Source organism: Garra rufa, chromosome 18 (assembly GCF_049309525.1).
Source record: "Garra rufa chromosome 18, GarRuf1.0, whole genome shotgun sequence".
Taxonomy (NCBI): Eukaryota; Metazoa; Chordata; class Actinopteri; order Cypriniformes; family Cyprinidae; genus Garra; species Garra rufa.
The window spans coordinates 4,037,069-4,160,313 of NC_133378.1; the positions used below are offsets into that span (position 1 = coordinate 4,037,069).

A 123,245-nucleotide genomic window follows, 5' to 3' on the forward strand; every position below is an offset into this window, starting at 1 on the left:
TCACTAGAACATGTTAAGTTCCTCTGAAAGCCTCCACCTCCCCAGCTCCACCTGTATAGATCTGCTACAGGTTATTACTACTTGTGCAGCAGCAGTATGTCTTAAATACTCACAGCAGTGTATCGACGTATGTATTGGCAATAGTAAGTTCCTGTACTTGCTTTGCAGCAGCAATAACAAGAGATTGTCTTACTATAGGGAGATGAGAGGGTCTGTATTACTTACTATTGGAGAAAGTGTAACGGCTAACTTGGATCACATGTCCAATCACATTACAGCCTTGACATTGAGTTGTGCAACACTCAGTTGCCATTTACGGATACTGAGAATGAATGAGAAGTGCCGTAAGCTGAATCCCACCTGTCGCGTAAAGTCAGTGACTTTTTTCGTGGTAAACTCAAAAAAAAAAAGTTAAATTCAAAATTATTGTTTAATGTAAAACATGTTGAAGATTAGCAGATAGGCTGTCGATTCATAAAATGATAAGCCATTTCCTCTAAAAAGCAGTTTATTTAGCATAGTACAGCCTCTCTTCTATTGGCATCCATTACAAAAAAACAGCATCTGGTTTACTTTCCCACGTACTGACAGACCAGAAGCGTTTATCGCTTTTATAGCTAATGGTTGCAGGCTTGCCCTCTTGTGGCTTTGGCAATAATGTAAAAAATAGCAATAACCAGATCAAAGACCAAATACATTAACATTGTTATGTCCATTCCCATGCAAAAATCTTCAGAGAGTTGTCATGATAGAAATATATTTTTGGTTTGTTTTGTAACTGTGGTAGGACACATTAGACTATGGCACATGTTCTCCTACTTAAAGATGGGAGCATGTGTTAAATCTACCTGAACTATCTATGCTGTGTGAGAGAGAAAATTCCAGTGCTTTTTTTTTTTTACCAGGGGTATCAGGGGCAAGGATTTACAAGATAAGCAGTATCACTCTCTTCTTACTTGACCTACATAAGCTCCATTGGCCACCTCACCCATCTACTGATTTCCATCTAATCAGGATGAGCTTACAGGACATCTGACTCAGCATCAGAGCCAGGGAAGAGCTTGACTGTGCTATTGAAGAGTTTGTGCAGGAATTAGAATAATCTTGAATTTTATGCATCTTGTTGCATTCAAAATAGTGTAAGGTCAGGGTTTAAAATCAGAGCAAAATGTCAAGATATCATATTACTAGGGATGCACCGAATGTTCGGCAAACAAAATTATTTGGCCGAAAATAGGAAAAAAAGCTCTTTCGATGTTCCGCCGAATAACTGGAAAGGCAGAACAAATGATACCGAACAATAATGTGATGCAATCAAATAAAGGCGAGTACTAATGCAGCAAACATGTTGGCAGTGTGGAAGCATTTAAAACTGTCCGAGAAAGACAGAGAGACTGTTTAAAATCACATTGCATGCAGTGTTGTTTTCGTCAACGATGACGATGACGAAATCATTTCGTTGACGCCACTTTTTTTCATGACGATAACGAGACGATGACGAGATAAAAATGGCTCGTTGATGATTAAAACATGACGAGACGTGTGTGAGTTTTCGTTGACGAGACGAGAATAGACGAAAATGTTAGTGGGTGGTCCGTCCGACGTTTAAAATGCATGACATTTCCGCTTATTGTGCATGCCGATTAAAACTTAAAAAGTATCTGACGCTATGGCAAGCCGTTTTAGCATTAAATACTCTTTGCTATACTAGTATGGCAAGCCGTTTTAGCATTCCATCCTTGTTTGTCTTTTATGTTCTAAAACATTCCTTCATTATTGTAATTATTGGTGAAAATAGTCGATCCGGAAGCTCACATTGTGTTGAACTATAGATCTGCTATTTTCAGAACTTATAAGTGACACTACCCAACAGCAAAATACTTACTGACCTACATTAATTTGTTAAAAGACTACCTTTTTCCCTTTTTTTGACTAAAACTAGACTAAAACCTTTTTGACTTTTCGTCGACTAAAACTAGACTAAAACCTTTTTGACTTTTCGTCGACTAAAATTGGACTAAAACTATCACATATAGAAGTGACTAAAATTTGACTAAAACTAAGAAGCATTTTAGTCCAAAAGACTAAGACTAAGACTAAATCTAAGATGGTTGTCAAAAACAACACTGATTGCATGTATTCGATGACTACAGAACGTTATGTTGTCTAATACACGCACAAATTGTATTTATTCTGACAGTGCTGCACAAGTTTGTTAGCCAGGGTTCAAAGTCCAAAGCGCGAGGAAAGTCTGCGCTGAAACAGCGTGATGAGAATCATTCATAAATCTGCTGCTGTCAGCAAAAAGTAGTACTGAGGTCAATGTTAGTATTGTAATTTTACTGTTGTTCTGTAAAATAAAATAAAAAAGTAAGACAAAAATAATGAAACAATCATTACAACAGCTCCATTAATACATTTATTATAACATTCTCCTTTGCTCAGCAAGGCTGCATTTATTTGTACATTAACAACACATGCCTGACTCAACAAGTGGGTCTTAAAAATGCCCAAAGAATATTATTTTACTAACTTATTAATGTTAAGTTAAATTGTGCTTTGTTGGTAGGCTATAATGTCTACTAGAATGTAAAAAATGTTCAGTGTTGAGTAAATATTTTTAAATTGTTGTTTTGTAATTGACTTTTTTTTAAAGCAAGACAAAACTGTAAAAAGCACATTTAGGCTATTTAATTTATGCAATGGTGAAAAAAATTGGCAAAATACATGGAGGAAAAAACACAAAAAAATGTGTTCAGTAATTGGCCTTCGGCCCAGTTTTCAATTTTGTTCGGCTTTCGGCCAAGAATTTTCATTTTAGTGCATCCCTACATACTACACAACTACACATTATTCCCATAACAGAGTTGAACTATTGCACTTGGTAAGGTGAAAATAGCCCTTAAAATTGTCAGAAAGACCAAATTATTTTAATTATTTATTCATTATAAAGTAAAAAATAATTTAAATGCAAAATTACACTAACAGTCAAAAGTTTTTGAACAGTAAGATTTGTGTTTTTTGAAAGAAGTCTCTTCTGCTTACTAAGCCTGCATTTATTTGATCCAAGATACAGCAAAAACAGTAATATTGTGAAATATTTTTACTATTTAAAATAACTACTTTCTATTTGAATATATTTTAAAATGTAATTTATTCCTATGATCAAAGCTAAATTTTCAGCGTCATTACTCCAGACTTCAGTCTTCCATGATTTTTCAGAAATCATAATATGCTGATTTGCATATTATTATTATTATTATTATTATTATTATTATTATTATTATTATTATTATTATTATTATTATTATCATCAATAGTTAAAACAGTTGAGTACTTTTTTTTTCAAGATTCTTTGATGGATAAAAAAGATCAAAAAATTTATTTGAAATAAAAAGCTTTTGTAACATTATACACTATGATAGATAGAGTGATATAAATTAATACTTTTTTTTTTACCAAGCATGCTTTAAATTGATCATAAGTGATGATAAAGACATTTATAAAGTTACAAAAGATTTCTATTTCAGAAAAATGCTGTTCTTCTGAACTTTCTATTCATCAAAGAAACCTTAAAAAAAAATCCACTCAGCTGTTTTCAACATAATAAATCATGTGACTGGAGTAATGATGCTAAAAAATCAGCTGGAATAAATTACATTTTGAAATATATTCAAATAGAAAATAGTTTTTTAAATATTTCAAAATGTACTGTTTTGCTGTAAAACAAATAAATGCAGGCTTGGTGAGCAGAAGAGACTTCTTTAAAAAACCTTACCGTTCAAAAATGTACTTGTGGCAACAACGTAGCCCCCATTTAGATAATAATGGATGTGTAACAGTTGTTTTGTTTTTTTAATTACTTTTAAAGGAGCAAATGTCTTATAATGTCAGCATAACAAGGCAGATTAGACAATTTCTGCATTTTCTCGGAAAACGCATAAAACACTATGGAAAAAAAACTATGTGTGATATTTGAATTTCGATAAAATGAGAAATTAAACTATAAATCATTGGTTGAATTCTATAAAACCTATTAAGGTATTGGTGATGAATGGTATAAAAAATGGATGATATTTAATAAATAGCGATTGCATTTCAAAATAAAACCATACATTAATTTTAAAATGTAGAAATGAACACGACCACAATCACAGATTTCAACTTACTATATTTTTGTACTGATGTTCGTCCTGCCCATTTGTATGAGCAAGACAGTACTGGGGGTGTGTGTGTGTGTGTGTGTGTGTGTGTGTGTGTGTATGTTTATGCTCAGCGGACAATGAAATGAAATGTATTATTGCTGTGCATTACAGCTTGAAAGCAAAAACCCTCATATGACATTCAGAGCCACATCTTTTCCCTTACGGTTTCTTTTTCCCTTTTCTTCTCTGCCTCTCACGCTGAATCCCACTATGCATGTTAATGCTAGTGTCATCACATTGCGACAGGAAATCTCTCTCTTTTTTGAATGATGCAACTGTTTGGTCACATCCTCTATCTCTGTCTCTCTCTCCGCACTCAGATTCAAATGTAAACTAGTATATTTTCAAAAAAAGGGAAAAAAAAGAAAATCTTGGCGGGCATGGAAATGACCCTGAAGAAAATCACAGATGTTCTTCCCAAGTGAACCCAACACCACACACACATACAACGACACCCAAATGATCTGGAGTTTCCTTTCCCTGGTCCCTTAATCAGCTAGTGTGTGTGTGTGTGTGTGTGTGTGTGTGTGTGTGTGTGTGTGTGTGTGTGTGTGTGTGTGTGTGTGTGTGTGTGTGTGTGTGTGATGTAGGAAGACGGAATCCAGCTGGACTGAGACTCACAGTCCACAGCTGGACACGAACCATTATATCCTAGAGCTACATTTAACACAGCACCGCATCACTCTTTCTACCCGCTTCATTTTCTTTTCCACCATCTTTATTCCAACAGGGAATTACAAGATGAGTAATTTTCTCCACAACAGATGCATTTACTTAATGCATTTAAGCATAAATTAAAAGAACGTGCTGAGTATGCTTGACGAGTGCAGACTGAATATGTAAAAAAGTGAATCAAAAATGTATTCTTAAAGTAGATCAAGTGAATCATTTTAATGACAGCTGGTGCAGTTAAGTTGTTGTCGAAAACAAGTAATCAATGCTAATTACTTCTTCATAACATGAACCGTTATAGTATGCTGATTACTTATCAGCTAATGTTAATGTATAAATTGTGACAATTTTTAAATATTTTTGTAGCAGTAGTAGTAGTTATTAAACTATGGAGGCCCATTTCTGCCACTGAATAAAAAATAAAAAAAGAGGTTATTGTGACATTTAATCTCACAATTCTCTTTTTCTCAGAGTTGTGATATAAACTTATTATAAAGTCAGAATTGCAAGTTCTGAGAAATGAAGCCAGAATTGTGAGATATAAACTTTTTCTTATGTTTTTCTTTTCTTATGACTCTATGCAATTCTTATGTTTATTTTCACAATTGCAAGTTTAAATCTCGCAATTCTGATTTTTCTAGCAAATGCAAGTTTGTATCCTGCAATTACGACTTTTTTTCTAGCAAATGTAAGTTCTTGCAATTTTGACTTTCTTGGAAATGCAAGTTCTCATTTTTCTCAGAATTGTGATATAAACTTATTATAGAGTCAGAATTGCAAGTTCTGAGAAATGAAGCCAGAATTGCGAGATATAAACTCACAATTCTTGTTTCTTCTCGCAATTGCAAGTCTGTATCTCGCAATTCTGACCTTTTGTCTCTTAAAGGAACACTCCACTTTTTTTTTAAATAGGCTCATTCTCCAACTCCCCCCGAGTTAATAACCAACGAGTTTCCATATTTGTTGTATTTAAAACTTGACTCTTCTGTAGTTATATCGTGTACTAAGACCGGTGGAAATGCAAAGCTGCGAGTTTCTAGGCTGATAAGATTAGGAACTACACTCCCATTCCGGCGTAATAGTCAAGGAAGTTTGCTGCCGTAATATGGCTGAAGCAGGCGGAGTATTATCAGAAATGAGTTCCCAGCTACTTTAGCATTTGCACATGTGCTGCGTGGTATTACTGCTCCTGCTTCAGCCTTATTACGGCAGCAAACTTCCTTGACTATTACGCCGGAATGGGAGTGTAGTTCCTAATCTTATCAGCCTAGAAAATTAAAAGCTTTGCATTTCCACCGGTCTTAGTACACGATATAACTACAGAAGAGTCAAGTTTTAAATACAACAAATATGGAAACTCGTTGGTCATTTTTGAACGCGATGCTATTGGTCTAATAGGATTCAATGATTTATGCTAAGCTATGCTAAAAGTGATATCGCCAGAACAGGAGAACGGCTGAATGGATTTCAAAACGGTAAAAATCAACTTATTAACTCGGGGGAAGTTGGAGAATGAGCCTATTTCCAAAAAAAGTGGAGTGTTCCTTTAAGTGCAAGTCATCGCAATTCTGATGTTTTCTTGCAAATGCAAGTTTGTATCTCGCAATTACGACTTTTTTTCTCGCACATGCAAGTTCTTGGAATTTCTCTTTTTTCTTAGAGTTGTGATATAAACTTATTATAAAGTCAGAATTGCAAGTTCTGAGAAATGAAGCCAGTTTAAATTCCTCAATTCTTACTTTTTATTACACAAATTTAAGTTCTTGCAATTCAGACTTTTTTCTCGCGAATGCGAGTTTGTATCTTGCAATTGTGACTTTTTCTCACAAATGCGAGTTTATATCTTACAGTTTCGACGTTTTTCTTGCAAATGAGAGTTTAAATCTCGCATTTTTTTTTCTCGCAATTGCAAGTTTGTATCTCACAATTAGGACTTTTTTCTTGCAAATGCGAGTTTAAATGTCAAGTTCTCTTTTCTCTAAGAATTATGATATAAACTTATTATGAAGTCAGAATTGCAAGTTCTCGCAATTCAGACGTTTTCTTGCAAATGCAAGTTTAAATCTCACAATTCTGGAAAACTTGCAAATGCGAGTTTAAATGTAGCAATTCTTACTTTTTTCTCGCAAATGCAAGTTCTCACAATTCAGACTTTTTTTGTTCGAAATGCGAGTTTGTATCTTGCAATTCTGACATTTTTGCTTGCAATTGGGTGTTTATATCTCACAATTCTGACTTTTTTTTGGCAAATGCGAGTTTATATCTCGAAATTCTGACTTTTTCTTGCAAATGTGAGTTTATATCTCGCAATTCTGACATTTTGTTTCGCAAATGCAAGTTTGTATCTCACAATTCTAACTTTTTCTTGAATATGCGTTTATATCTTGTGATTCTGATGTTTTAAGCTCGCAATTCTTACCTTTTTCTTACAATTGCAAGTTTATATCTCACAATTCTGACTCTTCTTACAAATGCGAGTTGTTCTGACTTTCTGTTCTGACACGCAATTCTGACTTATTTTCTCACAGTTTACTTTTTTCATAACTGCATGATATAAACTCCCATTTGCGTGATAAAGTCAGAATTGCGAGTTCATTGCAATTCTGACTTTAATACTGCAATTGTGAGTTTATATCACTCAATTCTCAGAATCTCAGAATTGTAATTTTACATCTCGCAAATCTGATTAAGTCGCAATTACCTTTTAGTGTTTTTTATTCAGTGATGGAAATAGGCTACCATACAAAACAGATGTTAAAAAAAAGACAAAAGATCCAAATAAATTTTCAGCATTTTTATTTTTAAAATGTTTCTATTTACACAAAATCTTCTCATGTTTTTAATTCAGGTGAGGAAAGGTACAGAATTCAAGCTCAAGTTGGCAGAGACATTCAACATTTCCTACACGAGGATAGAAAGAGTACAAATTGTGTTTATTTACAGTATATTTGATTTCAAGTTAAAACATTTAGAAAGGTTTCTCAACGTCCATCTGTCATCATCTTTTTCATCCGAAAGAGATTTCAAATGGAGACAAAAAAGAAATATACACGCATTCTCTTTATAATAATTTAGCAAACGATATTGACAACAAAAAGCGACAAGGTGTTGTATATATTGCTAGGCATTAAAACAGGGTGTAGTGACGACACAAAAGTGATGGAGACCAATATCGTGAACGGGAAGGCCAATCAGAGAGCTGCTCCCATGAAAACAACATCTTTAAATCAAAAGCCACCAACCACATGACCTTTTAAACTTCTGTCACTGGTTTTAGAATTGCTATAAAACTGTGTAATTGCTATCATTTACAATCTTCTGGGGAAATTTCCATTTTAAGATCCAGCATCAGCATTTGATAAATCGACTGTGGGAGCGCTCAAACAAAAAGCTCCTGAACTAAGGTCATTCCCCCTGTTTGTTCAGAGATCATGTGACCAAAATCAAAAGCACAAATACCAAGACTAAACAGTTAAGGGGCACTTGAAGAGACGGTACACTGTTTGTCTGATATGTATAATAAGTGGGCAAAGCTACATTATCAGACTCAACTCAGAAAACATTCAAACAAGTTCAAAATGGCTTATAAAGAAAGGTTGGACTGATTACATTAGCAGATTTCACTCGTTAATGTCCTCAAAATGTATTTTGGCTTCTGTGATCAATTACAATATACACTATAGAATAGAATGAATTTGCACTTCATTTAACTTCATGAATACAGACGTTGTCTCATTTTTGTCTTTTTCAAAAAACAGAGGGGTTCAGTAGCTATCTGTGTCTTACTCCTACTCACCTACTCAAATCTTGTTGCTTTATTTTTATTTATTTTTAAAAAGGCACTCTAGTGACCTTCAAAATGAAACATGAATGGGTTTAACATAATGTAAGATACAGTTTTGAGTTAAGAGGTAGCTTTGGGACATATGGCAAGGCTGTGACAGATAAAGAGGAGACGTTGGGATATAACAGGCTGGGTTTATAATTTCTAACTCTTTTTTTGGGGGGCCAGACATGAACAATTGGACAATTTTACTAATGCCCGATTTATAAAAGAGCTGAATCGACAAATCCTTACATGGCTCGAGAAATGCATACAAAAATGTTTCCTCTAATGTACTGTCATCAAATCTAAGAAAAGCACCAGCAAACTTAAGTTACTGCAGCACCACTCCAACTGGAGATTGGAGAAAACACATTACAAACATACTTGCACTCACTCATATCACGGTAACTGCATAGCTACATGAACGGTCAGATTATGGATTATTTTTTGGGATAAAATCTCACTAATCCTAAAATCTCACTGTGGCCAATTAATTAGCATTCAGCATTTCAGTCTTAAACATATCTCTGTTTCTATATGTGGTATCTGCATAATTAGTATTTTGTGAGGCTTTCAAATGTGTTCTGGAAAATAGGATTATGGGGTTTAGTCAGGGTAGACGACATTCAATTTGGCATAAATGAGGCTGGGAGAGACAGTCTGGTGTACCATTTGCCATTTTAGGTTTCAAAAGGGTGATATACACCTTTTTATGTTCACTTTTGCAAACTCCGCAACTATTACCCAACAGTCTATGCAGCATAAATTGACCAATGTTTCTACAGTCACGTCTAATTTTCCCAACACAGAATGGTACAACCTATTAAATTGACTATATTTCTACCCCTTATGGTCTCATTTTCATTTCCATTGAATACAAAATTGGCGCCTACCCTGACTAAGGTCCATTATGGTTATTTCAGCATAACGATGGATGATGAAGAGGTAGACACAGTGAAAATAAAGAAAAAGAGGATTGCAGAAGATGCTCCCAGCAACATGTCTTCTGTAGAAATAGACTAAAAATAAAATTGACATTTACACTTTACACTTAAAATTCATGAGGACATCCTAGCCAGGGAATGGAGATTTACGTGTTAGTGCTCTAATCAAACACTTCAAACACCAAAGCAAACGAAACAACTGCTATCCTCCTAACTCTACAGCTACCAACGTGCTCTTCGTAGACATCTTCAGACAGCGTAATAAGAGTATTAAGTTTTAAAAAGGACAGATTGATAATGCAACATGGTATCATCTAGTCCTTTTTTAGGGAAATCCAAGGGTAGAGTTTTGTATTTTGGCTGATTTGGAAATGAAAGATGGTCCTAAGTAGTTGCAGAGTCTATACAGTGGTTAAAACAAGCTTGTTTGGTTGATGATTGTCTATAGAGAACATAATCCTAATTGATACCATGTTGGATTTTTCACATTTTTCTTAACCAATCAAGGCAAAGTGGTCCATTGTAGATTCAAGAAAAGGTGAACTCGTAGAATCCATCAAGGGCTGGTTATGGGACAATTTTACAGCTACTCCAAGCAATGCTGTTTGTGGTGAAATGCAAGAGGGCAGTTGTCAGAAGGCCATGTTGAGGTTCTTGGTTTGAGTAGTTGAGTTGCATGCTGTATGTTCCCTTTATATCTACATGACTTCATTAAGACCTGGTGTCAACTTGGTTTGGATTACTCAAATTCTTCCATTGGGATTTAAATGGCTGGCTAAGCTGTCCTGTTGACTGGATGAAGAACAGAGGAATGGCAGAGTTTAAGGAGAGGTCTGACTCGATGACTGTGGAATGGTAGAATGGTGGACTTCAAAGGCAGGTCTGGCTGGTTTACTCTGGAATGATGGACTTACAATGTGAAATCTGGCTGGTTGACAGTGGAATGGTGGACCTAAAGGGGAGGTCAACTCGTTCCCCTTCCTTGGCATTAAAGTGTGCTGGTTACACTGAGGTCTGGGTTTGGTAACTCTCCAGATGCAGGAATTCTTCAAGCTCCCGTTGTTGTAACCCTGAAGACTTTTAGTGAAGGTATGAAGTATGTGCGTGTTTGTTTAAAGGTGTGTCTGTGTGTATTGGCGTGTGTGGCAGTGGATTTGTGTGGCAGTGTGTGTGGGATAAGCGTTGAGTCTTTGTATACTTTTTGGGTGTCGGAAGAGGCCACCCTCATCCTCATTCATTACTGGTGTCGAATCGTTCTTCGGTTCCCATAGGAGACTCTTGAACTCGATGTTTGCACTGGCCTTGGGTATGTCGTGTGGTGGAGCGGGAGTGGCGGGCAAAACAGGTAGTGACAGTTTGTGAGCTGCAGTCACAAACTGAATCCTGCAAAGAAAGAAAGATTTTAAGACATTTGCTTGATTCAGGGTTTATTCTTTGGAGCAGGTGTCTCCAAACATTGTTAAGCTTTAACTTGCTTCAACACACCTGCCTAGAAGTTTCTAGCATGCCTAGTAAGACCTTAGAGGCTTTCACACCACATAGTTCTAGGAATTAGCCAGCATGGTGGTTCCTAGAGAACCAGTTCCCCCTATGGCCGTTTTCCTGGTTGCATTCGCACCGGCAGTAGGAATTCTGAAGCGGCCGGCAGTGATGTTGCAGCATTTACAACTGTGATCTGAGCTGTTTTTGTTGTGTGTTGTTGGTTTTGTGATAATGGAGATAGAATGTAATCGCACAATTTACACGATTGAAAGAGCATGAAAATCTGACTTATGTCGCTTTTCCACAGCATGGTACAGTACGGTTTAGTAATCTCACTTTTGGGGGGGTTTCCACTGTGTACAGTACCTGGTACTTTTTTTCAGTACCACCTCAGCTGAGGTTACCAAAATGTGACATGTAAACCGCCATAAATCTCCTGTGACAACTTCCGTTGTTAAGTATTATCCAGGCTGAGTAAAGAACACAACACTGCAAACGACAGGTAGCAAAATTTTGTTATCGCTGTTTTTCATGTTTGTGAAGTAAATATTTTTGAATAGCTTTTTAAAAATGCCGGGTAGTCGGTGTTTCGTATGTGTTTGGCCAGTCAGCGTACACTTACGGCATTGGTAGTTCCTATAGAAATGTTTGAGACACTACTCTAAAGTATAAGCTAATTTAATTCTTCCAAATTGAGTTCCTAGAACTAAAAAGATTCCTAGTTCCTGTGGTGGGAACACGCCAAGAAGCGGGAACTTCGGCCAATAGTTCTAAGAACTATAAAAGGTTCCTCTGGTGTAAAAGCCCCTTTTGATTAGCTGGTTCAGGTGTGTTTAATTAGGGTCAAAGCTAAACTCTGTAGGACACCGGACCTCTAGGACCAAGTTTGGAGGCGAGTTTGTATAACACAATCAGATGTTCATGATTAAATGCAATCAACTACATCAGGGATGGGCAATTTCAGTCCTGAAGGGCCACTGTCTTGCAGAGTTTAGCTCAAACACACCTGAACAAGCTAGTCAATGTCTTCAAGATCACTAGAAAGCTACAGGCAGGTATGTTTGATTAGGGTTGGAGCTAAACTCTGCAGGACAGTGGCCCTCCAGGACTGAAGTTGCCCAGATCAACAGTGGTGACACTAGAACTTGACTGTCTCACCTCCAGGGTACTAGCGCTTGAACTCGTTACATCCTTTCCGGTGGCTACAAACTCGTCTCTTTGGGTTTTCATAAACCGCTTATTGACAATCTTTGTGATGTTGTCTGTGCTGATCAAGGCTCCAGGTAGGCATTCAGGCTTTGGTTCGTCCATTGTGCCTGGTGGCACAGTCCTGCCGCAAACATTGCGGAGAAACTCCTGGACCATGCCGTACTTCTGAGCTCCCGCTTCTCCCAGACCGATACCAATGCTAGGACAGGAGGGTTTCCCAGCAGCTTGTCTTCCAGGGCATGGATCTGCTTTCCATAATGATTCAACACTTCCGGAGTGTTCGACCACACTAAAGAGACTGGTCAAGCCATCATTGAGGCCACTCAGCACTGGGCTGTCCCGGGTCGTGGTGGAACGTGCCCAGGCGGAACCGTTCTGACATCCACTACGGTTATTAAGATTCCATACACTGCGATCCCTTGAGGAGGTTGAGGAGGTCTCGAGTTTGGAGGAGGAGGTGGAGACCCTGCGAGTAAGCTTAGGTGAGCCATATTTGGGTGAGCAACATGGTCTATCTATGCGACTGTGAACCTTCTCTAAAGATGTAGAGATCTGTCGGGAGCGTACAGATGAAAGTGAGGTGGACGGACGAGGAGACCATGTTTTCCCCTGAAGGCCCCTAGTTGTTGAAATTGGGCCGTCGGTTTGTAAGCCAATGCTGACAAACTGTGCTGTTTGCGTTCCTGTACTTGAAACGCCAACTGTTTGGCTCCCAGTATCTTTGCTGCACTTCCTCTCAAGGGAACTGGAACGAATGGCCTGTCGCACACAGTTGGTCATTTCCTTCATGTCATCACTCAGGTTGCCTGAAATTTCCAGTCCGTGGAATGGTGCAGAACCTACGGTCCGTCCTTCAAGCAGATCTCTATGCTGCTGTGAAAGTGAATTTAACCACTGCTCATAAGTGGATGAGGAAGTGGTCAACAAAGGTGCAGATGCAGCAGTTATGGCTCCGTCTCTAGATGATGGTCCTTGATGAGGATCCTGCTGGGCCTTTTCTTTGACTTGCCTCCTCTCCATTCTCCTCACAGTTGGAGGACTGTAGTAGATGCGAATGCCTGTCTTATCTGGAGCGGTGTAACTTCTCTGGATGCACTCCTTGCTCAACTCCAGTCCGGGGAAGCTGCTATTAGAGTTGGTGCTTGGGCAGTCCCATGTCTTAAACTGGTCACCCTTCTCCAAGACTGCAGAATCATTGGTTAGGTACTTCCAATTCTTCTTATTGAGATCACTTAAGTCGGTGCGAGCCAGAATGGAAGCAGGAGCAGTAGTTTGATGCTGTGCAACATTGCATTCTGGAACTCCACTGACCTTGTGACCAGAAAGGAACAGGCTGGTGTCCAGCAGGTTCTTAAACTCAGTGAGGGCAGAAATTGATTTGGTCCTGTAACGAGAGAGTGGGGATTATCATAAAACAATCATGTCTGATAAACAAGGCACAAATTTAAGACCTTAAAAGATTAGTTAACTTCCAGAAAAAACATTTCCTGATAATTTACTTACCCGCATATCATCCAAGATGTCTTTCTTTCCTCAGTCACAAAAGAAATTTGGGTTTTTGAGGAAAACATTCCAGGATTTTTCTCCTTTTAATGGACTTCAATAGTGGCCAATGGGTTGAAGGTCTAAATTGCAGTTTAACACAATCCTAAGCAAAGAATAAGGATCTTATCTAGCAAAATGTAAAAATATTTAGACTTTTTAACCACAAATGCTTGTCTTGCACTAGCTCAACCTCATGGATTACGCAGTCACATTGGAAAGATGACGCATGACGATGGTGGAAATACCGATCCAGTGTTTACAAAGTGAATATGCAAAGAAATTCAAACACCCTTTACTAAAAAGGGTAAAATAACATTGTTCAATGATTTTGGAGTCAAAAATAAGATGTTTTTTTTTCACCCTACCCTACCGGTTTGAACCAAAGTACACAAACAAAGGACTAACCGTGTGTATAAATGTTTTTTTTTTTAGAAAATGACTGATCGTTTTGCTAGATAAGACTTTTAGTCCTTGGCTGGGATCATATAGAGCCCTTTGAAGCTTTACTGAAACTGCAATTTGGCCCTTCAACCCGTTGACCACCATTGAAGTCAACTATATAGAGAAAAATCCTGGAATGTTTTCTTCAAAAAATGGGAGTAAGTAAATTATCATGGAAGTGAACTAATCCTTTAATTTAAGTCAGTTTACCTTTGCAGTCCTGAACCACTGGTGGCAGCATCTGCTGAGATTTCTTTTTCAGATGTTTTGTCATGAAGAGACTGAAAAGGAAATGATCTATTTTAGTGAAGTTTTACAGAGCAGCATGCCTTGGTCTTCCCCCCACACAGTACTCCCATTCATTTATGTGGTATTACTGAGTCAGACGATATTCTCTTTAGGAAATGAGGTCATTCAAAACAGCTAGTTTCCTCTGCGGGGGTAATGATAGTGGTATGGTTCGCCACGTCTATATAAATGACCCAAATTTTCTCAATGAAGCATGGTATTAGACTTTTATCATTAAGGATGTCATATCAAACATAAAAATTAGAGCACTGTCGGTGCTGATAGCCTTGTGGGCAGTGCACTGACATGCAGCGCTTTTGCGCTCCGGGTGTCTCGTGTTCGAATCCCGGCTTGAGGACCTTTTCCAATCCCGTCCCCTATCTCTCTCCCACTTCGCTTCCTGTCAATACTGATCTGTCCTATCACAATAAAGGTAAAAATGCCAAAAATAAATTACAGCACTGAGCTGGATGGTCACAAAAAGAAACACAGAGAAAAACTATGTAGTCTCATCTTTTTTTCCAGCCTCATTACTTACAGTGTGGTTAGTTCAGACAAACTGACCACACTGTCTCAGGCTTCTTTCCATTTGGACTAAGCACACAGTGCACAGCCACATGGATATGCAAAACCAGCTGTTCCAGATAGGTGATGCAACATGCTGAGAGCCGGTCTGCAGGCGCTCTGCGGAAATGTTTAGAGATACTGTCATATCCGCCCATTATGTGAGGGGAGCCCAAAGTCAGCGAAGGAAGTGTGGGGATGAAGTATGCGCAAAATATGTCATGATGACATCCCCCACAGACCCAAATAAAACAACAGATTAAAAGGGCTCAGAAAAACATGAAAGGAAAACATGAAAGCAGGGAAAAACAAAGCTTCCCAGGCCTTTTAATGCACTTGACCATAAAAGTTACTGTTCACCCTTCACGCCTGTTCATGTTGTTCCAAACATGTTCCAAAACTCTTTTAAAAAATGTACAGTAGACTAAGTTTGTGAATATTCTGGACCACTTTTTGGTGTACTTGTGTCCTCTGAAACTTGAAAGCGACAAGCACAGTCTTTTGGAAGGACATGAAGGTAAATAAACTATTTTTGAGTAAACAAATCCTTTATCCATATGATATCTGACCTGTGTGCCTTTGTTCTGGGTTTCTCGCAAACGCTGTTCCCATTGACTTCTTTCCTGGTTGAAGTGCTCCAGAAGTTCTAGCCTCTCTCGGCTCCAGTTCTTCTCGCTGATCTGCAGTTGTTTGGTGAGGTCCATCACAGCAGCGTAAGAGTCGGCCAACAGGTGTTGATGCTCTGCTCGCTCCTTTTTTAGTGCCCCCTTGAGGTCTGGAGAATCCTTTTCACTCCCAGCAACAGATGCCTTCCCTATTTTCCCCTCCAGCTGATGATAAAAATAAAGTACAAAATGAGACGGCGAGATAAAAAGATGTTTTCAAAAGTGGAAGAGTAACCATAGAAACAGCCCCATAATACTCAGTAAGCATTTGCAGTCAGATGCAGACAGCCGCACCATCCAGACATGACATTTTATAGATATCTCTTTGCCATACGCCATTAAATACGCAGATAAAAGTGCAATTAAATAAGTAGCTCAAAATGCAAATTTACTCACCCTCAGGCCATCCAACATGTAGATGAGTGAAACAGATTCTAGCAAATTGTACCTTTCTAGCATTACACTTGTTAACCAATGGATCCTCTGTAGTGAATGGGTGCCGTCAGAATGAGAGTCCAAACAGCTCATAAAAACAACACAATAATCCACATGACTACAGTCCATCGCTTATTTTGTGAAGTGAAAAGCTGTGTTTCAATGAAACAAATCCATCATGAAGGCATTTTAACATTCACTCCTTCCATAATCCATACTAAATATCTAGATCTTGAACTATTTTTACTTCTAACCTGTTTTCACTGGAGAAAGCAATATTGTAAATGGATAGAGGTAACAAGGAGCAACAATGTAAAGTTAAAATATGCTTTCATCAGCTGTTTTAACTCTTATACCGATGGCACCCATTCACTGCAGTGGATCCACTGATGTTCTGATGAACAAACAAACTCTTCTACAACTCCTAATCACCTGAGGGATTTTTGATTGAACTATTTCTTAAAATATGCTTAAATGAATAAAAATATGAATAAAAAAATAGAAAATTATTCTGCCAAGTACTGCCTCTATACATGATATTGGCTGTTTTACAGATTTTTCAAACATGGCTCAGCCAGTTAGATTGTTGTGATATTTGGTTATATTTTGTATTATGTTCAAATCCAGCAATAGTATTTATGAAGCCAGTCTACTCCTTATCCCCATTCTCATTTAAATTCCTTCTGTTCTCTCGGCTGAAGCCGCAAATCTTGAGAACTCATAAATTTTGTGAGCGTATGCGAGTCGGGTTATTAAAACACACAGCCTGCTGGGAACTCATCAGACAATCAGTGACTAGCTTCTCACGGTGATAATGCCTAATGAGTTTTCCTTTGGATGGCAATAAGAGGTTAATGGGTTGATGTGGTTTATTAAAGAGGGTGAAAGATATTTGTTCCAGATACCTCCTCATAAACCGCAATGATTATAAGAAAGAAGAATGAGCAAGAAATGCTTTCATTTCTGTTAGACTGTTGACTGTTGATTGTGATTTATTTTAATCACTTTTGACTCATTAATAATAGGTGGCAATGTGCAGCATCAACAGAGGACTTTATAGCATTAACCTAACAACATTAGTGGTATCAATAACCTGTCTTGTTAATGCAGTGATAAATCATTTTCTCTGACAGGTTGTTATTAGTGCCACAGAGGTCACAGATAATACTAGAGCGTTAAATCCCACCTCTCCCGTGCCTTGGCTTATTCTCTCAAACACATTCTTAGAAAAACAAAGGAAGTGCAGATAAAAAGGAGGAATGGCAAGGAGGAACCTATCAGAGCAGCAATTGTGAAAGCAGTAGGTTCTCTGGAGAGCATAGGGCTATTGCTTTTGGTGCGATCTATGCTATGTGCGCATATTTTTTGTCCTGTAACCTTTTCAACAATAAAGGGTGAGTATTTTAGCTAATCTAAACACAACTGATTGCATGCCCTGGCTCTCTATGCACTGATTAAGGCATCTACAAAGTAAACACACTTGACTTTAAGCTGCAGTGCAGTTTCTGCTCCATTAGCAGCACCAAACAGATTAGCAACAATAATGACTATCCAAATAGCTTTCCTGAACACTCCTTATGTGTTCTGTTCCATTGTTTTCTATTTATAAGTAAATGTAGTCTACAGTCCAGACTACACTTGTCTAACATTGCCATATTTCCTGCTCTTTAGATATTTTCATTGCTATCAGCCATTGATAAGTTATATTGTTATCAGTGTACTTTTTTTCTTTGTACATGACACTAATATGTGTATTTTAAAGAAATAGTTCACCAGAAATGAAAATTCTGTCATGAATTACTCACCCTCCTGTCATTTCAAACATTTCAATACCTTCATTCATCTTTGGAGGACAAATTAAAATATTTTCATGAAATCCGAGAGCTTTTTGACCCTTCATAGATAGCAACGCAACTGACACGTTCAAGGCCCAGAAAGGTTGTAAAAACATTGTTAAAATAGTCCATGTGACAATAGTAGTTCAACCATAATTTCATGAGGCTACAATAATTATTTTTGCGCACAAAAAGGAAACAAAAATAATGACTTTATTCAACAATTTCTTCTCTTCCGACAAGCGTTCATGAAAGTATGTGACGCATGTGAGTGGTGCTGCTCGAGAAAATTGCAGACAAAAGGAGACAATTGCACATACAAAGTTTGGTGTCAATATGTCAAAGCTTTGTAGAGATACAGCCTCAGATGTAGTCTGGCATTATGCCTCAAATTTTTTGCGTCGCTATACAAAAATGGGGTTCTCTATCAATGCAAAATCCATAACATTTTGTCAGCACAGTCTGAAGATGATCTGACTCGATTTTGGAAAAAATCGGACCAACGGTCTAGGGCAAGTTCGAAAAAATAGGTTTTCAACATAAATCAAAACGGCGGACAGGAAGTTCGGCCAACTATGGCATAATTGGTATCTACATTGTCAGCATGACCCAATATTTTGAGACCACTTTCATTACAATAGGCTTATGTGGTCAACAGTTATTAGCATTTTTGAAATTTTCATAATTATTGGCTAATGAATGGTTTATTACTCTTGACCAATAGGTGTCGCTGTTACCAAATTGATGTGGTGTAATCAGTGTGAGGTGACAATGGCACATACAAAGTTTTGTACAAATATGTCAAAGCTTTGCAGAGATACAGCCTCAGATGCACTTTGGCATCTTTCTAGCTAATTCATTGATGCATTAAATGAAAACCATTTCGTATTTTGACACAAAAAAAAACTTTTTGTCAGCATGGTGGGAAGATGATCCGAGCCATTTTTCATATCTCCTGACCACTAGGTGGCGCTGTGCCAAAACACTGCAGGTAGCCTCATGTCATGCTTATTATAACACACACCAAGTTTAGTCTCAATATGCCAAACCGTTGTGGAGATATAGCCTTGCATCCATTTTTATGTGCTTTTCGTAGAATTCGTTCGCGCATTATTCGAGAATGGTTCAACTAATCAACTTGAATTCCATAACTTTTTGCCAGCATGGTCTGAAAATGATCTGAGCCAATTTTAGTGAAAAAAAAAAAAAAAACGGACTTGATGAATGGATTAAACCATATTGTTCTTTTGGTTTTAGTTCATTTGACAGATACTGTGTCAAAGCATAGTGGCCCAAAACACAGTTTTAAAGACCTTTTATGTTAGAATAAGAAGTTTAAATATATTTTAAAAATGATAATATCAGGACATCCCTATTTATTAATGTTTATTTTAGATGGTAGGAACACCACAAATAATGTTGAGTGAAGTTTTGTTCATGCATCAAATGAAAACATCAAAGAATAAAAAATCTTAATCCATCAAAATGAAGATCTAATAAAAATGTCAACCTAGCCCTAGCTTCCCCACAGCTGACAAGTTCTACCTGTTGTAGCTTATCCACATTGTGTGCATGAAATAGACAATGACAGTCAAAACACGCCATTTTCCATCATTGGCAAAATTCACTGCATCACTACTTGTTTCTCATCTGCAGCCTTCAGTGTTTATCAGATTGATCCACAAACTGTATCTAAGTCCTGTTTCTTTCTCAGCTCATTAATTAAGCTATTAAGAAGACTGCAGTCATGAATGCATCTCAGAGCAAAGATATTAAACTCATCCTTCACCATCATGCCAGAAACAAGCCTTTGAGCACACACACTCCCTCTCGCCCCCCAGTGAAATGCCACATTGCTGCTGACACACTGCAGATGGTTCACACAGCTCTCTTCCCTGAATACCGCTCCATGTCCTAACTAACACCAGATCAAATAACAAATTTACAGACCACATCCAACATCTTTTCAGCCTGCGTGACAGCAAACTGATCGCAATACATGTATCTGGCTTCAGTGTTCAAAAACTCTTCTGCCAGAGGTTTCCAGAATGAATCTCCCAAGAGGAATTACTGTAATCTGTGTATGTTAAATCAATGACTATGGCCCTGAGTGCAGGAGTTAAATTATCCACTGAGATCAATGCTAAAGTAATTACTTCACACCTACAGTGCAAAGTACCTATAAAATGATTCACCTCTATGGACTCTTTCAGATTTTATTGTGTTACAAAACACAATGTATTTAACAGAGAATTTTCACACTCGACAAAGTACTCCGTAATGTCTTTATGCAGTATTTCTTGAACATTTTATTAAATGATTTTTAAAAATTAAGCAACAGGAAATGACTGCATGCATAATTATGCTGTAATATGAGCATCTCTGAAAGACATTACAATTTACAGATATCTTTCTTACAGATTTCTCGTAGCTTCCTAAAATTAAGGTTGAACCACTAATGCCACTGATGTGACTATTTTATCGATGTTCTTACTACCTTTCCAGGCCTTGAATGTTTCAGTTGCACTGCTGTCTATCCAGGGTCAGAAAGCTCTCGGATTTCATCAGAAATATCTTAATTTGTGTTCTGAAGATGAATGAAGATCTTACGGTTCTGAACAACAGAAGGAATTATCATTTTTGGATTAACTATCCCTTTAAGGAATAATTCTGAGATACGTTTTCAAAACTTGTCCACAATCCTGCTGGCATAGATTGATTTATATAAGCCATTTACTGTTGGCTACAGGAATACATTGATTTAAAAGCCACTTTGTGCTTTTATTGCAAAGTTTCAAATTGAAATGCAGAGAACAAACTGTATTTTCAGGCATTTACTATGTAAAATGAAGATGTCAGGTTCTTTAGAAAGAAATCTTGGCACTTGAATAATGGAAATAAGAAGTTATAAATTCAGCCAGGCGAAGCTATGGTCCAACATTTACTTCCAGTCCTATTAGTTTAAGTTGTCTGATCCATCTGGATCGCCTGCGACTCACCTGAGTGATAATGCTCTTGAGTTCCATCCGTTCAACTTCCCATGATGCTTTAGCACGGGCAAACTGCTGCGTTAACTCCTGTGAGCTCTGACGCTCCTCACGCAGCTCAGCGCTCAGGTCTTGTAGGGCCACTTTCAAGTCCGAGAGAGTACTGCCGAATCCGCTAGGCTGCTGAGGGCAACAGGAGATGGAATTTAGTTACATTTACAGTTGCAATCGAAATTATTCAACCCCCATGACCTACATTTTGGCTGAAGAACAAAATTTTGTGACAACAATTCAACAAAGGCACCAGTACACTATTAGAGAAAGTTTATTCATACACATCTGAGTAATTTTAAAAACGTAAGTTTATGAATAATGAAAGACAATCTAATTGGCTCTAAACATTCATGATTCAAAATTATTTAACCCCCAAAAGTCAAATCTGGTGTAGAATCTTTTATTCTTAAAAACCACCAATAAACACTGTTTGGAATTACTTAGAAGCTTGTCAGCTCTCTACTGCAATCTTGGCCCATTCCTCGGCCGAAAACTCTTTCAGATCACTGATAATCTTTGGTTTTCACTTTGCCACTGCTTGCTTCAAATTTAACCAAATATTTCCACTGAGAATTAAATCTGGAGACTGAACAGGCCACTCAAGAACATTCTATGACTGATCCTTGAACCAAGCTTAAGTAGATTTGGATGAATACGTTGGGATGATTGTCCTGCAGGAAAGTCCACTGATCATCAGCTTCAGTCTTTGCACCAAAGGCATCACAATTCTTGCCAAAATGGCCTGATACTTTAAAGAATCCAGGATGTCCTTCATACAGTCATGTTTTCTACTTCCTGCTACAGTAAAACAACCCCATGACAGGACCAAAAAGTTCCAGTTTGGTCACATCACTCCTTAAAACATTCTTCCAGAACTCCACAGGTATATCCAGATGAATTTTAGCATGTTCAAGTTGGCCTTTTTTCTTCTTGGTCAGGAGTGGTATTCGGCAGGACTTGTCTAGTGTGCTTATAAACTGCATTGAAATATTTTTCCTCCTCTCGTCGGGTCATCTTGCTAAACTTTGGCTGTACATTGCAGGTTTTTCTCAGTTGCTCCCATCAAACATTTTTTGTTATTGTGCTTTTTTTGTTCACACTTTGAATTAAGGAATAATGCTGCCAGCGGTGTCTCTAGGAACTTTTAAATGTCTTGGAAATCTTCATACAGCCTTAGACTTTCTAATAAATTTCTAATAAAACAATTTCTTCTCTACAGCTTTTGTGAGAGCTCTGTTGACTTTGTCATTTAAGTGTAGCTACTTAAACGTTAGCACATGCATGGGCTAAATGTGTGTATCTGTAACAGCTCAAGCTAATTCAGTTTTTTTAATGGAGTTTCTAAAGGCTTAATTGTTTTTTAAGACAATTTTGTTCCCTACCATCAAAATAACTGACTAAAAAACAGCAATGTTGAACAGTGGTTGAATGATTATGACACAGTTGTGTTATTAAAAAATCCTTTAACTCGAAAACATTGACATTATCACTTTTAATATGCCAGTAATCTGTTATAGCTGCAATTTTTATAAAGTCGTGGATCTTTAGAAAAGCTTTTATTTGTAAAGTACTTCAGTCTCTGGGGGATTGAATAATTTCGATTGCAACTGTACATACTCGAGAAGACTTGACTATAATGAAATCCAAATGTAAAGCATGTTATTGTCCTGCAGAAGCGTTTTAACCCACCTGTGGGCAGCTTTTCTCTGCCAGGCTGTGCTCTTTGGGTGTAGGGTTGAGTGGCTGCTCCTCAGCAGCTGACATCTTGTTGTCTCCATAGTGGGAGGACAGACCATCTTCCTCAAGCAGGATATGGAGATCTTTGACACTGTTAACCTGGAAAATATGAAAATAATCGGACTTATATGATATTTACAAAGTACACTACGGTTTAAAACAATTTTGTTTGCTTAAAATACAGTTGTGTAATATTATTACAATTTAAAATTCCTGTGATGCAAAGCTGAATTTTCAGCATCATTACTCCAGTCTTTAGTGTCACATGATCCTTCAGAAATGATTCTAATATGCTGATTTGCTGCTCAAGAAACATTCCTTATTATCGATTCTGAAACAGTTGTAATATTCTGTATTTCTGTGGAAACTGATACATTTTTAATGATTCTTTAATAAAAAAGAGAATTTAGAAGAACTACATTTAACAAAGTTGAAATTCCTTGTAACATTATAAATGACTTCACTGATCAATTTTATTCAGTAACCACCCACAATCCAGTTTGTGAAAGAATTGTGCCTTGCTGATTGCGCTCAGACCTTGTGTGGATGTTTGCACTGTTTACCAATTTGCATAATACCTTCAATGAATCAGGTGATAAAACAATGCAAACAGAATGTTCAAATAAACCTGTGTTCAGCATGCACAATTCATTCCTAGTGAATTCGCCCTCAGCTGTTAAATAAAAAAGGCTCCACACCTCTAGGATATCCTTGCTCTCGGTGTCTAGTTTCTTGCCGAGTCTCCACTGTTTAAGGAGCCAGCGCAGCTTGAGGCTGATGAGGAGCAGGCTTTCTTTGAGCTGCTGAGACTCCTGCACCAGCAGGTTTCTCTCCTGACTCCACAGCTTCTGCTGCAGGCGCGTCTGAAGACTCAGACTCTGCAGCTGGAAGTCTCGGCGGAGGAGAGCCTTCTGATGCTCTTCCTGAAGCTATAGACAGAGAATGAAAGAGAGACATCAAAATAAAGAACCTGAGGTCTGCAACCAATCAGATTTTAGGGTTAGGGTTTTGCGTTATCAAGTGTTTGCACCTGAGAGAATTTATGTGTGTCGTTGTGGCGCGCCTGTCTCTCCTGTGACAGCGCTTCCTGCGCTCCCTGAGCCTTCTCTCTCGCCTCAGACAACAGAGCGTGCAGCTCGCCAACCTGCTCTGTCAGCTAGAGAACAACATGAAAACAGAGAGAAGGAGAAAGAGAATGCAAGTAATTGGTAAATGCTGTAGCTGCAGAGTATTTGTGATACAAATAAATTGCAAAAAACAAATGGCAAAACATGCTGCCATGTACAGCAAATGTCAAATGCTACAATGGCAAAATAATAACCACATCAAATTAGATCTGAATCTGTCTGATTATGATATCAAGTTTGCAGAAAATACAGTCTGTATTATTCTTCTTTCTGTAAAACAATAGTTTAGAACACAGCCTAGTCCTGGAATAGTCAATCGGTCCGTCAACCGGTCCGTCATTTTTTTTGATAAATAGTCGTGGTGTTTTAAATTGGATTTATTTGCTAAAAATGGCTGTTTTTAAAGCCCTTTGCGTCACAATCGTGTTAAGTTAATAATAGACTAACTTGTTTCTCAAGACTTACAGTGCCTTGCGAAAGTATTCATACCCCTTCTCTTTTTTTCATCTTTTCTTTCAACTCTTTTCCTCCACAACAATCTACAATCCACGCGCCATAATGACAAAGTGAAAACAGAATTGTCACAACCTCATATATTTATTTTTAAAAAAACTGAAATAAGTACATTGCATAAGTATTCATACCCTTATCTCAGTACTTAACTGAAGCTTTACAGCCTCAAGTCTTTTTTGGGTATGATGCAACAAGATTTCCACATCAACATTTAGCAATTATCTGCCATTCTTCAACCTCACCTCTTCACAACTCAAGCTCTGTCAGGTTGGATGGGGTCTGGCAGACATGTTCAGGTTTCTCCAGAAATGTTTGATTGAGTTCAAGCCCAGTCTCTGGCTGGTCCACTCAAGGACATTCACAGAGTTGTCTATAAGCCACTCTTGCTGTGTTCTTAGGTTTATTGTCCTGTTGGAAGTTGAACCTTCTGCCCAGTCTGAGGTTCTGATTGCTCTGGACTAGGTTTTCATTAAGGCTATCTCAATATTTTGGTGCAATGAGCTTTTCTTCTACTCTGATGAGTCCCTCAGTTCCTGCCACTAAAAAACAACCCCGCAGCATGAGGCTGCTACCACCACACTTTACTTTTAAGATGGTACTCTGCAGGTGATGAGCAGTGTCTGGTTTCCTTCAAACATGATGCTTGGAATTGAGGTTCATCAAACCAGAGAATCTTGTTTCTCACAATCTGAAGGTCCTTTAGGTGGTTTTTTGCAAATTCCATGTGTGTTTTCATGTGTCTTCACTGAGGAGAGGTTTGAGTCTTGCCAAACCACCATAAAGCCAAGATTGGTGGAGTGTTGTAGTGATGTTTGTCCTTCTGTAAGTTTCTCCCATCTTCATATATAATCATGGAGCTCAACTAGAGTGACCATCAGCTTCTTAGTCACCACTCTAGCCCAAGGCCCTTCTCCATCAATTGCTCAGTTTGTCCAGAAGGCCAGCTCTAGATAGAGTCCTAGTTATTTCGGACTTCTTCTATTAAGGGTAACAGAGACTACATGCTTCTGTGAACCTTCAGTGCAGCAGAATTGTTTTTGAAATCTTCCACAGATGTGTGGCTTGATGCAATTCTGTTTCTGAGCTCTACAGACAGTTTTTTTTTTATCTCAGAGCTTAATTTTTCTTCTGATATGCATTTTCAGCTGTTGGATCTTTTATAGACCTTATTAAGACGTGTGTATGCCTTTCCAAATCATACCTATTCAATTGAACTTGCCACAGGTTAACTCCATTCGAAGTGTAATAACATCTACAAGCAATATGAATGCTCCTGTGGTAAATTTCAACTGTCCCAGATAAGGGTGTGAATACTTATGCAACGGAATCACAGTTTTTAATTTTTAATACATTTGCAAAGTTGTTAAAAACCTGTTTTGTTTTCTTAAGGAGTTTAACATAAGGCAGCAACATAACAAAATTGTACAAATTAAGGGGTATGAATACTTTTGCTAGGCACTGTATATAGAGCCCTCTAAGAAGGTGAGGAAACCAGTCTGAACATACTTTTTTTTGTTTTGCATCCCTAGTCGTTTTACTCTAGCAACATCAGTCCAACATCGAATGAGCTCTCGCCAAATTTCATCACATGAGATCAGAGCTTGAGCACAAGATGGCAGTTTTCTCCTTTTCTTTGTGAAAATCACATTTGCTATTTTGTAGAAATGCTGGGTGATTAATTGTTTGGGTGGAAACTGTTGATGGCTGGAGGTTTCACTGGAATGCTGCAAGGGCGTTTGGCACAGCGAGTGGGACACCAAATTACATAATGCGTTCTTTCATGATTTAAAGCTCAGCATAATGGACTATTTTTAATCATAATGTCAAAACTTTAAACTGTCCTCAATTTAAATACTGCATATTTCTCAGGAGATATTTATGTAGTCTTTAACAAACTTAACAGATCCAAACTGCACCAAATCTACCAGAAAAAATAAAGAAGTAGGCCTCAGCCTCATAAGACATCCTGTACAAACACATCAGCTTCTGTACTGAGGTAAATATTGTGTAACGTAAGAGCGTAGTGGGATTAGAGCAAAACTAAACCGCGTTGGCAGCGAGAACTATACTTGCTCATATCTCTCCATGGGTGAACAGGTCTTGTTTTATTTATGAACACATGGGTATTTTTATATTGTAACCACATAAATATTCTTCAGAGTCTATGAATGTCCCATTTAATAGACTTTTGCAGCCATTACCTAGAATCTAATTTCCAAATTCCCTGTGAACCTCGGATTTGAGTGACCGTAAGTCCTCATTGTAGCTTCTGAGCTTTTGAAATGTACTAATTATCAACTGATAGAACCACTAATTCTGTGGATTAAATGCATTCTGGGATTGCCGTATGTATGAAGATTTTGTCCAAAACCGTCCAGGCGAGCAATGAGTTTTGGAACACAGCCAGTGTGTGTTCAATTGTAAGACACTAACAGAAGTGAAATGTTTTTGTGTGTGCATGTTTTAGTGCCTTACCAGATCAGAGTTTGTTTCCTTTAAGTCAGATTCCTCGTCCTTGTTGCTGTCTTTGTGGCTGTTGCTCTCCTCCTCTGCCTTGCACAGGTGAACTTTGACCTCACAGTCTGGCTGGTCTCTAGAGTCAGGCTGTTGCATGCATGCATGGGCAAGTTAATGAAGGAAAACAAAAAAACAACAATAAAAGACGAGCATGATAGAAGACAGACAAGATCAAGAGGAATATGATGAAGGAATGGAGTGATGTAAGGACAGAATAGACACATTTAAACAAAATGACAAATGAAACATGGGAAAAAGGCATAATGATACCCATCACCAGCAAATAAAAAATCACAAGACGATGAAAAGTATGTATAGGAAAAACAGTTTGGTCATTGTGATATCAGACAAAATGGCAAAAAGAAACAAAACAACAAGTAGGGAAAGCATCATCTTTGGTTTGAGGAGGAGGAGGAAACAGGAAATGGAGTAGAGGGAAACAAAGGAATCATAAAGAGAGGGAGAAGAAAAACAAAGGGAGAAATGTAGCAGCGACCACAGGTCATGGTGCCCATGCAGTGAGGAAAAAGAGGGAGAGAAGGAGGAAGGGAAAAGTCTGGATTGGATCTCAAGAGTTGGGCCTCTAATGGAGCCTAAATGAATGCCTGTTAGATTCATCCAAATGTGTCTAATACAAAAGTGCTGTACTGGACCCCACTGATTTTCTATGGATGAACAAATACAACTTCAAAATGTCTTCTTTTATGTTCCACAAACAAAAGAAACTCATACAGATTTTTTTATGACATGAGGATGAGAAAATGATGACCTGCTCCTTTAAAGGGAAGTTTACTTTCAGAATAAGAAATTCCTGGTAATTTACTCACCCCCATGTCATCCAAGATGTTCATGTCTTTTTGACTTCAGTCGCAAAGAAATTAAGGTTTTTGAGGAAAACCTTACAGGATTTTTCTCCATATACTCTAGTGGACTTCAATGGAGGCCAATGGATTAAAGGTCCAAATTGCAGTTTCAATGCAGCTTCAAATGGCTCTACACGATCCCAGCTGAGGAATAAGGGTCTTATTACATATTCAAGTAGGAAAGGTCATGCTCAGTTAGTTATTCGTCTATGTATTTCGGTTCAAAAAGGTAGGGTAGGGCGAAAACCTCCATCTCATTTTCTCCTCCAAATTCAAAATCGTCAGACATCGTTGTTTTACTTTTTTTTATTATTTTACTTTCTTTGCACGTTTGCTTCGTAAACACTGGGTTGGTACTTTCGTCCAAGTCATGCGTGACCTTTCCAACGTGATTACTTATTGAGTGAAGTCCAGCAAGTGCAAGACAAGCATTTGTGGTTAAATATACCAAAATGGTATGATACATAAATTTTTTTTTAGCAAATTATCGATCGTTTTACTAGATAACACCGTTATTCCTTGTCTGGGATTGTGTAGAGTCCTTTACAGCTGCATTGAAACTCTAGTTTGGACCTTTAACATGTTGGCGTCTATGGAGAAAAATCCTGGAAACGTTTCTTCAAAAACCTTACATTTTTTTTCAACTGAAGAAAGAAAGACATGAACATCTTGGATGACATGGGGGTGAGTAAATTATCAGGCATTTTTTATTTTGGAAGTGAACTTCTTCTTTAAGAGGCTACGCTACTATCATTCTTTAGAAATATCTATGAATATCAAATAATGATTTTACACTTATTTGCTAACATGCATGGATTAGCCAACTTATGATCGCTTGAATAGTCAGGTTAAAAATGCAAAATCTAAATTCTAAAATAAATAAATATACTTTACAAACAAACGTATACTATTTGGTCACATTTGAATGTAATGACATAAAAATACCTACTGTAATACCAAAACAGTGGATTCTCCAATCAAAATAAAAACTTTCATAACAGGTCAGTTCGTAACGGTGATCTACTCCATTAGAGGCCTAAATGCTATCCACTATGAGGCCTTATTATGCGCTACAAGCATGCATTGTTATAGTGGTCGGCAAACCTTTCTAAGGCAAACTCAATGATCTAATCAGGCAAAGCAACGAAAAGAAAAATTGCAGATAAAAACAGACAAAAATCCAAGCAAAAAGAAAAGAATAAAGATGCAACGGAATATCTGACCAAGAGATTGTGTTGCATACCTTCTGTTGGGTCGTGTACTGGTTGAACTGAGCATCTGCAGGGCATGAGCAGTTTGCTGCAGGGTCCTCAGCCTCCGACAACAGGGGCATCAAGGACATCCCTTCCACACGCTCCCTCTCTGGGGGTTGCCCCAGGGCATCCACCCTCTCACTGAGGGCCTGTAGCTGAGCCTGGAGGGACTGCAGTCTGCCATGCAAGGCCTCCACAAGGGGCAGCGTGGAGTTCTCAGCCTGGCTCTTCTCAAGCAGAACCGGTTCTGCAGACTCATTTGTCGTAATCTTACGATAGACACCGTCTGGTGAGATACAAGATGGGTCGGGTGACGTCAGAAGCTGAATGGCTGAGGTAACAAGTTGCGCCTGGTCGCGAATGGCAAGGAGGTCTTTTATGCTGAGGCACTGAGCTGTATGAGTGTGACTTGTTCCTGAAACTATCAGATTCTTCTCCTCTAGAATATCGTTCTGCTCATCGCCAACCGGGCCTTCGCGATGCGCCTGGCTGGGGAGGCACTCAGCCGAGTCCCCTGCTTCAGCATCGGTCTCCAGCGCTGGACGCGCGGAGCCTTGGTTGGAAGCCAAGTCGCATCGTTGAAGGTTAGAGAGAAGTACGCGGTTCTCATACTGAAGCTTTTTTACTTTGCCGTTCAGCTCTGAGATCTGAAGCCTGGCAGCATGTAATTCTTTATGGCTGGCTTCGTTTAGTTCAGATTCTCCATCTTCAGAATCACCAGGAAGGATTGTGGGTGAAGTGATGGTTGTGGATGACGACGGCTCTATCTCAGTGACAGGGGGAAGCTCAGACTTGTAATGGTTAATCTCGTTCATCAAGAGCTTGTTCTGCTCTTCCATTTCTATCAGAGAGCGCCGCAGCAGATCCGCCTCTTCTTCTACAAACTGTAAGTGCCGCTGTAGCTCCATCACATTCTCAGATGTTGAAAGCAGAAGCTGATTTCCGACTCCACCCGGGATGCCGACTCCACCTGGGGAATCTTGGATCTTCATGTCGTCCATTTCGGCACGAAGGCCGCGGTTCTCCACCTCCAACTCTACGATCCGTCGGCTTAGGAGGTTCGCCTCCTCTTCTACCAGTTTCAGGTGGACTTTGACCTCAGCCTCTCGGGTGTGAGGAGAATCAGCGACCTCTTCAACAGTTAGTGAGGCATCAACCTCTCCGTACACAGAGCGATACTTTGCCAGTTCTTCCCTCATGGCCTCATTGTCTTTGACCATCTTGGTGAGCTTCTTGCACATGAGAGCTGACTCCTCTTTGGCGAAGTGAAGCTGGCACTTTAGGTCTGAACTGTCCTCTGGAGGCTGGAGAGGAAGATTTGCAGAAACCAGACAATTACTAGCTGCTTCAATATTGAACAATATGCTATCCCTATACCCCTCTTCCACCACCACTTCAACTTGTTAAATCTTCTGATCTTGAACCAAAATCAAAAAGCCATTGGCTAAGGTGGGGTAATGTCCTTGCCGCATAACAGGGTTCCCGCTCTAAGCCAAATGTCAAAATTCCCTGACTTTCACGGACTAAAAGCTGAACTTCCATGACCTATAATGATAATAATTGCTCACATATCATCAACTTCATCATCATTAACTTTATTTATAAAGCACTTTAAAACAGCCACAGCTGACACAAAGTGCTGTACATTAAAAACTAAAACAATCAACATTCACAAAAAAAAAAAAATGAAACAAACAGATACATTTATAACTAATTAAGTTATTAAGAAACTAAGTCTCACTGAGGCCAAAAGCCAAAGAATAAAAATGGGTTTTAAGACGTGTTTTAAACATATATATTTTAGCACAAAACACACAATTTTTTTCTCACAATTTAGACTCTTTTATCTTGCAACTCTGACTTTTTTCTCAAAATTGCAAGTTTGTATCTTAAAATTCTGACTTAACTCGCAATTGCTAGTTTATATCACATAATTATGACTTCATTTCTCAGAATTGTGAGTTTATATCTCGTAATTCTAACTTTATAACTCACAACTGCAAGTTTATGTCATGCAATTCTGGCTTTATAACACACAACTGCAAGTATATATCACACAATTGCAAATTTATTTCTCAGAACTGTGAGTTTGTATCTCATAATTCTTACTTCATTTCTCAGAATTGTAGGTTATTTCTCATAATTCTGACCTTATAACTCGCAATTGCGACCTTATTTCTCAGAACTGTGAGTTTGTATCTTACAATTCTGACCTGTGTGTTTATATCTCGTAATTCTGACTTTATAACTCGCAATTGTGACTTTATTTCTAAGAATTGTGTTTATATCTCGCAATTCTGACTTTATAACTCACAATTGTGAGTTTATATCTCACAATTCTGAGAAAAAAAGTCAGAATTGTGAGATAAGTCGCAATAATCTTTTTTTATTATTATTTTTAAATATTTATATTTATTACTTTTATTTTTATAATTTTTTGTAGTCAGGTTATGCAAGAAGGTAACAAGAACAACTTTTTAGGATCTCTTTTGTGATAAATGCATTTGGTCTGTACAGTAATATCTGAACCAAGACCACTTTGTAGAAGCTGATCAAGAAAGTAGACCACAACCATAATGGCCTTAAAGGGATAGTTCACCCAAAAATGAAAATTCTGTCATTGATTACTCAACCTCATGTTGTTCCAAACCTCTAAGACCTTCATTCATCTTCAGAACAGACTGTATTTTATAAAGCTACGAGAAAAATTTTTGTGCGCGAAAAAATAAAAAATAACGATTTTATTTAACAATTTATTTTCTTTCGTGTCAGCCTTTGACGCCCATTCAGAAGAGTACCACAACGTAGGGCTGGACAATATGACCTAAATTCAAAATCTTGATTACTTAAATGCTAATTTTTTTGGAATGGCTTAAAAAAGCAGAGAATAGACTACTCCTCCATGTTGCCATCAAACCTGCTACTGTAAACAAAAGCTTGCAATGCTTCTGATTGGTCCACTTAAATGCGAAATAACCAACTTTTACGTCAGTTAGAGATCCTGAATTTCGGTTTTGCTTACTTTCCGATTAATCGATGCATGCATGTTGTGGTACTGTCGTAAATGTCCATCAAAGACCAATATGGCAGAAAGGAAATTGTTAAATAAAGTCATTATTTTTGCATTATTTCATAGCTTTATAAAATTTTAACCACTGATGTCAAATGGACTATTTTAACAATGTCTTTACTACCTTTCTGGGCCTTGAACGTGTCAGTTGCATTGCTGTCTATGCAGGGTCAGAAAGCTCTCGGATTTCATCAAAAATATCTTTATTCGTGTTTCGAAGATGAACGGTCTTACAGGTTTGGAACGACATGAGGGTGAGTAATTCATGACATAATTTTCATTTTTAGGTGAACTATCTCTTTAAGAAATAATAGAACAATGACAATAAACATTTTAAATTGATAACACCTGCTTCTATAAGTACAGTCTGATATCAATGTGTACTTTACCAGTCCTCTTTCAGATCGTAACAATATCACAATAGCAGCATAACAAGTCATCTAATGTATTGTAGTATTAGTATGTATTACCTGAGGCGATGGTTTTTTATCAGGTTTGTTGTTTGTTGGTCTGGCACCTCTCTTCTTCAAAGAGTTCTAGAGAGAAAAGATGATAAATTAATTTAAAATGTGTAAAAACATGAATGAGTAACTCTTGAGAATCCCCTCCCCAGCCACCGCTCCGCCACTCTGATAACACACCATCACTTCTATCTCTCTCTTTGTGATATTTTCACTCATAAATCATAATTTGGCAGGAAACCAGCACGGAATTAAACTGATACACATCAAAGAGTGAGGTTTTTCATTGTTTCAATGAAATTAAAAAAAACGTCACTGCAGAAAAGGAGATAGGAGAAGGAAAGACATTATAAAACAAATAAAAAAGAGTCTTGGATGCTGATTAGTTAGTACATATTCACAATATAGCACAGCCTTATTGCATAAAATAGCACAGGAGAATGGGTGCTGTTTGGGTGAATACAGACAGACTGCTGCGTGAAATTCAATTTTCACTTTCTGTGGTATATGGGCTGACAGAATGGCACAGGTTAATGGCAATGCAGCTTTTAATGGCACTAAACTTCATTAAAATCAATAGATTTGCGCTGAAAGAAAATGAAGGCACTGACTTAGCAGTGTATCGACCATTTTTGTGCCACTGTTTATTTTAATTTAATGTGTTTTGCTGAGTGTGTGGAAAAGAAGTCTGAACATAATGAGATTATAGCAACGTCATTTATCCCGCCGCTAACTCCCACAAGGCCTGAACATGTAACGGCTGTACAGTGTGTGTATACACATGCTGTGTAATGGGGTTTTCTTCTGTGTATGACTCCTCCAGCACGAGCACACTCACTCACAGTCACTATAGTGACTGAGTGCTTCCTGCTCTTGCACTCCACACAGTCATCATGATAAAATTCCATCCACTTGCCAGGCTGATGCAATTCTGCCTTTCTAATGCAATGGATGTGTTTCCCAAACAGAGTCTCTTTCTTGTGACACTCACTTTCACAATTTCATATTATACGGTTTTTTAATTGACGTTTGCAAGAATATTTGTATTTGCCAATAGATTGACCCTCACTGATTTGAGTAACATGAACAGTTTAAAGACAGTTCAAACTGTCTACTTAAGAAAACATCTTTCATGACTCATAGTGTGCAAAGCGTGTGCAAATAAGTTCTTTTTACCCCTTCCAGAAGTCATGTGGCAACATGAACATGGAATATTCCTCATATTAAGCAACCAACATGAAAATATGGGGAACGGAATTACAATATGAGCAGTTTTACTAAAGACAATGGCTCACCACTAAACAGCTATAGGAACCAAAATATATATTTTAAACAGTAGTATTGCAAAATAATGCAGTGTAAAACACAATTTCATGCCTTGTAACTCAGCGGCACTGGCAGGCGTGGCAAAGCGTTCATTTTGGAGAGTTTGTGAACTAAGTTCCAGATTTTTTTCACATGATGGGAATAACAATAAAACAATGACTTGTTCAAACACTGATCACTTCTGGTCTAAAAGCTGCAACTACAAGTCAAGATCAAAATGACGTAGCAAGAGATCTTTTTATTTGCTTTGTAACGTTACGTACATCTAAATTTAACAGATTACTGAAAAACTAGATGTATTTACAAGATACTAGACGTGATAGCAAGTTGCTAGCATTTTGTTAACATGTTTATAGCATGTTGCTAGCAGGTTTTTAACATTACCATGTTTCGTGCATCATATGCATGTTGCTACCATTTTGTTAACATGATTTTAACATGATTAGCATGTTTCTAGCATATTGCTAACACGTTTGTAACATGATTATCATACATGTTTTAGCACAATTAGCATGTTCCTAGCTTGTTTCTAGCATAATTAGCATGTTGATGGCATTTGTTGCTAACATGATTGTTAAAATGTTGCTATCATCTTAAAACATGATTTTCATGTTGCCAGCATGTTAATAACATGATTAGCATGTTAACATATTGTTAACATTATTTTAACATGATTAGAATGATGCCAAAATGTTTTGCCATGACTAGCATGTTCTTAGCATGTTGTTAACATGATTGTTACTAGCATGATTAACATGTTTTTAACATGATGAGCCTATTGTTACAACAATTAGCATGTTGGTAACATTGTTAACATGGTTTGAGCATGATTAGCATGTTGCTAGCACTTTGCAAAATGATTAGCATGGTCTCAGCTTGTTCCTAACATGATTAACATGTTGCTAGCATAATTAGCATGTTGTTGGTGTCGCTACCGTGTTTTTAACATGATTAGCATGTTGTCAACATGTTTTAGCATGACTAGTATGTTCTTAGCATGCTTAGCATGTTGCCAGCATGTTATTAGCACGGTAACATTTTTTAACATGATGAGCCTGTTGTTGGCGTGATTAGCATGTTTGCAATATATTGTTAAAATGGTTTAAACATGATTAGCATGTTGCTAGCGTGTTTCTAACATGTTACTAGCATGATTTAGCACAATTAGCATGTTCTTAGATTGTTTTTAACATAATTAATATGTTGTTGGCATAATTAGCATGTTGTTACCATGTTTTTAACATGTTATTAGCATGAATAGCATGTTGTTAGTATGCTTAGCATGTTGTTAGCATGTTACTAGCATAATTAACATGTTAACATGTTTTTAACATGATGAGCCTCTTGCTAACATGTTGGTAACATTGTTAACGTGGTTTAACATGATTAGCATTTTGTCAGCATGTTTAGCATGACTAACATGTCCTTAGCATGTTAACGTGATTAGCATGTTGCCAGCATGTTACTAGCATGATTAACACGTTAACATGTTTTTTTTTTTAACATGAGCCTGTTGTTAACGTGATTAGCATGCTGGTAACATATTGTTAACATGGCTTTAACATGATTAGCATGTTGCTAATGTGTTTCTAACATGTTGTTAGCATGTTGCTAGCCTGTTTCAAGCATAATTAACATGTTAACATGTTTTTTTAACATGAGTCTGTTGTTAGCATGATTAGCATGCTGGTAACATATTGTTAACATGGCTTTAACATGATTAACATGTTGCTAATGTGTTTCTAACATGTTGTTAGCATGTTGCTAGCCTGTTCCAAGCATAATTAAAATGTTAACATGTTTTTTAACATGAGCCTGTTGTTCGCGTGATTAGAATGCTGGTAACATATTGTTAACATGGCTTTAACATGATTAGCATGTTGCTAATGTGTTTCTAACATGTTGTTAGCATGTTGCTAGCCTGTTCCAAGCATAATTAAAATGTTAACATGTTTTTTTTAACATGAGCCTGCTGTTAGCATGATTAGCATGCTGGTAACATATTGTTAACATGCTTTAACATGATTAGCATGTTGCTAATGTGTTTCTAACATGTTGCTAGCCTGTTCCAAGCATAATTAAAATGTTAACATGTTTTTTTAAACATGAGCCTGTTGTTCGCGTGATTAGCATGCTGGTAACATATTGTTAACATGGCTTTAACATGATTAGCATGTTGCTACCATGTTTTTAGCATGACTAGCAGATTCATGGCATGCTACATTTTCAGTGGCATTGTGATGTTACATACATCTAAATTTAACAGATTGCTGAAAAACTAGATGTATTAGCAAGTTACTAGCATGTTTTAACATGTTGCTAACATGTTGTCAACATGATTAACAAGTTTTTAACATTACCATGTTGCTAGAATGTTTCTTGCATCATATGCATGTTACTACCATTTTATTAACATGCTTTTAACATGATTAGCATATTAGCGTGATTAGAATGCTGGTAACCTATTGTTAATATGGTTTTAACATGATTAGCATGTTGCTAATGTGTTTCAAACATGCTGTTAGCATGTTGCTAGCCTGTTCCAAGCATAATTAACATGTTAACATGTTTTTTTTTAACATGAGCCTGTTGTTAGCATGATTAGCATGCTGGTAACATTTTGTTAACATGGCTTTAACATGATTAGCATGTTGCTAATGTGTTTCTAACATGTTGTTAGCATGTCGCCAGCATGTTACTAGCATGATTAACACGTTAACATGTTTTTTTTAACATGAGCCTGTTGTTAGCATGATTAGCATGCTGGTAACATTTTGTTAACATGGCTTTAACATGATTAGCATGTTGCTAATGTGTTTCTAACATGTTGTTAGCATGTCGCTAGCCTGTTCCAAGCATAATTAAAATGTTAACATGTTTTTTTTACATGAGCCTGCTGTTAGCATAATTAGCATGCTGGTAACCTATTGTTAACATGGCTTTAACATGATTAGCATGTTGCTACCATGTTTTTAGCATGACTAGCAGATTCATGGCATGCTACATTTTCAGTGGCATTGTGATGTTACATACATCTAAATTTAACAGATAAACTAGATGTATTAGCAAGTTACTAGCATGTTTTAACATGTTGCTAACATGTTGTCAACATGATTAATACGTTTTTAACATTACCATGTTGCTAGAATGTTTCTTGCATCATATGCATGTTACTACCATTTTATTAACATGCTTTTAACATGATTAGCATGTTAGCGTGATTAGAATGCTGGTAACCTATTGTTAATATGGTTTTAACATGATTAGCATGTTGCTAATGTGTTTCAAACATGCTGTTAGCATGTTGCTAGCATGTTCCAAGCATAATTAACATGCTGTTGACATGTTGTTATATTTTATGTTTTTAACATGATTATCATGTTGCTAGCATCTTTTAACACGTTAACATGTTTTTAACATGTGTCTGTTGCTAGCCTAATTAGCATGTTGCTACCATGTTTTTAGCATGACTAGCAGATTCATGGCATGCTGTTAGCATTTGATTAACATCTTAACATGATGAGCCTGAAGTGCTAGCATGTTAATATCACATTAGGTGCGTTACGATTGTCAGGGTCCCTACGCAGTGTTCACTGCTCCCTACTCCCTTAGCACGGTACATCCGCTGAAGTGGACTTCGCTGACAATAATCGCTCATTCGGAATGCCCTGGAACGTCATCAAAGCAAATAAACGGCAGGGTCAGGCAGATTATGATTTAACATAAATAAATATTGTAATTTATTTTACTTTCAAATTTAAATACATATAAAAAACGTATGCATCTAAAAAATATAGTCCAAATGTATATGTTTAGACCGTTAACAGATTAACAGATTGTAGTGGTCTTATCTCACGCACTTTTTTCCCCACACACAGCCTATATTTAACTATCCTGTGATAACATTAAATAAAACAAGACAGAGCTTCACCTCGCCAGTTTTACTTTCATTCATAAAATACAATCTGCAAATGTAACATGACTCGCCATAACCATTCATAAACACTCTAATTTGTATAATAATAACAACATTTATTGCAACCGCTCCATTTCAGAGCCTTTGAAAAAAAACTTCAACGGCTCTGCTCCATCATTACTTCAAACTGGTGACGCGGTGCGCAATGACAGTTGGGTAGTTTTCCCCGTCCACTTCCTGTGAAGTGAAGTACCGATGTTCCCTTACTCCCTATGCCGTTCACAGTGCCCTTCGAACTGAACATGTTCGCTCCCTTCGGTTTGGAATCTCAATTAAGATGGCGGAATACCCTGTGAAGTTCACTTACGGTCGAATGGAACGTTCTTAATTTTTAGCAAGACTAACAAGACAAAAACCAGTTGATTTTTTGCCTCTTTAACTCTGGGGCACTGGCAGGCGTGGCAAAACATTTAATTCACTTCTGGTCTAAATGCTGCAACTACAAGTCAAGATGAAGAAATGAAGTAGCAAGAGATCTTTTCATTTGCATTTGCATTCAAAAGTGGAGGCAGATGAACGTGAGCTTGCAGGCGTGGCTTTAAGAGAATGAAATGTTTTGACTGGAAGGTCCAGCAATGACATTTTGATTATACATCACATTTGCTAACATTAAGATCTATAGCATGTTTTTAGAAAAGAGTGAATTGTCATTTCTTGCTGACTTCAATAAGAAACACAATGTTCATCATTGCATAATTCTGTACTGCTAGCACATGTTGAATCCAAGTAGTTTGTCACCTGAGCACTGAAAAGCTTATCAGCTACCTGAATTTCAACACCACGAAACCTAATGCAGGTACGGAAATCTGAGAAGCGCGCACACACACAGGTCTATTCAGCCGTGCCCTGATCTTGTGCCTGCTTGATTTATTCTTATGAAACACACTCATCCTCCAACACAGGATATAAGGAATAAGATGATGTCATGTTACAGTCAGTGATGAAGAAAGAGTGTCACTGTATTAAAAGAAAACCCCATCCATCCTGAAGGAACAACGGAGGACCCATTTATATCAGTCTCTCTAAATTCACCTGCTCATTTGACTGAATTATGATGACTTGAGTTAGTGGAGTGTGTGAAACTGAGAGGTTCTCCAAGTCACACACTTTTTCCTTCAAAATCGAATGAATGTCGCGTAAGAGAGCCTGTTGAGACACGAGTCTGGATAGAGAACTGAATGTTTCTAAGAGGATTCTATTTCTTTCCTGTGTTTAGACAAGAAAATCTACGTACAAAAGACAGTATAGGAAGCATGTGTGCACACTGGTTTGAGGAACTTGAGACGTTGTGTGGAGGGACATTTAAATAGGTCTTAAAAATAACTGTTGTGTGACAGAACAATCACAGCACTTTAACATGAACATGTCAAAAGGCATCACTGAATGGAAGTGTTAGTTATTTGTCTGCGCTCTCTGCCATCTCCAGAGGTTTGTGTACTCCTCTACATCCCAAATGACTCCAGAGAGAGAATCGCACTTCATTTCCTTTCATAAAAATAGAAGGTGACAAAGAGAGAAAGCTGGGAGGAGAGACACATTGGTAAAGATGTGGATGGATTATCTATTTTGAGAACTGAAAATAATGCCGTGAAAAAGAGAAAAACAGCTGATCAGGAGAGCATTGTGTTCACTGAACAAATCACAATATACTTTTCAAATCATTGATTTTCAGTAAAAGTTGCGATTATATATTTATATTAAATAAATAAATGTGCGACGCGTGTTTCTGAGTGAAATCAGTATTACCAAAATGAATTTGCAATACAGTGGTGGCACAGAAGAACACAAAAGTTTGCTTCAAAAGGCCATTATTGATCCCCCGGAGCCATGTGAGACACTTTTTATGATGAATGGATGCACTTTATTGGGCTTCAAAATCTTAACAGCCGTTCACTGCCTTTATAAAGCTTGGAATAGGTAGGACATTTTTAATAGAACTCCAACTATATTTGTCTGAAAGAAGAAAGTCATATACATCTAGGATGTCTTGAGGCTGAGTAATTCACGGGGTAATTTTTATTTTTTGGTGAACTATCCCTTTAATTTATTGGAGAGTCGAATCCAGACATTTTTCCACAAATCTGAATTAAAAACGCTAAATTATTTTAATTTTTAACTGAACGCCACAACTAACAAAACATTTTGTGACAACAATGGACTGCAGCATGCAAACTATTATACTACGCTTGTCATTGCGAATGCGTTCTGCTTCACATACTAATTAAAACAGTATTCTGGATGGAGTGCACACTGCACACCGCTCCATAAGCTGGACATAAGCAGAGAGAGAGGCCGTGGTAAATCCATTTTCGCATTGTATGTTTTTTCTCAATTCCCAGACTGCAGAGACACGAGTCCCCGACCGTTCCAGACTATAATGGGTTCCCATGACAACGGCTTTTGTAAGCAGTTCCCCTGTAGAGTTCAATGGAACAAATTGATGAATAAATGGGGGGAGGAAGTTGGAAGAGGGAAAACAGGAAATCACAACCTTTCAAATCCATTTGACATGAGGAGGCCCCTCTCCTGTGGCACAAACAGGCAAAACAACCGCAGAAGATGACCACGCTTTGCCAGCTTTCTCTCTTACTAACTGTACTGAAACACAAGGGTGCTAAAAGCCAGATCATTAGCATAGCATTTTTCATAAGCAACTGCGAGCCTGCAGGTGCTGCGTGTTTCCCACACACAGTACGTCCCTCCGTACATGATTGGGAAATGAGATATTCTGTCGCTTTGATCCATGGCAACTGAATGTGTATTAGTTCACAACAGCAGGATGGCAGTGATAAACAAATACAATACATTTCCATTCCAGTCTTAAAGGGACAGTTCACCCAAAAATGAAATTTCCCCCATGATTTACTCACCCTCAAGCCATCTTAGGTGTCTTTTTTCAGGCAAATACAATCAGAGTTATATTAATAAATGTCCTTGCTCTTCCAAGCTTTATAATGGCAGTGAATGGCTGTTGAGAAGTCCAATAAAGTGCATCCATCCATCATAAAAAAGTACTCCACACTGTTCCGGAGGGTTAATAAAGGCCTTCTGAAGCAGTGTTGTTTTCGTCAACGATGACGATGACGAAATCATTTCGTTGACGCCACTTTTTTTCATGACGATAACGAGACAATGACGAGATAAAAATGGCTCGTTGATGACTAAAACATGACGAGACGTGTGTGAGTTTTCGTTGACGAGACGAGAATAGACGAAAATGTTAGTGGGTGGTCCGTCAGACGTTTAAAATGCATGACATTTCCGCTTATTGTGCATGCCAATTAAAACTTAAAAAGTATCTGACACTATGGCAAGCCGTTTTAGCATTAAATACTCTTTGCTATACTATTATGGCAAGCCGTTTTAGCATTCCATCCTTGTTTGTCTTTTATGTTCTAAAACATTCCTTCATTATTGTAATTATTGGTGAATAATCCGGAAGCTCACATTGTGTTGAACTATAGATCTGCTATTTTCAGAACTTATAAGTGACACTACCCAACAGCAAAATACTTACTGACCTACATTAATTTGTTAAAAGACTACTTTTTTCCCTTTTTTTGACTAAAACTAGACTAAAACCTTTTTGACTTTTCGTCGACTAAAATTGGACTAAAACTATCACATATAGAAGTGACTAAAATTTGACTAAAACTAAGAAGCATTTTAGTCCAAAAGACTAAGACTAAGACTAAATCTAAGATGGTTGTCAAAAACAACACTGTTCTGAAGTAAATCAGTACATTCGTGTAAGAAAAATATCCATATTAAAAATTTTCTAAATCATAATCTCTAGCATGTGTTCACGAGAGAGTGACTTTTCAGCGGATGACATAGGATGTAGACAAAGCGTAAGCTCCGGTGAGAATATGCTAGTCTCTCAAGAACCAAGTTTTGTTAACAGCAAAGGAAGTCTCCTCTTGGTTTCTATTGAAATTCTCAGACATTTTTCTTTACAAATTCTGATTTTGTACTTGAAGTGTGCGCATCTGCTTTCGTCACCGTGTTGGCCACTCTCTCATGAGCGCGTGTACAACAGTTAACGGAAGCTAGAGATTGTCTATAAAGTTTTAAATATGTTTATTTTTCTTACACGAACGCATCAAATCAATTGAGGAGGCATTTATTAACCCCCCGGAGCCATGTGGAGTACTTTTTATGATGGATGGTTGCACTTTGTTGTTCTTCAAAAAATCAACAGCCATTCAATGCCAAAGCTTGGAAGAGCCAGTATATTATACATATTACCATATGTATGTATATTTTTATATACATACAAATGCATTTGTCTGAAAGAAGAAAGTCAGTGAGTAAATCATGGGATAATTTTCATTTTTTGGGTGAACTGTTCCTTTAACACGAGGCAACTGCAGACAAGAATCCACTTTAACCTACTTCTGTCAATCCTTATACCCACACGCTGCCATTTGAGATAGTGGAAAGTATGCTTTTCTAGCATTTTCACCTCGTTACATGTTAGCCAAGGTGTCTTGAAACAAAAATATGAGATTTCATCAGGATTTCATCAGGATTTACCTCTCTGTAATGCGTCAAAAACAGGCTGCTACTGTACCTTTAAGACCTTCACATATAATCGACTGACCTCTATTTAAATAGAGCACGAATAAACATATATTTCAAAAGAGTAAGGAAAATCTTAGTTTGCATGATACATCTCTTACATAATGGAATCCTAATGGAGCACATACACTTAAATCACTCATATACACACACACACACACACACACACACACACACACACACACACACACACACACACACACACACACAGGTGCATGCAGCTCCTCTGCGAGCCAGGTTTTTTACTGCTTGCATCTGTCAGCAAATCACTGTTGCTGTTTTACCAATGCGAACACATTGTGTCACATATTGGGCTCATCCTGTTCTTGGATTACTAATTCAGGATAAAGTTTTGGCATATAGCAGCATTTGCCTACAGCTTTCTCACACTCACGAAGAGTGACATATGCTTCTGTCCACCCGTGAGCGGGACGGTTCTTTTACATGCTTATCAGGCTGAGTGTTAATTAGAGCTGGGAAACACTTTTATAATTACACATAACGCCCTGAGGCCCATGAGAGAAACGCAGATATGAGTGTGTGGGGGATACAGAACGGAGAAGTGATGGATGGAAATAGAGTCACGTGATTCTTCAGAAGTCAGTCTGATATCCTGATTTGGTGCACAAGATACATGCTCTTTGATTAATAGAAAGTTCAATAAAACAGCATTTATTTAAAATACAAATCTCTAATATTATAGATGTAGTAAGGACATTGTTAAAATAGTCCATGTGACATCTGTGGTTCAACCGTCATGTTATGAAGCTACGAGAATACTTTTTGTGTGCAAAGAAAACAAAAATAATGTCTTGCTTCCCTTACTACATTTCTGGGCTTTGAACGTGGTAGTTGAATTGCTGTCTATGCAGGGTCAGAAAACTCCAAAGATGAACAAAGGTCTTACAGGTTTGAAACAACATGAGTAATTAATGACAGAATTTTCTGACATATTTTAAACTATGGTAAACTATGCCTTTAACTGCACCCAAAGTTGTCAATAGTGGAGCACAGGCATAAAGGACACATAAAGGTCACATGGATTGAGGAACACTGTGTCCTTCCACCTCATTCTGTTACACCTCTACATGAACACATTATTAATGGGGCTGTAGCATATGAAGAGGCCGTTCTGCCTCTTTCTTTCTTTTTGGCTTGTGAGAGTTTAATCTCTACGCTTCTGTTGTATGCACACTCTTCACACACACATACAAAAAATGGCACCACAACAGCATAGGACTCCTCCCTTTCATTCTATTATCCTTTCCTTGAGTGCACTCCACTGTTTCCATTTATCAACAATTTCTACATTCAACTGGAAAAACTGCATCATTAATTAAAACACTGCAGATCTGATCAACCATCTCATGAATATAACAGAATGTAGACCTGTGAATTTCTAGCTCAGGAGTTCTCAACTCTAGCCCTCGAGGTCCATTTTCCTGCAGAGTTTAGCTCCAACCCTAATCAAACACACCTGAACAAGCTAATCAAGCTCTTCATCATTACTAGAAAGTTACAGGCAGGTGAGTTTGATCAAGGTTGGAGGTAAACTCTGCAGGAAAGTGGACCTCAAGGGCCAGAGTTGAGAACCTCTGTTCTAGCTGATCACTTAAAAGGTTGCGTTTTGTGCCATTTGGTGAAGTTCAAAAGATTAATGACTGAGAAACAGACAAGGAAGAGGTGGTGAATCACACTTGTACTGAGCATGAAGTAATTGCTCCCAGGTGTGGGCCAATCAAATCTAACTACAGCAGCCTGTTTCTCATTAGCACCACTGACACAGCAATCAAAAGCAGTCACAGTTTGCCTTACATTGGGGAAATATCCCAAAACCACTGCCAGAAGATATCTTTATCTATAACCTGAGAGAAAATTGAAATGACAATAAAATTTCTTTCCCTGATTATGATAATCTTTACATTTTTTAACATTTACAGTTGAAGTCAAGAGTTTACATACACCTTGCAGAATCTCAGAATGTTATTTTACCAAAATAAGAAGGATCATACAAAATGCTTGTTATTTTTTTATTTAGTACTGACCTGAATAAGATATTACACATAAAATATAGTCCATATATAGAGAAAATAATAGTCGAATTTATAAAATGACCTGTGTTGTTACCTTAATGATCCACAGATGTTTTTTTTTGTTTGTCCCGAACAGGTATACTTCCCACTGTTCTTCAGAAAAATTATTTCAGGTCCCACAAATTCTTTGGTTTTTCAGCATTTTTGTGTATTTGAACTCTTTCCAACAATGACTGTATGATTTTGAGATCCATCTTTTCACACTGAGGACAACTGAGGGACTCATACAACTATTACAGAAGGTTCAAACACTCACTAGCTGCATTTCCATTACCCCCTAAATATGCATAATGGAAATGCGTCAATTGCGCAAAAACTCCCATATATCGCAAAAAAGTTTTTACACTCGCATGAAGTGGTTTTTCAGGCAATTCGAAAAAGGAATATTCTGCAAAACAGCAATGGAAATTTTTTTTTGCATTTACAGATCACATTCGATTAAATATAACCAAAATCCCCCAAAAATCAGTTGCCATGACTTATCGCGAAAGGAATTACGTTTTAGTCACATAACATCGGTTAATGGAAACGCCGTCATTTCGCAATACTTTTTAATCAACATTTATAAAATATCGCCAAAGTGCAATGGAATTTGCGCAAATCTGTAATGGAAACGCTCACTGATGCTTCAGAAGGTAACAAAATGCATTAAAAGCCAGGGGGTGAAAACTGTAGATGTGTACATTTTACTTATCTTGCATAAATATAATATTTGTTCATTTGGTGTTGCTACAGAAGATACTTGCATGTTTCCCAGAAGAAAAAAAAGTTAAATTTACCCAGATCTTCAAATTCAAAACGTTTTTACCTCTCAGCTCTTAATGCATCGTTTTTCCATCTGAAGCACTAGTGAGTATTCGAACCATCTGTAATAGTTGCATATGAGTCCCTCAGTTGTCCTCAGTGTGAAAAGATGGATCTTAAAATCATACAGTCATTGTTGGAAAGGGTTCAAATACACAAAAATGCTGAAAAGATTGGACAGTGGACAGTTTAGTTTCATTTTTATAAATTCAACTATTATTTTCTTTTGTGGATTATAGTAAACGTCTTTTACGTGAAGTACTACATAAAAATAGCATTTAGTATTTTGTATGATCCCTCTTATTTTGGTAAAATAATTAACATTTAGCAGATTCTGCAACTTTTGACTTTACTGTACATTAATGAGAAATGACTATAAACCCATTCAGAATCAGCTCTTCATCTACGACCTGTCCTAGACACCACCAAACCTTTGGATTGAGTATCTGTCCTCGTTTCCTGCGTGAAAGACAGTACAACGTCGTAATGGGAGCAAAACAACCAGCTCCCCACAGCCGCATAAACTGCTCTTTGTCTTTTTATCTCGCCCTCCCATTTCACAGGAATTCAATCAGGGAGCCCATGCGCTCGTTAGAGAGAATAGCAAGCACTTGACGCTCATTAGCGTGTCAGGTTGCGAACCGCATGCGCTCTTGGCGGATGAAAAACTCTCCAAACATTCCTCTCGTTGCTCACTTTGTTCTCCCATTTCTATTAAGAGTGACATTTGGCATTCAGAGAGGGAGGCTGAATTTGGAGGAGGTTTTTGGAAAAGACCAAAATAGGTCAGATTCCATAGTTTACAAGCATGAAAATAAATGGGTAAAATTTGTAGGTTTGTAGACATTTCAATGGTCTATTCTTCATTTTTGCATTTGCAGACAGTCTGTACTTGTCCTGAACTAAAGCACATTTCAGACTCAATTCAATTTTCTTTTCAATTTGTAGTAGAACCTCTCAAACCCCAAGAGGCTATATGTGAAATCTCAGAGAGCAAGCGAGTAAGAGAAAGAAAGTCTGAGCTGGAGAAAAAATGATGGACAAGTAACACACAAGACCACTATATTATAGGATATGGGAGGGAGGTCCTGGAGAAAGCCATCTATAAGCATTCCCATTCATCTCAATGGCAATTGTTTGCCTAGAGCAGGATCTCAATGGAAGTAGGCGAACTTGAAATCGCACTCAATTTTGCAACCAGTCTTTTTTAAGCCATAAATGCACTGTGACAGGGCTGATTGCACCACAAGAACACACCACAGTCCAAAACACAAGTGACAATCTTGAGCCGTGAAGTCAAAAGACAAAGATAGGGTTGTCAATAAAGAATGACGCTTTATGGAGTCACATGGTGTAGTTATGGCATACTAACAATGCTAACAAACCCCTTTAAGAGGCACCTTATATATTTCATTTTTTCTGATTCACTAAGTTATCTCAAGCACTGATACAAACAAGTCATGACTGTTAGATGCGCATTGAGACAGCTGCAGTGTTGATAGGGGGTGAAGAAGACATTCACATTGAGACATTCAATTGATTTGCTATTGACATTACAGTTCAGAAAGTGTTGCAGCACACTATTGAAAAGTCATTGTTAGATTATTGTAATAGTCAAGCATTTAGATGGTCAATTATAGAGCAACGGTCATTATTCTGTTTCAATAGACAAGACATATAAACCAGATTATTTATCCAAGAGCTGTATAATTAGATTGAGCATTTAATGACTTGTTAATCGATGGCCTTTCTCTATTAATGAAGATAATGGTCTATAGTACATAAAACAACAAACACATAGCACTTTAATCAGTACTTGAATAGATTTGTTGCCAAATACCACCGAACTGCGTTGGCTGAACAAACTGAAGTATGAATTTAGTATGATAGCATGATGAATTAGTGTGCATGCTGGTATAAAGAGTTTAGTTGTACTGTAAATCAAGGCATGCAGTAAATATACAAGCATATTGTGCACAAGCAGAAAAACTAGGGGTAATAGTGAATCCCACCACAAAACAATGTATTTGCAGCCACTAATATTGGCACCCTTGGTAAATATGAGCAAATGGCTGTGAAAATAATTCTGCATTGTTTATCCTTTTGATCTTTTATTAAAAAAAAAATTACAAAGTTCCAACCTTCCACTGAAGTAAAACAATGGACAATTGGGGGGGAAATCACATTATGAAATAAATGTTTTTCTCTAGTTAATGTTGACCATAATTATTGGCACCCAATTATTGCGACATCCTTTTCCCAAGATAACAGCTCTGCGTTTTCTCTTATAATACCTGATATGTTTGGAGAACACCTGACAAGAGATCAGAGAGCATTCCTTCAAACAGAATCACTCCAGATCCTTCAGATTTCCAGCTTCATGTTAGTGCTTCTTCTCTTCAGTTCACTCCACTCATTTTCTATAAGGTTCAGATCAGTGTTTTGTGATCAGTGACATATTTTTGTGTTTATTTTGATGTTCATTTTGGATCATTGTCCTAATCAAAGATGCAACCATGAAATTTCTAACATTTTTCTGTTGGTATTTGATAGAATCCATGATGCCATGTGTCTAAACAAGATGTCAAGGACCTCCGGCAGAAAAATGGGCCCACAACAAGCATGGGGTACTTTTTTTTATCGAAACCCAGTTGGCTTTTTTAGTTTCATCTGACCATAGAAGCCAGTCCCATTTGAAGTTCCAGTTGTGTCTGACAACTGAATATACTGGAGTTTATTTCTAGATGAGTGAGGAGGATTTTTCTTGGAACCCTCCCAAACAACATGTGTTTTAGGTTTCTGACATCAAGACTTAACTAATTTCTGTGATCCTTGGAGAGTCCTTGGCCACTCAAACACTCCACCCCACCATGTATTAGGACGATACAGACACATGTCCTCTTCCAGGCAGATTTGTAACATCTTTAGTTGATTGGAACTTCTTCATGATTGCCCTGATGGTAAAAATGAGGATTTTCAATGCTTTAGCTCTTTTCTTACAGCCACTTTCTATTTTGTGAAGCTCAACAAACTTGTTCTGCACACTATATTTTTTGGTTTTACTCCTTGTGATAGATGATTAAGGGAATTTGGCTTTTGTGTTCCTTGTATTTATAACCCTGTGGAACAGGAAGTCATGGCTGGACAATTTCATGCTCCTAGTCACACTGGTGTGCTAATCAAATGAAAATAAGAATGGAAGTATACTTCAGATATATTTTACTCATAAGAATTTCTAGGGGTGCCAATAATTATCAGTGTTTCCCCTAGGTTTCCAGCTTTACTTTTTTTCCCGAAACTTTAGCCTACTTTGGGTAAACAAAAACATTTATTTCAGTGAAAAAATAAGTCCAAAACTCTCTATTTTAACATTTTGAACAATAGGGCTCCACAATCTTTTGCTTTTTTTTTTTTTTGAAATTCTTATGTGTTTTAATTTTTCTGATAATCAAATGAAAGCATAAACATTTATTTATTTTTAATCAAATGAAAAAAAAACTTTTCATTTTTGGCAAACAAACAGAGGTTTCCTGTTAAAATCAATACATGGAAGAAAAATTATATTCAGTTTAAAACGTTTAAATAATAATTGTAGTATTTTTTCTACAATTAAGTGGTTAATCTTGTTGTAATATTTATTTTTTATCATATATATATTGTTTTATGTAAATTATTTAAATAGGAATATATAAACACCTACATTATACTGTACAAAAGTTATACAAGACTAATATTGTTCTGTTTGATGTTAAACCGTACTTTTATTTTGACAGGTTGCTGTGAAGTTTCTGTGTACAGTATGATATGTTGCTAGTTTTCTCAAATGAAACGGTAAAAGTGACACTCACAGCAGCTTTGGAGATTGGGTTTATCTGTTCATGTGAGATGCAAAGGGCAAAAATTACCGGGAGCGTCACGTGTGCTTCAGTATGCGTGTAGTAAAGAAAAAGAAAAAACGCGTCTCCACCATTCATACATACAGAGGCAAACGGAACATGCAGTATTCATATTAAAACGGTCTTTTTGCATTTCAGTTTTCACAGACACTAGTCCATATCGCGATTTGAATTAAGTGACAGACCAACTTTTGATTTATTAATCCAAAAATCAACAAATTCCGTGGCATTCCGCGCTATAGTAAATTCCATTTTTATGAATGGAGTCCTGCGTGTTTTCGCGGAAGAGACATTGTAAACGCGCCATCATGTAGAGACAGAAATGACATGCCTTCGTGTAAATAAGATAAATAACATAAGGCTATTTAGTTTGTTTAACAAAAGAACAATGTATAGACCTGCTCTATAGGAAAGACAACCTTAAATGACTTCTATTGTGATCTGGCGCTATATTGAAAATGAAATGAACCTGACGTTCAGATAATGGTAGGGGAAACACTGATTATGGCCAACATGCATTGGAGAAAAACATTTATTTCATAAGGTGAGTTGCCCTCCATTTTCAATTGTTTTGCTTCAATGAAAGGTTAGAATTTTCTACATTACTGAATGAAAAATCAAAATTAACCGATGCAGATATATTTTCACAGCCGCCTTTGCTCATATTTTCCAAGGGTGCCCATATTTGTGGAGGGCACTGTATGTATAATGGCATGTGTTAAAAAAAAGTCTTGCGTAGAAAATAGCTAATGAAATCTGGATTTATTACACCAAAATGTATTACCCAATATCAATTAACTTAATTTAAAGGTATGGATCAAATAGAAATGACTTTGTAAGGTAACTACTGCACAAATCCACCTTTTACATGTAAATGTATTAACATAAATTTTCAATATGCATAAATCTTACTGTTACATATGTGACCCTGGACCACAAAACCAGTCATAAGGTTAAATTTTACAAAACTGAGATGTATATATAATATGAAAGCTCAGTAAATAAGCTTTCTATTGATGTATGGTTTGTTAGGATAGGACAATATTTGGCTGAGATACAACTATTTGAAAATCTGGAATCTGAGGGTGCAAAAAAATCAAAATCCTGAGAAAATCACCTTTAAAGTTGTCCAAATTAGGTTCTTAACAATGCATATTACTAATCAAAAATTACATTTTGATACATTTACAGTAGGAACTTTACAAAAAATCTTCATGGAACATGATCTTTACTTAATTTCCTAATGATTTTTGGCATAAAAGAAAAATCAATAATTTTGACCCATGCAATGTATTTTTGGTTGTTGCTACAAACATACCCCAGCGACTTAAGACTGGTTTTGTGCTCCAGAGTCACATATACAATTAAATCAAGTTCAACCCATATTTTATGTGATTTATACACACCTAGACCCAGGTTAAATATTGACAAATTGGATGGTATAAAAATTATTCAAACAGATTTTGCTCCAACATTTTGAATTCCAATGTCACTTTCAGTTTTTATCCAGAATCTGGTATTTACTGTACAGTATACAGTAAGGACTACCGTAATACTCTGTTTAATAGAGCTGTAGTTTCTGCTGGCCATATCAGCTCAGGTTATTGGTCTAGACAGATTACATTGATAAGGTGAGCAGGTCACTGGCCAGCAGTAATAAAGCCATTTCACTGAAGAGAATCGCTGAAAGTGTAATTCTGACGTGATTAAGTCATCAATCTCACTCTCTGCTTACTTCTCAAGCCATTATATCTAAAACAGAAGATCCTAACTACAATCACACTTCACACGCACAGCGCTTCTCCAAAAGCAATTTAGGAGCTTTGTCTGTAATGAACCCATCACATTTTAAGATGACTCATAAATCTATATTTAAACCACAGGGTTGCCATTTTCGAACGTGCTAAAATAATACGAGTCTGCAGATTCCAACAAGCCATAATGAATAACTCTTTAACAGATCAGTGAGGTGTACAGACGCGGATGAATATTGATAGTTAGTCTTGTGCAAAAGCAATGAAGCGAAGACTGTTATCCATGCTCTATATAAATCAATGCCGCAAAGTGCATGTGCATGCTTTTCTATAGCACTCAGTGTGAAGATTGTTGGCTGACCAAGATGAGGTTCACGGGACGTGGAGTTCCCAAGAGCCTAAATGTGAAGAGACATGTCTTACATAAGATCTGTCTCATACTTAAAATCAAAGCAATGGCTTACTGATCTGATTAGGAAGAAAGCGGAAGATCTGAGATCTAACCATTTTAGCTTCACCTAAGAGACCTGTGAATTCGATGTAATGATGTAAAGGCCCGAACATGTGTGTATATCTGGTAACAGGAGTAGGGACTTGTTTTTTGTACAAACAAATGCTTCTTTTTTACTTTTTTAACATCTGACACATTATAAACAATATATAAAAGCATGAATGAATTATATTAAACTGACTTGGTTCAATAATATGGCTTTTTTTAGCATAATCAATAGCATTGCAAATGGAATTCATTTAACCTCAGTCTTGAGAAACACAAGTGGACAGGAGCTGCATGACACAATTGAAATAGCACTGGAGATCAATAAATCAATACAAGCTCTCTGTGAGAAAAAAAGCTTGTACAACTCTTACAGAAATATCTGTACCACAAACACACTTTCAACTGATTGTACAGTTGAAGTCAAAAGTTTACATACACCTTGCAGAATCTGCAAAATGTTAATTATTTTACCAAAATAAGAGGATCATATAAAATGCATGTTATTTTTTATTTAGTACTGACCTGGATACGATATTTTACATAAAAGATGTTTACATATAGATGTTTAATACTATGTTGTAACCAGAATTATCCATGTTTTTTTTGTTTTTTTGTTTTTTAATGATAGTTATTCATGAGTCCCTTGTTTTGTCCTGAACAGTTAAACTGTCTGATGTTCTTCAGAAAAAATCCTTTAGGTCCCACAAATTCTTTGGTTTTTCAGCATTTTTGTGTATTTGAACTCTTTCCGACAATGTCTGTATAATTTTGAGATCCATCTTTTCACACTGAAGACAACTGAGGGACTCATATGCAACTATTACAGAAGGTTCAAACACTCACTGATGCTTCAGAAGGAAAAAATATGCATTAAGTGCTGGGGGTGAAAACTTTTGAACAGAATGAAGATGTGTACATTTTTCTTATTTTGCCTAAATATCTTTTTTTTTTTTTTTTTTTTTCATTTAGTACTGCCCTTCAGAAGCTACAAAAGATACTTGGATCTTTCCCAGAAGATAAAATAGGTCAAATTTACCCTGACCTTCAAATTCAAAAATGAACAGCTTTTGTTTGTTTGAACCTTCTCTAATAGTTGCATATGAGTCCCTCAGTTGTCCTCAGTCTGAAAAGATCAATCTTACAATCATACTGTCATTGTTTGAAAGGATTCAAACACAAAAACACTGAAAACCAAAGAATTTGTGGGACCTGAATGTAAAATGTAATTTATTCCTGTGATTGAAAAGCTGAATTTTCAGCGTCATTACTCCAGTCTTCAGTGTCACAGAAATCATCAAAAATCAGAAATTATTTGTTGCTCAAAACATTTTCTATTATTATCAGTGTTGAAAACAGTTGTGCTGCATCATATTTGTGAAGAAACCATGAAACCATCAGGATTCTATAATAAATAGAAATATTAAAAAACAGCATTTATTTGAAATAGAAGTCTTTTGTAAAATTATATGTCTCTACTGTCACTTTTGATCAATTTAATGCATCCTTGCTGAAAAAAAAAAATCTTATTGATCCCACACTTTTCAAAAATATGCCACTAGTATCAAACAATAATAAAAAAGAAATAAACTATTCAAACAGCTTAGTTAGAATGTACTTGTCTGGATAACATTTTCCAGCCTCCAAAAAGATTGTCACAGCAGGGAACCTGACAGATCTAATCCTGTCCAACATGCTAAACTTCTTTCAAACAGCTGATCTCAGCCGGTTTCCACAGCCACCATCTTAATACATGACATGCTGCTCACCTAATGCAGTTTATGTGGACATGTATCCAGGAGACAACACAATTACACCAGCATTAAAAGCAAAAATAGACCAGCCAGTTGGTGTGTGCATGTGTGTTTTGTGTGTGCATGGGTTTTATAAATGACCTACAAGCACTGCAGCATTGTCACTATTAAATCTAATAACCTCTAGCTGGATGTGTGTATGTATCAGACGTAAGCGTCCAGACATCAGTCAAACACACATTTCCCTTTCTGCGCGTTCTTTGTCTGTCAGTTCTGCATAGTGCTGAGCTCCATAAAAAAGAGCCTGCCGCAAACCCGCTCCCTCCCAACATCCTCTTATTGTTTGTTTTGCCTGTGCCATTTGTTCAATCGTGTAATTCTCAAGTGGAAGCAGTTGGAGATTACAAGCTCTCTGTCTGATGTGTACAAACATACACACACATACAGAGCTATTAAGTGTTCGTATAACATCAGAGCCTTGGTTAAAGATGGATAAGGGCTTTCATTTAAATGTGCAGATCAAAATCCTACTACGGTGACTTTGATGTCAGAACACTGACATCCCAGATCCTTCTAAAAAGTGTACCTGACCAACATGTCCCGCTGTGTCTGGTGATCTGACATTCAAAAATAGCTCTTAGGCATTAAACGGATCAGAGGAAAAAGGAAGACATGATTGAATGACAAACAGCAACAGTCAGAGGACCAGTCAATCAGTCGAGTGCTGTATGTAAACATGAGATATTACACACAGACATCTGCTCTTGCCTTTAGTTTGCATAAAGACTGTATAAGTGTGTATGACAAGCCAGACAAAAAGTAAAGCTTGGTTTAGCTTATTTGTTTAGAAATTACAATACTGTTCAAAAGTTTGGGCTTGGTAAAATTTTGTAATGCTGTGAATCACCAGAATCACCAGATCCTCCTGTCCACCCTCTCAATGCTGGGTATTACAGGGACTTCACTTCGCTGGTTCAAATCCTACCTCTCTGGTAGGTCTTTCAGAGTGGCCTGGGGAGGCGAGGTATCCAAAACTCATCAACTGGTCACTGGGGTTCCTCAGGGATCAGTTCTTGGACCTCTCCTCTTCTCCATATACACTACATCTCTGGGCCCCATCATACAGGCACATGGCTTCTCCTACCATTGCTATGCTGATGACACACAGCTCTATCTTTCTTTCAAACCAGACGATCCATCGGTAGCTGCACGGATCTCAGGTTGCCTGGCGGATATCTCTGCATGGATGAAGGAACACCATCTACAGCTCAATCTAGCAAAGACGGAACTCCTTATCTTTCCTGCCACTCCATCTCTACAGCATGACTTCTCCATCCAGTTAGGTTCATCAACAATTACCCCATCGACTTCAGCCAGAAATCTGGGTGTTATCTTTGACAACCAACTGACTTTCAAAGATCACATTGCTAAGACCACTCGATCTTGCAGGTTTGCATTGTACAACATCAGAAAGATCAGGCCCTTCCTAACAGAGCATGCTACACAACTTCTCGTCCAGGCCCTGGTCATTTCCAGGCTGGACTACTGCAATGCTCTTTTAGCTGGTCTTCCAGCATGTACAATCAAGCCTCTACAAATGATTCAGAATGCAGCAGCACGACTCGTCTTCAATGAGCCCAAAAAGGCCCATGTCACACCTCTCCTCATATCCCTGCACTGGCTACCGGTTACGGCACGCATCAAATTCAAGACACTGATGCTGGCCTATAGGACAGCCACCGGATCATCACCTGCCTACCTCCATTCACTACTACACATCTACACTCCTTCCAGAAGACTGAGATCCTCTAGTGAAAGACGCCTCATTGTACCACCACAGAGAGGTATTAAATCACTGTCCAGAACATTCTCGTTCAATGTCCCTGCCTGGTGGAATGATCTTCCCACCCCTATCCGGAATGCAGACTCCTTAACAGCTTTCAAACGACTGCTGAAAACCCATCTTTTTCGACACTATCTGACTCAATAAAAAAAAAAAAAAAAAAAAAAAAAAATCCTCCCTTCTAGCCTGTTTTTCCTCTCTTTCTTGATCTTCTCCTTCTAGCCTGCACTCTTCTAACAACGCCTGATATATGGTATTTTTGAACACTTCCTATGTTGATCTGCCTCCTTAGGATGAATCACTTGTTGTATTCCCAATTGTAAGTCGCTTTGGATAAAAGCGTCGGCTAAATGAATAAATGTAAATGTAAATGTAAATGTAATGCATTTTTTTTTTACATACACCTTGCAGAATCTGCAAAATGTTAATTATTTTACCAAAATAAGAGGGATGATACAAAAATGCATGTTATTTTTTTTATTTAGTACTGATCTGAATAAGATATTTCACATAAAAAATGTGCATATTGGGCACAAGGAAATAATTAATGAATTTATAAAAATGACCCCGTTCAAAAGTTTACATACGCTTCATTATTAATACAGTGTTGTTATCTGATTGTTCCAAAGCATTGTTTTTTTTGTTTAGTGATAGTTGTTCATGAGTCCGTTAAACAGTTAAACGGCCTGCTGTTCTTCCGAAAAATCCTTTCTTAGTTTTTCAGCATTTTTGTGTTTTTGAACTCTTTCCAACAATGACTGTATTAATTTGACATCCATCTTTTCATACTAAGGGCCAACTGAGGGACTCATATGCAACTATTACAGAAGGTTCAAACACTCACTGATGCTCCAGAAGGAAAAAAAACGATGCATTAAGAGCTGGGGGTGAAAACTTTTGAACAGAATGAAGATTTTGCATAAATATCATATCATTTAATACTGCCCTTCAGAAGCTACAGAAGACACTTACATGTTTTTTCTTTTCCCAGAAGACAAAATATGTTACTCTGATCTTTAAAATGATCTTAATGTTTCCTTTTGGAGCATCAGTGAGCGTTTGAACCTTCTGTAATAGTTGCATACGAGTCCCTCAGTTGTCCTCAGTTTTAAAAGATGGATCTCAAAATCATCCAATACACAAAAATGCTGATTTGTGGGATCTAAAGAATTTTTCTAAAAACAGCAGGCAGTTTAACTGTTCAGGACAAACAAGGGACTTTATCACTAAACAAAAAAACAGCTGTGGATCATTCAGGTAACAAGACAGTATTAAGAATCAAGTGTATGCAAACTTTTGAACAGGGTCATTTTTATAAATTCAACTATTATTTTCTCTTGCCGACTATCTGTAAACATCTTTTATGTGAAATATCTCATTCAGGTCTGTACTAAGTAAAAAATCCCATGCATTTTGTATGATCCCTCTTATTTTGGAAAAACTATTTCTATTTTAAGGTGTGTGCAAATTTTTGACCCATATATTTGAATTTAATTTAAATATAAAGCTGAATTTTCAGCATCATTACTCCAGTCTTCAATGTCACACGATCCTTCAGAAATCATTCTAATATGCTGACCTCTCCTCATGAAACATTTCTTATTATTAACAATGTTAAAAACAGTGTATGTGTTTGTAGTCTATCCTATATAGTGCAGCCTAGGCCTAAATGTACACCATGAGTTCTGCATGATTCAGTCTTGCGTGTCTTGTGTAGTATGTTTAGTTTTTCATGCAGACCTTTACTAGAGCATGAAATCACTATCTATATGTGGATGTGTGTCATATTAAACCAAGGGGTTGGTTGCACTTCCTGTAATGCAGGAATAGTACAGGTCAAATATTAACATTGGTGTTTGCTAAGGCAATTCTCAAAATTACTATTGCTCATACAAATTCATTAAAGTTGAAACAGGACTCTAAAGTTTAACTAACTTAATTTAAAAGAATTATTAATTTTACAGCAATTAACATGCAGTTGTGTCCAAAACTTTACATTAAGTTTACACTTAAAGGGATAGTTCACCCAAAAATGAAAATTCTGTCATTAATTACTCACCTTCATGTCTTTCCAAACCTGTAATTTCTCTTCAGAACACAAATTAAGATATCTCTGGTGAAATCTGAGAGCTACCACAGTCAAGGCACAGAAACACAGTCAAGACACAAAAAGTATTCCCGCAGCTTCATAAAATTAAGGTTGAACCTTGTCACATGGACTATTTCAATGATGTCCTAACTACCTTTCTGGGCCTTGAACGTGGTAGTTGTGTTGCTGTCTATGCAGGGACAGATAGCTCTTGGATTTTATAAAACATATCTTAATTTGTGTTCCAAAGATGGACAAAGGTCTTATGGGTTTGGAACAACATGAGGGTGCGTAATTAATGACCTATTTTTAATTTTTTTGGTGAACAATGCCTTTAACCGCATCCAAACGTTTGAATATATATGTTCCTTATTTCATCTGTGTGAATGTATATGGGTGCGTTTCTTACTTGCTTTTATTCTCAATTTTTCCCATCATGTTTTAACCCAGTACAAAACTACAAATGCCATGTGCTTTGATCCCGCTATACAGGTCAGACCATACAATACAGAAAAGCACAACAAACACAGCTGCCAAACCTTCCCAGACTCAAGACCTCACAACCTGGCAGCTATTGTGCCTTCATTTAACTCGGTTCTTTGTGTTATTTAGAGCCATGTAAATATTGGATACAATGAAAACTGCACAGTGTAAATAATTTTTATCTTCACTGATGCCAAAAATATCTTGGAGTCTGAGAACACTTACTTTATTATGACTGTGTGCATTGTGCGTTCGTGACTCTAATTCACTGAATAGTACTATAACTGACAGAAAAGGGCAATTCGAAATGACCAAACAAGCATTACAAAGTATCATGGTACAGGACGTTCTACTAGGGTTACTGGACCATTAATGCACTATTAGTATCTTTAAGGTGTCATGTAAAGGCCATTGTAGATGAATATAGTGCTCATTCAATACCATCCATTCAGAGAGCATCACTGCACCATGGTACCGCCACTGTAAGGGAAAAGTAAATCAGTTTGTCTTTACATGACAAGGCTCATCTATCTGGAAACAATTTCTTATAAAAGCTCACAGCACTGTGCTTACTGACCTATGACTGTTCTTGTAATCATCAAATAGTTTGTGAGTCAGCATTTCATTACCCTAGTTCTGACCACCAGCTGAATCCCACATCATCCCTCGAACTTTCAGGGAATTTTCAGAAATCCCAGAATATTCCAAAACGACAAGGGAAAAGACAGGGGTTTTAAAGTTTAAATAGCCCTGACGCATGACTCCGTTGACTGTTTTCCTCATCTAGTGTTTGTTTCCATCAGAGCGGCTGATGCTGAGTTAATGAACCCTGCTTCAGTGACCCTGAACTTCCTTCCTTTCTCAGGGTTTCCCCCTCAGAATGAAGCAAAGATACTAGCTTCCTGAAAAATATAAATAAAGGTTCAGTCAGCCTCATAGGACTGTTTCCTCTAGCATAGTCTTGGACTCTGGATCAACAAACAAGCTGTAGTCATATGGATGATCCCATTAATTTGCTGTTCGTGAGACGCATTGGACTCTGAATGATAAATGAACACATGAGCTGTGAGTTCGAATGTGTATTTGGAGAAGGAAAAAGCAGTAATTAGGTTCCGCTGTTATCCTAACCTTTAACTGTACTGAAGACTATTAAATGCCTGTAAAACAGGCCCTATAAAACAGCCCCTCCACATAGCGACCACCATCAGAAAGCCATAAACACATACAAACACACACCGTCTCACACTCCCAGCAGCGGGAGACATGTGAACCTAATCACCTGTGAGACTTCACACCAGCTACAGAACCGATCAATACTGGCTGTGTGTTAAATGAAGTACTGAGAGAGAGTTTGAGAAAGAGCGATGGAGAGCATAGAAGGAAAACGAAAAACCTTTGTAGGATAGGGGAAAAAAGAGGATTTTTTGGGTGGGGTTTTATCTAGGTTAAAAAAAAACCTTTATCAGCAAGCTTTCATTTTGAGTGTTTATTTTTGTGTCAGGAAGGGAGGTCTTTGATGGTGATCTGATGACATCAGCATGGTCCTCATGCCGGCGCTATTCTGTGTCGCTGACCTACTAAAAGCCTGAGAGCCATAATAAGACTTATATGGCTTAATATACAACAAATGATTCTCTTAATGAAATACGTAGTAGAAAACCCATGAAAGATTTATGTTATTTAAATAATCCACATTGTTTTATACATATTTTGGACTATGGGGAGGCGCCATTATTTCGATGACGTCAAATGGTTCCACTCGGTGAGATACTGGCGCTGCCTGTTGCTATTTTTACCGCAACACAACTCGGAAAATAAAATATTGATACAGTGCCATATTTTGCGGCTTTTGGTTGTAATTTTCAGTCAAAGGGCAACAATAGAAGCAATGTAAGTCTTCGCTGCTTTCCTAACGATAAGAAGAGGAGAAAAGAATGGGAAGATGCCTGTGGACAAATAAAACTTCCTAAAGGCCCACGTCTTTGTTCTCTCCACTTTAGTCCTGATGTCTTTGAGGCTTTTAGTCGACCACAGCTACTGAAAGAGCTTACAAATGGCAGAGACAAGAAACGCTAGATGCCATCCTGGTGGGTTGAAAACATGTTGACGTTTGTCATGAAGCAGCAGACACTGAAGGAGTTTCTCAGCATAGATTTCGCTCAATATCTGGGAGCGTTTATACTCCTTGAAGGGAATGGTATGGAACGTAGTTTAAGCCTACGGATCCATCGCCACCTGTAAGCTCTTTAAATAGCTGTGGTCTTTGTATCAATATTTTATTTTTCAAGTTGTGTTGCGGTAAAACAGCAACAGATAGTGCCAGTAGCTCACCAAATGCAACTATTTCACATTACATCCAAATTATGTTTAAAAACGGTGTGAATTTTTTAAATAGCGTAAATCTTTCATGGGTTTTCTACTACATATTTTAGTAAGAGACAACATTTACGTTATATTAGGCAATTACATTAAGTTGTAATATCCACGGTTTCCTTTAATAATAAAGTGTTTAGTGAAAAATTCTTAGACACTTTCACAAGTTTCTTTTCTGTCTATTCTTCCTTGTGTTTTATAGTATTCACTATTGACATTTGTTTAGTTTAATAATTTAGCACATTTATCATCAGATGTAGCTTTACATAAAAAAAATTAGTGGTGGGCCGTTATCGGCGTTAACGTGAGACTCTTATCAGGCGATAAAAAAAATATCGCCGTTAATCTATTCTCAAAGTTGGGTAGGGAGCTGGGTCTATACTACGCAAGCTATGATGACTTTCACCTTGATAGTTTAGCGCGGATGTATACCTAGCCGAATTGCACTGTAGGGGGCGAGAACGAGTCTTCGAACATTTTTGTATTCCTACTGTGAAATCACCACATCAAACGAGACGTGCTAACATGGATGCAGCTATGAAGCCGGCGGGTTTTCTTCAGGGCAGGTGCGTTGCTAGACCCTTTTTACAGGGGCACGTGCCCCAGTGAAAATCTGCTGTGCCCCAGTAAAATCTCAAATTTGAGTTATAATTTACTTTGATAATCCCGAAATAAAGACATTAAACTATATGCAACAACTGAATTGACGCTTCTAAAAGCAACGCAGTTTATCCGAAGACTATACACGCAGATATCCATGCCAGTGCGCAAATGTGTATTTAACTGCAACGCGCACGTCGCGCAGCCTTTTACGCAGAAGTACATGCAGTGTAGGAATAGTTGGTTACACAAGTTTGTATAGTTAATTGTGTTGTAGATCCAATTGTCAAGCAGTTTGTGATGCATTTTGGAAACAGGAGACGAGCCCCTGGTCTAATGCGCCACCTGGCTTGAGAAACCCGTTCTCAAAGACTTACTTTTAGTCATCATTTGGGTAGCACACATATTCTGAATGCCTTCGGCAGAATTCAAATTAGCAATTTTAATCTAGATTAAAAGAACCGTATGTAAGAAATGTATTTCAGTTAATCATAAAATGGCCCTGACATGTCACTAGACATTAAGAAATCATGTTCATTTCAAATACTTATATCACTGACAACAGTGGTCCGGCCAGGATATTGTCATTTAAAAGTGACAGTTGCAGCCCACGACTGATGTTATTGTTGTCATGTTGTGTTTTGGTCTGAGGCTCCACCCTCCAGCTATCGACCAATCACGAAGTCAGTAGAGTTTCGTGATCCGGGTTGCCAGCTCTGCTCTAGTTACAGCTGCAGCTAAGAACGTGTCGGATAAAACAGGTATAACGTTACGAAACCTAAAAGACCTCGTTATGAATCCGAAATACGTCATGACAAAGTCCGAAATAAAACAAGGGTTTGTATAGGAGATGATTTAGCCTATTTCCAAAAAAAGTGGAGTGTTCCTTTAAAGGCTCTTTAAATTGACCCTGACTGGTTTTGTGGTCCAGGCTCATAAATATGTCTATATAAGGCAAAAATAATGTATAATCAATCCTTATCAGCAACTTGAAAAATAAGTTTCATTATTTTATACAGAAAAAGATGTATGAAATCAGTTTAGCCATCATTATATACAGGTATTTTACTGTAGAATGCCACGATTGACCCATCAGAATTGAGTCAGCATTGAGTTATACATCTTTTTCATCCTGTATTTTGTTAACTGAGTGTATGTATGTCCGACAAGATATTGTGTTCTGCCAGATCATCAGATCATCTTCTTTCACATGTAATGATCCATCGTTTCTTCCCATTCTTTGAGTCATCTGTTGTCTGAAAGGCTCTACTGGCTCTTTTCTGGAAGTTCAGTTGAGTATGAACTCTCGCTGTGTACCATGAGTGCTCACTATGCCAAGAATTCAGTCCTCAACAACAGAGAGTGGCACGCATCCTGCCCTGGGCTTTCAGCCAATAAGAACGCAGAACAAACCTGTGAGTCGACCAAAAGCAGAGCAGTCGAGCGAATCAGAGCACTGGCATTGACTATCACAGCAGTATACAACACCCCGTAAAATGATTCTCAAAGAAAAACTGAACTGACCAATAATGACCGTTGCTTCATACAATAATGCATTCATCACTTTCTATCACGCAGCAGACATAGCTAATAGAGCACAGACCGAACATTGAGCCAACACAGACCATCCTGCCAATGATCCATTACTCAGAACACAAAGAAACATTTATTGCCAAAAGAATGCAGGCCAAAATAGAGAATTAACCAAACACAAGGAGCATGCTTTATGTTCCTCCTCGTTAAACTGTCAGTAGAGAAAATCTAATGCTAAATTCATGTGCTCCCGTCCACCCTCAAACCCACCCACCCACCCGAGCTGACATTTACACAGAGAAAGTCAACAGATCGGTCCAAGCGGAGGGCTCTCAGCTCCTGTCCTAACACACATAGAGCTTTGACTACAGCGGAGCAATGTACCTCAAGTTAAACGAAAGTGTCAACATTAAGAGTTCTGCCCCAAGCCAAATCAACTACAATATAAACACTTTTCCTTTCAGAAACCTTCCCTGGGGCTCCTAATGAAGCCTTTTCAGCTAATCTGAAACTAATTAATGATCCCATTTTTTCCCAATTAGCAACTTCTTACTACACAACTTACACTAATTTCCATCACTGCAGTTAAAATGGCCAAAAATGGATATAAATAGCCAACATCTGTAGCCACATACATATGACTTGTGGTTAATATAGAATTTAAAGGCATAGTTCACCCATAAATGAAAAATCTGTCATTAATTACTCACCCTCATGTCCTTCCAAACCCGTAAGACCTTCACTCTTTGAAGAATTTATTGAATAAAGTTGTTAGTTTTGTTTTCTTTGTGCACAAAAAGTATTCTTGTAGCTTCATAAAATTATGGTTGAACCACTGATGCCACATGGACTATTTTAACAAAGTCCTTACTACCTTTCTGGGCCTTGAAAGTGTCAGTTGTGTTGCTGTCTTTGCAGGGTCAAAAAGTCCTTGAATTTCATCAAAAATATCTTAATTTGTGTTCTTACGATGCACAAAGTTCCTAAAGTTTTTTTTGTTTTTGTTTTTTGGATGAACTATCCCTTTAAATTCTATATTAACCGATAGAGATATTATTAGCGGTGAATTCTAAGACATGCTTCATATTTTTATGACAAATGATACCACAAATCATGCGATTTGTCTTCAAATGTACAGATTTTGCATGGTGGACTGTGACACAAGCTAGAAAATCAACCAAAATCCCATAGACCTACACTGAAGGAAGGACCTGAGTGATATCTAGGAACCACAATATCATAGAGATTTAGAGGTGGGATATTTTCACTTGGGTCAGTAAGTAACCACCTAGTGTTGTCCAATACCACATAGCTATGATTTACCAACCACACAGATGAGCTTTATCCACCTTAGCAGTATCTTTATTTCTGGTTCATAATGCATAACACTTCTTTCCTGTGGTAAAATTCACATCCGCTGATTACATTTTCCACAAATCTGAGATGTGTCATACTTGGAACATCTACAGCTCATTTTAAAACCCACTTGGTATCTACTCAACATCCTGAAAGTTTCTAGAATAATCAGTCGTCTCTTACCTCTCTGGCCTTCTCCATCTCTGCTTGCAGGACCTGCTTGGCCACCTCCAGATCCTGTAATTTCACCCTCAGCTCCTCGTTCTCCTGTTCCAGACGAGATCTCTTCTTCTCCACAGTGTCCAGCTCATTGTGCAGACGGATGGACACATCCTTCGCCACCTGAAACAATGACAACTGTTTTATGAGGTGAACATTTTAAATAATCTTTTTGGAAAAAAAGATGCACTGTGAGCTATAGAAGCCCATTTCCACCACTGAATAAAAGAAAAAAAAAGGTTATTGTGACTTTTTATCTGACAATTCAGACCTTTTTCCTAAAAATTATGAGACATAAACTTGCAATTGCGGATTATAAAGTCAGAATTGTGAGATATAAACACAATTCAGATTTTTTACTCAAGATTGCATGATATAAACGTACAAATTTGTGAAATAAAGTCAGAATTGTGAGATAAAAATTCGCAATTTTGACTTTTTTCTGGCAAATGCGAGTTTATATCTTGCAATTCTGACTTTCTTTCTTGCAATTCTGACTTTTTTCTGGCAAATGCGAGTTTATATCTTGCAATTCTGACTTTCTTTCTTGCAATTCTGATTTTTGTCAGGCAAATGCAAGTTTTATATCTTGCAATTCTGAAAAGATGCACTGTGAGCTATAGAAGCCCATTTCCACCACTGAATACATTTTTTTTTAAAAAGGTTATTGTGACTTTTTATCTGAAAATTCATCCGACTTTTTTCCTAAAAATTGTGAGATATAAACTTGCAATTGCGGATTATAAAGTCAGAATTGCGAGATATAAACACAATTCTGATTTTTTACTCAAGATTGCGTGATATAAACGTACAAATTTGTGAAATAAAGTCAGAATTGTGAGATAAAAATTCGCAATTCTGACTTTTTTCTGGCAAATGCAAGTTTATATCTTGCAATTCTGACTTTCTTTCTTGCAATTCTGACTTTCTTTCTTGCAATTCTGACTTTTTTCTGGCAAATGCGAGTTTATATCTTGCAATTCTGACTTTCTTTCTTGCAATTCTGATTTTTGTCAGGCAAATGCAAGTTTTATATCTTGCAATTCTGAAGAGATGCACTGTGAGCTATAGAAGCCCATTTCCACCACTGAATACATTTTTTTTTAAAAAGGTTATTGTGACTTTTTATCTGAAAATTCATCCGACTTTTTTCCTAAAAATTGTGAGATATAAACTTGCAATTGCGGATTATAAAGTCAGAATTGCGAGATATAAACACAATTCTGATTTTTTACTCAAGATTGCGTGATATAAACGTACAAATTTGTGAAATAAAGTCAGAATTGTGAGATAAAAACTTTTTTCTGGCAACTGCGAGTTTATATCTTGCAATTCTGACTTTCTTTCTTGCAATTCTGACCTTTGTTTTGCAATTCTGACTTTTTCTGGAAAATGCAAGTTAATATCTTGCAATTCTGACTTTCTTTCTTGCAATTCTGACATTTTTTTTGCAATTCTGACTTTTTCTGGAAAATGCAAGTTTATATCTTGCAATTCTGACTTCCTTGCAATTCTGATTTTTTTGTCAGGCAAATGCAAGTTTATATCTTGCAATTCTGACTTTTTTCTCACAAATTTTTTTTTTTTGGCAAATGCGAGTTTGTATCTCGCAATTCAGACTTTTTTTCTCGCAATTCTGACTTTCTTACAATTCTGACTTTTTCTGGCAAGTGCAAGTTTATATCACTCAATTCTGACTTTTTTCCACATAATTCTGAAATTTTTTCTGGCAAATGCGAGTTTATATCTCGCAATTCAGATGTTTTCTCTTGCAGCTCTTTGTTTCGCAATTCTGATTTTTTTTCTGACAAATGCGAGTTTGTATCTCACAATTCTGACTTAACTCGCAATTGTGTGTTATAAAGTCAGAATTGCAATTCTGAGAAAAAAATTATTTATATCTCGCAATTCTGACTTTACAACTCGCAGTTGTGAGTTTGTATCTTACCATTCTGAGAAAAAAGGTCAGAATTCCGAGAAACTTGCGATTGCAAGAAAGAAAGTCAGAATTTTTAGATAAAAAGTTGCAATTACCTTTTTTATTTATTTTTTTTAATTCAGTGGCGGAAATGGGCTTCCTAGTGAGCTGCCTTTGAAGACAAGCTTGGTGGAAAAATAACTCAAGATGGTGAATAAGGCAAGAAAAATATTTATATTTATTATATTTTAATATTACATAAATGATAAACATATAAATAAACATTTAATTCGGTGCTGAAAATTTGTTTAGTGTACTGCCAAATACTGATTCAAAATACTGCATGCTGTCATAATCATATTATAAAATCCCTCCTGTTTTCGCTTTTAGCTTTGCCAGTGAAAAGTAGTGAAGAAGGTTAGTTTATAAGTCTGTGATTCATCTCTCCCTAAAGGTAGAGGAAAGCTCATTAAAAGCGGTTGATCGTAAAGCTGCACTAACTTCGGTGTTAGGCAAAGAAAGAGAGAATCCACTGGTGTGGTACTGGTGTTTGGATCGTTTTAGCAACACAAGGCTATTTTTCATTACTGACAATGTTCGTATGTTTCTAAAGGGCACATGTAAAGAAAGGATGTAGGTTTGTGTGAGAGGAATGAGGAAAAGACAGGGCAGCAGTCACTGAAAGGAGTGAATGGGGATTGAGAAGGGGTAGGAGGAGAAACACAGTCCCTGTTTGTGAGGGAGGATTTTCTCCTCTCTGTGTGTCTGAACCACAGCCAAGGTGCAGCTGGGTACCCACAATGCTCCTCTGTACCAGCACCACACTCTAATTCATATCAGATCCCTCCATCTCTCATTCTTTCCTTTTCTTTATTTCACCAACAGTCTCTCTGTCTTTAATTTCTCTTTGTCAGGAGCTATAATCATCTTTGTTTATCTATCAATGTTGTGGAAGAAACAACAACTAAACTAAAACTAAAAACAGCAAAACCACTAACTTAACTATATTTTTAGTAGTGTTACAGTAGTTGTTTCAGTTCAGCTTTTCCAGCACCAGCTATTTTCCCCAAAGTGTTGTGCTGTGGTATGATAAAGTCGTGTTCACTGTTTTACTGGTGCTTTATATTGTTTCTGCCACTGAATAAAAAAATTAAAATAAGGTGACTTTTTTTTACAATTTGGACTTTTTTTCTCAGAATTGTGAGATATAAACTTGCATTTGTGTGAAAAAAGTCAGAATTGCAAGTTTATATCTTTATAACTTGCAATATAACTTTTTTGGTAACACTTTCTATGAAGCCTGTATTTATAATGCATTACAAGGACATTCTTAATGCATTATAATGCATGCATAATGCCTTATAAACAACATTATAATATGTTATATAATTTTATAAATAATCATAGCAACAGTTACGATGCACTATAATACTTACCTTTTGTGCTTATAACTTTGATGAGTACAATGCATTATAACACCAGATGAAGACTGCATTTACAATGCATTATAAGGGTGTTCTTATATGTATGTTCTTATTATGCATTATAATACATTAAGAATGCCCTTGTAATGCATTGTAAATGCAGGCTTCATCTGGTGTTATAATGGTAAGTATTATAATACATTGTTACTGTTTTTATAATTATTAATTAGATTATACAACAAATCATAATTGTGTTTATAAGGCATTACGCATGCACTATAATACATTAATAATACCCATATGAAGGATTATAAATGCAGACTTCATATGGTGTTATGATGCATTGTACTCATCAAATTTATAAGCACAAAAAGGTAAGTATTATAGTGCATTTTAACTGTTGTTATGATTATTTATAAAATTATATAACACATTATAATGTTGTTTATAAGGCATTATGCATGCATTATAATGCATTAAGAATGTTCTTATAATGCATTATAAATACAGGCTTCATAGAAAGTGTTACCACTTTTTTCTCACAAATGCGAGTTTATATCTCACAATTCAGATTTTTTGTGAGACATTAACTTGCAATTGCGAGTTATAAAGTCAGAATTGCACGATATAAACTCACAATTGCATGTTATAAAGTCAGAATTGCGAATTTTGAGTTTATATCTCGCAATTCTGACTTTTTTTCCACAATTCTGACTTTTTTCTCAAAATTGTGAGATATAAACTTTTATATTTCTCAGTCATTGCGACTTTTGTGATATAAACTTGCAACTGCAAATTATAGTCAGAATTACGAGATGTAAACTCAAAATTTAGAGAAAAAAGTTATAAGAGATATAAACACGCAATTCTGACATTATGTTTGAGTTTCTGTAATACTATAATTTCTATAATTTTGAGAAATAGTGAGAATTGCGAGTTTGTATCATGCAGTTCTGAGAGAATTCAGAATTACGAGATGTAAACTTGAAATTGTGAGAAACAATGTCCAACATTGTCCACATTATCCTACAGTATATGAAGAAAAACATTGAAATTATAATTAGAATATATAGGTTATGTACCAGTACTATGTACTATATATAATATTAAAACCTTTTAATGAATAGAAATATTGACTATGTATTGACAAACAATAAAATGGAATACCCATATCATTTATTTTCTTACAATTTTGTTATTAGTTATGCAATTTTGTATTTTAGTTTTAATATTGTATTATAAGTGTAATGTCAGTGATGTTTTTAATAAACTTTTAATGAAATCTTTTTTAATGAACTGTAAACATTTTTATATATCAATGCTATTTTTGATTATATATTCAACTTGAAGACATATACAGTTATTAACTGTAAATTGCACACCATTAACTTTAAAAACACCATCATCAAAACCTAAAGATCTTCGAATTCCAAAAGTTTTCACCCCCGGCTCTTAATGCGTCATGTTTCCTTCTAAAGCATCAGTGAGTGTTTGTATGAAAAGATGGATCTCAAACTCATACAGTCATTGTTGGAAAAGGGTTCAAATATACAAAAATGCTGAAAAACTAAATAATTTGTGGGACCTAAAGGATTTTTCTGAAGACAGTTTAACTGTTCAGGACAAACAAGGGACTGAAAAAAAACTATCACTAAACAAAAAAAAAGCCTGAAACATTTTTATTCACTCTATATTTTTTATTTAGTGCTGTCAAACGATTAATCGCATCCAAAATACGTTTTTGTTTACATAATATGTGTATACTGTGTATATTTATTATGTATATTTAGATACACACACATACAGTACATAGTTTGAAAATATTTACATGTATATATTTATATTCATATAATTTATATAAAATATAAATGTATTTTTTAATATATACATGTGCATACATGTGTAATATATGTGACCCTGGACCACAAAACCAGTCTTAAGTCGCTGGGGTATATTTGTAGCAATAGCCAAAAATACATTGCATGGGTCAAAATTATTGATTTTTCTTTTATGCCAAAAATCATTAGGAAATTAAGTAAAGATCATGTTCCATGATGATTCTTTGTAAAATTCCTACTGTAAATATATCAAAATGTAATTTTTGATTAGTAATATGCATTGTTAAGAACCTAATTTGGACAACTTTAAAGATGATTTTCTCAGTATTTTGATTTTTTTGCACCCTCAGATTCCAGATTTTCAAATAGATGTATCTCGGCCAAATATTGTCCTATCCTAACAAACCATACATCAATAGAAAGCTTATTTATTGAGCTTTCATATGATGTATACATCTCAGTTTTGTAAAATGTAACCTTAAGACTGGTTTTGTGGTCCAGGGTCACATATGTGTTTACGATTAATCGTTTGACAGCACTCGTTTTTTTACAATAAAGTTCCAGTAACTACATCTTTTAGCTTTTTAATATAACTATAACAAGACTTTTTATACAGTCTTTTTGTGGACAAACAGCCAAGCACGAAATAAATCAATATCGCCATTCACGCTATAGTATAAAATACATTTCTAAACCACAAGCCCAGGGTTTTGTAGTAATTGCATGTCTGCATGTCCTCTCACACAAAAGCTTTAATTATCAGAGCTCCATAAGTGTCTGTTGGTCCCAGATTATTTGCATTCACTCCTCCCTCTACACCTGCCTTTGTCTGACAATGTCACGGCCAGTTGTCGTTTTTACATGCAAAAGAAGACAGACACCTCTAGATCCACAGGGAAAGGGGTAGTGAAGCACTTCAATGCCGTGTGTGTGTGTGTGTGTGTGTGTGTGTGTGTGTGTGTGTGTGTGTGTGTGTGTGTGTGTGTGTGTTTAGGTGCTTTGTTGTCCGCCCCTCTCACCACAGCCTGATGTGGAACAAGCTGGCATATCTGACCAAACGCAGAAATCAAAGAAATTTAATGACCCATCAAAGACCAATAATGGCTCATTTACATGTGACCATGACTGTTTGTCAGCAGAACTTGGTCAAATATGTAAATGGCTCTGTGGAATTTGTTTGTCTTTGATTATGTGTGTGTGTCGCTCTTCTCTGATCCTGCTTTTCAGGATTGCTCCGCCTCTCCGCTGTGCAAACGGTCGTTTCAAATGACTTCCCTCCAGATCTGTATCTGCTAGCATCTGCGGGACAGCCGCACTATAAACTCACCCTTACCCTGCTTAAAAACAGCAAGTTGCCCGTTGGTTAACCTCTAAGCCCACATGCAGCTCAGATGAGCCATATGAAGACAGTCCAAGGGCACCAAATACAGTTGTGTTGAAAGAAACCCATTAACACAGTTTCACTAAACGGACTGACGCTTTAAATGCAGCTTCCAGCCATATGTCACTCTCGAGTTCATTTTACAAACCCTGCCTTTGTAACTCACACGCGAGTAATAGAGTCAACATGAAATGGCATTCGCAAGCCCTTTTACTTACATAACGCATTGCATTTCTGAGTGAAACAGGATATTTGGTTAGATCAAATGTAGGGCAGGTAAATGGAAACTTTAGTCACCTGCTTCTCAATTTTTTATTCTAGAAAAGAGACCCTAGTTATCTCAAATGTGCCTGCTCTAGAGTTTCATCTCAGCTTGGGTTCTGTTTTTCAAAGTAGGGCTTTGTCTAGCTCCATGGCTGTTTGACGTGTGAATGCGGCACATGGCTGATTATGCATGTGCACTCCTCATATAGATGATAATGAAGCGGTTCGACGGCGAGTGGACCAAGCCAGCTACACAATGAGGAGGTGTTCATTACTATGTGTGTCTTTCTCACTCCTCTTATCTCCAGGATGCTGCTGTTCAGCTGATATGTGAACAGGCGAAGGCCAAACTGACCAAACAGTATTTTCCTCGCTTATCAACATCTGTCACCCTCACTTCCTCTTTATTATTCTCCTTCTGCCTGGAGAATTTTTCTGCTCAGGGGTTTGCTTTTATAGCTTAGAAGATGCAATGCAGGTCTCATTAAGACTAAAAAATACTTACATTTTGTGCATATGCTAGGGTATACAGTTGAAGTCAAAAGTTTACATACACCTTACAGAATCTGCAAAATGTTAATTATTTTACCAAATTCATGTTATTTTTTATTTAGTATTGACCTGAATAAGATATTTCACATAAAAGGTGTTTACACATAGTCCACATGAGAAAATAATATTTGAGTTCAAAAGTTTACATACAGTACACTTGATTCTAAATACTGTGTTGTTACCTGAATGATCCACAGCTGTTTTTTTTTTTAGTTGTTCATGAGTCCCTTGTATGTCCTGAACAGTTAAACTGCTTCAGTAAAATCCTTCAGGTCCCACAAATTCTTTGGTTTTTCTGAATTTTTGTGTATTTGAACCTCTTCCAACAATGACTGTATGATTTTGAGATCCATCTTTTCACACTGAGGACAACTCAGAGACTCATATGCAACTATTACAGAAGGTTCAAACACTCACTGATGCTCCAGAAGGAAACACGATGCATTAAGAGCCAGGGTGTAAACTTTTGAACAAAATGAATATGTGTACACTTTTGTTATTTTGCCTAAATATTGTATTTTTTTCATTTAGTGCTGCCCTTTAGAAGCTACAGAAGATACTTATATGTTTTGCAGAAGACAAAATAAGGTTAACCTAATCTTCAAATTCCAAAAGTTTTCATCTACTAGCACTTAATGCATTGTATTTCCTTCTGGAGCATCAGTGATAGAACCTTCTGTAATAGTTGCATAGTCCCTCAGTTGTCCTCAGTGTGAAAAGATGGATCTCAAAATGATACAGTCATTAAAAAAAAGTTCAAATTAGGGATGCTCATATTGACCGTGTAACCGTTAACCGACAGTAAGAATTTTAACCGATTATTACTATCAGTTAAACGGTTTAAATTATTTATTTATTTTTTATTTTTTTATGTTTGCTGCATGGTGAAAGAAAAATAATGTTTACTCATGGGCGCGTGTGGACACGTGTAAGCACCTGCTTTACCTTCTCTTAGTTTGTGTAACTGATGTAGTAGCCTATATGCAACACGATGGCAATGGCGATATTGGGTTATCAGAGAGTGAATCCGTGAATAAATGTATTCAAATTCTGAATTAATTATAGTCTAAAAAGTGCGCGCTCCCCTTACAATCACTGGAAAGCTGTCACTCATACATTAGTAGTTCATTGCAATCTCACAAAGTTAACAAAGTAATAAAATAACCTTTACACTGTACAATTAATCTCTTATTTACATCATGTATACACTTCCTTTGTTTTAATGAGAGAGTTCGCGGAGATGTAGAAATCAGCAGAACTGAAACCGGCACTTTGAGTGGTGAGTGGATTGTAACATAGTTTACAATGGATCTCAAAATGATACAATCTGATTGGCCACTGCGATTATAAAATCAACAGATATGTCTGTGATTGGCTATTGAACGCTGTGAAAACACGTTTCTCCACATATGACCAGTGGATGAAAAGACCCGAACCGCAAATTGAAAGGATTTTTGTGATGTGTTTTTGTCGCGGATCTAACAGTTAACAGGCAGCGTTCCAGTCTATCCGTGCAGCATGTGGACGTGTTAAAAACTAGGTACACTGAGGTATAGGCTGGCCTGCTATATATTTTTATGTCCGACGAGAAGAATAAGACCGGTACCATCAACTATTATTTTCTCTTGTGGACTATATGTAAACATATTTTAAGTGAAATATCTTATTCAGGTCAGTACTAAATAAAAAAAAAAAAACATTAATTCTGTATGACCTTTCTGGGCCTTGAACGTGTCAGTTGCATTGGGTCAGAAAGCTTTTGGTTCAGTGTTGTTTTTGACAACCATCTTAGATTTAGTCTTAGTCTTAGTCTTTTGGACTAAAATGCTTCTTAGTTTTAGTCAAATTTTAGTCACTTCTATATGTGATAGTTTTAGTCCAATTTTAGTCGACGAAAAGTCAAAAAGGTTTTAGTCTAGTTTTAGTCGACTAAAAGTCAAAAAGGTTTTAGTCTAGTTTTAGTCAAAAAAAAGGGGAAAAAGTAGTCTTTTAACAAATTAATGTAGGTCATTAAGTATTTTGCTGTTGGGTAGTGTCACTTATAAGTTCTGAAAATAGCAGATCTATAGTTCAACACAATGTGAGCTTCCGGATCGACTATTTTCACCAATAATTACAATAATGAAGGAATGTTTTAGAACATAAAAGACAAACAAGGATGGAATGCTAAAACGGCTTGCCATACTAGTATAGCAAAGAGTATTTAATGCTAAAACGGCTTGCCATAGCGTCAGATACTTTTTAAGTTTTAATCGGCATGCACAATAAGCGGAAATGTCATGCATTTTAAACGTCTGACGGACCACCCACTAACATTTTCGTCTATTCTCGTCTCGTCAACGAAAACTCACACACGTCTCGTCATGTTTTAGTCATCAACGAGCCATTTTTATCTCGTCATCGTCTCGTTATCGTCATGAAAAAAAGTGGCGTCAACGAAATGATTTCGTCATCGTCATCGTTGACGAAAACAACACTGTTTTGGTTTTCATCAAAAACATCTTAATTTGTGTTCTGAAGATGAATGAAGGTCTTATGGGTTTGGAACAACACGAGGGTGAGTAATTAATGACAGATTTTTTTTATTTATTTTTTTGGGTGAACTATGTCTTTACACATCTGCATCCTCCATTAGGACTGGGTGTGGAACCACAGAAATGTTTTATGACATCTGATTTTAAACTCTCTGCCAATCAGCAGAAAACTACTAGATTATCAAAATTTCCTGATATTAATCTCATTTCTGATTTTTGCTTCCTACAGCTGTAAACATTCTCTGTTTCTCAGCTGTTGTTTTGTATAAGCACATGACTGGAGAAGCTCAGATGGATAACAGAGGGAGAAAGGAAGCTCCAGTGTTCCTCCAAACCCAATTTCACAAGCCCCAACAGCTGATGAGAAGGTGTAGAGCTGTTTTCCGTCCTTCCCCTGACAGATCTGGGAGATGTTGCTCTCATTGGATGAGAAATGAGGCCAGTGCTTTAGAGAGCAGGAAATGGTGCAGGGATCTTACAAACATTCAGATCCTCCATCAACCCTTTTCACCCCCACCCCCTCCTGACCATGACATCATCCCCTCCCCCTTCATCTCGAGAGACGGGATGGGAAGAAGTCGAACATGGGAAACTCGTCTATGACAGAGTAAGTCCAAGGGGGAAAAGATATTTGTCTTTCACAGCCTCTTGGTCAGAACATCACTGACCTCTGAATGGAGTTCATTCATACGGAAAGTACCGAACAATAACTGACACGCACGTGGGTTATGTGCTTTATCATCTGAGACCCAAAAAGTGTACAGAAATTCAAGGGTTTTACTTAACATATAAAACATGATGGCCAGACAAATGATTAGTCATCCTTAATTTGTATTATATTACATTACATGGCTTTCTTGAATACTTGATTGCAATTGGTGATTTGCATTATTCTGGGGCAATCATTTTCCTAAATATCTGTGCTCCCCAGATCATTCTTGTCACATAATATAATATTTTTAACTCATGTTAGCAATCCATATCCAATTATTTATAGTTTTGGTAAGTAAGCCAGATAATACGCAGAATAACAGTCAGCTGGTCTTTTTTTTTTTGTGCACAAAAAAGTATTGTCATATCTTTATAAAATTAAGGTTGAACCACTGATGTCACATGAGCTATGAAACTATGAAAGATGTTCTTACTACCTTTCTGGGCTTTGAACATGTCAGTTGTGACGCTGTCTATGCAAGGTTTAGAAAGCTCTTGGATTTCATCAAACATATCTTAATTTGTGTTCTTGTGTTACAGGTTTGGAACGAAATGAGAGTGAGTAATTAATGACAGAATTTTCATTTTTGAATGAACTATCCCTTTAAGCCCAGAGTATAATGCAGTTTTTTGTTGTTTTGTGTGAGCACATGACCGGAGAAGCTAAGATGAATAACAAAAGGAGAGAGGAAGTTAAAGTGTTTCTCCAAACCCAATTTTCATAAGCCACAGCAGCTGATGAAAAGGTTTAGAGCTGTTTCCAATCCTTTCCTTGACATACACTAGCATATTCGTACAGTAAAATGTGCAGCTTTTCAAAGTATACAAATGCAGGCGGTCGACACAGGCGCTCTAAAAAGCTTAATCTTAGTCCAATGTCTGCGCTGTTTTTCTCCAGAAGTTATGACCAATAAAAATGTCTTTGTACTCTTTTAAAATAAAGTTGTGGCTATCTCATAACCCTCTCACACAAATGCTTGTCATTGTGGGCGTCTGTTGTTGTCGCAGTCTCTGCTATTTTGTTGTTGTTCCATCTCTTTAGTTTTATTTTCTACTGTGAAACAGTGGCCCGGTCCAGTGTTGCCACCTTGTGGAACAATTGATTAGTGGGATGTATGTAAATGCAGTGACGAACGCAGAAGTGACAAAAGTGAAAGAAAAACAAAACAGCAGTCACGAATTTGAAGTACAAAACGAGGATTTGTAAAAAAAAAATGTTGGAGGATTTCGATAAAAGCCAAGAGAAGGCTGGTTTTCCTTTGCTGTAAACAAAACTTGGCAAATTCTCACCAGATCTTATGCTACGCCTATGTCCTATGTCGTTCACTGAAATGCCGTTGGCATGTAAACTCGTGTATGACAGTTAGTGGAAGCTATATAATGTTGATTAAATAATTGATTATTGACTAATTGTCAGTTTCAGATTTTGGCTGCATTAAAACGTTAATGAGGTTTTCTGTGTTTCATAGGATATAGGCGAACGTGATGATGAACGCAGAAGTGACGGACACGGAAACGCAGTGGAGAGAGCAAAACAAAACAGCAGTCACGAATTAGAAGTACAAAACGAGGACTTGTAAACAAAAATGTCAGAGGATTTCCATATAAGCCAAGAGCATATTGAGAAAATCACCCTTAAATTTGTCCAAATTAAGTTCTGATCTGAAGTTTTGATCTATTTACAGTTGGAATTGTACAAAATATCTTCATGGAGCACGATCTTTACTATGATAATTCAAGAAAATTGATCATTTTGACCCAATACAATAGCCGCGTTTCCACTGTCGGGCCAAAAGCGGGCGTGCTAGTGCGTGCCAGAGCCAGTTGCGTTTCCACTGTCACTTCCGGGGCCTGATCGTGCCTCGTCGGTGCTTCCTCAGGGCCAGTGGCCCGGGTTTTTCGGCCCGACGAAAACCTTGGGCCAAAGCGGGCCAGCCGGGGCTTGAGGCGTGGTCAAAGTGAAAGGCGGAGTGTGTCTGCGGTAAGATGCGCATTTCGCTGTATTACTAATACAGGGCTCTTCTATGTATTTGGACCGAGGACAATATACAACGCCAGTTTGACGGCGTCTGCAGAAACAAAGACGTGATAAAATACATCGTTGCTGGACTCACAAAGCTAAATATCCAGCGCACCACATTGCAAGTTCGAGACAAGTTGAAGAAATTGCGGGCGCAGTACAAAGCCATAAAAACATACAATGGACAAAGCGGTGCCCAGAGAAGGCAGATATTATATGGAAATGCAGTTTTGATGGGCACATTACTTAAATGGTTATCTGATGGGGCACCTTTTGTGTCCTGTGTAAATCAGGTCCTATTCAGTAATAGTTACACTATTAACTGTTGTTACAGACAACTATGTGATGAAAACATTTAAATGCATGTCTGATTAGTATCTACTCGTATTTAAATTTGGAAAAATTTTTTTTTTTTTTTTTACATCGTCCAAAAAACCCCCACAGAAACTCACCAACACACCTTGATAAATTGTTAACATACACTGTACCTGTATCTGTACCTAAATAAAAGCATAAAAAATTATACTAGAAGTACAACTGTGTAGTTATTTTTTGCAGTAGTGTGTAGATAATATGCAACATTTTGTTTAATGTAATGCCAAGTTAGACAAAAGATTTGTGTGTAGGTCATAAAAACAAAGCTTCTTTTCAAGTGATTTATTAATGTAATATATTACAAACAACTGTTGCAGAGCACTTCTTGCATCAGAACAGACATCACCAACATTACAAGACGTTTCTGCATTCGCTGTATCCGGCTTCCACGTCGCTTTATTGTTCTTTTTCGCTTTGCAGCTAATATAAGCTTTCGCCGTAAACGCTGCTGAGCCTCCGTCTTCGCATCTTGTTTTCGCTGCCTCATCTTCCACCAAGAAAATACCGAAAGGAGCAAACAGCCGCTTCGGCTCTCTTCCTTCAATAATCACACTACGGTGACTTACTTTCAATCTCCCCGCTGAAAGGGGAGGGGTTTCGTGACGTTTGATTCAAGGAGGTGTGTAAAGGGCAGGCTTTAGGTTTGCGCAGCGAGGCTACTGGCTCGATAGTGGAATATCCCAGCTTACTTTTGGTCCTGGTGCTTGCGACTCGAGGCCATTGGCCCCGCCCGGCACGCTCTTAGCACTGGCTCGCACTGGCCCGACAGTGGAAAAGCGGCTAATGTATTTTTGGCTATTACTACAAATATACCCATGCTACTTAAGACTGGTTCTGTGGTCCAAGGTCACAAATAAACCTAGGATGGCATGAGGCACAGAAAACGCAGTGGAGAGAGCAAAACAAAACAGCAGTCACAAATTAGAAGTACAAAACGAGGATTTGTAAACAGAAATATCAGAGGATTTCCATATAAGCCAAGAGGAGACTGGTTTTCCTTTGCTGTAAACAAAACTTGGTTCTTGAGTCTAGCATATGTGACCCTGGACAACAAAACCAGTCATAAGGGTTCATTTTGGCATCAACTCATGCATCACATTAGAGACCTGCGCGGGACGGATTTTCCAGTCCCGCTCCCGCAAGATTGTGTCCCGCGTCCTCCCACTCCCGCGGAAATAAATGTTATCTCGTCCCGCTCCCGCCCGCGACATTCATGTTTTGTCCCGCTCCCGCCCGCAAAAGCCCGCATAAAATTAACCTATAGAGATTTTTTCAGTACATCGGTTGAATTTACATGAAAAAGTTCTGTAACATCTCGTAAGTTCCACTAGACCCCAGCATAAATGCTCTGGATAAAATATTTGTTATTTAGGCTAAGCATCAACATTCACAAACCACTGTTATTCTTAACAAAAAAGCAAACATGAGCTACTGTGTGCATCCACGGCAGAATGCAAACAAACAAAGCTCCTTTAAAGTTGACATCTCAGTACGCAATCTCATAAAGCTCTTATAACACAATTGATATTATGCACAATTAGCCTTTCATAAATGTCTACACTTTGTGTGTTGTAATTCGTAAGCACGGAATATTCAGCACTGTGCAAAACCTTTGAGCAGTGAGTGGATTTTAACTTGAACACCACTGATTGGCGATGCGTTCCAGAAATCAGCAGATGGCTACATTCCTCACGCTGCAAACAAGCTTTAAATCGAAACTGCCTATTTTCACGCTTACTAATCATATTTATGTTGTTCTTGCAGCTTTTGTGCAATAGGTGAATAACAATTTTTTGTTTTTAGATATTTTATGTTTAGATATTTCTATTTTGCGGGAGTCCAGCGAATCATTTTATTTTCCAGCATCCCGCACACACACGAGTCTCTACCCGCCCGCACCCGCACCCGCACTTGCCCATCAAGTTTCGTCCTGCGCCGCACTCTGTTGCGTTGGGTCCCGCGGGATTGCAGGTTTCTACATCACATCACGCATACATCACACAATATATACTGAATAAATAGGTTTTCCATTGATGTATGGTTTGTTGGGATAGAACAAAATCTGGAATCTGAGGGTGCAAAATCACCTTTTTTGTCCAAATACAGTTCTTCGCAATGCATATTGACAATCAAAAATTAAGTTTTTATATATTTACATGGAAAATATCTTCATGGAACATTATCTTAATATCCCAATGATTTTTGGCACACAAGAAAAATTGACAATTTTGACTGATACAATGTATTTTTGGCAAATATACCCATGCTACTTAAGACGTTTTGTGGTCCATGGTCACATATTCTCATTGGAACTTATGTTACGCCTACGTCATCCACTAGAACGCTACTCTCTTGTGAACGTGTGTGTACGATAGTTAGTAAAAGTTCAATTAAGTTTACTAATTGATTATCAAATAATTGTGAGCAGCTACATTAAAATGTTTTCTGTGTTTCAGGAAATTCAATTCAGTGCATCACTTCAGAGTACTGATTGTTGCACTAGTTGTCTTCATAACCCTGTAAGGCTACAAGAAAATCTGACTTAGCACTTAGATCTGCAAAATGCTTTGTTGCTGTGCTAAGCTGAATATAAAGAAACAATGTCCTTCCTCCCTAAAGCCTCGCAGGCCTGTCACTGCGATAGCAATGGAGTATTTCAACCAGTTGAATGCACGAGCGCTGTGAAGATCAGTGTAATCTGACCTGGCTGTGCCGGTAGTGAGGAGAGACAATTGACCCTGTGTTAGGAGACTCTTGTCAGCAGTTAAAGAATTCAGCAGAGGCTGAGATGTTTTTTTTCTGCACACACCATCCCCCTTCTGTGTTTCACGCCACAAATCGATTGTGTGCTGCAGCCTCTGATTCTTACCAGCTGTGTCCTGAGTGGTAAAACTTAAGTATGTGACAGTGTTACTTGTTAAAGTGCAACACAGTCAGTCTCAGTAGCACAAAAGAGCCACAGCATTTGCTTGGCAGAGGAAATCACTCTCCCTCCTTTTCCTCCCTCTGTTACTGTATACAAATCAGCCATGTAAAAGAGGAATACAGACAGCGAGGCAGTGCTGATGGGAATGACATCATGCTTATTTGTCTTCTCACTGACAGACCACAGAAAGGAAGCATTGTGTCCTCAGCCATGTGAGACAGTTGCCTGTGTGGTGCATTACATGCTGCCTAAAGCACGATCTTATAGTCTACCGCAGACGTTTACATCATTGGATGTTTTCATCAGATTTCATGAGGCACAAGATTATTAAAACAATGATTTAAGATAGGGTAAAAATTAATTTAAGAAACGTGTCATGAACGTGTACTCTCCTTAAAGGGATAGTTCACCCAAAACGTTACCCCATGATTTAGTCACCCTCAAGCCATCCTATATAAATGTGACTTTCTTCTTTCAGCCGAATACAATCGTGTTATATTGGCAGTGAATAGCTGTTGAGATTTTAAAGTCCAATAAATTGCATCCATCCATCATAAAAAGTACTCCACATGGCTTCGGAGGGTTAATCAAAGCCTTCTGAAGCAAATAGATGCGTTTGTGTGAGAAAAATATCAATTGTTTAATCTTTTTAAACTATAATCTCTAGCTTCCGCCAACTGTTGTAAACGTAAAGAACGCGGAAGCACAAAAGAGAGATCTAAACGAAACACCAGTCACGGTGTTTCATTTACAAAACGAGTATTTGCAAAAGAAAAATGTTAAAGGGTTTCGATATAAACCAAGAGGAGGCTGGTTTTCCTTTGCTGTAAACAAAACTTGGTTTTCGTGAGACTAGCATGTTCTCATTGGACTTTACGCTACCCCTACGTCCTTCGTCATCCGCTGGAACGCCACTCTCTTGTGAAAGCGCATTCGACTGTTAGCGGAAGCTAGAATTTATGGTTTGAAGTTTTAAATATAGATATTTTTCTTACTCATATGCATTAAATCCCTTCAGTAGGCCTTTATCAAATCCCCAGACCAGTGTGGAGCACTTTTTATGATGGATGGATGCACTTTATTGGTCTTCAAAATCTCAACTGCCATTCACTGCCATTATAAAGCTTGTAAGAGCCAGGACATTTTTTATGTAACTCTGACTGTATTCATCATATGTGACTCTGGACCAGTCATAAGGGTCAATTTCGTGAAATTGAGATTTATGAGTTATCTGAAAGCTGAATAAACAGTGTACCATTTATGTATGGTTTGTTAGAATAGGACAATAATTGGCTGTGATACAACTATCTTCAAATCTGGAATCCTGAGGGTGCAAAACAATCTAAATATTGAGAAAATCACCCTTAAATTTGTCCAAATTAAGTTATTCTAATCAAAAATTAAGTTTTAATCTATTTACAGTTGGAATTGTACAATATATCTTCATGGAGCATGATCTTTACCATGATAATTTAAGAAAATAGATCATTTTGACCCAATACAATGTATTTTTGGCTATTGCTACAAATATACCCATCCTACTTAAGACTGGTTTTGTGGTCCAAGGTCACATATATACCTAGGATGGCTTGAGGCAAGTAAATCATAGTGTACTTTTCATTTTTGGGTGAACTGTCCCTTTAAATACACTTAAATTGTATTTTGTTAGAATTGTATTATATGCAAACACTGTGTCTTAAAAACATACTTTCAGGATTTAAAGTACACATGGCGTAGTTTGAGTCGAACTCAACTTACAAATTGCGAATCACAGTTAGCTAACACAATATGTTTGGTGGTTTTTATCTGTAATAATGACTTCACACCAACCAAATTAGTAAGTTGCTCTAACCTTGACGTCTTGCTCCAGTGTTCGGATAAGCTCCCCGTCCACTTGTCCGGTTTGAGCCACACGGATGCTGCGTCTCTCTGCCTTCTTGAGGCGGTACTGCAGGATGCGGCAGGTCTTGTTAGCCTGATCCAGCTGCTGTCTGAGCTCCTGGAGCTGATAGACATCCTCCTCCATGTACATGTCTCTCATCTCCAGCATCTCAGAGCGAAGCTCCTCCATCTCATCCTGATATACACACACAAACCATTTAATCATCATTTTAGAAATGACTATGCATTTTGCAAGCGTTTACAAAAACCCAGTGGTGTTAACCTCAAAGAATGCACATGATGCTTCTGACCCAGGATCAAGAGCAGCGTGAAAACCCATTCGAGATAGTACTTTGAGTAATATCTGGATCAAATGTATTACACAACATTACGATTTTCCTGGAGACTCTTTTACTACACAGTTTACATAATAGCTCCATGTTTAGAAAGCAGCTTTGCTCCAAACCCAAATAAACTATTTATACCCCAAACGGGTAAAAAGCGTCTAATAGATGCAGTGGGCCACCGCGTGCTGTCACACATTTCCAGTGAATATAGGTCAACTACTGCAGAGCAAGTCACGTGCTCAACGCGCGGATAAATAATGAAAAGTGGGCGCGGGCGCAGTGGACTGACTGCTGCAGCATCTGTACAAACAGCTGCATTATTCAAGCAAACACCCGCGCAAGAGACACTAGCCACTAGCCTTTTTAACGCTTTCATATTAGGCATGGCAAATGAAACAGATTTGGTTCTGTCATGGTCTTGTGATAGTTTATGAAAACCAAGATTACAAAAGAATCACTGTTTATTTCTTACATATGACTCATAGTAATGCTGGACGAATGACAAACCCATATGATAGTAAACAAGGATCTTAAATATATGCATGGCGAGAAGAATGAATACAGTGTTTACAGTTTCAGGGGGAAACACTGACTAAGGAATATAGACATTTGGATAATGATATATGGCAGAAATACAGTATTATACTGCTTACCCTGCAACAAATGTACCATTGTGACTAGTTTCCACCAGAATATTAGAGTTACTACAGTTATTTTGACTAATTACACTTAAAAGCATCTTGTTTCCATCTCACAGTCATTTCTGTCATTTCAATTTGGTTTTAAGAATTTCTTAACCTTATTTTCTCGATAATTCAGTTCTAAGTGGGCTAAAGTGTAATTAAATGTACCACTTTTATTTGATTTCTGCAAATTAATGGGTAACACTTTACATAAGGTTTCATTAGTTAATGTTAATGTATGAACAAACAATAAACAATACATTTATTACACTATTTATTCATCTTTATCAACGTTAGTTAATAAAAATACATCATTCATTCATTGTTAGTTCATGTTAGTTCACAGTCCATTAACTAATGTTAACAAACACAACTTGTGATTTTAATAATGCATTAGTAAATGTTGAAATTAACTAAGAATATCAATAAATGCTGTAGAGGTATCATTCATTCTTAGTGCATGTTAACTAATGAACCTTACTGTAAAAGTGTTAACAATTAATGCAATAATCTGGCATTTTCATTTTGAGTGGGTTTCATTTTTATAGTGTAATAAACAAAAATATTATGAAAGCCTCTTATTCTAATATTGCATTACTGTAACTCTAACTGTACAATTTGGGGGAGAAAACGTTATTTAAAGATTAAGCAAGGTGCATGAAGTACCATTTTGGTTCTGTTTAGTTCTTAAGACGGTTATTTTAGAGGTTTTGATGTTGCATTATGTTCTTGAGAACAGTGTTTTGGTTCTTGGGCGTTTAAAGCACCAACACATCGATGGTTTCGAAAGGACTAGACAATAACATCAAGTTGAACCTTAACCTGAATGAAGCAACTAAGATATTTTGGTGGAAACTGTGGTTGCCATGACTATAAGGCAAAGGCACTGCTTTGATTTTACAATAAAATAATAATAATAATATAATCATCGTGTTACCTTTAAATAATCATTCTCCGACCTGAGTTCCTCTATTTCCCTGACTAATTCCTCATGCATCCCGTCCATTAATTCCTCAGTCAGGTCTGAAAACGCCAAAGACGTGCTGGCAGGCATCCTGCTGTCGAACGAGGTGAGCGAGCGCTCGTCCCCGGGACTAACGCTCCCCTCTGCGGCGTCCATTCCCAGCGAGAGCCGGTCTTTCTCCAAGCTGGTCTTGGTTTGAACAATCTTGTCCAACAGTCCATGTTCCGCTGCCGCTTTTTCGCCATCAATCCCGCCGCGGCTGCTGGTCTCGGTGTCGCTGCTAAGAGCATCTGTGGAGACTTTATTCTCCTCCGAGGCGCAGTCGGAGAGCTCGGAACTGCTGTCGGTGGGTGAGAGTTTTCCCGGAGCGCAGCCGGAGTCCTTGCTTAAATCATCCGATCCGATGCTGGCATCCGAAACTTTTCTCCGTCCGCTTTTATTAGACTTAACGCTGCCCTTCTGAGCACCGGCCGCGGACAGCGCGGGTTTGCCGGTTGGTTTACTCTTCTCTGTTTTTGTCTCCTTCCCGGTAACCGGACTACGTCTGGACACGCGGCCGCCTAAATATATGGCCCCGGGTTTAACGCTCAGTGTCGGGGTGCCGATACCGCCGCGGATTTTAGTGAGGGACCACCCGGGCACATCTTTGGGTCTTGCAGGAGACGGTGCCCGGTGTATTTTCTTTTTCTCGGTAACTTGTAGCGGCTGTGCAGGCGGCTGCTGTTGCGACGGCTGCGGCTGCTCTTGTTCGCCGTTGCTGCTCTCCATTTTCTGCTTTTGCCTCTTTTCCTTCGACGAGACAAAATGCGTCGGGGAACCGGTGTCAACCTTTGTCTTGGTCATTCATTCCGTTTACGAGACCCGAATATAGCTGAAATGTACCTCCTCTCCCCTAATACAGAAGTTGAACTGGTAAACGCTTCACACCAGATCAGCCGACATTAAAACCACTGGAAATCCACAAGAAAATGCGATTGCTTGGTTTGAGATGCTTATATTTTTTATTTACCACGTCTGCAAGAAATTCCCCCGTGTGCTTCCTCAGTTTTGAAATGCGGCTGCTGCTCTGCTGAGTGTCGGCTGGAGTGTTAGTTGGGTTCCTTTCTCTCCGCCCAGATAGCGGCTCTGACCGTGACGAATGGATCTATGGAGAGCTTTGCGCGCAGAGCACTACTGCCACCAAGACACAGCACATGAACCCTTCATCCTGAAGTAGGGTTTGGAATCGACCACTAGTTCTTATTCAGAAGCCGTTCCATTCGGAAAATACCGAAATCGAATTATTTTCATTACGTTTCTGTTGAAGATTCCAACGTGTCTTTTCGATGCACCGAACTAAAATAGTCTGACAGTAGATATATAATAACAGTGTGAACAGTTCTTTTGCGCATTCAGATTATGCAGCGCAAAACGTGATACTCTGACCAGTGTATTACGATTCCTTAATGAATTACTCGACTCTCTTAAGTGGTTCATTAAGAGACAACTCGAACAGATGTTTTTGATTTCTTATGTTTTTGCGACTTTTTATCTCAGAATTGCGAGATAGTAATTCTTACTTTTTCTCAAATTGCGTGATATAAACTCACAATTGCGAGAAATAAAGTCAGAATTGCAAGATAAAAAATAGCAATTCTGAATTTTTTCTGCAAATGCGAGTTTGTATCTCGCAATTCTTACTTTTTTCTTAGAAACTTAGAATTCTGTGAAATGAAGTCGGAATTGCGAGATAAAACTCACAATGGGAGTTTGTATCTCGCAATTCTGACTTTTTTCTCGCAATTGACTTTTTTATTATATAGTCAGAATTGCTAGACATAAACTTAGAATTCTGAGAAATTAAGTCAGAATTGCAATTCAGAATGTTTTCTCACAAATGCAAGTTTGTATCTCGCAATTCTGACTTTTTTCTCAGAATTGCATGACATAAACTCAGAATTGCGAGGAATAAAATCAGAATTGCGAGTGATAAAGTCAGAATTGCGAGAGTGTCACAATTCTTAATTTTTTCTCAGAATTGTGTGAAATAAAGTCAGAATTGCGAGATAAAAACAAAAAAAAATCAGTGCCTTTGTTTTGTCTCAAGATGCACACCAGTAATGTTTTCTTCTAAGCATGTTTATAAAAATTACTTAAATATCCTAATTGAACTATGGCCTAATCCTGGCTTAGTCTAAGCCCTGTCACAATTCTTACTTTTTTTTTCTCAGAATTGCATGATATAAACTCACAATTGACTTTTTCTCGCAAATGTGTTTGTATCTCGCAATTCTGACTTTTTTCTCGCAATTGCAAGTTTATATTTCACAATTGACTTTCTAGAATTGCTAGATATAAACTTTCTCAGAAAAAAAATTCTCAGAATTGCATGACACACTCATAATTTGAGAGGAACGAAATAAGAATTGTGAGTGATAAAGTCAGAATTGTGAGATATAGTGTCACAATTCTTACTTTTTTCTCAGAGTTGCGAGTTATGAAGTCAGAATTGCAAGATATAAACTTAGAATTCTTAAGAAATTTTGAAAAAATTCTCAAAGTTGCACGAAATAAACTCAAAATTGCATTAAAATCAAGACAGAATTGCAAGATAATGGTGAGAAAAAAAAGTCACACTACCTTTTTTTACTCAGTGGCAGAACCGGGCTTCCATACCATTGACTTTTATAAGCTGGCTCTTTTTAATAAATCATACAATAAATTTTTATTTTGATTCATGAACAAATGACTTTTATGAGTCGGATCCTTTAAGTGAATGACATTAAACAAGGTGTGTTTCCCAAAAGCGTTATAAGCTATCTACGGTCATGAGTTCCATTAAACTCTATTGTTAACAACGGAAAACTCCGACCATAGTTAGTTTGGGAAAATGCACTCCAGGGTGGTAAACAGTGTAGTCCAATTCACAGAGGAATGATTTAAATGAGCCGGCTCTTTTTTAATGAATCACAAACATTCAGTGTTTCACGAACATTCATCAAGTGTAGACTGCTTCCCATACGAATTACTCTTCATAAACCTCCAGGACAAGCAGTGTAGTGCGATCTCCGAATGATGACTTTTATTATGAGTCGGCTTTTTTTGATCAGTCATGTACAGACCAACCAGTATAGTCAGATTCCCAAACAAATGACTCGTATAAGCCATCTCATTTTGATGAACCTATTTAATGACTTAATAAATCTTTTTAATGGATCTCGAAATAAAATGAACTAGTGTTCAGTTGAGTTTTATAAAACTTTAATAGTAATGATTTTTTTAATCTTTAATCGTCTCCATAACACAGTCTGTTTTGTCTTTTTAGCTTCAGTTATTTGTCTATATTGGCTGATCCATATTTGACATCAGTGAATATTTCTTGTATAGGTTCACTTTTAAGAAAATGAGCTATTGATAGATCATTACTGCCAAGCATTTGGGTCACACCATTTTTGTCTTAAAACTTTATAGTTACTTGATGATCAATACATTTTTCTGTGCTGATGACTGCCTCCCACAGTAGGTAAGGCAGGAATGTGAGCATAGGTCACATGTGCCATAATTAGTCTGTAATGATCTGCTTTATTCAGAGAATGTCTTCCTGGCCGAACAACAGAGCCTTATTAAGGGCTCCTTCTGGGATCCTGACAAAGGTGGTGCTCCCGAACTTCACATGAGCACATAGTTAATAGGTTCACCCATGAGAACACCCTGCTGGAAACAGAGCAGAGAAACTGGTTACTGACTGTACTAACTGAGCCGTTTTCAATGCCACATGAAAGAAGAGGATTTGTCCCAAACCTCCAGAGTCTCAGTTTGAGACTGAGGCAGATCAATGAAAGGCTTCACTTAATCTTTTATTGATTTATAAAGAGGAACAAGCCTTCGTCCACGGGTGATGCATTCCTGTGTATGCACCGACTGTACTTTTGTTCTTTATAAAGAGCAAAACTGCCACTGTATGTCAGAAATCAAAATAACACAGATGTGCTGATGGCATTATTTGCTACAAAACATATAAATAAGAGTTTTGGAATGGATAATGGAAACCTGAATGCATTTGTTTCCTGTAAGACAGCAATTATCTGTGCAGTGTTGAAGCGTTTAGGGATTTTGTTACTGCTATGACTGTAATGGCTGTCAGCAGCCTTGCCACACTTGACTGAGGAATGTAAACCCACAGGGAGACACAGAAAATATCCCCAGTGCTGCTGGATATTACATATTCTATTTCATGGTGGGCTTAATTAATGTAAAACAGTATTTTAGTCCCCTGTCCTGTATACTTGGCCTAAATAAATGTGATAATGATACTAGCAGGATTTCTGCTGTTGTTGCTCCGTCTCTGAAGACTTGGACCCCGCAGTCCTCTGGTCTCCATGTAATGGTTGTGGTGGCGACAATGACGAAAGTGGGCTCATAAATCCTTTTTGGTCTTGTCTGATGAGAAATACATCTTGTGGACTGATGCACATAGTTTGACTTAAAAGCACAAAATGAAGATTTTTTTTTATTAAAATAACTAAAAAACACTATGTATTTTATTGACTTGTGTACTTACATTATTTTAAATGTTTCCAAGAATGTTTAAAATCAGATAAATAATTAATTTTAACCCATAGTAGCCCATACCTTGTCATTGCATCGCCTGCCAACGACATCATACACCCACGATTTCCGTGGTATGTTAATCGTTTTATCTACAGTAATGTTAATAAATATTTAATACATGAGCTCATCCATGAACATGTTTTCTGCCCCAGTCCCGTCCGAGTTAATATGCGCCTTTATAGTGGCGAAAATCACTTGCATTTACGGATTACTTAGAAAATATTTTTTGTTTATTAGAAATTATTTTTTTTATCCTTTTTATAATTACTTAGAAAGAAAGAAAGAAAGAAAGAAAGAAAGAAAGAAAGAAAGAAAGAAAGAAAGAAAGAAAGAAAGAAAGAAAGAAAGAAAGAAAGAAAGAAAGAAAGAAAGAAAGAAATTATATATTTGGGTATCAGAAAACACTGGGTAACTGAAGAAAAAACAATGTCTCAAATTTTTCTCTATCCACTTACCACTAAAGAAAATGTCACCAATAGGCACTTTCTATGGATTACATGAAAAATACTAAAATAGAAAATTAAATAAGATTGTATTAAGTTGCATTGATTAATTGTATTAAATAAAGCAAGCTGTAAAACAAACAAAACCCTATGTATGTTGTGATAATTGTTATGTATGTTATGCAATTATCTAATTTAAATTAATTTTGCATAAATATCAATCAAATATATCAGTGATCAGACAAATATATATATAAGTATATGTATGTATAAAATGTTTTAAAGAAAGGTGGTTGCAACACCTATTTTCTATGTTAACAACTAACATAAATCTGGTTATTAAACTTTATTTATCTATGTGTGGAATATTTTGGTAATGAGTTTTCAGAAATTCAAACCTCACTTAAAATTAACAGATAGGACACTACCAGTCAAAAGGTTTTGAGCAGTAAGGTTTTTAATGTTTTTTATAGAAGTCTCTTCTGCTCACCAAGCCTGCATTTATTTGATCCAAAATACAGCAAAATCAGTAAAATTTTGAAATGTTTTTACTATTTAAATTAACTGTTTTTATTTGAATATATTTTAAAATGTAATTTATTCCTGTGATTTCAAAGTAGAATTTTTTTGCATCATAACTCCAGTCACATGATCTTTCAGAAATCATTCTAATATTCTGATTTGCTGCTCAAAAAACATTTATTATTATTATTATTATTATTATTATTATTATTATTATTATTATTATTATTATTATTATGTTAAAAACAGCTTGAGTAGACTTTTTTCAGTTTTCTTTGATGATTAGAAAGTTCAGAAGAACAGCATTTTTCTGAAATAGAAATCTCTTGTAACAATATTCATGTCTTTATCATCACTTTTGATTATTTTAAAGCATCCTTGATAAATGAAAGTATTAATTTCTATAATTTCTTCCCCCTTTCTGATAAATGCTGATCTTTGGATCTTACAAAGAATCCTGAAAGAAATGTACTAAACTGTTTTAAATAGTAATAATAATAATAACAAGAACAATAATAAGTGTTTCTTGAGCAGCAAATCAGCATATTAGAATGATTTCTGAAGGATCATGTAACACTGAAAACTGGAGTAATGATGCTGAAAATGTAGCTTTGATCACAGGAATAAATTACATTTTTCAAAATATTCAAATAGAAAACAGTTATTTTAAATAGTAAATATATTTTAAAATGTTACTGATTTGCTGTATATTGCATAAAATAAATGCAGGCTTGAGCAGAAGAGACTTCTTTAAAAAAAATATTAAAAATCTTACTGTTCAGAAACTTTTGACTGGTAGTGTATAACTTATAATTGTGCCTCTTGAGGTTATAATTAGTATTTTCAAAGTTAAGCATCTCATTTCTGTGAGGTTTTCATGACCATTTATTAAATAAAACATAAAAAAAAAAAATTATTGCAACTGTTGTAAAGAGTTCCAGGCCATATTAATAACTTTTTTTCTCCCAGAAGCTTTAAATTAGTATGATAGATGTGTAAGACCAGTTTCTGTTAAAATATATATTGGTTCTAATAAAAAAAAATCCTTATTTGTACAGAGTAGACATTATTGCTAATTCTAACAAAACTTTGGTGTGCTTATAACTATTGTATCTTGACAAAGGTGGATATTACAACATCTGTATCAGAGACATGAGCTCAAAGCATTAAAAATATGTTTTGTGTGTTAATTTAGCCACTAGTGCCACCTAATGGTCACATTAAGCAACCACAACAATGACTTCTAAAAAAAATTACCAAACCTTAACTGACCCCTGAAATGACTCCTGATACCATAAAATGTATTGTATATATTGTGCCAGTAATGTTTCATAATAACTTTTAGGTTTCAGGTTCCTCTTATCTGACCGTGATATAAAGATTCACTTTACACATACTCAGCCAAACTCATGCATCAATGATGAGAAGGCAGTTCTTTCTGTGCGAACAGAAACAAAGCCATGTTGTACAGGGTCAGTGGGTGTAATTGGCGTGTGTAATGCTGGATGAAAGAGTCCTTTTTACTGTAGTTGTGCTCAAGTCCCACTCTTTAGTCCTGCGAGGTCTGTTGGAGCAACAGCGCAGGAATAATTGTACCCTGGTTCATGGTTTTTGATGAAAAGTTTATAATTTGCCTCCACCACTGTGTTTTATTGCTGACAGCTGACTGGCTGCTCTGTTCTAGTTGGATGAAAATGTGGCTCTAGGCTCTAGACAGCACACATTTATCTCATAGTATATTTTAACCATCAAGGCCAGTATGTCAAAGTGACACCTGTTTTTAACCTTTCATGGCTCTTTGTCTTTGTCAGCCTCAGAGGTGGTTTCCAACACACACATTTCAATGAGTACAATTAAGCAGTGAGGTCAGTGCAGGTCAGCTGTGCTGTATTGAGCTGCTCTGGGAACAGTGAGGTATATCAGTGACGTCTGCCTTCATTATTAATGAGAGACATAAAACAAACAGAGCATATTTTTATTAATAATGCATACGCTTTTCATTACACTCAATCGTTTTGATGCCTTCATAGAGAATGCCGTATATTTGTGGCTCGTAGCACAGAAGCACGGCACTGTTAACCTGCTTCTCTGTACTATTTAACATTTTCATCAATGACCTCAAGTAATAACTGCTCAACTTGTATGAATTCAAGCATTTCTTGGAATGAACATTAGGCTGAATTGAAACTGGAGTAGCCTGAAAGGTGGTTCACAGAACAGACTGTACTATACGATAAGCAAGGTTGTGCTTTTCAGTTCAATAACTTGATGTCAAGATACTGTGTAATAAATGACTGGAATGAGAGGCAGTAATATGATCACTGGCAAAACTCAGTAAGTAAAACTGAAGGCCTAAAAATGCTGTCTAGTTAGGCAGCTCACCATGGTTTTAAGACACAGCCTTGATTTATGAGAGTGAGAGTGCTGAATATTTTAGTTTTGTTGTCATTTTTCCACGCAGCTATTCACGTTTGTTTTGTGTGTGTGTGTGTGTGTGTGTGTGTGTGTGTGTGTGTGTGTGTGTGTGTGTGTGTGTGTGTGTGTGTGTGTGTGTGTGTTTGTGTGTGTGTGTGTGTGTGTGTGTGTGTGTGTGTGTGTGTGTGTTTAAAATTTATATTAGATATTATGTATTAAAATATGACATTAAAGCACTATAAAAATGAAATATTAACATTTTATTATAATATATGCATACATGTGTGTGTATAAAATTTATTTTAGAAATTAATCATATTAAAGTATGAGATTAAAATGCTGTGTGTGTGTGTGTGTGTGTGTGTGTGTGTGTGTGTGTGTGTGTGTGTGTGTGTGTGTGTGTGTTTGTGTAAAATTGTTATTAGAAATTTATTTTATTAAAAATTATATTATATCAGAATTGTATATAATAATATAATATATACATACACGTATTGTTACAATAACAATATATATGTGAGCAAAAAATAAATATTAAAAAATCCATAACAAATATAGAAATATCATACTGTATATCATAAATAATAAAATACAGCAGTTACATTGCTTCTTTTGTCATTATAATAATAAATGAATGTGGGGTTTATTTAATAACATTTTTTTAAGCAACCCTTTAGATTCCTTCTGATATTTATCTGAATAATTTAATGCAATTTAATTTAATCACAGCAGCCAATAAATACCTATTTGAAGCTGTAACAGTAAATGTAACTATAAGAGTTTATTTTGTTAAAAAAAAAAAAACACGAAAACTATAGTGACTTTGAACCTTTTATGTTAATATTTTTTATTAATTAAAAATTAAATAAGTCGTGTATACGTTTTACGCTATTATAAACGAACCATACTGATTGTATCGCATATCAAGTCATTAAAAAAAGTAAATGTTGGGTTTAAGTGAGCAAACTCTGCATTATAAACACATTATTGTGCAACTACGATGCAAATAGCCTTGCTCTGACGTAGCCTGTCAGGCGACGAAATCCCCGCACTATAATTGGCCAAGAGGCACGTCAATCATATCACCCATATCGATGTCTTCCGGCTGTGTGTCAGCCCTTCAGCAGCAGCAGCAACAGCAACAGCAGTAGCCCAGCAGCATCATCCCTGCCCAAGAGAAGCGAAACCCAGCCATCATCACAGGTAACGATTTTCTTCTTTAAAAGTAGCTCTTTAGACTCATTCACACCAGTATCTAAAGTTTTAAAGCAACGCTTACCAGCGGGCGAAACGCTCTCGATTCGTTGCTAAGTAAGTTTGTCAGTTAACATTAGCTACTGGAGCTTTAGCCCGTTAGCATCTGTTTACAAGCTCCGGCTGTGCCTCTTAACCTAGAGAGCTACCTACATGCATAACACTGCTTAATAAACAGCGATCACTGGCAAAATAAACGAGGAAATCTTAATGTCAACAAAAACGCTGTCTAGTTAGGCAGCTCACCAGGTTTTGAAACACAGCCCTGATTTAGAGTGAGAGTGGAGTACTGAATCTTCTAGTTTTCTTGTCATTTTTTCACATAGCTATGCACATTTGACAACAAACAAACAAACAAACAAAAAATGTCCAGAAAAGCCTTGTCTATTGATCGACAGTATGAGTTTTCAGAGGTCGAAACCTGTCGTGTTGAATTTAAAGGCTGTTTACTTGTCATTTTCCCAGCTTATTTTGCTATTACAGCTAAACAGACGTTTTGTAAACGCTTTGCTTTTGACATATTTTGTACTGACATGAACAAGTTTGTGTTATTCCCTGAGGCTTTATACACCAGCATGTTACGAATTTGAAAAAAAAAAAAAACATGCTCAGTACATGACTGAGACAGAAGTTACTTGATCTCTATTTACTGTAAGATTTAAAAAAAAAAATATTTTCTGTAAGCCATTCCAAAAATCCTGTTTTAGCAAAACTGTCAGAATTACAGGTTTTGGCCAGATGATTTTTTTTTTCTCAAAGAGGTGTGTTTTAATGTTGACTTGTTTGCATTTTGTTATGTTGACTCATGCAAGTTCTGTGGTTTTTAATTATAGCATCTGATAAAAATGAATAGGTAGTCTATAAAAGTCCTGCCAGTTCATTACAGGTGTTCAAATGGGTAAAAGGGTACAGTATTGTAAGGTGGGTCTGCCATGTGGACCGCTGAACAGTTATTGCTTGATTTCCTTTCCTAAGGTGTTATGCTGTGTATTGCTTGGGGCAAGTCTGTAGACAGATATAGATGAGTATCAGGCCACATTCCAGAGAGTAAAGCAAGGTGTCACCGCTTTGTTTTATGTGCAAGCGCATGGAGATTCCCACACCGCCTTGACTTGCTAACTAGTGTGTGTCATTGTCAGGTATGTGCTTGCACCTCTCCCAAGCAGACTACATTCCAAAAGTCTCAATGAAACTGAGAGTAACGCAAAAGACTGATTCATTCCCCTACTGAAATCTCGTGGGTGTTTGTGTTTCCCTACAGTAACTTTATTAGGCAGTTATGCCCTTTCAGGGATTTCCTCTGCCTGGTACTGATGCGAAAAAAAAACTTTGTTTGCAATGCCGATCATTGTTAATAAACTCTAAATTCTCGTTATGGCCTAATGAACATTTGTAGAAAATGTAATCACTCTCAGGCCGTCCAGGATGGAGAAATGTATCATTACATCACTTGCTCACCAGAGGATCATCTGCAGTGAATGGGTGCCGTCAGAATAAGAGTCCAAACAGATTATCACAGTAATCCGCAAATAATCCACACACCTTCAGTACATCAGTTAACATCTTGTAAAGTGAAAGTTGCGTGTTTTTAAAGCACAAATGCATCATTGAGGTGTTTTTAACTGACACTTCTGGCCAAAATACCAGTTCAAAATAAATAATATTGCTTTCTCCAGTGAGAAAGTCCATCTCCTGTCAAAATCCACCAACATACACTCCCATTTAAAAGTTTTTTTTAATGTGTTTTAAAGAAGTCTCTTCTGCTCAACAAGCCTGCATTTATTTGATCTAAAATACAGTTAATATTTTTACTATTTAAAACAACTGTTTTCTATTTGAATATATTTTCAAATGTAATTTATTCCTGCGATTAAATCTAAATTTTCAGCATCATTACTCCAGTCTTCAGTGTCACATTCTAATATGCTGATTTGCTGTTTACCTAAAATAAAAAGCTTTTGTAACATTATACGCTAAATACCTTAAAGTTTAAAGTCTAAGTCCGAAGTATAATTTTTTTACATTTTTGGTTAACATAATGATAATAATGTTTTTTGAGCAGCAAATCAGAATATCAGAACAATTCTGAAGGATCATGTGTGTGGAGTAATGATGCTAAAATGCAGCTGTAAAATCACAGGAATAAATTACATTTTAAAACGTATTCAAATAGAAAAGTTATTTATTTTATTTTTATTTTTTTTGCTGTTTTTACTGTGCTTTACAAATTCAAATCTTACTGTTTGAAAACTTTTGACTGTAGAACTGTTTTAAACTGTTTAAGCTTGAAAATGGTACTTGAACTGTACATCTTTCTCTCCTGATTCAGACTTTTTTAAACTTACATTTTTATTACAAACACACAGCTTTTCACTTCAAGATGTTAATTAATAGACTGGAGTCATATGGGTTACTTGTGGATTATTGTGATGTTTTATCAGCAGTTTGGACTCTAATTCTGACGGCAACCACTGCAGAGGATGCACTGGTGATCAAGTGTAATGCTAAATTGATTCTTACAATCTAGTATCTAAATCTTGAGTGCCCTGAGGGTGAGTAATTCTGAGCAAAGTTGATATTTTTGGGTGAATTATTGATGATAGTGTGCTGGATCTCGTAAGACCCAGACTTCTCATTACCGCACCTGCACCTGAGTCTTTATTTTTCACGCAGAGATATTGTGCGTGATTATCGGTTGCCACGGCACCCGCTTTCAGTCGTCTCTGATTCTGTTCCTCTTGCTCCCGGGAACCCTGTTCCCAGATCTGAGATCATTACTCTAGCACAACACCGTGTCTCGGGGGACGACTGAGACGTCTGTGTTATTTTAACATTTCATCTGATTGCAGAACACTTGTTTTCCCATGTAGGTGAAAGTGCATCAGAGATAATGTATTAGATTCTGTTGAAACCTTGAGCAATACTGTCTCTCTCTCTTTGTCTGTCGTATTTGATTTCAGAGGATTGGTTGTGTCTCCTTTTGACCCTTTGCTTGTTTTGACATTGGCTCTAATGTGTATTTAAGGGGATAGTTCATCCAAAAATCTAATTTCTGTTATTATTTGCTCAGTCTTGTGTCATTTGAAATACAATCTTTCTTTAATGGAACACAAAAGGCTGATCTAATTTCTGTTCAACTTAAACTCACCATCTCAACTCTATAATCCGTTCACCATGGTTAACAGCCCTCTGGAGGGGATAATTATCGGTGAATAACCTTTTTGTTTTTTTCATCCTACAAAGCTACTATATGACATGTATAACACACAAATTGACCAATAAATTATTCAGAATTTCTATATATATATTTTTATATACATGTACTTATTTTATTCTTACCCAATTCAGTCAACCACTGTAAAAACTCTTATATACATGATATATAAGAGTACTGGGTTTAAAAAAATCTGTGATTGCATTTTGTCTCCGTGTTGAGTAACCGGCAAAATACTGGAAGTGGGACATTCCACGAACGAGAATCCCGACCGTTTTCCAAGGCTGCGTGCTATATTAAACCCATTCAAAAATCATAATGTGATTGAATTAAATAGTTATTTATATGAGTTTAGGTTACATATGTGTGTGCTCACAGTAAATGCTGCTCCACACAAACAGTCAAACTCCATCTCTGCATATTGCTATGAGTTTGAGTTTATTATAACATTCATCTGGGAATGCAATGTGTGCCATTTAATTAGATTTGTAAGCAAATCATTTATAAACCTGTGCAAACACAGGAGAATACATCAATATTTTTCTGAATATTTTAACCGTTCATCGCATTTTTTTTTTTTTTTTTTTTTTTAAATAAAAGCTCAAAACCTCGCTCTGAGTTTATACATTTTGATGTCCACATATTTAAGAAATTGCAGTGGTTGTAGCATTTCGGTTGTAAAGAAATGGCCAAATATTAAATAAGGATAAGGTCAATAATCCTCAATAAAGCCATATGAGTACTTGCTTACTTGCTACTATAGTTGAAGTAATTATTATTGCCTCATTGCTATTAATGCATTTAAGTCATTTTAAAGGCTGTTATTTGCTTAGGTCTATTTGTATAACTACAAAATAAACTATATTTTTCCAATTACTCGATTAATCGTCAGATTATTCAACCAATTACGCAATTACCAACATAATCATTAATGACAGCCCTAATTTATGTTCTTTAATTCAATTAATCTATGCTCTGTAATGCCTGCTACCAAATATGGAAGTAAATGGAAGTAAGAAAGTCTTGCATGATTGGAACAACATAAGGGTGCGTAAATGTCAATGATGGCAGAACTTTTTTTTTTTTTTAAAGTGAACTATCCCTTCACAATAACGTCCCACACCTTCACATCCCTTTTCTTCTTTGAAACCTGACTGTCTGCATTTTTTGAAAAACAATTAATGATTAAAGAGTTGATCTGACTGTAACAGAGACAGCTGAAAGTTGTCTTTCACACTGCTGTTAGACTCATTTCCTACTCTGATTCACTCACGAGTCATCCGTTTGGCCTGACCCTTGACATCTGCCCTTTATAAACTCATAAATAACCTTGACCCGCACTGAGGAAAGCAATTCCCAATTGAAAACAAGCATCACGTGGTTTGGGTCATCAGAAACCAATTAGACATTGCAAAGTGGTTGAGATGCTTTTGAATAGCTGTTTGTCCTGAACAGTTAAACTGCCTGCTGTTCTTCAGAAATGTCCTTCAGGTCCCACAGATTATTTGGTTTTGCAGCATTTTTGTGTACTTAAAGTCTTTTCAATAATGACAGTATGATTTTGAGATCCATCTTTTCACACTGAGGGACTTTTACAGAGGGGTGAAAACTTTTTGAATTTGACGATTAGGGTAAATATAACTTATTTTGACTTCTGGGGAACATGTAAGTATCTTTTGTAGCTTCTGAAGGGCAGTGCTAAATGGAAAAAAATATGATATTTAGGCAAAATAAGAAAAATGTCACATTCCGTTCAAAAGTTTTCACCCCGATGCATCGTTTTTCCTTCTGGAGCATTAGTGAGTGTTTGAACCTTCTGTAATAGTCCCTCAGTTGTCCTCAGTGTGAAAAGATGGGTCTCAAAATCATAGTCATTGTTGGAAAGGGTCCAAATACACAATAATGCTGAAAAACCAAATTGTGGGAAGGACTTTTCTGAAGAACAGCGGGCAGTTTAACAGTTCAGGACAAACCAGGGACTAATGAACAACTATCACTAAACAAAAAAACTGCAGTGGGTCATTCAGATAACAACACAGTTTTAAGAATCAAGTGTATGTGAACTTGAACAGGGTCATTTTTATAAATTCAACTATTATTTTCTTTGGGGACTATATGTAAACATCTTTGATGTGAAATATCATATCCAGGTCAGTATTAAATAAAAAACATGGAAAGATGCACAATTTGAGGTGTCATTCGTAAATAATACAAGGGTTGTAGACCCCTAAACCTATATGAGCAGTAGTAATAGTGACACTTTCCTTGGGAAACACTGTTATTGAATTTGTAAGGTAATTTGGTAACACTAAAACATGTCTGATAAGGTTTATCATTAAAAAACAATAAACATTACGAAACACACTTGTAGCTTTGCATATCTAACCTAATAATGGGTTGGTTCATTGACTTTAAGTTTTCTGTGGAAAAAACCTTTTCTCAAATGGCCAAAAAGTCATAATGGTTAAGGAAAGAAGTGTAGCAGTAAGGGAGTCTTCAATGCAGCTTGATTTGTCTTTGCTTTTCATGTTACTTAAGACTTCAGAGTTGTCCTGGGGCTGTAATAAAACTGCTAATTGCTCTCCAGTAATTTGTGCTCAGGGAATTCGTGGAGCACAAATGGCAGCCTCCTAGAACAGACCGGGAAAGATATTCAGCAAGCTTTCTTTAATTAACTCCAATAGCTACATAAAGTTTTGTCGCTGGCTAATAGACTTTAACCATGCTAGAAGCGTTCCCTCAGGTCTTGTCTAGACTGAGATAAGGCTGTCCCATGATATGAGTCAGGTCCGGTACAGGTCTGTCTGTCAGGTTACACTCTTTGGAAGTAGCCAGTCCAAAGTTCACTTCGAAAGGCGTTTCAGCATACAAGCCCATGGGCGGAGACTCACTAGCTCCACCTTTCATTTCAAGAGCGTCCAGCTAGATTCAGTCAAACATGACGGATGAATAGCTGAATGAATGTAGGCTCTAAGATTATTGGAGTAACAGATAGATGATTGTTTTTTTTTTGTCCATTTCAGTCCTTTTTTTTTTTTTATTTAAATGGACTGTATGGTCCACCATTGAGTTGTTTTCTTGTTTGTGAGTGTGGTTTTGACTCTTTTATTTTGGTATCTCCACAGGTGCCCCTGTTTTGGACTTGGCTGTGTTAACAAGTCTCCAGAGACAAGAAAAGAAAAGAGAGACCATGTTTTAGAGACCTCGTGTTGGCAGCCCAATTTCTACAATGAACAATGAAGACGAGTTCTATGATGCCGTCACAGGTAAGACATTTTATATCTTTCAATTTATAGTATGTTTAGTATTAAAGGGATAGTTCACTCAATTAACGTTCTGTCATTAATTACTCACCTTCATGTTGTTCCAAACCTGTAAGACCTTTGTTCATCTTTGGAACACAAATTAAGAAATTTGATGAAATCCGAGAGCTTTCTGACCCTTCATAGTCAGCAACGCAACTGACACGTTCAAGGCCTTAAAGGTAGTAAGGACATTGTTAAAATAGTCAATATGACTATTAGTGGTTCAACCGTTATTCTATGAAGCTACGAGACCGACAGGGGTCAGAAAGCTTTCAGATTTCATCAGAAATATTATAATTTACTTATTTTTGAGTGAACTATCCCTTTAATGAAGGTCTATTTACTTGTGTCCATTTGCACTCTAACCAATCATAGATAAAAAAAATAAAAAAAAGGAAGTTGATTCATGATCGGAAGTCGTTTATAGCGTCACCTCTGTGACACAAGCCCATCCAGGGCTGTCGCATGTCATGAAAACATTGTCATTCTCTCAGCGCTGCCTGAGTTCACACACAGCAGTATTAAACAGCTGTGTTTTCTGAGAACCATCTCATAGTACCCTATTGTGAGTGTTTTGGCCACTGTTGACTTTGGCCTGCAGTCTTGTGTGTTTGTTATGACAGAGTGGCCGCAACACTGTGCGCCGGTCTGGTGTCGGCTTACCGCGGCCTGTTCATGGCTTCAATTATGTAGCGCTGCGTTCAGATGGTCTGATGGCTTCTGTCATTGCTGAAATGAAATGAAAATAATGTTATGAATAAATAAACAAGGCGATACAGACTTTGGCAGGTCATTGTGCTGGACTCCTGAAGCCTGTTGTCAGCAGAGTTGCTCATATCAGATGGTACAAAATGTGAAAGAGACAGATTTTATACCAAGTTATTAAATGGTGACATGGTTAATAACTGCATGTTGATATGAGGTGTACAGAAGATATTGGGTGAGGTCTTCAGCATTTAATTTTCCCAAATTTTCAAGAGAGATTTCAATGACTGTATTGGTTGTTGGCTGTTCTCTTCAGAAAAATCCTTCAGGTCCCACAGATTCTTTGTTTTCAAACACTCACTAATGCTTCAGAAGGAAACGCAATGCATTAAGAGCCGGGGGTGAAAACTTTTGGACAGAATGAAGATGTGTAATTTTTAATATTTTGCTTAAATATCATATTTTCTTCATTTCAGAAGACAAAATAAGAAAAATCTCCATTCTGTTCAAAAGTTTTCACCCCATGGCTCTTAATGCTTTGTGTTTCCTTCTGGAGCATCAGTGAGTGTTTGAACCTTCTGTAATAGTTGCATATGAGTCCTTCAGTTGTCCTCAGTGTGAAAAGATGGATTTCAAAATTATACAGTCATTGTTGGAAAGGGTTCAAATGCACAAAAATGCTAAAAAAAAAAAAAAAATTTGTGGAACCTGAAGGATTTATCTGAAGAACAGCGGGTAGTTTAACTGTTCAGGACAAACAAGGGACTAATGAACAACTATCACTAAACCAAACAAAACAAAACAGGTGTATATAAACTTTTGAGCAGGGTCATTTTTATAAATTCAACTATTTTCTCTTGTGGACTATTTGTGAACGTCTTTTATGTGAAATATCTTATTCAGGTCGGTACTAAATAAAAAAATAACATTAAATTTTGCACAATCCCTCTTATTTTGGTAAAATAATTAACATTTTGCAGATTCTGCAAGGTGTATGTAAACTTCTGACTTCAACTGTATATCTTAAATATTATTAATTGCTTTTTTTTTTTTTTTTTTTTTTCATACAAAAATTGTGGAAAACACAAAAATAAAGGTTGGCTATGCCTGTTTCACTGGGGGGAAAAAAAACAAACAGAAAAACTATTAACTTAATTCTTTCGATTATTTGTGCAGCCCTAATTTTATATATTTTATATAATTTATTTTGAAGAGTAAAATGTTTCACCCTCTTAAGGTTGCAGTCATGCATCTCTGTCTGTCTGTCTCTCTAAATAAGATGTGTTTGTGTCCCCCAGGCTTGGATTCAGACGAGTCGTGTGAAGGCACATCAGAAGCCAGTTTTAAAGATGCTGTAGTGTATGACGGCGCTCAGAAGAACAATGGAGCTGTTCCTCAGGAGAATGGAATTAAGAAGCACAGGTACAGCCAGATTCCAGCGCTGTGACCCATATCCTCCTTTATCATGCTCTTTGTCTCTGCCTTTAATCTTTCTCACTCTCTCTCTCTGTCTTTTGTTTGTCTACATTCTTATTGTTCATCTTACCTTGATAGTTAATTCAAGTTCTTTTTTAATCTGCACATCTGAAAAGTTTTTCAAACTAGTACACTTAAGAGATATATGTGCATGCCTATTAATGGGAAAATATTCTTCTGCCCTCTTAGGTCGTCTCTGCCTGCCCCCATGTTCTCCAGGAATGATTTTAGCGTATGGAGCATTCTCAAGAAATGCATTGGACTGGTAAAGATAAATAAATAATCATTTTAGCAGTAAATTTGGACTAATTTTAATAATTAATTTTTGTGGGATATTCCGGTGTTTATTATTTGTTATCTTCAAACAAAAATGTTAACTTCCCTTCCCCCTCGAAACAATACCTGTTTTCTCATGACGTGTACCCAACGTGAGAATGGATCAGTAATAAACCCTCGCCTACAGCCACTGTCACTCACGTGAGATCACAGCAATTAGCTTTTCACACACAAAAAACTTCTCAGGAAGGGTGAAATCTTCTAAAATCCAATTCCTTTTCAGTAGTGAATTATGTACATGCAGTCACATGTCACTGTTCAAGATCACGTCAAGCTGACATAGTTTAACTTAACCATATCTTAGGATGTTCTCTATTCATTTGCACTCCATCCAGCTGTTTTTGTATTCAGAAATGTGTTTTAGGGGCCCCTTAAGGAACTTGTCTGAACACTGTCTAATGGACATGACCCTGAAGTAGTGTACTTATACAGGGTGACATATCTTACAAATCTGACTTTTTCTACAACCCAGTAAATTATTTTGGTATATGCCTTTCTCTGCAAGCTTGTGCAGAAACAAGCCACTACAACTGTACAACGGTGTAACAGTTCTAACACCATGGCGAAAGTTCGAGCAAAGCATACTAACTGTTCTGTCATTGGCTGCACAGATGAGCACAGAACACTATTTAGAGTCCCAGCCTTAGAGGAGAAAAGAGAGCAGTGGATTTATTGATGTATTTACTGTATATTACGCTGCTGCCACGCAGATCTAATATAAACGTGATTTCCTTCCCTGCTGTTAACCTTCACAGGCATAACCACCTGTTTTTGTAACTCCTGTGTGTTTTTAACGTGAACTTGTGTGTATCTGACAGTTTAAGCGCAATACGACATGAAAGAGTGAGAACTTGGTTTAATACTCGCATGCCGTGTGACAGCCGCTTTCTGTGTGCGTATATCAAAAGTTTAAACTAGGTTAAAGCTAGGGCTGTCAGTCGATTTTAAAATTTAATCAAATTAATTACATGGTGTTTCGATTAATCTAAATCACAAAATAAATTTGACTGAAAATACCCACAAAAGATTATTTAAAGCTATTTTTGTGTTAAATGAGAAAGTATCAAGTAGAAATTACAAATCATAGCTTTAGAAAGATATATTGTATTTTTGATTGAATGTAGAAGTTATTACATGGCCTAACGATAATTTGAGAAACATCTCAGTATTTTTTGTTGATACGATGAAAGTCATTGGTAACCAAAACAGCTTTGTTACCAACAGCCTTCAAAATAGCTTCTTTTATGTTCCACAAAATGACGACATGAGGGTGAGTAAATGATGACAGAATTTACTTTTGTTTTTTTTGTGAACTATCCCTTTGTTTGTTTTTGTTTTGTTTTAGTGGTTGGCATAGATTAAAATGGCTAATTTGAATTCTGGCGAAGGCATTCAGAATATGTGTGCTACCCAAATAATGACTAAAAGGAAGTCTTTGAGAACGGGTTTCTCAAGCCAGGTGGCGCATTGGACCAGGGGCTCATCTCCTGTTTCCAAAATGCATCACAAACTGCTTGACAATTGCATTTTCAACACAATTAATTATACAAACTTGTGTAACCAACTATTCCTACACTGCATGTACTTCTGCGTAAAAGGCTGTGCGATGTGCGCGTTGCAGTTAAATACACAGACGCGCACTGGCATGGATATCTGCGTGTATAGTCTTCGGTTAAACTGCGTTGCTTTTAGAAGCGTCAATTCAGTTGTTGCATATAGTTTAATGTCTTTATTTCAGGATTATCAAAGTAAATTATAACTCACGCACGTGCCCCTGTAAAAAGGGTCTAGCAACACCCCTGCCCTGAAGAAAACCCGCCGGCTTCATAGCTGCATCCATGTTAGCACGTCACGTTTGATGTGGTAATTTCACAGTAGGAATACACACAGGTTCGAAGACTCGTTCTCGCCCCCTACAGTGCAATTCGGCTAGGTATACATCCGTGCTAAAATATCAAGGTGAAAGTCATCATAGCTTCGTTGTATAGACCCAGCTCCCTACCCAACTTTGAGAATAGATTAACGGCGATATTTTTTTATTTATTTTTTTTAGTTGTTGCCCTGCGTCATATGTATCAATAGTCAACTATATGAAATATAAAATGATGTACAGATTTGGGGGCAGGGCCAGTGCGTTAACTGCGTTAAAATATTTTAACCACGTTATTTTTTCAGAACTAATTAATCAAGTTAACGCGTTAAGCTGACAGCCCTAGTTAAAACACACGATTTGAATGCGTTAGACAAATCAAAACCAAACGGATGGATTTTTTTGGCAGAATGTCTGAGGCATTAGCTGTAAAGGCATAGCTCATTTGCATTTAAAGAGCAATGCACAAAAACAGCATGTTTCTGCGTTCACTCAAAATAGGACTTTACAAAATGATATAATAAATTATCTGTGGGGTATTTTGAGTTGGAACTTCACAGACACGTTCTGGGGACACCTGAGACTTATTTTACATATTATAAAAAGAGTCATAATAGGTCTCCTTTAAGAACTACTAGTCAACTCATTTGAAAATGTGGCGTTTTCAGAACTCGTGAAGTTGTAGCGGTTTTTGATCCTGCTCACCCTTTTTGCTGGTGCTGTTTTGTAGGAGCTGTCCAAGATCACCATGCCCATTGTGTTCAATGAGCCCCTGAGCTTTCTACAGAGAATCTCTGAGTATATGGAGCACACATACCTCATCCAGAAGGCCTGCTCACAGTCCGACTCTATAGAGAGAATGCAGGTGAGACCTCGCACACCTTGGGTGTTATAATTGGTGTATAATTTCAGTTATAAGCTGAAGGGCTGGGTTAGTATCAAGATGAATCATAATACTTTTTCTTTTTATCTATTAAGACGGTCGCTGCTTTCGCTGTGTCCGCAGTCGCTTCTCAGTGGGATAGAACTGGAAAACCTTTCAACCCACTTTTAGGAGAAACCTATGAACTCAGACGGTAAAGAAATCAGCAGAGTGTTTAATAACAAACTGTGGTGATAAGATTTGAGGATGTTGTTAAATGTGAATTAGATCAAAGTTGCTCTTGAGGGAAACTGTTCTCTGTCATTTATGTAACTCTACTTCTCCTTCCCCTTAATGCTTCCTTCCTCTGCTCTCAGAGAGGATCAGGGTTTCAGACTGATCTCAGAGCAGGTGAGTCACCATCCGCCAATCAGTGCGTTTCACACTGAGAGTCTGGCAGGTGACTTTGTGTTTCACGGCTCCATCTACCCCAAACTCAAGTTCTGGGGCAAAAGTGTGGAGGCAGAACCTAAAGGGACCATCACGCTAGAGCTTTACAAGTAAGTGTGCCATCTTTATGTGCACACACATACACAGAACATGATTTGACCTGATATTCCCTGATTAGTTTTTTTTTGGCCTTTTATTATTATTATTAATAATAATAATAATAATAATAATAATAATAATAAATCATTCATTTATTCATTCATTTGGTTTTCTTTATTTAGTTTTGGGGGTTTCTTAATTAGTGTTTTTTGCTGTTTAGTTTGTTTTGGGATTTTCATTTATTTATTTATTCCCTTTTGGGGGAGTGCTTTGTTTTGTTTTTCTTGCCTGCTTTTTGTTTGTTTGGTTAGTTGGTTGTTTAATTTGCTTTTGTTTAGTTGTTTAGTTTTGAGGGGGTTTTTTGGGTTAGGTTTTGCTTTGTTTTTTGTTTTGTTTGTTTTGTGATTTTGTTTGGAGCCTTAAATTTTTTTGTTTTGGGCTTGGTTTTGCCTTATTTGCCTGCTTTTTCATTTGTTTAGTTTTTTTGTTTGGTTATTTGATGTTACATTTTAATGTAGCTAATGCTGTTTTTTTGTTTTGCTTTGGTGTCTGTTATTTAGTTTTGTTTGTTTGTTTTTGGTTGGGACTTGCTTTTTTGTTTTTGTTTGGTTTTTTTTATTATTATATTTATTTATTTATTACCTTTTGGGGGGGCATGCTTTTGTAGTTTGGTTTTGCTTGATTTGCTTTTTTCTTTTTCTTTTGTTTGGTTGTTTTGCTTTGGTTTTCATTGTTTAGTTTTATGGGTTGTTGTGTGGTGTTTTTTTTTTTTTTTTTTAATAGTTATTTTTTTGTTTGTTTTGTTTTTGGTTTGGTTTTGTTTGGTTGTTTGATATTACATTTTAATGTAGCTAATGCTGTTTTTTTTGTTTTGCTTTGGTGTCTGTTATTTTTTATTTTATTTTTTCTTGGGTTTTATTATTATTATTATTATTATTATTATTATTATTATTATTGTTGTTGTTTTATTATTACATATTCATTTATTGCCTTGTTTGGGGGGGGCATGCTTTTGTAGTTTGGTTTTTCTTTGTTTTGTTTGGTTGTTTTGCTTTGGTTTTCGTTATTTAGTTTTATTTTGATTGGTTGATTTTGGTTAGGTTTTGCTTTTTTGTTTGTTTTGGAATTATTTTATTTATTTATTTATTTATTGTTCTTGTTTTTGTGGGGGGGGGGGGGCTTTTTATTTATTTGTTGTTGTTGTTATTGTTGTTCATTTATTTATTTATTGCCTTTTGGGAATGGGGCATACATTTTTAGCTTAATTTGCCTGCATTTGTTTTTTGTTTTTCTTTTAGTTTGGATGTTTGATTTGCTTCGTTTTTTTTTTGGTCTTTTTATTTATTTTGTTTGGTGGTTTGTTTGGTTTTGTTTTTTAAATGTTGCTAATGCTGTTTTTTGTGTACATATCTAGCTTCCTTGCTATTTTCATGTTAATGAAAAGGTTTATTGATTGTGTGAGTGAGATTATTCTTGGATGAGTCAGTGGCATCCTGGTTCGATTTGAGAGCAAAGGGTTGTGGGGTTGCTGAGTAACTGCTTGCTCACATACGTGTGTGTGTTTATCCTCACAGGCATAAAGAGGCATACACATGGACGAACCCTTTCTGCTGTGTACACAATATAATTTTAGGTAAACTGTGGATTGAACAGTACGGCACTGTTGAAATTGTCAACCACAGGTAAAGCCAGACTATTGAGTATTTATGACCATCTATTCTATTGTGCATTCACATGGATATATTTAAATGATTAATGTGATGTGTGATTGCTTAGTACTGGAGAGAAGTGCGTGCTGAACTTTAAACCCTGTGGGATGTTTGGAAAGGAGCTGCACAGAGTTGAAGGTTACATCCAGGATAAGAGGTGAGATCCTGACTCAATATATCAGTCATCTTGGATTTATACCAACACATAACAGCACGGATAAAGCATTACACAAAAGAGCAAATGTTTCCTGTTGTCATTTTCATTAGAGAAATGCACTATTTACAATCAGTCTCGATTCAGTTATTCTGTCCAATAGAAGGGGGTTACTTAGACTTGGTAGCAGTATTTATTTGGTCAAATGAGGTGACTTTTTATTTTTTTTTGTTAGAATACTGACATGTCTGATATGACAAGTCATATGTACAATTCATTTCTTTGTTTGTATTTTTTTTTTTTTTATGTTTGAAACAATGACCTTTTAGATAACAGACACCTTTGATACCTATGACATTAGGTACTAATTTGATAATTAAGGTGCGATTAAATGACTGGAGGTGCCAAGCCATGTACAATTGGTTATAGAAGATGTTTGTAATCTACTGCAGCATCCAGCTATATCAAGAAACTTTTCTTTTTTTCTTTTTTGGTCTAGGCTTCCAGAGTAAAACCATTCTGAGATACATACAAGTATACATAGAAGAAACAGAGAAAATACAACAATATTGATCAATGTAGTACATATGAGAAGCATTTCTTTATGATATGATATGTAATTATAATATATAAAAGTTTGGGATTGGTAGGATGTTTTTTTTAAAGAAGTCTTTTCTGCTCATCAAGACTGTTTATTTAATTAAAAATACAGAAAAAAAAACAGTAATATTGTGAAATATTATTGCATTTTAAAACGGTGGTTTTCCATTTGAATATAATTTAAATAGTAATTTATTCCTGTGATGCAAAGCTGAATTTTCAGCATCATTACTCTAGTCTTCAGTGTCATATGATCCTTCAGAAATCATTTTAATATGCTGATTTATTATCAATGTTGGAAACGTTGTTCTGCTTAATATTTTTTTTGGAAACTGTGATACTTTTTTCAGGATTCTTTGAATAAAACGTTAAAAATAACAGCATTTAAAATCGAAATCCTTTGTAACAAAATACACTACTGTTCAAAGTTTGGGGCAGTCTCTTTCTTTCTTTGAAAAAAGTTAATACTTTTATTCAGTAAGGATGTGTTTGAATTGATGAAAAGCGATTGTAAAGACCTATATTGTTAGAAAAGATTTCTATTTTAAATAAACGCTGTTTTTTTTTTACTTTATGAAAGAATCCAACATAATATTAAGAAGCACAACTGTTTCCATCATTGATGATAAATCAGCAAATTAGAATGATTTCTGGAGAATCATGTGATACTGAAGACTGGAGTAATGATACTAAAAATTCAGCTTTAATCACAGAAATTGTAAGAAGTATATTAGAATAGAAAACCACTATTTTAAATTGCAGTGTTATTTAAATACACATCATGATAATGCCCTTCAACCCACCAAAATATCAATAATAACGTCAACTATAAGTAAGCTGATTGAGGAAAATGCGAATTTGGCTTAAAATAGCTACAGGGAGTTTATGTTCCTGAAAACGTGAAGTGACGATCCGTCCACTTACTGGTGAACAGATATTAGTGCTCATGACTGAACATGTTACGTAATTGCTTTTTTGTGCAATGTTAAGGTTGTGAGCTAACAACTGTCATGCCAACGTTTCAATGGATTTAAGACATGTTCCCGTTTCTTTAATGGTTCTTTATTTAATCAACGCCTGTTCTTTTCCTCTGTGTATGTCACATGCAGTAAGAAGAAGCGCTGTGTGATTTACGGCAAATGGACAGAGTGCATGTGGAGCGTCGACCCACAGGTGTACGAGGCCCATCGGAAGTTCGAGAAGAAGGGAACGACGGACACTAGAAAGCAGAAACAGGTGTGAAAGATAATAGCAAAGCTAACAGTTGACCACCGATGCAGTCGACCACTTATGCTTCGATTAACTGAGCTCTTTTCCTTTTTAAAACTAAAACAAAGCTATGTTCTTGTTAAAGAATTAGTTGACCCAAAAATGAAAATTCTGTCATTAATTACTCGCCCGTAAGACCTTCGTTCATCTTCAAAACACAAAGTAAGATATTTTTGATGGAATCCTTTCATCAAAAATATCTTAATTTGTGTTCTGAAGATGAACAAGCACTGCAAAAAATGCTTTTCTTACTAGTTGAAGATGTGGCTCCTTGCATTCCATATTAATTACTCACCCTCAAGATCTATGGGTTTGAAATGATATAAGGGTGAGTAATTAATGACATAACTTTCATTTTTGGGTGAACTATACCTTTTAAGGTAACAGAGGGTGATGTAGAGCATCATTAGGAGGTGTATACCTGTACCTTATGCAAGGAGCCACATCTTAGACTGTCTGCAGTGATTCATGCACAGTAAAGAGAATAATGGAGTGTTGTTTTAGGGTTGCCGAACTGTTTGTATTGGTGTGTGTGTGTGTGGTTTAAATATGTGCTTATGTATGTACAGAAGGGCTGTGTGTAGGTGTAGAGAGAGCAGGTGTGTTAAAATACTCATCATGCCTTAGACCTTTGCCTCTGTTCAGGGTTTTGTTAGTTCATTTGTTTATTTAAACACGTGTCCCATTACATGACAACACACCCAGTTTATTGCTATATTTAACAGACGTCTTGTCTCTTGTGTGTGTGAGCTTCTGTCTGTTCTGTATGGATGCATATATTTGTGCTTGAAGGGATAGTTCACCCAAAAATCACCATATCAGACAGTCCATACCACAATTTGACTATTCCTCTTCTGTGAAACATAAAAGAAGATACTTTGAAAAAGTTTCTGTTTTCTGTTTACAGCATATACAGTCAAGCCAAAATGTATTCAGACACTTTCGACATTTCTCATATTATTAGTTTATTCGCTATAGTTTAGAAAATGGTTATAGAATATGAGAGTTAAACGGTGTCAAAACAAACTCTTTGATAGAAAGGTATGTAATGGATTACAATCAACTAAAAATTCAGACAACTGTTATTATAATAATATTTACACAACTATCAATACTTTGACCAATTACCAAGCAGTGCTTAGATTCAGATCTTCAGATGTTCAGTCTGTGGTGTAAAAAGGTTGCATTAGCAATTAAAGAAAAAACACTTAAGCATAACATGGTCAGGTCATAGTGTCCAAATAATTTTTGGTCTCAAATTTGTACTGGTAGTCCACTGTATGAATTTTGGGGTATAATATGTCACAGTTTACTTTATTTTGCTATCCTCACTTACATAAATTAACTGTAGTGTCCTGCACCCACTAGTAAAAAATATAAAAAATTATATCTGGTGTCTGAATAATTTTTAGTTTGACTGTAAGTGAATAGTCACCCAAACATTTTTGTTGTAAAAAATTCTAAACATTTATTCTTTTGGATTTAGCAGAAGAAACTAAGTAACCAAATGACATTTATTGTAAACCATAAAAGCCTGAGCTGACTTTTCAAGCCAAAATGTTTCACAAAAATAACCTCATTTGAAATGAGGCAATAGATATACTGCAGATGACACTTGGTTTGATAACTTGTAATAGGTTTTTGCTTTTCCTGAATACTAGGTATTGTGCAAATAATAAAAATTAAAGGTTATAGTTCTGCCTGAGTATTTAAACTGTATTTGTACCAACAGGAGGAGACCGAAGCCGTCAATGAGGATGCCGATGAAATGCCTGAGGTACAGGAGACTGTGGCAGTGATTCCTGGTAGCACATTATTATGGAGAATATCATCTAGACCGCCACATTCAGCAGAGGTACACACTGTGATCACTGTTACGTTCATGTGCAGAGACCTGAAGGCACAAAACAAACCTTTAAACTGTAACCTATGATTTCTTAAAAGGTAAAACATTGCCGTTCAAAAGTTTGGAGTTGGTGTGATCATGATTTTAATGTCTATTATGCTCACTAAGAGTGTTTATTTTATCAAAATACGAAACAGAGTTGGAAAAAATGTCTTTTTCAAAAAAAAAATTTCAGAGGTAAATCAATAACAATTACATTTTAACAACATTTCAAGTGTAATATGAGATTTGTTGTATTTTGAATCCAATTTTTCTTTGTAAAAGGCAAAAAGTTGATCATACTGATTTCAAACTTAAGTATTCATTAGTCTGAATATACGCTGAACCAGAAACTATTATAACATCTTAGTTGATAATTCAATATGCTTTATTTTTGACAAAACATTCCATGTTTCAGTCATGACTGCACATTTTCAGTAGTAACAGTAATGGTTTGGTAGCGACCACATCATATTACAGAGTTTTAACTTGCATTATCAGAATCAGAATCAGAAAGAGCTTTATTGCCAAGTATGCTTGCGCATACAAGGAATGTGTTTCAGTGTTATTAGCTTCCAGTACACAGAGATAACAATGCACAGACAATAAAAATTAGAGAATAAGAAAAGTTACGCATATGTAAGCATAAATAGACCAAAAATAAAAATAGAAAATAATAATAATAATAATAATAATAATAATAATAATTTGTAAAAAATAAATTGGCAAATAAATATGTATGTACAGTTGTGCTATAGGTGATAGGATGGAATGCAGGGATGTGTTAGGGTGAAGGTGGTAGCAGTAGATGTCAGATTATTCCACACATGTTTTGCACAATGGGAGGAACATTTTAACTGTTCATAAGGTGGATTGCCTTGGGGAAAAACTGTTCATGTGTCTGGTAGTCCTGATATTTGGGGCTCTGTAGCGCCGGCCGGATGGTAAGAGTTCAAAGAGGGGATGGCTTGGACGTGAGGGGTCCAGAGTGATTTTCTGAGCTCTTTTCCTCACTCTGGATGTATACAGTTCTTGAAGGGTGGGCAGACCGAATCGTTCTCTGCAATCATATAAATGTATACTTGTATGATATTATTTGCATATATAATTGCATTATATAAGTAAGAAATATAGAAATTAATACTTTTATTTGGCAAGGATGCTTTAAATTGATCAGAAGTGATAAACACATTTATAATGTTACAAAACATTTCTGTTTTAGATAAATGCTCTTCTTCTGAACTTTCTATTCATCAAAGAAACCTGAAAAAAATATATAGAAATTAGTTATTTGAAATAGTAAAAATATTTCTAAATTTTACTGTTTCTGCTGTACTTTAAAGGAACACTCCACTTTTTTGGAAATATCGTGTTCAAAAATGACTAACGAGTTTCCATATTTGTTGTATTTAAAACTTGACTCTTCTGTAGTTATATCGTGTACTAAGACCGGTGGAAATGCAAAGCTGCGAGTTTCTAGGCTGATAAGATTAGGAACTACACTCCCATTCCGGCGTAATAGTCAAGGAAGTTTGCTGCTGAAGCAGTAATAAGGCTGAAGCAGGCGGAGTATTATCAGAAATGAGTTCCCAGCTACTTTAGCATTTGCACATGTGCTGCGTGGTATTACTCCTCCTGCTTCGGCCTTATTACGGCAGCAAACTTCCTTGACTATTACGCCGGAATGGGAGTGTAGTTCCTAATCTTATCAGCCTAGAAAATTGAAGCTTTGCATTTCCACCGGTCTTAGTACACGATATAACTACAGAAGAGTCAAGTTTTAAATTGGACAAATATCTAAACTCGTTGGTCATTTTTGAACGCGATGCTATTGGTCTAATAGGATTCAATGATCTATGCTAAGCTATGCTAAAAGTGATATCGCCAGAACAGGAGAACGGCTGAATGGATTTCAAAACGGTAAAAATAAACTTATTAACTCGGGGGGGAGTTGGAGAATGAGCCTATTTCCAAAAAAACTGGAGTGTTCCTTTAAATAAAATAAATGCAGGCTTGGTGAGCAGAAGACATCTTTAAAAAAAAAACATTAGAAATCTTACTGTTCAAAAACTTTTGACTGGTAGTGTGTGTGTATATAAATTAGGCTTACTAATATTTTAAATATTGTGGGTTTCGTATGATAATAGAAGGATCTTAGTAAACATCTACGACATAACATCTGAATACTTAAATGTATTTTAAATGTGTTTTTTGGTTGTGGGACAGCACTTTGGACTAATTCTATAGAATGGCCCTAATACTGTTTAAATTCATTGAAATTTACAATAACATTTCAATGTAATCATCGCCACCATTACTCCCGTCTTCAGTGTCACATGATGCTTCAGAAATTCTAATATGCTGGTTTGCTTAAAGGGATAGTTCACCCAAAAAGAAATAATTTCCATTTGGGTGAACTAACCTAACCCTAATGGAAATCTTCTGTAAGATTATGAATATCTTTACTGTCACTTTTGATCAAATGAACACATCCACATCCATTACTGAAGAAAAGTATTAATTTATTACAGAACAACAATCAATTCTACAGTAGGGTAGTAATGGTGATCTACCTGTTTTTAAACCCTATCTATTCACTTCTAGATGTACAACTTCACCAATTTTGCCATGACTCTGAATGAGCTGGAGCCTGGCATGGAAGGAGTGCTGGCACCAACAGACTGCCGCCTGCGGCCTGACATCAGAGCCATGGAGAACGGCAACATGGGTAATAAAGTCATTAAAACCTAAAACCAGTCCTACAGCGCCCCCTGCTGTTCATAGATGCTAAAGACAAACACTTGATTTCTGACTTTGTTTGTGCAGATGAAGCCAGCAGAGAAAAAGAGCGACTAGAAGAGAAGCAGAGAGCATCTCGTAAAGAGCGGGCCAAAGATGGCGAAGACTGGTCGACTAGGTTGGTTTTTCTCTTTAATACTTTGAAATACTTTCATTCATGCGATCCAAGATGTTCATGTCTCTTTTGTATTGTCACTCACAAAGAAATTAAAGCTTTTTGAGGAAAACATTCCAGAACTTTTCTCCATATAGTGGATTTCAATGGGGATCAATGTATGGCAAGCCGTTTTAGACTAAAATATACTATGCGTTACTCGTCGTAATTGCTTTTTTACTAGTAACAATTCAATTAGAGAGCTCTCTAAATCAATTTTTACTAGTTACAATTACTATTACAGAGCTCTCTAATTCAATTATTAATACTTGACAATTCCAATTACAGAGCTCTCTACTTCAATTCTTACATGTAACAATTTCAATTAGAGAGCTCTACAAATTAATTTTTACTAGTCATATGTCTTCATTGACTTCCATTCATTTTTAATTACAGAGCTGTGCAACTGAATTTTTACTAGTAAGAATCACAATTAGAAAGCTCTTTAAATCAATTGTTACTAGTAAGAACAGAATTAGAGAGCTCTTTAATTCAATTACAGAACTCAGCAATTAAAAATATCTTTAATGTGTTTTTTACTAGTAAAAATTGATTTATAGAGCTCTGTAATTGCATTTTAACTAGTAATAATTCAATTGGAGAGCTCTCTAATCGGAATTATTACTATTAAAACATTTTTAAAGAGCTTTCTAATTGGAATTGTTACTAGTAAGAATTCAGTTGTAGAGGTCTGTAATTAAAAATTAATGGAAGTCAATGGAGACGTATGAGTAGTAAAAATGATTTTGTAGAGCTCTCTAATTGGCATTGTTACTAGTAAAAATCGAATTATAGAGCTCTCTAATTGAATTGTTAATAGTAAAAATGCAATTATGACGAGTAACGCATAGTGTATATTTTAGGCTAAAACGGCTTGCCATATCAATGGATTGAAGGTCCAAATTGCAGTTTCAATGCTGCTTGAAAAATCTACATGCTCTCGGTAAAGGAATATGAGTCTTAAAACAGTCTTAAAAAATAAAACTTATATACTTTTTAACCACAAATGCTGTGGTGCTATACTGCCCTCCAAAGGCAAAGCGCAGTAACTACGCATTTGGTCAAAATTTAGTTAAGGCTTAAAATGGACTGTGTGACAACTGCTTTGTCTTGTGGCAAAGTCTCCTAGTTCAATTTTGTCCCAGAGAAACAAGAGTGTCAACATGTTTGACTAGCTGGTGTAAAAACTTTTAAGGCATTTTTCTGTTTCAGTGTTGGTGTAGTTACTGCACTTTGCCTTTGGAGGGCAGTATAGTGGATGTAGTGTTTACAAAGCGACGTGCAAAGAAGTCAAACGCCCCTTAAAAACAAAAACGGTTTCTGCTTTTACGTTTTATTTATGCAATATTTGTAACCTCTACTCCTGTTTTTTTTAGGTGGTTTCAGTTAGGCACAAATCCATACACAGGCTCACAGGACTGGATGTACACTGGCGGCTACTTCAATAGAAAATACACAGACTGTCCTGATATCTACTGATGAGGAGATGCAAGTTCAAAGGGCAGAAGTTCCTCCTATCTTCCCGTCTACAGAAACCCTCTACATGACGATAGCACTTACACTCTCATTAATATTGAGTTCCCTACATCCTCGGCACTTGTTTATGATTGTGCTTTTGCCCTTTGGAAGCGACTTCTTCTCTCACATCCCATCAACCCTTTAGGTTTTATCAATGGAGGACAGCGTTGAAACAGCAGTAGGAGAACCAATTTGCCTTTTTCTGCCTATGAACGTACAAACCCCTCATCAAAGCTTCAGTCTGTGATGCTGGAGCTCAATATAGATATAGTTTATCACCAATTCAAATGTGACTCTGAAGTGCTCTGGCCATTTTCCGTGTACAGTAGGCGTATAAAAAACTAATTCCAGATGTTTTGAGTTTGGCCAGCACTGAGCCACCTCTGATCCAGCTGTACGTAGAGCGTGAAGGTGATCAAGCATTAATGTAATAACGACAGTAATAATGTTTAGTGGATGAATGTTAATGAACTTTGTGTGTGTGTGTGTGTGTGTGTGTGTGTGTGTGTGTGCGCTTGTGGCGACTTAATGTAAAAAGCCATAGCTTTTGTTTTAATTGGTACAACATTTTGCCTTTTGGATTTGCAGATTCAGATTAAACTTTATGTAAAATCATGGTGATGCATTTTAAAAATGGCCTCAAAGCTCTTTCTTTTTTCCTTTCACTTCGTAGAGACTCGTGGGATGTAAAATAGGCTTGTACCGACATGCTTTAGTTGACATACTGTAAATGCACAGTTTTTTATAAAATATTGGTGTCACACTAAATTGTTCCTCGAGCACTATCCGTTGAATTTGTTTAATGAAAGTAGGGTGTCATAGGTTGTTCTGGCCATTGGCATTTGCATCTGTTATCTCTGTTCTCAAACATAGACATGTACACTGTGTATTTGAGAAACTGATTAACTCTGTGCAACCCATCCAGTTGCTCAAACCCCACTTCTTAATAAACATCTAGTATGGCAGCTTATGAAAATGTAAATATAACCTGCATCTCATTTGAGAGAATATTTCCTGCTTGTAGATGTCATGAAAAGTATTTGATCTAATCATATTCTCATTTAAACCATAAGCTTTTCATGCAAAGACAAATGGGTGGGTTTGAAGCACTAAAACTGTTTTTTTTTTTTTTCCCACTTGGCAGTGTTTTAAGTTTATTTGAATATGTTAGACCTTTTATTTGATCTCCTAACCACCTTTCCCCTCTCGTCTGAGTACTAAACATCAACGGGAATGTCAAGATATAGTTTGCATCTGTTAGATACACACGTGACATTCAGTACACTACTTGTTTTGCATCCTGTATTGTATCTGATCCTTCATTAAATGTACATTTGATTATTTGAAAACTAGCGTTATAAAACTAATATTCCACAATTAAACTATAGATTTTATTTTTATGCGGCTTTGTGTCAGTTTATTGTCTTAACGTATGTTCCAAGATGTTGCACATAGTTTTCTAGATTCCTAGTTATTATAAGCACATAGTTTCTTATTTTATGCAATGGTTTATTTTTATAGTATTTAACTTCTTTTGTTTTTGTTAAAAGGTGTCAAAAGGTATTTTCACTGTGAGATGAGGGTTATTTAATTTTTGGACCGAGTTTAAGGGTAAGAACAAATTCTACTAATTAAAATTTTAGTATGAAAGTATTATTTGGAATAAAAAAAAAAGTGTTGACTCCTCTCTTTCATTCCTGTAGGACTTGTATAATTTAAATTGTGTCTTTTACTGAAATAAGTATTAGAAAACCCATTAAAAACATTGTTATTTAAAAAAAAAAAATCCATATTGTTTTATACATATTTTGGACTATGGGGGCGCTATTGTTTTGATGACGTCAAATGGTTGCACAAAGTGAGCTACTGGCTACCTATTACTATTTTTACTGTAACTCTGAAAAAAAAAACTGATACGATGACCAAAGGTATTAAAAAGAGCTTACAGGTAGCAATAGATATACAGTGGTGTGAAAAAGTGTTGGCCCCCTTCCTGTTTTTTTTTTTTTTTTTTTTTTTGCATGCTTGTCACACTTTAATGTTTCAGATCATCAAACAAATTTAAATATTAACCAAAGATAACACAAATAAACACAACATGCAGTTTTTGAATTAAGTTTTCTATTATGAAGGGAAAACAAAATCCAAACCCACATGGCCCTGTGTGGAAAAAGTGTTTGCCCCCTAAACTTAATAACTGGTTGGGCCACCCTTAGCAGCGTTTGCGATAACTTGCAATGAGTCTGTTACAGTGCTGTGCAGGAATGTTGGCCCACTCATCTCAGCAGAATTGTAATTGGAATTCAGCCACATTGGAGGGTTGTCGAACATGAACCAGCTTTTTAAGGTCATGCCACAGCATCTCAATAGGATTCAGGTCAGGACTTTGACTAGGCCACTCCAAAGTCTTCATTTTGTTTTTCTTCAGCCATTCAGAGGTGGATTTGCTGGTGTGTTTTGAATCATTGTCCAGCTGCAGAACCCAAGTTCGCTTCAGCTTGAGGTGACGAACAGATGGTTGGACATTGTCCTTCAGGATTGTTTGGTAGACAGCAGAATTCATGGCTCCATTTATCACAGCAAGTCTTCCAGGTCCAGAAGCAGCAAAACAGCCCCAGACCATCACACTACCATCACCATATTTGACTGTTGGTATGATGTTCTTTTTCTGAAATGATGTTACTTTTACACCAGATGTAATGGGACACACACCTTCCAAAAAGTCTTGGATCATCAAGATGTGTTTTGGCAAAACTGAGACGAGCCTTTATGTTCTTTTTGCTCAGCAGTGGTTTTTGTCTTGGAACTCTGCCATGCAGGTCATTTTTGCCCAGTCTCTTTCTTATGGTGGAGTCATGAACACTGACATTAACTGTGGAAAGAGAGGCCTGCAGTTCTTTCGATGTTGTTGTGGGGTCTTTTGTGACCTCTTGGATGAGTCGTCGCTGCACTCTTGGGGTAATTTTGGTCGGCTGGCCACTCCTGGGAAGGTTCACCACCGTTCCATGTTTTCGCCATTTGTGGATAATGGCTCTCGCTGTGGTTCGCTGGAGTCCCAAAGCTTTAGAAATGGCTTTATAACCTTTTCCAGACTGATGGATCTCAATTACTTTCTTTCTCATTTGTTCCTGAACTTCTTTGGATCTCAACATGATGTGTAGCTTTTGAGGATCTTTTGGTCTACTTCACTTTGTCAGGCAGGTCCTATTTAAGTGGTTTCTTGATTGCGAACAGGTGTGGCAGTAATCAGGCCTGGCTGTGGCTAGAGAAACTGAACTCAGGTGTGATAAACACTTTTTCACACAGGGCCATGTGGGTTTGGATTTTTTTCCCCTTTATAAAAAAACCCCTTAATTCAAAAACTGCATGATATGTTAACTTGTGTTATCTTTGATTAATATTTAAATGTGTTTAATGATCTGAAACATTAAAGTGTGACAAACATGCAAAAAGCAAAAAGGCTTAAACTAAACGCTGTACCATCTATTTTTCCCCCACAAGGAGTCTAAATGCTCCCGGATATCGAGTGAAATCCTCTTTACTCCTTAATTACAACCAAGTAGTCTCCCATAATCCAAAATATGCATAAAACGATATGGATTTTTTAATTAGTGTAAATCTTTTATAGGTTTTCTACTACATATTCCAGTAAAAATCCACATTGAAAAAACTCCTTCAGTGGCTGCGGCGTCATAACAAGCATCGACATGTTTACATCCTGTCAGGATGGCATCTAGCGTCTCTTGTCTCTGCCAGTTGTAAGCTCTTTCAGCAGCTGTGGCATCAGGGCTGAAGTGGAGAGAACATCGATGGAGGTCTTTAGAAAGTTTTATTGGTCCCCAAGCATCTTCCCATTATTTTATTTTATTCTTATCACTAGGACAGCAGTGACTTACACATCGCTTCTTTTGTTGCAGCTGAAAATGACAACCAAATAGTACCCCTTAGTCCAAAATATATTTTTAAATAACATAAATCTTTCATGGGTTTTCTACTACGTATTTCAGTAAGATACATCACTTATGTTATATTAAGCCATGTAAGTCATGGTATCATCATCTGAGGCTTGGTTTTGACAGAAAATTACATGTTTTTGAGCTGGTTTGATGTGGACGTTTCGCAGAGAATATGTGTATAAATGTGCTTGAGAACCTGTAAGCTACTAAATTAATCAAATTAGACGTGGAAGTTTAGCAAAGAATACGTTTATAAATGTGTTTGAGAAAATGTGAATTTTGTATCTCTTTTAAATAATTCGTTTTCCCTCTAAATCTGTGTGGATCTCTGTAATATTGCGATTAACTTGCAATGTAACCTCAACAGAAGATTATTCAAAGTGTTTTGCATCATTGTAAATACTGAATCAATCATTTGGTGAGTGTGCATATAAGAAAAGAGCTCCGTCTGCACTCAATAATGACACAGCACTTGCTGTATGCCAAGAATGACATGTTATTCAGCCAATCAAATGCCTCCTTACGTGCCAACGTGACCAATAGGAACACGTCTAACAGGATACAGGAAGTCTCATGCCACTTGTCACCAGTCTATCTGCAACTCTTCAGCGGATGTCCGTTAAAGACCCATATCTGCCTCAGGAATCAACGAAAGGATAAACGTATTGACCGGTATGATGCTGTTTTGCTACAATATGTTATTATCAGATCTATAGCGGCGTTATTAATTTAAACACGCTTCAGAAAAACAAAATGCGCAGTCACTGCTGAGTTTAAATGGCAGCTAATGCTAATTGAGGGAAGTGCTTTAGAAACCAAACAATCAAATTATGATTACATTTTCAACGGAGAGGTAAAACTGTAGTGATTATCGTACTATATTATATCTCAAAATGGCATATAATTGTATGTTTGTGCAAAAACAAGCCCGTTGCTGTCTTTTGAAGCTAGCTGGAGTGCTAAAAATATTGCTGAGTAACTGTGCTTACACCTTTAAGCTTCACGTTGTTGATTAGCTTTATGATGAAGACGAAACACTGACATCTTTGATAAAAACCATATTTGTGACCCTGCACTACAAAACCAGTCACAAGAGTCATTTTTTATTTATATTTATACATCTGAAAGCTGAATAAATAAGCTTTCAATTGATTTATGTATGGTTTGTTAGGATAGGACAATATTTGGCCAAGATACAATCTGGAATCTGAGGGTGTAAAAAAAAAAAAAATCAAAATACTTGGAAAATCGCCTTTAAAGTTGTCCAGATGAAGAGTTTTGATGTATTTACAGTAGAAAATTTACAAAATATCTTCATGGAACTTTAACTTTACTTAATATCCTAATGATTTTTGGCATAAAAGAAAAATGTATAATTTTGACCCATACAATGTATGTATTTCGGGCTGCTGCTACAAATATATCCATGCTACTTACGACTGGTTTTGTGGTCCAGGGTCACATTTATTTAACAGTTCGTATTATCTGTTTTGCAGTTAGGATGTCATCTGGAGCTCTGTTCCCCAGTCTGGTCTCTGGCTCCCGCAGCTCATCCAGTAAATACCTGGTTGAGTTTAGGGCGGGTAAAATGACCCTGAAGGGCAGCACAGTGACCCCGGACAAGCGCAAAGGCACCGTCTACATTCAGCAGACAGACGACTCGCTCATCCACTTCTGCTGGAAAGACAGGACCTCTGGAAATGTGGAGGATGTGAGGACTGTTTACTATTAGCGGTCAACCGATGGTGTTTTATATCAATATCAATGGTTGATTTTTGTGTTTCAGGATCTGATCATATTCCCGGATGATTGTGAGTTCAAGCGGGTGAACCAGTGCACTACAGGACGTGTGTATGTGCTGAAATTTAAGGCTGGATCAAAAAGGCTGTTCTTTTGGATGCAGGTGAGGAAAAGATTGCAGAGATGCTTGCTGACATGCGGCAGTTCAGATTTGCTTTGTCAGAATATAACAAAACGATGCACTCAGAGGGCATTGTGATATCTGATCAGCTGTCAAGTCACATTTGCTTGCTTTCCCATCTCTAAAGGAGCCGAAAACAGATAAAGATGAGGAGTACTGTCGCAAAGTCAACGAGTACCTCAACAACCCACCAATGCCAGGCGCTCTGGGCAGCGGAGGAGGTGGCAGCCATGAACTCTCTGCACTTGGTGGTGAGTGATGGAGAACATGCGTCTCGCTTTGAGACTGTCCTAATACCCACACTTGCAGTCTTCGTTACTTGATAGTGTGTGTACATGAGTCAGGGATGCACACCTTTCAGTGAAAATCACTGGTTTGAATCCACAGTAGGTCTTTTAGAGTTAGTTGATTTTCTAATTTGTGACCCTGGACCACAAAACCAGTCATAAGGTTAAATTTTACAAAACTGAGATATATACATCATATGAAAGCTCAATAAATAAGCTTTCTATTGATGTATGGTTTGTTAGGATAGGACAATATTTGGCCGAGATACATCTATTTGAAAATCTGGAATCTGAGGGTGCAAAAAAATCAAAATACTGAGAAAATCACCTTTAAAGTTGTCCAAATTAAGTTCTTAACAATGCATATTACTAATCAAAAATTACATTTTGATATGTTTACAGTAGGAATTTTACAAAAAATCTTCATGGAACATGATCTTTACTTAATTTCCTAATGATTTTTGGCATAAAAGAAAAATACATACAATGTATTTTTGGCTATTGCTACAAATATACCCCAGCGACTTAAGACTGGTTTATGGTCCAGGGTCACATTTAAGATCTTTCTGCACTACTGGTAGTTCCAGTAGTCGACCAAAGGTGACAGTGTTTAAACAGAATCCTAAACAGAATCCTAAACAGAATCTACAGAATTGGTGCAAACTGCTGTCCCACAACCAAAAAAAACATTAAAAAGTATTTAGAAATTGAAACTTTATCCCCTGGTTTCACAGACAAGGCTTAAGCCTAGTCTTAGACTGAAATGTAAGTCTTAGCCATCTCAACTGAAAGAAACTTGCACTGATTGATCTTAAAATGTATCAGTGCCTTTGTTTTGTCTCGAGATGCACACGGTAACATTTTTGTTTGAACATGTTTATGAAAATGACTTAAATGTCCTAATTGAACAATGGCCTAATCCTGGTTTAGCGTAAGCCGTGTCTGTGAAACCGGGCCTAGATGTTTACTAAGATCCTTTTATTATCTGTTGAAAACCACGATAATATTTAAAATATCAGTAAGCTTAAAGGGATAGTTCACCCAAAAATGAAAATGTGATGTTTATCTGCTTACCCCCAGGGCATCCAAGATGTAGGTGACTTTGTTTCCTCAGCAGAACACAAACCAAGATTTTTAACTTAAACCGTTGCAGTCTGTTAGGCATATAATTGCAGTGGATGGGCACCAAACCTTGAAAAGTTAAAAAAAACATGCACAGACAAATCCAAAATACACCCTGCGGCTCGTGACGATACATTGATGTCCTAAGACACGAAACGATCGTTTTTTTGAGAAACTGAACCGTATTTATATCATTTTTTTACCTTTGATACACAGCCACGTCCATCTGTCCTGAGCACAAGCTCAGCATTCAGTTCTTTACATGTGAACGCGCTCTGGCGTAGTGTACGCAAATGCCGGAAGGGGAAATCGGCGAACAGTCAAACAGTCCCAGATGAGTTGGCGCAAGCAAACGTAATCTTTTAGCTTTGAATCGGTTTGAACAATCAGGATAAGCGCAAGTAATTACCATTTTGAATAGCCGCTATACCCACAATCTCTGTGCTCTGTGTAAACAATGTGTGTCATATACACGCGACAGATCGCTTCCGGCGTTTGCGTATACTACGCCAGAGTGCGTTCACATGTAACGTGCCTGATGCTGAACTCGTGCTCAGGACAGATGGACATTGATGTGTATCAAAGGTAAAAAATGATATAAATACGGTTCAGTTTCTCACAAAAACCGATCGTTTCGTGTCTT

The 123,245-nt window shown here is 36.8% G+C and overlaps 4 protein-coding genes across 4 annotated transcripts; 2 read left to right on the forward strand and 2 right to left on the reverse strand.

The window, feature by feature from the left end:
• Positions 1 to 7,656: 7,656 nt before the first annotated feature.
• Positions 7,657 to 15,334, reverse strand: LOC141291463 (microtubule cross-linking factor 2-like). Its single transcript, XM_073823625.1, has 3 exons — positions 15,177 to 15,334; positions 12,288 to 13,722; positions 7,657 to 11,030 (listed from the first exon to the last, which is right to left on the reverse strand). The coding sequence occupies exons 1-3, from the start codon at positions 15,332 to 15,334 to the stop codon at positions 10,878 to 10,880; spliced, it is 1,746 nt and encodes a 581-aa protein (XP_073679726.1). The 3' UTR covers positions 7,657 to 10,877.
• A 205-nt stretch (positions 15,335 to 15,539) lies between these two features.
• LOC141291464 (microtubule cross-linking factor 2-like) lies at positions 15,540 to 84,714 on the reverse strand. Its single transcript, XM_073823626.1, has 12 exons — positions 83,661 to 84,714; positions 81,665 to 81,889; positions 63,834 to 63,992; positions 32,703 to 32,768; positions 29,153 to 30,466; positions 27,005 to 27,133; positions 23,920 to 24,045; positions 23,588 to 23,818; positions 22,842 to 22,988; positions 21,111 to 21,281; positions 15,746 to 16,006; positions 15,540 to 15,578 (listed from the first exon to the last, which is right to left on the reverse strand). Exons 1-12 carry the CDS (start codon positions 84,528 to 84,530, stop codon positions 15,540 to 15,542), a joined length of 3,738 nt encoding a protein of 1,245 aa, XP_073679727.1. The 5' UTR covers positions 84,531 to 84,714.
• A 14,553-nt stretch (positions 84,715 to 99,267) lies between these two features.
• LOC141290932 (oxysterol-binding protein-related protein 2-like) lies at positions 99,268 to 116,716 on the forward strand. The gene is made up of 13 exons (XM_073823082.1): positions 99,268 to 99,391; positions 101,434 to 101,557; positions 101,801 to 101,876; positions 104,548 to 104,682; positions 104,796 to 104,893; positions 105,057 to 105,239; positions 106,803 to 106,910; positions 107,005 to 107,094; positions 108,801 to 108,927; positions 110,693 to 110,815; positions 113,450 to 113,573; positions 113,672 to 113,762; positions 115,175 to 116,716. The coding sequence occupies exons 1-13, from the start codon at positions 99,355 to 99,357 to the stop codon at positions 115,275 to 115,277; spliced, it is 1,419 nt and encodes a 472-aa protein (XP_073679183.1). The 5' UTR covers positions 99,268 to 99,354; the 3' UTR covers positions 115,278 to 116,716.
• A 3,119-nt stretch (positions 116,717 to 119,835) lies between these two features.
• Positions 119,836 to 121,467, forward strand: LOC141290448 (proteasomal ubiquitin receptor ADRM1-like). The gene is made up of 4 exons (XM_073822573.1): positions 119,836 to 119,944; positions 120,769 to 120,983; positions 121,059 to 121,175; positions 121,321 to 121,467. Exons 2-4 carry the CDS (start codon positions 120,774 to 120,776, stop codon positions 121,450 to 121,452), a joined length of 459 nt encoding a protein of 152 aa, XP_073678674.1. The 5' UTR covers positions 119,836 to 119,944; positions 120,769 to 120,773; the 3' UTR covers positions 121,453 to 121,467.
• The last annotated feature ends 1,778 nt before the right edge of the window (positions 121,468 to 123,245 follow it).

What these genes read in the sequence shown, in the direction of transcription:
- LOC141291463 (XM_073823625.1), bottom strand. Translation starts at nt 15,334, where the DNA reads ATGGGCGGATATGACAGTATCTCTAAACATTTCCGCAGAGCGCCTGCA. An exon ending in AAGAAGCCTGAGACAGTGTG is followed by an intron (nt 13,723 to 15,176) that starts GTCAGTTTGTCT and finishes CTCTCGTTACAG; the next exon opens with GACCAAATCAATTTCTGCCC. An exon ending in CAAGCGCTAGTACCCTGGAG is followed by an intron (nt 11,031 to 12,287) that starts GTGAGACAGTCA and finishes CTTTCTTTGCAG; the next exon opens with GATTCAGTTTGTGACTGCAG.
- LOC141291464 (XM_073823626.1), bottom strand. Translation starts at nt 84,530, where the DNA reads ATGACCAAGACAAAGGTTGACACCGGTTCCCCGACGCATTTTGTCTCG. An exon ending in CACTGGAGCAAGACGTCAAG is followed by an intron (nt 63,993 to 81,664) that starts GTTAGAGCAACT and finishes TCATTGTTTCAG; the next exon opens with GTGGCGAAGGATGTGTCCAT. An exon ending in AGGAAACAAACTCTGATCTG is followed by an intron (nt 24,046 to 27,004) that starts GTAAGGCACTAA and finishes GTTGTTCTCTAG; the next exon opens with CTGACAGAGCAGGTTGGCGA.
- LOC141290932 (XM_073823082.1), top strand. Translation starts at nt 99,355, where the DNA reads ATGAACAATGAAGACGAGTTCTATGATGCCGTCACAG. An exon ending in CATGGAGAACGGCAACATGG is followed by an intron (nt 113,574 to 113,671) that starts GTAATAAAGTCA and finishes TTGTTTGTGCAG; the next exon opens with ATGAAGCCAGCAGAGAAAAA. An exon ending in GGCGAAGACTGGTCGACTAG is followed by an intron (nt 113,763 to 115,174) that starts GTTGGTTTTTCT and finishes TGTTTTTTTTAG; the next exon opens with GTGGTTTCAGTTAGGCACAA.
- LOC141290448 (XM_073822573.1), top strand. Translation starts at nt 120,774, where the DNA reads ATGTCATCTGGAGCTCTGTTCCCCAGTCTGGTCTCTGGCTCCCGCAGC. An exon ending in CCTCTGGAAATGTGGAGGAT is followed by an intron (nt 120,984 to 121,058) that starts GTGAGGACTGTT and finishes TTTGTGTTTCAG; the next exon opens with GATCTGATCATATTCCCGGA. An exon ending in GGCTGTTCTTTTGGATGCAG is followed by an intron (nt 121,176 to 121,320) that starts GTGAGGAAAAGA and finishes CCATCTCTAAAG; the next exon opens with GAGCCGAAAACAGATAAAGA.